General features: G+C 38.2%; 22 protein-coding genes, 1 long non-coding RNA gene and 4 other non-coding genes across 37 annotated transcripts; 15 read left to right on the top strand and 12 right to left on the bottom strand.

The window, feature by feature from the left end:
* The first annotated feature begins 2,200 nt into the window (after positions 1-2,200).
* On the top strand, positions 2,201-2,298 carry LOC133741560 (small nucleolar RNA Z279/snoR105/snoR108). Its single transcript, XR_009862005.1, has one exon. It is a non-coding gene; the product is annotated as a small nucleolar RNA Z279/snoR105/snoR108 (small nucleolar RNA).
* Positions 2,299-6,633: 4,335 nt separating this feature from the next.
* On the bottom strand, positions 6,634-8,480 carry LOC133736882 (uncharacterized). The gene is made up of 3 exons (XR_009859765.1): positions 8,410-8,480; positions 8,038-8,099; positions 6,634-6,748 (listed from the first exon to the last, which is right to left on the bottom strand). It is a non-coding gene; the product is annotated as an uncharacterized LOC133736882 (long non-coding RNA).
* A 15,318-nt stretch (positions 8,481-23,798) lies between these two features.
* LOC133736630 (uncharacterized) lies at positions 23,799-25,554 on the top strand. The gene is made up of 3 exons (XM_062164181.1): positions 23,799-23,956; positions 24,913-25,013; positions 25,094-25,554. Exons 2-3 carry the CDS (start codon positions 24,920-24,922, stop codon positions 25,237-25,239), a joined length of 240 nt encoding a protein of 79 aa, XP_062020165.1. The 5' UTR covers positions 23,799-23,956; positions 24,913-24,919; the 3' UTR covers positions 25,240-25,554.
* Positions 25,555-25,906: 352 nt separating this feature from the next.
* On the bottom strand, positions 25,907-30,698 carry LOC133736629 (protein PSK SIMULATOR 2). The gene is made up of 13 exons (XM_062164180.1): positions 30,520-30,698; positions 30,150-30,415; positions 29,647-29,969; positions 29,462-29,554; positions 29,285-29,375; positions 28,989-29,082; positions 28,338-28,435; positions 27,921-27,990; positions 27,325-27,428; positions 27,101-27,217; positions 26,861-26,937; positions 26,724-26,768; positions 25,907-26,593 (listed from the first exon to the last, which is right to left on the bottom strand). Exons 2-13 carry the CDS (start codon positions 30,369-30,371, stop codon positions 26,104-26,106), a joined length of 1,824 nt encoding a protein of 607 aa, XP_062020164.1. The 5' UTR covers positions 30,372-30,415; positions 30,520-30,698; the 3' UTR covers positions 25,907-26,103.
* Positions 30,699-38,944: 8,246 nt separating this feature from the next.
* LOC133736759 (putative E3 ubiquitin-protein ligase LIN-1) lies at positions 38,945-45,674 on the top strand. Of its 3 annotated transcripts, XR_009859709.1 has the most exons (16): positions 38,945-40,040; positions 40,144-40,201; positions 40,294-40,620; positions 40,746-40,825; positions 40,915-42,201; positions 42,388-42,532; positions 42,644-42,901; positions 42,986-43,295; positions 43,390-43,514; positions 43,597-43,716; positions 43,788-43,919; positions 44,035-44,157; positions 44,264-44,374; positions 44,458-44,853; positions 44,927-44,995; positions 45,061-45,674. XR_009859709.1 is itself a non-coding variant. In XM_062164353.1 (15 exons), the coding sequence occupies exons 1-15, from the start codon at positions 39,103-39,105 to the stop codon at positions 44,942-44,944; spliced, it is 4,428 nt and encodes a 1,475-aa protein (XP_062020337.1). In that variant the 5' UTR covers positions 38,945-39,102; the 3' UTR covers positions 44,945-45,674. The 3 variants fall into 3 exon arrangements, 2 of the variants coding, with proteins under 2 accessions (XP_062020337.1, XP_062020336.1); XM_062164353.1 differs by having other exon boundaries at positions 44,927-45,674; XM_062164352.1 differs by having other exon boundaries at positions 44,458-45,674.
* Positions 45,483-45,576, bottom strand: LOC133741565 (small nucleolar RNA Z162). The gene has a single exon (XR_009862010.1). It is a non-coding gene; the product is annotated as a small nucleolar RNA Z162 (small nucleolar RNA).
* Positions 45,647-45,716, bottom strand: LOC133741645 (small nucleolar RNA Z105). The gene has a single exon (XR_009862078.1). It is a non-coding gene; the product is annotated as a small nucleolar RNA Z105 (small nucleolar RNA).
* Positions 45,717-45,780: 64 nt separating this feature from the next.
* LOC133741564 (small nucleolar RNA Z161/Z228) lies at positions 45,781-45,874 on the bottom strand. The gene has a single exon (XR_009862009.1). It is a non-coding gene; the product is annotated as a small nucleolar RNA Z161/Z228 (small nucleolar RNA).
* Positions 45,875-46,115: 241 nt separating this feature from the next.
* On the top strand, positions 46,116-49,609 carry LOC133736761 (uncharacterized). 2 transcript variants are annotated; one of them, XM_062164354.1, is made up of 13 exons: positions 46,116-46,298; positions 46,560-46,650; positions 46,733-46,916; positions 47,004-47,094; positions 47,414-47,482; positions 47,608-47,706; positions 47,816-47,946; positions 48,056-48,104; positions 48,208-48,297; positions 48,373-48,426; positions 48,735-48,800; positions 49,136-49,233; positions 49,313-49,609. In XM_062164354.1, exons 1-13 carry the CDS (start codon positions 46,221-46,223, stop codon positions 49,368-49,370), a joined length of 1,158 nt encoding a protein of 385 aa, XP_062020338.1. In that variant the 5' UTR covers positions 46,116-46,220; the 3' UTR covers positions 49,371-49,609. The 2 variants fall into 2 exon arrangements, with proteins under 2 accessions (XP_062020338.1, XP_062020339.1); XM_062164355.1 differs by having other exon boundaries at positions 46,118-46,298; positions 47,447-47,482.
* Positions 49,610-53,374: 3,765 nt separating this feature from the next.
* On the top strand, positions 53,375-56,246 carry LOC133735633 (tubulin beta chain-like). The gene is made up of 3 exons (XM_062163028.1): positions 53,375-53,907; positions 54,943-55,212; positions 55,332-56,246. The coding sequence occupies exons 1-3, from the start codon at positions 53,508-53,510 to the stop codon at positions 56,009-56,011; spliced, it is 1,350 nt and encodes a 449-aa protein (XP_062019012.1). The 5' UTR covers positions 53,375-53,507; the 3' UTR covers positions 56,012-56,246.
* A 3,221-nt stretch (positions 56,247-59,467) lies between these two features.
* LOC133735634 (uncharacterized) lies at positions 59,468-61,444 on the bottom strand. The gene is made up of 4 exons (XM_062163029.1): positions 60,858-61,444; positions 60,580-60,642; positions 60,364-60,438; positions 59,468-60,263 (listed from the first exon to the last, which is right to left on the bottom strand). Exons 1-4 carry the CDS (start codon positions 61,257-61,259, stop codon positions 59,781-59,783), a joined length of 1,023 nt encoding a protein of 340 aa, XP_062019013.1. The 5' UTR covers positions 61,260-61,444; the 3' UTR covers positions 59,468-59,780.
* A 1,074-nt stretch (positions 61,445-62,518) lies between these two features.
* Positions 62,519-63,129, top strand: LOC133735635 (protein GLUTAMINE DUMPER 4-like). The gene has a single exon (XM_062163030.1). It carries the CDS (start codon positions 62,614-62,616, stop codon positions 62,989-62,991), a length of 378 nt encoding a protein of 125 aa, XP_062019014.1. The 5' UTR covers positions 62,519-62,613; the 3' UTR covers positions 62,992-63,129.
* Positions 63,130-63,628: 499 nt separating this feature from the next.
* Positions 63,629-65,793, bottom strand: LOC133738225 (uncharacterized). Its single transcript, XM_062165689.1, has 4 exons — positions 65,365-65,793; positions 65,156-65,266; positions 64,994-65,064; positions 63,629-64,134 (listed from the first exon to the last, which is right to left on the bottom strand). Exons 1-4 carry the CDS (start codon positions 65,752-65,754, stop codon positions 63,771-63,773), a joined length of 936 nt encoding a protein of 311 aa, XP_062021673.1. The 5' UTR covers positions 65,755-65,793; the 3' UTR covers positions 63,629-63,770.
* A 576-nt stretch (positions 65,794-66,369) lies between these two features.
* LOC133737934 (uncharacterized) lies at positions 66,370-68,779 on the top strand. Its single transcript, XM_062165393.1, has 4 exons — positions 66,370-66,473; positions 66,852-66,999; positions 67,132-67,934; positions 68,223-68,779. Exons 2-4 carry the CDS (start codon positions 66,857-66,859, stop codon positions 68,777-68,779), a joined length of 1,503 nt encoding a protein of 500 aa, XP_062021377.1. The 5' UTR covers positions 66,370-66,473; positions 66,852-66,856.
* Positions 68,780-70,192: 1,413 nt separating this feature from the next.
* On the bottom strand, positions 70,193-71,816 carry LOC133737933 (uncharacterized). The gene is made up of 5 exons (XM_062165392.1): positions 71,557-71,816; positions 71,078-71,264; positions 70,763-70,990; positions 70,442-70,674; positions 70,193-70,358 (listed from the first exon to the last, which is right to left on the bottom strand). Exons 1-5 carry the CDS (start codon positions 71,814-71,816, stop codon positions 70,193-70,195), a joined length of 1,074 nt encoding a protein of 357 aa, XP_062021376.1.
* Positions 71,817-76,680: 4,864 nt separating this feature from the next.
* Positions 76,681-77,364, top strand: LOC133738816 (uncharacterized). Its single transcript, XM_062166471.1, has one exon. It carries the CDS (start codon positions 76,793-76,795, stop codon positions 77,195-77,197), a length of 405 nt encoding a protein of 134 aa, XP_062022455.1. The 5' UTR covers positions 76,681-76,792; the 3' UTR covers positions 77,198-77,364.
* Positions 77,365-78,234: 870 nt separating this feature from the next.
* Positions 78,235-80,618, bottom strand: LOC133740550 (uncharacterized). The gene is made up of 5 exons (XM_062168507.1): positions 80,280-80,618; positions 80,068-80,179; positions 79,759-79,832; positions 79,091-79,672; positions 78,235-78,700 (listed from the first exon to the last, which is right to left on the bottom strand). The coding sequence occupies exons 1-5, from the start codon at positions 80,481-80,483 to the stop codon at positions 78,551-78,553; spliced, it is 1,122 nt and encodes a 373-aa protein (XP_062024491.1). The 5' UTR covers positions 80,484-80,618; the 3' UTR covers positions 78,235-78,550.
* Positions 80,619-81,785: 1,167 nt separating this feature from the next.
* LOC133740549 (probable alkaline/neutral invertase D) lies at positions 81,786-85,163 on the top strand. The gene is made up of 5 exons (XM_062168506.1): positions 81,786-81,839; positions 81,945-82,323; positions 83,230-83,661; positions 83,927-84,485; positions 84,636-85,163. Exons 2-5 carry the CDS (start codon positions 81,961-81,963, stop codon positions 84,929-84,931), a joined length of 1,650 nt encoding a protein of 549 aa, XP_062024490.1. The 5' UTR covers positions 81,786-81,839; positions 81,945-81,960; the 3' UTR covers positions 84,932-85,163.
* A 945-nt stretch (positions 85,164-86,108) lies between these two features.
* Positions 86,109-88,064, top strand: LOC133738506 (uncharacterized). Its single transcript, XM_062166064.1, has 4 exons — positions 86,109-86,465; positions 86,553-86,723; positions 87,045-87,293; positions 87,516-88,064. The coding sequence occupies exons 1-4, from the start codon at positions 86,259-86,261 to the stop codon at positions 87,789-87,791; spliced, it is 903 nt and encodes a 300-aa protein (XP_062022048.1). The 5' UTR covers positions 86,109-86,258; the 3' UTR covers positions 87,792-88,064.
* An 11,388-nt stretch (positions 88,065-99,452) lies between these two features.
* LOC133736912 (uncharacterized) lies at positions 99,453-102,269 on the top strand. Its single transcript, XM_062164527.1, has 6 exons — positions 99,453-99,798; positions 99,914-100,113; positions 100,545-100,685; positions 100,858-100,938; positions 101,605-101,729; positions 101,864-102,269. Exons 1-6 carry the CDS (start codon positions 99,576-99,578, stop codon positions 101,910-101,912), a joined length of 819 nt encoding a protein of 272 aa, XP_062020511.1. The 5' UTR covers positions 99,453-99,575; the 3' UTR covers positions 101,913-102,269.
* A 3,223-nt stretch (positions 102,270-105,492) lies between these two features.
* On the top strand, positions 105,493-106,380 carry LOC133736915 (gibberellin-regulated protein 1-like). The gene is made up of 3 exons (XM_062164529.1): positions 105,493-105,744; positions 105,835-105,877; positions 105,991-106,380. Exons 1-3 carry the CDS (start codon positions 105,655-105,657, stop codon positions 106,170-106,172), a joined length of 315 nt encoding a protein of 104 aa, XP_062020513.1. The 5' UTR covers positions 105,493-105,654; the 3' UTR covers positions 106,173-106,380.
* A 1,086-nt stretch (positions 106,381-107,466) lies between these two features.
* On the top strand, positions 107,467-108,626 carry LOC133736916 (gibberellin-regulated protein 11-like). Its single transcript, XM_062164530.1, has 3 exons — positions 107,467-107,744; positions 107,863-107,905; positions 108,025-108,626. The coding sequence occupies exons 1-3, from the start codon at positions 107,670-107,672 to the stop codon at positions 108,204-108,206; spliced, it is 300 nt and encodes a 99-aa protein (XP_062020514.1). The 5' UTR covers positions 107,467-107,669; the 3' UTR covers positions 108,207-108,626.
* A 1,216-nt stretch (positions 108,627-109,842) lies between these two features.
* On the top strand, positions 109,843-115,588 carry LOC133736911 (uncharacterized). 7 transcript variants are annotated; one of them, XM_062164520.1, is made up of 15 exons: positions 109,843-110,567; positions 111,227-111,341; positions 111,426-111,485; positions 111,597-111,766; positions 111,861-111,918; positions 112,334-112,443; positions 112,536-112,743; positions 112,837-113,137; positions 113,215-113,284; positions 113,370-113,430; positions 113,563-113,632; positions 113,714-113,801; positions 113,898-114,248; positions 114,328-114,543; positions 114,794-115,588. In XM_062164520.1, exons 2-15 carry the CDS (start codon positions 111,263-111,265, stop codon positions 115,307-115,309), a joined length of 2,358 nt encoding a protein of 785 aa, XP_062020504.1. In that variant the 5' UTR covers positions 109,843-110,567; positions 111,227-111,262; the 3' UTR covers positions 115,310-115,588. The 7 variants fall into 7 exon arrangements, with proteins under 7 accessions (XP_062020504.1, XP_062020510.1, XP_062020507.1 ...); XM_062164526.1 differs by lacking the exon at positions 111,426-111,485 and having other exon boundaries at positions 109,845-110,567; XM_062164523.1 differs by lacking the exon at positions 109,843-110,567 and having other exon boundaries at positions 110,603-111,341; positions 113,569-113,632.
* A 207-nt stretch (positions 115,589-115,795) lies between these two features.
* On the bottom strand, positions 115,796-117,911 carry LOC133736913 (AP-2 complex subunit sigma). Its single transcript, XM_062164528.1, has 6 exons — positions 117,733-117,911; positions 117,524-117,622; positions 117,393-117,443; positions 117,088-117,261; positions 116,662-116,721; positions 115,796-116,125 (listed from the first exon to the last, which is right to left on the bottom strand). Exons 1-6 carry the CDS (start codon positions 117,733-117,735, stop codon positions 116,084-116,086), a joined length of 429 nt encoding a protein of 142 aa, XP_062020512.1. The 5' UTR covers positions 117,736-117,911; the 3' UTR covers positions 115,796-116,083.
* Positions 117,912-118,812: 901 nt separating this feature from the next.
* Positions 118,813-121,765, bottom strand: LOC133736832 (hexokinase-2, chloroplastic). The gene is made up of 9 exons (XM_062164426.1): positions 121,334-121,765; positions 120,876-121,026; positions 120,582-120,764; positions 120,402-120,476; positions 120,159-120,314; positions 119,975-120,070; positions 119,731-119,861; positions 119,560-119,641; positions 118,813-119,374 (listed from the first exon to the last, which is right to left on the bottom strand). Exons 1-9 carry the CDS (start codon positions 121,612-121,614, stop codon positions 119,033-119,035), a joined length of 1,497 nt encoding a protein of 498 aa, XP_062020410.1. The 5' UTR covers positions 121,615-121,765; the 3' UTR covers positions 118,813-119,032.
* A 1,005-nt stretch (positions 121,766-122,770) lies between these two features.
* On the top strand, positions 122,771-124,807 carry LOC133739332 (WEB family protein At1g75720). 2 transcript variants are annotated; one of them, XM_062167085.1, is made up of 2 exons: positions 122,771-123,222; positions 124,086-124,807. In XM_062167085.1, exons 1-2 carry the CDS (start codon positions 123,106-123,108, stop codon positions 124,602-124,604), a joined length of 636 nt encoding a protein of 211 aa, XP_062023069.1. In that variant the 5' UTR covers positions 122,771-123,105; the 3' UTR covers positions 124,605-124,807. The 2 variants fall into 2 exon arrangements, with proteins under 2 accessions (XP_062023069.1, XP_062023068.1); XM_062167084.1 differs by having other exon boundaries at positions 122,774-123,222; positions 124,080-124,807.
* A 978-nt stretch (positions 124,808-125,785) lies between these two features.
* Positions 125,786-126,223, bottom strand: LOC133736703 (uncharacterized). The gene has a single exon (XM_062164295.1). It carries the CDS (start codon positions 126,213-126,215, stop codon positions 125,916-125,918), a length of 300 nt encoding a protein of 99 aa, XP_062020279.1. The 5' UTR covers positions 126,216-126,223; the 3' UTR covers positions 125,786-125,915.
* Positions 126,224-127,073: the final 850 nt, after the last annotated feature.

Below are 127,073 nucleotides of genomic sequence, written 5' to 3'. Positions count from 1 at the left end.
AAATGGCATCCCTAGAACTGGACCGCCTTCCATTCGGAAACCTTACATACTCCGCCTCGACGGCCACTCTCTCACGGTACCTTCCGGCTGAACGCCTCGTCTCGCCCAACAGCTTGACGACCCCAATTTACGCGGACGGGTCGTTGATCATCTCAGCACCAGCAGGTTCTTCGACCGGTATCGGGTTCGATTGGAAGCTTCAGCCCCAAGCTGCTTGGCGCCGCGAAACCCTAAGAAGAAGAAGAAGAAGAAGAAGAAGATCCCAGAAGAAGAAGAAGGAATCACGTTGATACCAATTTAGGTCTTTGGGTATCACATTGATACTTTTGAGAGTTCGGGTATCAAATTGGCCTTGGCAGCATAGTTTGGGGACGGTACCTGAATTTTTCTCTTAAATCAATTCTTTAGTGCACTATTGATCTGAAGGATTAAGGATGCCCCTCTGCAGACAGAAAGAAAGAGTTCGAGTACCAATGCGAAGTGGAATGCTCAATAAGTAGTAATCAATTTCGAGTGTTTTGTTTCCAGCAAACTATCTTTTAGTTTTTGAGCTTCAACTGTTAGCATAATATTAAGTTCAAAATACTAATTTTATCATGATCACTGTATGTTTCTACTGAAGAATACGGAACGGGAAGTGTGTGTGTGGATCATGATGGGGAGAGAGAGAGAGAGAGATAACACCGCATATATAGTGGTTCACCTTGCTCTTGAGGCAAGGCTACGTCCACTTAGAGATTCTACTAAGAGTGAGGCCAAGTAGCCTTTGGTAGTGATACAAGTATATGGATCATGGATCCCCCCCCCTTCTAAGAAGGGGAGGACTTCCCTTTATAGCTAAAGGAAGTCCCCATCTAGTTTACATTTCCGATGTGGGACACAACATACATATTGCTTCTCTTGAAGCCTCTTGGAGAGCATGGGAGGGTGGCCTCCCTACGAGGTACCGGTCGACCTCCACCATGACAACGTAGCTCGGGTGTCGGCCTACCGGATGCATGCCATAGGCGGGGCTAGCCATGTCTTTGGGGCCCACCTATGAGGTCGTTGATTATGCTTGGCGGTATGTAATATAGGTGGTATGTACACTGTACATAAGTGACATGTCTCTATGATATCAATGACAACTTGATATCAATGATATCGTCAGTTCTCCTAAAAAAACTAGGATTCTTGGAAATGCTATTGTTTTCTTGTGGAAGGTCTTCATGTATGGTTTTAAGATTTGCATTTTATGGTAGGACGTGTCTCTAAGTTCATGAGTGATTATGGTCAGTGAGAAGCCTAACTGCCTAGCTGCGCCGAAGAATGCGTCCTTACATAGTATGTGCGGAATGACTCATCTATTTCTGAATCTTAATGATCATCGAAGTTATAACATTTTGTTGGACTTAACTAGAAGTCTTTAATCTGATTAGATGCAAATTTCTAGTTCTATTTTGATGGACACGGAAGATTGGAATGTTATCATTGTCTAATGTATTATGCAGTAGGAGGGAAAGCCAGCCTTACATGAGCAACTCTGATATGCGAGTCCCTTCTTGTTTACTTCCAGTATTCCAATGTGGGTTTGAAAATCCTGACTAGGCCAACAAATGTGGACTCAGTCCCCACTCCCTAGTATATCGAATCAGATGACCAAGGAATGTAGAATATGTTATCACAGAGGTTGAAGGTAGATGAAAAGACAACCCATTTATTTATAGTTCCTGCAAATGTCAGCAGATGGCGATGTGCCGTTTGCCGACAGATTTTTATTGAACATGGTTCAAGTAAATTTACAGATTTTGAACACCGATAGATCCTTGGAACCGGCCGTTGATCCTTGAAATAGTAATTGGATCACTTGCATATTACGCCTTTAAAGTAGAGGTTGTATAGAAGGTCGGGGACATCCGATAAAATTGAAACGAAACTAGAGGTCGTATGTATGAAGAAACATTGTAGGTCCAGTCTTCAATCTTTAGTGGTAAGATTGATTGATGTTCACCTTTTGAATTGAACGAACAGATTCAACGCCGTGTAACTTGTTCAACATAAGAGAGCTATGTCTTAAGTTGCACTGCCAGTACGCGACGGATAATAAGGTGATGAGAGTGCGCATTGTCCCACATCAAGAAAGAAGCAAAGCACTGGTCGAACTCAAGGTATAAAAAAGGGAAGCTTGGACCTTAACAAGCATGATCCTTCAGGCAGAAACGGGATATGATGAGTGGTCAATATCGCATTATGCGAGATGGGTGTCCGCCCTTGCCTGGTTACGACAATTGGGCATCCTCATCTTTACCATCTGATCCCAATTATTTAAATTAGTTTAAATCTTTTTAGCTGTTGTTTATGATAAAAACAAAATGAGCAGTTTTTGTTTCTTATAGCTAGAGAAATTGTTGATTCCTCAAAAGGGCTTAAACATTTTTATTTCTCACAGTTCACAGCTAACTTCTATATCAAAGAAACAAAAATAGGGAGGGCTGCAAGTGTTTTCTTCTCTCTACCCACAGGTTATGCAAGTCAGAGAACCTGTCAACTGAGAGGGCAAACCAATCACTACTCAATGTTCTTAAAAACCACACACTAAATTTTTCGAACATGTTCGTGTCATGTTAAAGGATCGTAGGAAAATTTGCCAGGTCATCAACTTGAAATTCACAAGTCACTGTAATAATGATTTGGCTTTGAGCTGCAAAGAAGTCTTGCAACATTTGTTTCCACATCCATTTAATCTGCATTACTATCAACAGTTTCTTCATCGAAATCCGAAAAAAATTCTGTATGATTCCATCTGCTTAGCCTGAAATATTATAGAAAGCAAAAAATAGATATACAAAACATAGCCACAGAGAAGCTGAACTAATTGAGTTAAAGCCTAAATGATAGTTAAGAAATCATCACATGACACATCATGAAAAGCCAACAAAACATAGCAAAAATAATAAAAGAAAATTATGTATGGTTCTGACTGAACTCTCACACAATGAGATTTAAAAGTTCTTCAGAAGATTTCTCTAGCACTTAAGTTTCCTCAAAGTCCCAAACAGTATACAACTATATATGCCATTTGATAATATGATTTTGAACAGGAAGGGAAGAAATCTCAACATGGATGATAATTAGAATCTTCAAGACAAGCAATCGAATCATAAAGCATTAATTTGCATATATGCACCAAGTTTGCAATAATGGAGCATAATGCTCAAATATATGCACACTTGTATCTGTTGTGCGCACACAAATTTTTAATTTTAAGACAGAGAAAGGGTTAGACCTGAATGTAGATGCTTTGGACACATGAGATCTTGCTTTCACAGATTTGACAAAATCCAACCTGCAATTTTGGCAGCCAAAGTTGTTGGAGCGGAAGACGAGCATTGACCCTTGAATGGCAGCCTGTACATCCAATGTGTACCAGTTTTGTATCCAAAACTGCAGGAAGATAGATTTCTTTGAAAAAGGAGAAGAGTGACTCTCTAAACATGATTGCGGAATTGCAATTTACCAGGACTTCATAACACAACTGGAAAATTAAAGATGTGTCCTTTTGCATCCACTCATTTATAAAGTACAATTCAGTATGAATTCAATATTTAACTGGTTTGAACAAAAAAATATCAAATAATTAGTATATAGATAGATCAAATCGATGAACAGGGCAGTACTAAGATTAAGTAGGAATAGAGAAAGCTTGCATGCATTGTTGAACTGGAGCCAGGGAATAGTACATACAGACCCAACAAAAGCATTAATTAATTATGAAGCTTACCTTGCAACTCCTCTGTACTTGGATACACCACTTGAAAATATATAATCTTCTTGGGAAACTATTTTTAGAGCTTACATGAATATATACAGAAACAAAAAATCGAATCATATAAGCATAACATATTATATTTTTCCACTATGTCACAATCATCATATCCTGTATGCAATTAGCGATGTTCTAATTACAAAAATAGTATCTCTGCAGTCTGCCCTATAATTAACAATGAATGTTGCAAAGCTGCAAGTTATGTTTGAGTGAAATGTGAGTTTTAAGACTTTCAGAAAAATCAGTATCAAACTATGAATGCAACTAAACAATTACCTAGTTGCTATATGAATCTTAAATAAGCAGAAATAAGGGAAAAAGTAACAGAACCATTGCAAGCTTTAAAATGACTTTTGACTACTACGCCCAAGAATAGATAGGAAACTGACCATGAGCATGGAGACATAGAAACCAATGAAACCGAAAAATCTAGGTCTCTGAAGTCTGAAAAGTAAAACATTATAACATTATTGATGAAGAAAATTACCAGCTACCAGCTGAGGAATCCTGGCGCTCCAAGCCTCCAACCAAATAGTAGCCGGATGCGATAATGCAAACTCCTCTCTCTCTCTCGATCAACTACCAAGAGAGACAGATCAACCCCTCTTTCTTTCTGCCTATGGATCAACTACCAAAACACACTTGCCAAAGCGATGGCAAGGTCCAATACAAGCAACACAGCAGTTAGAGGAGAAAGCGTAAAACGCCACAGAAAAGACGGGGGCAAAAAACAGTAAAGAATCTGTAACTAAGGCTGGTATAAAGAACCCTAATTTGTGTCTTTCTTTCCCGTATAAAGTATAAGCATCTTCTTTTGTTTTTTTTTTTTCTTGTAACCAGAAGAAAGAACCCTAATTTCTCTTGTGAAGACCTATGGATATTGATTATTCTCTAAACGCAATAAGAATCCGGAAAACAGGATTTTTCTATCAGGGAGAACGCAAAGTACAATATTCGGAATTCAAGAAACTCACTGATGTATGGCTTTTCACTCTCTCTACTTTCATTTCTCCTTTGATTCTGTGTCTCTCTTGCTTTCCCCTTTAATTAATAATGGAGCTAGGTTTATTTTGATAAGTTTGATGAAGTTGAAAAATCAATTTATATATGCATTGTTTATTGATCGTATAGGTTACGATTTTCATTATTAATGCTCTTCTGTACGTGTTTATTATTCATGACTGTGTGCATAACACCATTAATCTCTCTCCCAGTATGCCCGGCGTCAGAAACGTCTTCAGAAGATCCTGAAGTATATATACACGTAAATATACTCATCTAGCTCCATCTCTATTTTTGTCAGTGTTGTTTTCCGTCTTGGACAGCCTTCACAAATCCTTTACATATAAATATGCTTATTTGCTTTTGCAGCTGGGCCAAAGGATTTGCTAAGACTACATATAACTTTTATTTGGAGGTGATTTCTATGATGATGGCAGCAGGAGAATTTCCATCTGATGCACCAAAGGCAGAACTGATGGAGGAGGCATTGCTGGGGGTAAGAACTGGGAAGATTACACCAAAAATATTGGTGGGGGTCAGAACCGGGGAGATCGTTCAGGGATGAAATGGTTAAAGCTGTTCTTGAGGTGTGATCGATTCTGTCTAGCTAGATAGCTGATGACTTTAGTGTCATAAATTCTTTGTTTTTTTTTTTTTTTTTACTTGCTCCTATGATCCAGTAGATATGTAAAGGTTGAAATATATGGTTACATATTAATTAAAAGTTTGTACTTAACTGCAGGGTTTGAATTGGGAGCTGATTGATAAACAACAATTTGGAAGCAAAAGCCTCTCTTCTTCTGGGATAGGTGATAAAGAAACAAAAGTCCGACCCCTCATACCTGCTAAGGTAAGGAATGTCACAAAATTCAGTAGAAATTTTAGTACATTTTGATCATAATATGTAGACATCTAGACATAATGCTCTTTACTCCATGCCAGCTGAGTGGGGCTGGCTTCAAGTGGTGAAAGAAAAAAACATTTCCCGGATTTGTTTTAAGCTCTATTTTCAGACTCAAAATCGTCACTGATCAAAAGAAGCTTGCAAGGTTGAGGGTTGTTATGCAACTTTTATCTCTCGACCTGCAGTCCTTGTATACTAATCATAATATTTAGGCGGTGCATAATGGCGGTTCTCCGTTGCAGATATGCAACATGCATGGTGAAAAGAAAAAGGGAGGATGCTAACAAATGGATAGTATGTTAGCACAATTAGAACTGCAATTACCAGAGATTAGCAGTAATATATAATAATCACATTTTGGTATTTTTCTACTTTCATGAGCTCATGTGCTTCAATTAGTAACTCAAGTCAAGATTGTTATGAATCTGTTACTACAATTAGATTCATAAAACTGAAGTGTTAAATCATTTTTTGGTTGTTAAAATTTCTGTCCTCGACCAAATCCATTATATGATTAAAGTAAAATTCTACTGGTAAATGTCTAGTTCCGCCTTTAAAATTCAGTCTCTTAAATTTTGGTCAAGAATTTCAATGTTACACTCCTTAAACTCTCATTTCCTAAGCGCATCCGTAGAGTCCTATTTATTACTTATTGATAGGACCCGCCCGGATTTCACATTGAAATCCGAAGTGGCCCTGCGGGGCCCACCTTAGAAGAAATTCTACCAAAAATTTGGCGGAACTCCCTCTAAAAGTAGACTACCCAAAAACCTGTAGAAAGACATTTACACTTCTAAAATAATCTACCACAAACTTCTGGAGCCACCATGCTCCCTAAATCACAACACCTCCCAATTTCACAAACAATTCTGAACTTAAAAAATATTAATCTCAAAGGTTATCAGAGCAATCTATTTCTTAGGCGTACAAGAAAATAGAATACAAGATAAAAGACCGAAACTTTTATAATGCGGAAGCTATGACAGCTATGCCTCAACCCCATGTACGCTCGACCTCAAGCTAAACTGGCCTGCAAACTGGGCATTTGAAACTGAAGGGCCCAGGGGAAAACATTTAAAAACCGTTAGAGTGAGTGGACGAAAAATAAGTAATTTCGAATGAATAATTAAAACGTAATGCTTTCCCGAGTTATTCTCTAAAATCTCGCATGCAGTAACAATCTTGAAAAAATACTTTTAATCATCATCTTTACTGCAATCTTAATCGCGTAGGAATAAAACATCTTGAAATCTCTTAAAATCTCATCCTCAATCCTTATAAAAACATCATTTTCAAGAGGCTTGCTTGATGACTAGAAAGGACTGCTGTCTAATCATCACATGCCATCTGGGAGGGACTGCCACCCAGATGACGCATCGGAAGGGACTACCAACCGGAATAGGAGGCGGTGGTAGAAGGGACTGCCAACTAACCACAGGTAGTAGACGGGACTGCCGACTAACTACCTCATGTCATCTGGAAGGGACTGCCACCCAGATGACGCATCGGAAGGGACTGCCAACCGGAATAGGAGGCGGTGGATAGAAGGGACTGCCAGCTAACCATCTCATGCCATCTGGGAGGGACTGCCACCCAGTTAACGCATCGGAAGGGACTGCCAACCGGAATATAGTCTGAAAGGGACTGCCAACCAGATTATTACCTAGAAGGGACTGCCAACTAGGTAATATGCGCATGCGCCGAAGATAGCCTCCTCAATAAACTGAATAGCCTCCTCAATAAACTGGAAACAACCTCTTTCAATTACTTGCTTTCGGAAAGAAACTCGTTGTTACTTCAATAAAACATTAATAATTCACCGAAAGCATAACTCAGGATTATCTCACTAACTCAAATCTCAATATCTCAATAAATCCTCGAAAGTATAAATCAAATACTCTGTAAATCAATAAATGCTTTCGGAAAGAAATCTCAATCTAACTTCAAGGCTGATAAGTGCGGAGCTCAAAACTCAATAAATCTCGATAATTCAACCATGCTCAAATATTTGCTAAATCCTTCGTACTCGTATATCATATAAACTGATATTCGAAAACAATAATTCCCATAATATTTTCTTAATTAATCACTTCCCGAGAATCGTTTCCCAACTCAATAACTCATAAATAAATAGCTTGAAAAATCTATTGAAAGCCCTCGGGAAGGAAATCCACTAAAAATCTCGTAACTCATAGAGCGTAATAAATCTCAAGAAATCAAGCTCATAAAATCATAATGCTCAATAATTCAAATAATAAATTAAACCTCAATCGGAAAATAAGAATATACTGCATGCACATTTAATTTAAAATAAATGTCCACTCACAGTACTATTTAGGCGATCACGTATACGAATTCCTTCATCGAGCAATAGCTCGGTATATCGCCCTGTACACAATTATAATTTGTGAATAACAATCCGGAAATTAAATTCGATTCCCACATCAAATCCTCATGAATTAACATTTCTATTTCTTCTCTGATTAAACCAAAACTTTATCATTTGCACCAATTCTTTAATTGAAGGTTTCTAGGGCAAAACTGAGAGAAATCCGATAGTGGAATTCTCATAAATCAATAACCAAACTATTGAACTTCGGAAATTCTGATTAATATCCAAACCTCCTCCAATTTCCACCAAACACCTATCCATAAATTCGTAACAATATATACTACTCAATAGACCAAAACAACTCACCAGGAACGGCCGGACGCGCCCTCACGCGCCGCCACAGGCAGCTGCGCTTAGGCCCCACGCGCCGCAGGTCAACCACCATATCTGGCTACCAAATTTTACCAGCATCATCAACTCAACATTCTAAGCGTCTTTCATAACTGTGGTCAAGTTCAATTTCAAGTCTAAAGGGTCGAATTTACCTCAAATCCGAAATCTCCACATTTAGCTCAAAAGCCCAGACGGTGGAGTCGTCTAACATGGCCCGAAAATCACGAATTGGCCGGAAAACCAATAACGAGCTCACCGGAAATCAAGCTTGCTGCGCCGTATTCTACCATTATCATCGTGCATCGTGGCCACAGGGAGGAAGAGGAAGGTGAGACGTCCATGGGAGCTCGGTTGCACGGCCGGGGGTGGCCGGAAACGCCGGTGGTGAGGCCGGGAAACCCACTGCCGGCTATCTCCCTCTCTCTCTCGAGTTCCCTCTCTTTCTCTCGTCAGCTTCCAGAAATGGAAGCCCCCGAAAAAATCCCCCAATTTACAAAATTGCCATTACATTCCAACTTAAATAACTTTTTCGTTACAGCTCCGATTTTAACGTGCTGCATGTCCACGAACTCGGTTTAACGTCCTCTACGACTTTCATGAAGAACATTTTCTCAAATTTTGACCCGAACAAAAAGCCAACTTTTAGGGCCCTCTAAAGTGTCGAAACGGGGCCAAAAAGTAAATGTAAATGTCGTTTACCCATCGAAAGACTTGTAAACTGGTAAATTTAGGTTCGGGACGTTACACTTATGTTTACCCAAACATACATTTCATCGAACAGTTGTGCATGCCGGCCCCGGCAGACCCAAATACGATTGTCAATTTGTGTGTTCAACTCATGTGGCAGCTGCACCCTCAGAGCTGTCATAAATCACTCTTAATTTAACACCATGTCATGGAGAAGTTTAGCAACTATGAATTCGGGTTGTGGTGTAAATGAGAAATAGACCTTTCAAATTGCTTTTGTATAGTACCCAAATGATCAAGAATCTTTATTTAGGTAAATGTAAAGTAAAGAGATGGATCTACAGTTTTAATTTTCTCCAAGAAAGATGGGCGTTTCACTCTCATCATTGCCATTACCATCTTCCTCCTCATTGTCTTCGTTTTCGCTCTCGTCATCTTCATCTTCATCTTCGCTGAAATAATCTATATATATTATCATTTTTATTTTATGTTTTTATTTTTTTCTCCTAGGACAGCATCCCTTAAGTACCATAAAACAGCACGAGGGATGATCTGATTGCGAATGGTTGACCTACACAAAAATAATGGCAATAGCAGAAAATAAAACACGTAACAAAAAGTTATGAATTACAATATCGTGTAGACCTCAATCATACTAGCCAGTTGTTGATTGGCAACATCATCGTAAAAGATGATCATAATGGGAACATGGCCATGGTCTACTTAGTAGTAAACAAAATGAACACTCACCCAATGTAATAATCTCGACTCATGTCTTCTATGAGTTTAGGGATGGCAATGGGGAGGGTAGGGTAAGGGGATTAAATTACCATCCTCATACCCGACTTCATTCCCAATTCCCTTACCCGCCCCAATCCCTGTAATAAGAATATGGGGATTTTCCGTCCTCATTAGGGATTCCCCCTTTCTGCAAAAAAAATAAAAAAATAAAATAAAAACATAACTTAGAGCATTGACATTGACATCAACATGGAAGATGCGCAATGAATCATAACTCAAGAGTCCTGTAATTACCGGGGTACACATTAAGTGTCATGTAAATCTCATAACTCAAGAGTAGACCTGTAAATGGACCGAATTTGGATCGGATCGACCTAAATCCAAACCCGTTTACTTAAAAAAAAATTTGATCCAAACCCGCTCCGTTAACCCGGCGGATCATTGATAGCTCGATCCAAATCCGTATCCGCCGGATTAACGGATACCCGATCCGCTAATCCGACCCGTTTATAATTTCAAATATTTTAAAATTTTAAATAGTAATATTAAATTTATATCATGATACCTCATAAGATATTAAAAAAATATTAAAACAACATGAAAAGTATCACCAAAAGTAGAATTAAATTATCAAAATTCTTAATGCTTATTGGAATCTTGGGTGATGAACTGTCCCTTAGATTTTTGCAAAAAATTTGTATTAGAAATTCTTCATATTTTATATTTTATATTTTTAAAAAATAATATTATATTAATAAAAAATAATTTAAAAAAATAATATTATATTAATAAAAATAATTTAAAAAAATAATATTATATTAATAAAAAATAATATTTTATTATTACAAAAACGGACCGGATCATTAACGGATCGGATCGACCTAGATCCGTATTTGATCCGTTAAATAAACGGGTTAACGGATTCGGATCAGTAACGGATCAATGGATCAAAATTTTCGATCCAAACCCGTCCAATAGTCACGGATCTAGAGCGGGTCCGGATCAAAATCCAGTCCATTTACAGGTCTACTCAAGAGTCCTGAATATTGTTTTGGGTTAATTACATATAAGTGCATCTTATAATGTTTTTTTAGCCATAAGGCCACCAACTAGTTTTTTCATTCATAAGGCCACTAGATTAAAAAAGATGTTATATTTTGGATATTAAAACCCAATATATTTACATAAATGCCACTAGAGTACAAAATCAACATCCATTCTCTCTCTCCTATCCGGCGAGGCCTCCGGTCAACTCCGGCCGACCTCCGGCAAACTCCGGCCACCACAAAAAATACTGTCACTGACATCAAAAACTATTGTAGCTAGCAACAAAAGCTACTATGATGAAATTTCTGGCAATCTCCGGCGAGGTCACAAAAGCTACTATCACTAGCAACAAAAGCTACTCTAGTAAGATTTCCGGCAACCTCCAATGAGATAACAAAAGCTACTATCACCAACAACAAAAGCTACGCCTTACCAAAAAACCTATGCTCCCCAAAACGAAAAGCTACTATCCCCAACAACAAAAGATACTGTCACCAATACCAAAAGCTACTCTCATCAGCAACAAATGCTATTTTCGTCAGCAACAGAAAACAACTCTCACTAAGAGCAAAATCTACTTTCACCAACACCAAAAGCTACTTTCGCCAACATCAATGAGCTACTCTCACTAACATTAGAGAGCTACTAACATAGGTACAGAAAGCTACGATCACTATGATAGAAAACCACTATAATAGTTACAGAGAGCTACTTATTTGAAAAAAAAAAAAACTATTGACATTAGCTTGAAAATATACTAACATAAACACATAAAGCTACTATCACTATATTGAAATGCCACTAGAACAATTACACGGAGCTGCTAACTTGAAATAATGAAAATGAAAATAGAAGCTATTGACATCATGTTGAAAAGATACTAACATAAACATAGCTATCAAAGTTACTCCCAACATCTGAGATAGCTATTACTAACTGATACAAAAGCCACTCTAAAACATCAAAACAAGTATACATTTACAATGTCAAATGTTTGAATCAAAACATTCTGATTTCAACCAAATACAATTGCAATTAGGCACAAATTCAGCCAAATCGTTCAAAACCAAGAACAACCAGTCTACTAGGGAAAAGAAAATCTTCGCAATCAAAACAAATCAAATCAAATCAAAGACATGTTAGTCCCAATTATTCCCAAAAAAAAAAAAAATTGAGCTTGTTGCTCGCCGGAGAAGAGCAAGGAGGCTCGGGTCCGCCATAACCTCAAGAAACTGTTCGTGCTGTCGTCGCCGCCACTGGAGGATTCCGGATTTTAGCCGGATCTGCGAAGCCTGCGAAGCAGTTAAAGAAGAAAAGCTTCGGCTCCGGCTCCGACATGCTTCGATTTTCTCATCATATAATCGCATACCAGTTCAATTCCAATCGAAGAGAGTCGAATCAAATGCACCTAGTCAATTCCAATTCCATCATATCCAGATCCAAATTAGAATCTCCAAATTCAGTTAAAACCCTAGCCTATGCAAGAAGCCAAGAAGACGAACCTCATTTTCTTCTCTAAGACTGAGAGTGCCGGCGAAGGTGAGCGATTGTTATGGTGGTCTCCTCGCCGGAGGCATAATAGATAGATAATTTCGAATTCTGACCTGTAGTGATGAATTTTGGCCGGCGACATATATTGATCGAATGACGAGGTCCCATAAGATCTGCTTTGGATCGGCGTCAAGACCAGAGAAAAAGCGGGAGAAAGAGGAGGAGGTGGTGAAACGATGCCGTCTCGTTTCGCTCCGATCCGCAACAAGGCTTCTCTCCGTCGAGATCGTCCGGCAAGCGCTGAGCTTCGCTGCGCAATCGTCGGTTGTCGTCGAGGGAGAGCTTCTGACGTCGGAGATGTTCTTCGTCGGCAACGCCATGGATGACAGCCATGGCGAGAGGCGAACGAGCTCATCGGAGAGACTGAGAGAGAGAGAACGTTGAATCGCCGGCAAGAGAGAGAAAAGAGAGAACGATGGATTTATTTTTTTTTTTGAAGAGAATGGATCTGATATCCTATTCAGTTGGTTTTGACGTTTTGTTAAGTGGAAGGGTAAAATTGTAAGAGACAAAATAATTTGAAGGTGAAAGTGGCCTTATGAAAACAAAAAGAGTTGTGTGGCCTTATAACTAATTAAAGTTTTAAAATGACACTTGTGTGTAATTTTCTATATTGTTTTAATCTTTGACTGAATGTTTAACTTAATAATTGTCACAAACTAAAATAGTAAAATACAGACATTGCTGTAAATATTATTTCTTATGTGGCTGTCCACGTTATTAGTTAGGGACATACATGTAACATCTCAATAATCTGAACACTTATCATGTAAACTCTACCTCTATATAAGGGAGGCATCTGAGACTGAATAATACACTTCTCTATTTACCCCTCTATCTTCAAGGATGCAAGATAAGCTTTGCAATTCCTCTTCCAGTGCCCATCTTTGTTGCAAAAGAAACAAATACCTTTTGGTTCCTTTTGTTCCTTCTTCTTCTTCTTTTGGACTACTCCCTTAGGCTTTATCACTTGTTTCTTCTTCCCTTTGCCTTTACATTTGGACTTACTGGATGAAGAAGAAGCGATAATAGCCGCACTCCCACTCTCTTTCTTAATTTGCTTCTCAGCTGTTACCAGCATATTGAGAAGATCAGAAAGAGTATGATCCATTTGTTGCATATTATAGTTCATTATGAACTGAGAAAATGAATCATCTAGGGAGGAAAGAAGAAGATCTTGAGCTAGCTCCGCATCAAGTGCAAATCCAAGGTCTTGAATTTGCTCAATAAGGCCTATCATTTTTAGACCATGTTGATGAATAGGTGCACCCCTCACATGCTTTGTCTTAACAAGCTCATTGACTACTGTGAAGCGCACATTTCTATTTCTCTCACCAAACAATTCAGTGAGATGAAGTAATATAGAACTGGCGCTATCCATATTCTCATGTTGCTTCTGAAGTTGTGAGTTCATGGATGCAAGCATAACACATTTAGCTTGCGTGTCATCATCCTTATGCTTTTGATAAGCAACACGTTGCTCATCGGTTGCATCTTGAGCCAATGGAGTGTGAGGAGGTGCATTTTGTAAGACATAAGCGATCTTATCGAATGTCAATACAATTTTCAAATTGCGGAGCCAGTCATTGAAGTTTGGGCCCTCAAGACGATTTTCATTGAGAATTTTGGTGATAGGATGTCCTGACATATTGCAGTCTACATAACATAAAATAAAAGAAGTGAGATTGATTTTAAAACCAAGTGACTCGGGTCTTAAGAATCAAATGGCACCCTCTCACTATTTTAACAAATTCCAAATCCCTCAAAGGAATTCGAGAGTATAAATTAAAACTCTTAGTGAGTATGGAACACTCATTTTCATTAAGCCAACCGCATCATAATAGAACTATAAGTCAACTTAATTTCCATGAGAGGATACTCTTATCCAATCACATCAAATGTGAATATCCATAACTTTGGCCTCTAAAGTAATTAAGTCTCACCATAATAGGATATTGATAAATTACTCTAGTTAAGCTATACCCAACATCTCATGTAAGTATAGAGATCAAAAATTAAATCTCATCATAATAGAATATTGACCAAGATTTGTCCCTACCTTACAACATCAAATGTTGAATAACCTCTCTTTAATGCTCCTAGCAAGAAATACCTCCGTTCGGAATGATATTCACATGCAAGAACATCTACTAGGAGATTACAATGTTGGAAGGCCACAAAGAAGAATTCATAATGACTTCTTCGTTTTTCAACTTAATATCACTTTGAGGGAATTTTAAGGTCTCATCTTTAATAATCTCATTAATAACAATCACATTGCATTTGCTTTGATCCTAATGCAATCACACATTGATTATACTTGATCTATAATAAAATACTCCCACTAATTGTTTTCAGAAAACAATTTGATTTCATCAAAAACATTTTTCAAATGGAATCATGGGAAATATAAAATTACTTGATCAAGTGCAATGAACATGCAATTATAATAGGTCACATAGGATGATTATGGACTTGTTGTTTGATCCAACATGAGCCAATATGTTGGATCAAGGTTATGTTTGGGTGGTTGATTTTAATTACGCGTAACGATTACGAGAATTAAATAACTAAGCTAAGCTATTACACTTTGCACTTGAACTCCTTTCAAGGCTTGATGACTTCAAACTTCTTCTTTGGATCATCCTCATGTGCCTCCATCTTCGATTACAAGAGTGGATGAGGGGCATACAAGCTCCCATTTAATTTAATTAAACTTGAATAAATTAAATAAGCTACTTAGTTACACAACCAAATGAATTAACTACTTTAATTACATAGCCCAAATGAATTAACTACTTTAATTACATAACCACATTCATTCAAAATGAATAGTCGGCCAATCTCATGCTCAATTATATTAGGCCATAGTCCATAATCATCCTTTAATTAACCAAGATTAATAAGGTTAATTAAACAAGCATAATTAACTTATTCAAAATAAATTAACCACTAAATTACTTTAATTTAATGCAAGTAAATTAATTGAGTGATTTAGGGGATGATGTCTTACATCATGCAACACTAACTTTTGGTGAGTAATTTAGGGGATGATGTCTCACATCACTTTTGATGAGTGATTTAGGGAATGATGTTTTACATCATGCATCACCAACTTTTGGTGAGTGATTTAAGGGATGATGTTTTACATCATGATTCACCAACCTTTGGTGAGTGATTTAGGGAGACATGTCTTTTATCTCATAATTTAGGGAGACATGTCTTTTATCTCATTCCAACTTTTGGTGAGTAATTTAGAGAAACTAATAGTAAAGATGACTAACTCTACCAACCTTTTGGTGAGGGAAACATGGAAATGATTTTATGTCATCATTAACTATTAGGTAAATTTGAATTCATGAATTTATGGATCAAAAGTGAAAAACAAACACCATGAAAAATTAGCTAGTTCATAACTAGATTAGACATGTTCCAAAGCTGGAAATAAAATTTCAGCTTTGTGTTCTTCCATTGAACACTTGTTTACTTCATCTTTGAAGCCAAAAATCATGCATACCCTAAAGCATATATAATCTAACATGTTTCTAAGATTAACACCTTAATTAAGAAACATATAGAATCCCTTAATACATATCTCATATGCATCAAAGTTTCATAAAACTTAAACCACTTCTTACATGTAATTTCCAGAAAACTTTTTCTAGCTATCATAAAATCTACCTTACATCACATGCTTCATAACTTTTATGATAAAGCAAATTTTATGATCTAAATTACATATTACTCTAAGCTTAAGAAAATCACATCAACCAACATACTTAGCCATGTTTATAACATATCAAAATTAAGCCAATGGCTCTGATACCAATTGAAGGAATGGATGGATTTCAAAACTTTTTAATTAGTGCGGAATTAGTTTAACCATTAAACTACTAACTAAACATAAAATCAATTCCTTTAACCCATGATCTTGGCTTATTGTGATATGTATATAAACATAGCATGCATAGTAAGGAAGAACAAAGAGGGAGTTTATGTTCTACTCACCCTTGGAGCGTGATTTTAATCCGATCCAAGTGAACCACCAAAGTTCCTCTCCTTGATCTCTCCTTGTGTGTGTTTCCTCCACCTTGAAGCACCTTGGATTAAGAACTCCTTCTTGTGCTTGTAATCTTCTCTTTGATGTAACAAGTAAAGCCACAAAAGGATATGGCCTCTAAGGATCTTCACCAAGTGAATCAAGAGATGAAGAAAGATGAAAGAAAAGAAGAAATTATGCAAGTGTTCTTCTTTCCTTTAATTTTGTAATGGACCAAGAAAGAACTCTTTCTCTCTCTCTCTCTCTAATCTGAAAATAATAGTGTGGAGACACACTTATTATTATGTCCATGCTTTCACTTTTATATAATAGGAAATAACTCCAATTACTAAAAGAAAATATTGACTTTCATAAAGCCAATATTTTGGCTGGTCCATACTTCTTATTGGGCACTAAAAATGTGTCTTGGGCTTTCATTTAAATCTCATTTAGTGAAGCCCAAGTCCACACGAAAAGCCCCAACAATCGTTTAGGCCCAATAGGTTCGGTTTTACCCGAAAAACCTAATTATGTCCAAATAATAAATCTAATTAATTATTTGGTCATAACCAACTCTTGTTTAATCTTCTTCATATACAATCTCAAGGATCCACTTATATGGTGTGCGATCTCTTAGGTTCTAATTAACAAGGCAGTGAAGTTTATAGAAACCATTCTATTTTGTTTACGAATCAAAAACTCCATTTTTGATTCTCCCTTGTTATTAGGATAATAAATGTTTATTAATCCTCGGGGACTTCACAAGTCATGAGTGACGTCTTGCAACATATCATGACTACCCTAGTTAATGTAGAATGACAAAGAACCTATTCAATTGGAATTACAATACAATACGGTCCTTCTCTAACACGATGTTCTAAATCACATCATCGGGGTATGGAATTGATATGTCAATCCCCTAATGTGATTTTCATTCTTATGTGATTCCTAGAATGTGATTAAAAACTCCTTTTTAAATCTCATTCAATGCTTTGGCCAAAGACTCATTGAATCACATCTTTGAACATACACCTTATTTACTTAAGGATAGAGATTCTTTGTTGTACACTCACATGTCTCCATGACCGAATTGATTATACCAATGAATGCATCTATTATATCCATTAAGGGACACAATATTATTGCATCATCAAGAGATAATCCATTCACTCATAAGACAACTATGGTGTCTCAGGTCAAAGGACTAATTTGTATTATTGCAATTTAGAGTTCAAGTTTGACATGTAAGTAAGACTCCATACAAGAACTCTAATGATCGCGTTCAGTGTACTCTTTAAGTTAAGAGCACCCACATACTTGTATTAGTGTCTCTACACAAATGACAAGAGACATATCATCCTCCATATTGAGCATACATAGTATGTGCTAGTCTTTCCGGATTATCAATGTCCAAGTGATAATCCTATGACTAGGAACCTTTTAGGATAAGAGTGTGAAAGAGTAAAGGTCTCACACATCTAACTCTTTAGATTACTTTCTCTTTAACTCATATTCCTTGGACCTTGTTCAATCAAATATTAAATATAAGCAATGAACAATAAACTTGCCCTTTTGATTAATAATAATTACAATAATAATTACATCAAAATGATTGTTTTAGGACACAATTCCTTCACCTTGTCGTACAGAGGCTGATAGAGTTCCTCATATTTAGCTTCAAGCGCTCTGCGATCCTTGTAAAACTGTGCCTTTAATTCATCATGGTCCTTCTGCAAGTTGAGTTAGCTAGCCTCAAGGTATTTCATTCGAAATAATAAGCTACTTTCATATATTATTATAATAGTAATATAATGTTCCGGAGTATTAGAGCTCTAGAATCAGAATTAATTAAGGTACTATTTGCGGTGTACATCATAGAACTAATCTCTGGAGTTTCAATATTCATGACTAGTAAAGAACACACAACAAAAAAACTACAAACTTGAAGAGTAATACATGTATCTGTATAAGGTATTGAATTCGCTTTCGGGTCTCCGGTGAGATCCAGTGGAGTTCATTGTGCTACACGCATAAACTAATTAGAAATATAATATCAATAAACAAAATAGAACAAAGGGGTACTTTACTTATTTTACAGTTAAAGCCTTAAAAGTAGAAAAGAATACTTCAATTCAGGGTTAATTCGATAAATCTATTCATCCCACAATGAGGGTATATATACAAGTACAAAGGAGTAGTCTAACTCTAATAGGAAACAATCTTTCCATAATTACAGGATATCCTAATTAAATAAAATCCTAATTACATACAGATTTACAGCGATTCTACACTCCCCCTCAAGTTGGTGCATAGATGTCTATCATGCCCAACTTGTCAACTGAGCTGTCAAATACCTTCCTGGACACTCCTTTAGTAAGAACATCAGCTAATTGTTCCTCTGAGTTTACAAATGGAAAGCGAATAACCTTTCTGTCAAGATTTTCTTTAATAAAATGACGGTCAACCTCCACATGCTTTGTTCTATCATGCTGAACTGGATTATGTGCAATCTCAATGGCAGCTGTATTATCACAATGCAAATCCATAGGCTTTTTAAGCTTGTAACCCAGGTCTTTCAAGACATTACGAATCCACAACATTTCACAGACTCCATGTGCCATACCTCGGAACTCAGCTTCTGCACTTGATCTGGCAACAACTTTCTGCTTTTTGCTACGCCAAGTGACAAGGTTCCCTCCAACAAAAGTGAAGTACCCAGATGTAGAACGTCTGTCAGTTTTATCACCAGCCCAATCTGCATCTGTGTACCCAACAACTTCCAATTCATCTTTTTTCTGAAACAGTAACCCTTTACCTGGCGCCATCTTCAAGTACTTCAAAATACGAAAGACTGCATCCATATGCTCTTCACTAGGACAATGCATAAATTGACTAACAACACTCACAGCATAAGCAATATCAGGTCTAGTATGTGAAAGATAAATCAACCTTCCTACAAGACGTTGATACCTCCCTTTGTCAGTTGGAACTTGATCAGGATAAATAGCAAGTCTGTGATTCATCTCAATGGGTGTCTCCATTGGTCTACAGTCCAGCATCCCTGTTTCAGCAAGTAAATCAAGGACATACTTCCTTTGTGAAAGCAAAATCCCCTTCTTAGACCTTGCAACTTCAATACCCAGAAAGTACTTCAGTTGTCCCAGATCCTTCATTTCAAACTCCTTTGACAGATACTTTTGCAATTCATTCATCTCTTTCGGATCATCCCCTGTAACAATCATGTCATCAACATACACAATAAGAGCTGTAATCTTACCATTCTTGCGTTTGATAAACAAGGTATGGTCAGAATTGCTCTGTCTGTACCCAAAGGCTTTCATGGACTTTGAAAATCTTCCAAACCAAGCTCTTGGAGACTGCTTCAGGCCATACAAAGACTTCTTCAATTTACACACCTTGCCAACGTCACTTGGGTAATTCTTAACACCTGGGGGCACATCCATGTACACTTCTTCCTCCAAATTCCCATTAAGAAACGCATTCTTCACATCAAACTGGTGCAAGGGCCAATCTTTGTTTGCTGCAAGTGAGATTAGAATCCGGATAGTATTAATCTTTGCCACAGGTGCAAAAGTCTCCTCATAATCAATCCCATAGCGTTGTGTATATCCTTTGGCAACCAACCTCGCCTTGTATCTACTAATAGTTCCATCTGCATTAAGCTTCACAGTAAATACCCAACGACACCCTACAGTCTTCTTTCCAACCGGCATAGGTACTAGTTCCCATGTTGCATTCTTTTGAAGAGCTTCCAATTCTTCATTCATCGCCTTTGTCCATTTTGGATCCGTCAATGCATCCTGCACGTTACTAGGAATAGATACAGTAGATAATTGATCAACAACAAGTACATGTGACCCAGAAATCCTATGGTTAGACATAAAATTAGCTATAGGGTATTTAGCTTTGGCTTTGATACCTGGTTCATATTGTTTCTTAGGAATTCCCTTGGTAACCCTTTGTGATTTCCTAGGTTCGACACTTTCTAACCCAGAAGATTCATTAAAGTTTAGGGGTACCTGAGGAGGATCATTCTGACCGGGATCTTCAGTTGGTGATGCAGAAGGGGGAATATCTTGTGTGTGAGCTTCAGATACGTCTTGATTTTGATTCAAACTATCCAGAAAAGTCGTCTCTTCTGTCTCGGAGTTCACAACACTCTGTTGGGCAGTTACATTTTCTGTTTCGGAATTCACAACACTCTGTTCGGCAGTCGCATTTTCTATTTCGGTATTCGCAACACTTCGTTCGGCAGTCGCATTGTCTATTTCGGAATTCACAATGCTCTGTTCGGCAACTGCATTTTCTGTTTCCAAATTTCTACCCTCAAATGTATCCTCCAAATTTTCCAAGTCTTCAAAGACATCAAAATCAATAATAGAACGAGGATTCCCTTCACAACCTCTCTCCCCCTGAAGGGAAGACAGATTCAAGGGTTAAGGTATCAGATAAAGAAAAAGAACCTTCTCCGGTGACCGGAGTTGGAGTACCATCAGCAGTAGTGACAACGGCTTGAGGGGAACGTCTAAGGTTTTTCACAAGACTTGGGTCATTGGTCATATGGTCAGATGCACCTGTATCAATTATCCATGTACTATTAAAAGTAACCTTACCCTTCATACCTGACTGTGCTACATTAGCAGAGGCATTGTCTAGGTAAACTTTCTCTGTAGTAGCAACAGCGGCCTTGCCCAGATTCTTTCGCGGTTTCTTGGTGAAGTCCCACCAATCAGGGTAACCAATCACTTCATAGCACCGCTCCTTGCTATGACCTAATTCCCCACAGATAATGCACCTTTTGTTTGCATATGGATTTGGTTTACCTAGAGGACGGTGTGGAGAAGGTCCTGAGAAGCCTGGAGGACCCTGTTTGCGTTGAGCCATAACAGAAAATTCGGTAGTCACTGAATGCCCCATAGCCTGTTTCTCTGATTGCATCATTGAGGAATTCATGATTTTCGCAGGATTGGATTTTCAATGGTTTCAAGATGGATATGAATGTTTTTGAAAAAAAAAAGTTTGTTTTTTTTTTTTTCTTCGAAAAAAGGTAGGGTGATGGTGGTTTGAAATTCAGGATGGTTTGATTTCAACGGTGGTGGTACGCAGCGGTTTGTGGTGTTCTTCGGGATTCAGGATTCAAGATTCAAAGGATGCAGCGCAAGTTCAAAGGATTGAACCTGCTCTGATACCAAGTAGAAAAGAATACTTCAATTCAGGGTTAATTCGATAAATCTATTCATCCCACAATGAGGGTATATATACAAGTACAAAGGAGTAGTCTAACTCTAATAGGAAACAATCTTTCCATAATTACAGGATATCCTAATTAAATAAAATCCTAATTACATACAGATTTACAGCGATTCTACATTAAAGGCTACTCACCTTGTTTGGATTAAGACCTGGTTGATCATCTCCATTCCCAACTTATGCAAAAGAAGTCGAAAGAAGAACGTGAAAACCAAAATCATCGTATCTCAAACAAATTCATACAGACAGAGAGAGGGAGAGTACCACAAGAGCCGAGATCGGAGGCGCTGATGTCGTTGCTCATTCTGAATAAGAGAACAGGGAGTCAAACCCTTTCAAAATTAGGGAAATGATATTTTGGTTGGAATGAAAGAAAATAATAATAATATTTTTCAATCATTTTGGAGCACGATAGTTCTTCATTGTGCAATTTTGAAGCAAGAATAATTGGGATCGTGCTCCATATAAAGTACTCTTCCTATTGTTTAAACAGGGTCAAACCCTAATTTCTATGCAAATTAATAACGATGAAGGGGTTTAGGGTTTACCGGTTTAGGAACCGTGCATTTTTTTTTTTTGATCAGGTAGTACCGTGCATTTCAAGATGAGATAATTGCAGACTTTGACCGATCACAGATGGACTTGACCCGGTATTTTCTGGCGTTGGCCTTATTGGTTAATTAATAGTTTAATACTGATATAATTTAGAAATATTAAAAATAAGTATGAAATCAATTGAGCTTATATGGCTTGATTCCGAGGGACTAAATATTGTGCCTCCAATAATAATAGGGTGGTTCTATGAGAGGCTCGAGATAACCCAAAAGACCGGTCCTCCGATCTGCGAAGTCATTCTCGTCCGGCGGCGCTCGGACGCGCGGGCTGGCCCTTGGGCCTCGCCGTCGTCATGAGGTCGGCTGCCGGACGGGTATTGAATACCTATTGCTCTGGGGGAGCCATCGAATGAGGTGTTTGCTCGGGGCTTGTCGGACTGTTTCTGGCTGGGATGGTGAACGGTGGTGGTTGTGCTAACTGATCTAGTGATCAAACCTGGATGGCGGCGCCACGAGTCTGGCTCGATGGCGGGGTGCGGCGTGTGGTCCTGGATCGGGGTCCTAAGCGGTTGTGATCCGGCGGCGTGGATCGATTTTGCGTCGCAGGCGGCGTGATCGTGGGGCGTGGATTGTGGCGGTGCAAGCTGCGGCGGACGGAGAGTGGCTTGGCTGGTTAGTACGATAGGGCGGCTGGTGCAGGTGGACTGGTCCTGATCAGGCTGTTGGGCCTTTGGTGGACCTTTGTTCGATGACTGTCCTCTACTTGGGCTTTGAGTTTCTGGGCTGGAGTTTACCCTAGTCCAGTAGCTTCTAATTTGGGCTAGGGTTTAGGCTCTTGGCCCAATCCTATGTTTTTAGCTTTTGTCTAATTACAATAAGTTTCTTGTATTAGGAACCTACCGAGTGTGGTTTGGCTTGTTTATTCACTATGTTGTTTTCATAGCTTATAGGCTCGCTTTTATAGTGAGCGATAAGTTCAAATATAGTTGGTCTATCATATGTGCCATTGTGGCTCCTCCACGAAGCCTTGTTCTGGTCATTATTATGTGTCAGTGGGTGGGTATGTAATGACCTTCTTGGCATGCGCTATTATCAATGGAATTACCATTATTCACAAAAAAAATAGGGTGGTTCTATTTTGAGTATTTTCATGTATCTCATATTGGCATTTAGACCTCTCTTTATTTGTGAATATTTCATAATCCTATTTTACCCTTTACCTTTTTACAAATTGGAGGAAAAAAAAAAAACAAAAAACAACCAACTTGTATCCCGTTTCTAGAATTTCAACAATTCTTACATTCCCACCTACACGAATTTTAAAAACATTGCTCGGTCCAGTACTATTTAGTCTAGTGGTATCAGTTTTTTTTTTTTTTTTGTAAGTGAGAGGTCGTGAATTCAAGTATTCAACTCGAAATAGACTTCTTGTTGTATTTAAATTGTTCATTTGATCGCAGAGAAAAACACTGCTCGTTACAGAATTACTGACTATTCTTCCACTCGCTCACGCGACACGTGGTATGTGAACTTGCCTCTCTTCTCACTCGGACACATTCATCCCCAAAGAAACCTTCCCTTCCTTTCCTCCTTGGCCTTTTCGCCCTTCTGCGCTCACATCGTCAATCAGGTAACTTACCTAAATCCTCCATCTTTTCTTTCGTGTGGCAAAATCGTCTAATCGATTCGTTATTTTGATTCGTGTGGATTTTTTGACAGGGGTTTGTTATATTTGTGATCTTGTTTCGCTGTTTCAGCTTCATTTACAATTCAATATCCTTGGATCTGTTTCTCCCAATTTTTAATTCAATTTTGAAATCTCGTTTGACTGCTGAGGAACCCTAGAAATTAATATGATTTTTTTTTTTTTTTTTTAACTTATGAATTTCTCGACAGCCGGATAATTAACCAATACTTATGTAGTAAGAGTTTCATGGCTTTGAAAATGTCTAATAGTAAACATGGGTTTGGTGTGATGGGTGGGATCCTGACCCTTCTGGATTGCAATTGGTTGTTAATAAAAAAAACCCTGTTTCTAGAATCCCATTCCTCTTAAAATGGCCTGCACAGAAATGTCTGTTTCTACTTTCTATTGGTGTTAATCTGTTGGGAGTAATAAGAAAATGTAGAGTAAGGGACAGCTCAGCAGTATGTGAATCCCACATAGTCTAACCACAGGCTTGCTTGTAATGCGACCATTCGAATTCTACTGACGGGCATATGAAAATAGAAGCCTGGTCGGATTAGGTGATCCTCAATTGAGTCAACTAATCTGTCCAGAATTTATATAAGAAGATTTCGAAATTAGTTATGGAGCTGTTAATATAATAGTTATGCAAATCGTTCTTTTGCTCTTCATGTGCTGCTGCAAACCTCTAATATAACCTTGGTTTTGTTCTTTCTAGCCTCACCTTTGTAGCTTTGAATATGACTTTAAATCAGTTTGTCATAAAAATCCGTTCTCCATTATGTCACTGTTTATTTTATTGAACTATAAAAATCACAATATATTTTGAAAAACTGGCTTTTTGCTTTAGCGTTTCTTCTTTTCGTTATTGCATATCTTGATGTTCTTGGTTGTTGCAGTTGAAAAATGGCGGGAAAGTACATCATAGGATCTCTCGTGGCAACCTTTGGAGTTGCATATGTTTGTGACACCATTATTTCTGACAGAAAGATATTTGGAGGTAAATTTTGATGGAGGAGTTTGATGATTTTTCATGGTATAATTTCTATTCAGATCTAACAGTCTTGACTTGATAAACAGGTACCACTCCCGGAACTGTTTCAAACAAGGGATGGTGGGAAGAAACTGACAAGAAATTCCAGGCCTGGCCTCGCACTGCAGGACCTCCCGTTGTCATGAACCCCATCAGTCGGCAGAATTTCATTGTCAAATCCCAGTCAGAATAGTCTTGGGCATAGAAGTTGATGAAATGAGTTTCTTTTCCTTGTCAACAAAATCATTCTAATAAGTTTCTCACTGTAGGTAAGATTGGTCTGTTACTCTTGTTTCTGGCTTGGTTGAAGGTGTATCAAACCGTGGCTGGCATTTTTTGTGACAAATTTCCTTTTTGTTTGGGGGTTATTTAATCAGAATTGGCCCTTCATTCAAAACGCAAGGTCCAGATAATACTTTTGGGTGTTGCTCTTGTTGTGTTTTTATCAAAACTATATTGGTTAACTGAGAGTATGCTTCTGAATGCTGCTGTTTCATCTCTTTATTCATACCGTCTCAAGTCTCAACAACTTTATTTAGTTTGGTAGTTACCCCCTGCCGGAATGACGTGTATATTTAGTTATTCTTAACGTGTGTTTGGATGAAGAAAAATTTAAATGAAAATTGAGGAATTACCAAGTTCACAGTCTCTGGCAAGGAGAATCCATGAAACAATTCAACGTTTGTAATCAGCGGTTAAACTATGAAAAATTTCTCATTATTTCAGCACAAACTTGCCGGATGTTTCGATAAACCTGAAGAACATAAATTTCTCAAAATTTCAGCACAAAAGTGCGATAAACCTGAAGTTCATAAGGGATTGTTGGCAGCTTTGCTAAACACCCTTCGCAGCTATTAAAATGCTCTTATCAGTAACAAACTAATTCCCAATACTTGTGTAAATAAGGGTACCACCGTATAAGGGGTTGTATATACACAATAAACCAATAACTCACCTGAAAAAATATATACACGAATAGTGACTTGAATACCGGACATAGGATTGTGGAGAAAAATGGGAAGCTAAGTTTGAAAGAAACTCTCTCTATATATTGAACCTAACCTAACCCATCAATGACATCCAAGGGATTAGCCTTTGGCTGATCTAAGTTTCCCCTTGCATTTAGTTCCCTCGGCGGGGAGCTTCCAGTGCTCTTGCTCAAAGCCCAAGCTTTAGTTCCTCTCTTCTTGGACATAGCAAATTCCTGACTCTTACTAATTCCAGGAACCCTTTTCATCCTCCCAATAACGTCATCCAGCAAATTTCGATCTTCTTCTGAAAGCTGTATTCTTCGGGTCTTGTTTGTACTATAATCCATGGATTGCATTCGCTGCATCTTGGAGTGCAAGTCCAGTCCCCTACGAGTTGGAGACCGTACAGGCAAGGGCTTCAAACCATGATCACAATGTCTTACAAGGTTGATTAGCTGGTGAAGCCACGTCACTAATTCAAGGATGTAAGCATCTGTCTTTTGCTTATCTGCGTGATAGAGTGTCTGGAGGCGGATCAAGTTGCTTTCCGAGGATGTATTTTTCCCAAACTCAGTACTGTCAAATGGGAAAGCTAACATCAGAAATCTTTTCAGTAAAAATAAATAAATAATCATGTACATTGATATAAAATGATGCATCTTGTCCATCTAAATGAAATTCAGAGAAAGTGAGCGGCTTGACTGACCCAGAGTTTGCCCATTCTCCCACCCACCCAAAACCTTGATGAGCTCTGCACAAGAAAAAGAAGAAGACATTACTTAATGTAAGATAAACATAATTACTCATCAAAATACTGAAAACAAGCCAACAGCTTCAAATTACTTGTTCGTATTTGAGGCAACAGGAACAAGCCAGTGGAGAGTCTTTTCCATTTCAGCTTTGACCTGAGAAACCATGAGCTGCAGAAAACATAATATGAAAATAATCAAATAAAGGAGAGACAGTCTTATAAAAAAATCAAAATAAAGGAGAGATAATTGAGATGCTGTAGATAATAAGTATACGTTGATGAAAATAAATTAACAGGGAATGAACCAATCTCTATAATATGCAGTGTAATACCTCTTCCTTGGCATCAAGAATTTGCAATCGGGATCGTAAAGCTTTCTTAACACTATCTGGCAACCCATGATATAAGTTGTCCCTTGTATTTGGGGGAAGAGAGGTTGGTCGAGACGCCTATTAAAATTACCATTGCATACAAAAAGAAATTTCATTTTGTAAGTTCACACAAACTATAGGAGACAAAGAATCATAGGAAACCCTAAATATAAACAAACGCTTACAATGTTATCTATCTGGTTTATCATATTGGCATAGTGTAATGCAAGACCAGCTGCGCCTAGTCTTTGAGGATTTTTACCCTTCTCCCCTTTCACAAGAGTTACACCTGTCAAGTTATGAGCAACAGTCAAGAATTGAAAACTCCAAGCACCCACCAAAGACACTGACTAGACTGTGTAACCCGTAGGGCCATCAATGAAGTCCTACACGCTGCAATCTTTTACTTCCTAACTTGTACAGTGTGCACTACAGCTCTTTTAATCTAAAAAATATAGCCTCCACAGTGTCAGGACCCCAAATGGCATATTTTGGGGGGTTCACTAGATGAAACTCACAACTTCCACTGACCAGTATACAAAATCTAATTATCAACGTATAAAATAGCACATTTCTGGGGTGCACTTGATGAAACTGCAGATATGGTACCACCAAAACTCACAACTTTCATTTACAACCATAGAGCAACTAAGCATGTGATTTATTGAGAGATGAATTAGTTCCTTTCAAAAGGATGAAAAAAACTCTTGTGAAGAACAAAGCACGAATACTCAGGTACATCCAGTGACAAATTTCTATCCGTGTCAGATGTTGCTCATACCATTATCACCAAATGCTTCCAAGATTGCTTGATGGGTATAAGCAACAATATCTACAAGTTTCTCCACTATCTGCAAAGAGCAATATAATTTGATAACAATGAGTAAAAGTAATCAAACTGAATTTTATTCTGGCCTGTCGAAGGCAGGGTATAAGCAACAATATCTACAAGTTTCTCCACTATCTGCAAAGAGCAATATAATTTGATAACAATGAGTAAAAGTAATCAAACTGAATTTTATTCTGGCCTGTCGAAGGCAAATACTGAGTACTGTCAGCAATATATTTCAATTCCTTGATGTATATAAGCAAGCATTACTTCAAACAATTGATAGATCTATGCCTTCCCTTGAAAAAGATAGATTTTTCCATCGGTGCTATTTCTTAAAGAAATTTCAGAAATGGTTCACAATAGTACCTCATCTAAATTTTTGGCCCAAAGAGACTTCTTTTTCAAGGTCCTCACAAGCTTTCTTTGTTGTTTTAATTCACTTTGTAACATTGTCAGACTTTCTCCTACAATTACAAAGATAACACCCTGTTAATATGTGCTGCCTTCATGTGGTTTTGTAGGTGTCAAGCAGAAATTTATCATGCACTGCCATGTACAGAGAGCATTCAAGAAAAAGAAATTAAAGTACTCAACCAAATAATGCACTTTGTCATGTAAAAGAGGAAGTTGAAGATCGCTAAAAAAATTGAGTGTAAACAATTCTAATGGGGAACATAGGTCCACAAAAGCATAATATAACATGAGAAAGCGAGAGAGAAACATTGGCTGCTTGATTCTGGCAGTATTAACCATATCAACAATTAGGTAGAATAAGTGGATAAGCCCAGCAAAAGAAAGGGTAGAATCAGTGAAGCATGACATATATAAGTAATGCTGTTTAAAAAGGCATGTCTCTGCAGTAGCACATTGTATAAATGGGAAAAAAGGGGAAAAAAGAAAGATAGAAGAATCAGAATATCCAGAAGTTGCTAGGATATTATGAATTAGCAAATTTTGAATCTAAACTGTACTACACTCTAAAAAAAAAGGATAGACAAGAAATTTCCCAAGTCTAACCTCTAAGAGGGAGATGCAAGGCCTTAGCTTCCTCGAGCTTTCTCTTGTAATCTTGTTCAAATCTGTCCAAAGCACTCAACTCATGGTATAATTCCTACAAACATTGAAAAAAATTAGCTTCTCCAAGTTGGAGTTATATGGTATGAAAGAACTAATATCTAGTGTTACTTAAGCATAGACAGATAAAAAACTACAACTAGATGCAAATTCTTGACATTCTCAATCATTAGTTAATTACTTCACCAGTACATCACATTTCACTGCACAATGTTGATAAATGTAGATATACTACTTACAGAAGTATGCTGACCAAGAGTGGTCAATTCCTGCATTGTCATTTCGGCTTCTGATCTTAGCTGTTTGTGACTTGGATCATCAGAATCTAATCTGAATATCAATTTCATAAACCATATATTAAAGTTAGCATCAATTCGTATATACATTCTACCAAATAGTCTAAAAATCAAACCCACCTTGAGAAATATCGACTCAGGTTATGCCATTGTGGGTCTTTACACTGGTTGCCAAACCTAATTACTTCCCGTGAGAAAAGATCAAGTTCTTCCCTACAGATCCCCAAGAAGCAAAAGTTTAGAGCTACTAAAAGGCAACAAATTGCGACAAACACACTCACACTATTCTCTCATGAGAGTAAAACCTTTTGTCAGCAGCAGCAATACTTAGCAACTCCCTCATATCTTTGGACACCAAGTTTTGTACACCTTGAGAATGCAGAACCTCTCCCTTGAGGAACTGGATATTCTTTTCGGAAAGTGATTGCAACAAGTTTGCGCCCTTGGCGATTGTATTAGCTACTTCAAATGATAGTATAGATATTCTATTGCCTCTAGAACCCCCAGTAAGAAATCCGCTATTGCTTTGCAAATTCGACACACTGCTGCCTAGTGTATCCAAAACTCCTACTGCCTTCTCCAGGCCTGCAGTTCCAGCTCTGCCTATAAATGAGTTCCTCTGTGAAATCTACAAAAGAAAACACAACATTAAACCAATAATGCCGCAACAATATCCGAGAATTCTAAGCAAATACATCTACAATTCAACAAAAAAAAAAATTCATATAAATTCCAATTTTGATACAAATAACAAGAGAACAATCTGGTACATATTCCAGGTAGTAAATTTGACTTTTGACTGAATTACCTTGGCGGCTCCATTCCGAGCAGGAGTTGACGGCTTCAACTCGCTCGAAAACGACGATCGCAGCTCGCCGGAATCGTACTTGTGCGGCGTTCTCAGGGCGTCAATATCATCGGAGAATGAAAAATTATCTTTCATCTTATTCACACTCGACTTGAGCTTCCCGGAAAACCCCAAATTCTTAGCACCTTCATCACTAAACCCAGCCGAGCAAACCGCCCCCATCGTTGCTCCCCCAACTAATTCAACTCTGAAGTTCAGCAATTCAGCTAAATTCCACGGAATTCAGACCGGAAAACCACAATTTCTTTCAGATTCTCAGCAACAAAAACAAACCAAACCGGAATTATGGACCAATATCAGAAGCATTTACCTTATTTGCAGGGAGAATTCCAAGTCAGTCAGAGCCAAATGAATTGAATTTCTTTAGCCGAAAAAAAAAAAGTAGCAGAGGATTGAGGTTAGCAGGATTATAAGGACAAAGTCGATGGAGAGAGAGAGAGAGAGAGAGAGTATGTACAAAATATGGTTGTGTTTGACTGAAATACAAAAATGATAGAGAGAGGAATTTTCTTTATGACTGATTTGGTTTGGTAAGGAAAAATAAGGAAATGACGCGTTTAGAAAAGAGTAACGGAAATCTCGTGGGAATTTTGACTCCGAAACGAAATTCATTTGAGTACGGAATCCAAAATTGAGCAGTGATTTTTGTCATCTATTTTTTTTTTTTTTTTGGTAAAAAAAATCATAGCGATGATTTGTGCTGGTGTGAAATCATAACCCGGAGGAGGGAAAAGGAATTGTCAAGTCCCGCCTACCACTTTTGGTGTGTGTTTGTAAATGTTGTCCTTGTAGACACTTTTTTAAAGACTTTAGTGGTGTTTACTTGGTCAGTAGCTGATTAAATAAACATGTTCAATCACACTCTTAGATGTAAATTCATCAATTGAAAACAAAACAACTCAACTTAAAAATAACCATTAGATTTATATTCAAGAGTGGCTGAGCATGATTTTCTTGTTTAATTGGTGACCAGATAAACATACTTGTTACCATGTTACTCTTTATATTGAGAGCCAATCAATTAGTGATTTGTATTTATGTCTTAGAAAGATTTTTATTAGTCAACGCTTTGAAGTTTGAATGGGGATGAGGATGGGATATTTATGATTATAAATAAGTAGGATTATATAAGTGTGTTTAAAGTATGAACCAAAGACTTGGACAATGGATTCCTTTTGGACTTTTTTTTTTGGGTGCTATAAATTGACATGTTGCTTACTTTGTGAGTTTAGTTTTAATCAGCAGACACTTTGTCACTTTTCATTTGGTGAGGGACATTTGTCATCTTGAAGATGGGATTTAGAATTTTTCAACACTGATATTTGTCTCCTCTGCTCAAGATTCAAGAGTCTACCATCTTTTGTAAATTAACAAGATTTAGTATCTTTTACTTTCACTTTAGGCCTCGTTTGGTTCACGGAAAGGAAAATAATTCATTTGTCTTTCCCATAGAGAGGGAAATGAAATTTCCCAACAACTTTCAATTCCAATGTTTGGTAACGTAAGGAAAGTTATCAGGAAAGTTGTTAAAAAGTTTGTAAATAATGTAATAAAATAATATGTTGTGAGTAATAAATGCAATGAAAGAATGAGGGAAAGTGATTTATTTGAGGTTTGGAATAAACCACTTTCCCTCTTATTTTCCCTTCCTTCAGGAAATGATTTCATTTCCTTTTGCATCCCAAACGCAGGAAAGGAACAAGTTTCCTGTTCTGATGCTTACTTTCCGCGAACCAAACGTAGCCTTAGTGGAATTGGGATAAACTCATCCAAACTTTCTCTTATTTGTCAATATTTTGAATTGTAGTTTTATATTTATGAATTTTTTAATCAATTTTTAAGATTGTTTATACAAAAATCAAAGAAAAATGAAGATCATTATATTATTGAACAAATTGATGGTGAAGTTAACATTTTTTTGGGTATAATTTAATGAGTTAACGATCTCCTATTTATATGTGTTTGTAGAATTGATTTAAAGGTTTATCTAATAGACGAATGTTCTATCATGAAACTATATTGCTGAATATAGACGAATGTTCTACCATGAAATGAAACTATATTGCTGAATGTCTAGATACATGCAAATAATAGAGAATTTAGACAAAGAGGACAAAGTTAGTTTAGACACAAGTATTTTATTGAATAAACTGTTTTAACAAAAAAACAAAAAATTTTGCACATTTTTGACTTTCTTTTTCCACCTGCCCTACATCACATGTTTAAATATACAAAAGACATAATAGCAATTCATCTACAATTTGATAGTAAAAAAATGACGCTCTCTTCTCTCTAGAGAAAAACCCTACGGTCGCAACCAGCCTTGAGTGGCAGCGGCGGCAGCACTGCAAATTTTCTGACTCTCGGCATAGAGGTTTCTCAGCCACGTTGTGGCTCTGCACCTTGGATTTGGAAGGGTGGCGACGTCTCTCTTTCTTCTCCCTTCCTTGGTGACGTCGGTGCTTGGCTTCGACGTCCCTTTAATCTATGTTTGGATCAGTTTTGTCTTCTGGATGGATAAGATATTCTGAAGGCAACCATCTTGGCTGAGATGGCGCGAGTTTCATTGCCTTCAACCTCGTCGGCGGTAGGCAGTGCAGGGCCTTTCGTTGCCGTTGTGTTTGGGTTAGGTGATGTGGGACAGGGACTCGGTGATGACTGGGTTGTTCAGGCCGGCTTAGGCTCAGATCCGATCAGATGGGATTGTTTGATTTTTATGGTGGCTGAGGACGACGTGATCGGTGGTGAACCAGGTTCCCCTTTGGAGGCAAAGATTGCAGCTGGGCTGCAGTTAGACTGTGACGGTGATCTTTCTCCTATGCTGGACGGCGACAACGGGAAAGGCTGTGGCGACAGTGGTGGTGGTGGTCTCGCTGAGGGTGGCGGCTGTTTGGTCGCTAGGAATGCTAGGCTTTGTTTCTGGGCTCTAAGACTGTTGGGCCTGGAGTGGACTCCTGCTCATGGTTGGAGTCTTTGGGCTTGCTTTTGGACGGTGGACTTCCTGTGTGCTGTATGGGTCTCTTGCTGGGCTATGTTTGATTGAGGATTCTCAATTTGGGCTGCTCTGATGAATGAAGATGGAGTGGATGATGATACGTCATCCTCTACTCCTAATTTTATTTAATTTTTGATCTTGGTTGCAAAAACCAGTAGCTCTGAGGGTTTTTTATTCCTGTTTCGGAGTTTCTAGGGTTTTGTTAGAAATAATGGCGCGTGGACTTTCTAAAAGGTGGGTGTACTGGGTTCTTGTTCTTGTTTAGAATAGGAGTCTTAGGGTGCTATAAGGAACGATTCTTTTTGTCGACCCCATAGGGGTGTTTCGTTTTTGTATTGCTTGCAGAATTTATATAATGGGCTGACCTTTTTTGATAAAATAAAATAAAAAAATAAACAAAAGACATTATACATTTGTGATATATGTTCCATCAGTAATTAGTTATTGACATTCCCAGTAGATGAACTTCACTGTTTTTAATTTTCATAATTAAGAAGGAAAATTCAAATTTAAGACCTTATGCTAACAATGTTTGAGACTTGAGAAAATAAGCTTTATCCTTTATTGGAAATTCCATGTCATCACGTGCTTTCCGGTTTTCTATTCGTAGAAGGGCATAATTGTCAGATTGAAAAGTGGGACTGCGACTGTGAGAATAGTAGTTGAATTGAAACAGTCAGCCTTTCAAAAAAAAAAAAAAAAAAAAAGAAACAGTCAGAGAAGCAAATAGTACAAAAGAGCCGTGAGCTTGCTTGAGGTCTTGGTATTGAACACGCGGCGCCGCCCAATTGGCTTGCGTTGACTTTTTTCGTGATTAGGCGTAATGAAGATTTGGTTTGGAGGTACGGAATAATTTTGGGATTTGGATTCCAAAAGATTTCTATTTTTCCAAATTTATGATTAGTAATCTAATGGATTTGGACCATTAGAGGTATATCTATTTTTGGTTTTAATCCATAACCTCGAACTTTTTTTTTTAGGGGGAATACGTCAATAGAACCACACACGCACCCTCATGCAGTGTATTCCAGCTTTGCCAGACTAATCACTGCACCGCAGACGCACGAACCCTCGTGTTAACAAACAAAGGTCCCTCAAATCTGCTGGCCACGGGATGAAGCTGAGAATCGAACGCTAGACTTGAGGGTTCCAGACTAGGCCGCTCGACCAGCACACCACACCACGTGGTTACCTCGAACTTGTAATAAGGTAAAACAATCGAGTCATTTTCCCTTATTTAATTTCCTATTCAACGATGTCCGATTATCATCGGATATAATTATAATGAAAAATAATAAAGAGACAAATAAAATTATCCCGACCATCTCATTACGTATTATCCATCATTTAATTTAAATGTCCCTTAATTACAGAAGAAAAGATGACATGAGTCACCGATAGATGAAGAGGAAATACATTGAGAAATTTGTTGCTCTTATACTTGGATCAAAGATATAGTACGAGCTTTTGGGCCAAAAGTGGACTATTTTAGTTAGGCTTTTGCACACCTCTTTTTTTTTTTTTTTTTGAGAATAAGCAAAGACATTAGCAAAAGATCTCCTCACTTATTTCTTTTGACTGAAGTGAGTGTGAAAGTTTTGCGGTCGATGTTTTTATGCCTTTCTTCACGTCCTCTGAATTTAGATTGGTGTTTTGACAAGTTGAGTTTGGAAAAGAGAGAGAATACCTACAAAAGATACCATGATGCTTAAGTCAGTAATAGTTTGAGCTATGGTTGGCGTAGATGGAACTGATTGCTTTCCCCAAATGTTTCACTTCACCAAGTAAATATAGGCGAGTTTGAGCGAGTATCTCAACTAGTACGTATAGTAGTGCGCTTGGTCTGCAAGTCATGCATTAGTGGATCTATAACGTGCCACTCTCATGACAACGTGGGGGGAGTGCTTCCTGATTATTACGAATTGAGTTAAGCTGACTAATTTCGATGATTAGTTTCGCCTTATCTAAATCCATTTCGAGAGGATTTCTTCTTGAGGGGATCTGAACTTCTTAGTGCTCCCCAAATAAATTGGACCGTATCTTGATTAAAACATGATTTTACCTCCCTTGGATCTGCCTTGAAAAGATTCCACCTTCCTTTTGATTGACCTTGAGTGGATTTACCTCATCAGACTCGAGGAGATTCCACCTTACTTGGATTGACCTTGAGGAGATTTACCTCACTTAGATCTGTCTTGAGAAGATTCTATCTTACCTCGAGGATTTCACTTTGAAGAGTTTTCTTCAAACAAGTTGGGCTGCCTCTATTTCAGTCTATTTCGTGACTAAAATCATTCCTAAAACTTTTAGCACCACAATTATTAGACAATGCACTTTTAAGACGCGAACTATGTTATTGTTTTTTGATTTTCGTATTTAGGTTGAGGATGAACGTCATGTTATCCCAAGCACTAATTTTCCACGTACTATCAATGTTTAATCTCATACTCTAAAAATAGATCATACAATTCTTCTCCACATACATCCATTGAATACTGCATCTCCATAAATTAGTACCAATTTGTTTTTGTTATTTGGAAAAGATTGACTCACGACTTTTCTTTATTTCTTCAAAATTTTTTTTTTTGAATCAAACCCAAACTCATAGGGCGAGTGTTAATATATTTATCTAAAGTCAGAACTCACTGTTACATACACTTCCACTGCCATCTACAGACAGACAAGAAGATAGTGGTAGTACCTGCAGTGGTACGTAGAAATAGACACACTCACTAGACATTCATGTACGTAGATATAATGGGGGATCATCCTTTAGTACTATTCTAGAGGCTCTAGAAATACATAGAGTGCACATAACATGCAATAGTTTCCTAAAAGAAAATTATTATAAAAGAGTAAAAAGACTATACTAAAACATAATTAATGGACTAGGGCCAAAAACCCCCGTCAGGGCAACCACCAAAGAGAGTCCACACAAGGCCCATCAGCTTGGTCTGGTATAGTCCACCTGCTCCATCTCCATCCCCGTCGCACGTAATAGTGAGGATGGGCTGCGCACGCCACATGACCCGCGCCGCCTCAATCCACACAGCCACGATCTCTCACCGCCCGAGACCCAAATTGCCACGACCCACGCCACCATGGAAAAAACCAACCCCGATCCAGGTCCTCGCACCTCACACTGCCATCAATTCAGACCCGTGGTGCTGCCGACTAAGAAACCGTCATCAGGGATCAATCGCCAGTCCTGTTAGCACAACCACCGCCTCGCACTAGCCCAACCGAAACCATCTAACAATCCTTGAGCAACACCCCCTCTGACGGACCCCATGAGCAGTAGCCAGCAATACCCGTCCGGCAGCAGACCCCATGACGGTAGTGAGGCCAGAGGCCAGCCCGGGCATCTGGGCGTCGCCGGATGAGGACGATTTCTCATAACAGAAAAGTCAGGCCCTTAGGATTTTCTCGAGGCAAGAAAGTAGGGTTTGGATCCTGTATCAAGTTTCTAAAATTTCTTTATTTTTTCATCAGGTAGTATATTTCATGTGTTTGTGCTCCGACCAATCTAGTTAATCCGCTTAATCTTGCTTTCTTGTAGTACTTGAGAAGAAAAATGTAGCATAATAATATTCGTGCGAACAAGAAACACACGCTATATTATTAGGGAGAATATCACAAATGGTCACTGAAGTTTGACATGTTCGACACTTTGGTCACTGACTTTTCAAATATATCACTTTAGTCACTAAAGTTTAGTTCCGTCAATCACTTTAGTCATTGCCGTTAAATCTTCTGTTACAGACTGTTAATATTGAGGGTATTCTGGTCAAATCACCCAAAAAAAACTTCTTCATTTTTTTTTTTGAACAAATGTTCAGACCAAACAAAAAAAAATCATACATCAGATTTCCAGATTTCTTCACGATACATGAAGAATGCTTGAGCTTGAAGATCTGACCCATGGTTAGAATATTTGGATTTCCTTTCAATGAACACTATTTGCAAAATTGCTAAAATTGATTCTCGACATGGAGTTAAATCCGATCTTAATCCAGAAACACCTCGCTATAAATCGAATCATAAGAGTTATTCATCCCTTTTGACAAATCAGATCCCAATAGCATGTAAAGATTTAATCATAATTACACCCAAATAGAGAATGAATGATGAGGACTGGAATCAATGAAAACGATTCCCTCCCTTAACCAATTACCAGGAAGCCAAAGTTGAAATTGAGAGAGACCCAAAGATTATCAGATTTTCTCAATCCGAATCCAGATTTTCTGGGCTTCAGATTCAATGTTGCCGAGCTCGAGGTATGGGGATGGTTCGAGTATGCTTTTCTGACAGATTTTGAGAATTGAGATTATGGATCGGACATTTAAACTGAGAAACCTCCATTGATAGAAACCCAAAGACTAAAGAGCAGGTGATCAAGCCATCAAGGAGAACAAAAATATTACATCTAGCTCAAGATGAAGACCAGAAGGGTTGAGGCGTTGAGCAGAAGTCTACTAGAAGAAGCATAGGGAAGAGAAACTCTTGAGCATTATCATTTTGACGAAAATGCCCTCAAAATGATGTGTTATTACCTGACTTTGACGGTAAAGTTAACTTATGTATTAAACTGAATGATGAAATTAAACTTGAGTGACTAAAGTGATATATTTGAAAAGTCAGTGACCAAAGTGTCGAACATGTGGGTCATTTGTGATATTCTCCCATATTATTATAAACAAGAAACTCAGATCTTGACCGTTGAGGTGCAGGCCCGTGTTGCTTCTGGTACCCGCAACCGCAAGCGGCAAAACAAGGATAAGATTGTCGCTCCGGTTGGCAATAGTGGTTCGGACCCAACGGTGAGCCCAAAATGCGACCGGGCCCAATGGAAGAAGAACTGTAGCGATTGGAGAGTTTGATTTGGTCTCTGTCTGGCGTTGCTTAGACAAACAAAGAGAGCAGAGATACGTCCAATGATTAAGCCAAAAAGGTAAATGCACTCAAAATCTAAATTAAATTTTTGAAATTTTTTTTAATCATGACATCAACAGTGATATATATTACTATTTATTATATGCTCAGTCCACGGTTTGCTTTGATCATCACCTCAAAGGCAACAGCAGAAAGCCTAAGCCGGCCTCACAGCTGCTACCAGCCTACCAGTCCCCCCACCAGCCCAGCCGGCTTGTCTTCTCTTTCCTTTGCTCCAAGAAATCATCATCTCCATTCGACTGAGGTTGCATTGAAAAAAAAAAAAAAAAAAAAAATTCATCCAATAATATATCCACCAACTCCATTTCAGAGCAGGCTACTTCTTCGATCAATAAGGTAATACCATTTTCCTCACTCGATCTTAAGCCCTTTCTTTTCCTTCTTTTATTGGTTTCACACTTCAGTTTGATTCTTAATTAATTAATTTGCTGTTCTTAAAGTTGGAAGATAATCAGAATTTACTAGCTCTTAGTGTTGCAAAAAATTATGAAGACTAGGATCAAGATGCATCCATTTTTGCATATGAACTCATGCAGAGGAGTCTGGAGTTGCTGCATGTTATATATGGTTTCATATATGATCTGCAGATGTTTGATATGTATGATGATGATCAAGTACTTTACGAGACGTGTAAACTGGTAGATTGATGGTATTGACTAATTTGGTTGACGGTCTTGTATGTTTAATTACAAAGACTTTTAACCTTTATGCATGACTGACTGCATGAGTTTCTGAGAAACCGAGTTGCAGAAGACTGAACTTTATAGTTCATCTAGACTAAACTAGTATTTGAATAATATTTGATATTTTGTTGAATATTGAGCAGAGAAGGGAGAAGCCGTTATGAATTGGAAGTTTGCAATGAGGTGGTGTTGACCTGGATGTACGTTCAGTACTTCACTGGGAAGTAATTAATAATTTGCTTCGATCTTCGTATCTTTAAAGATGGCTAAGAACTATAGATTTTCAATGGACCAAAAGGACATTGTTAGGGTATTGATTACCACAGTAGATGGTTTTATTCGGGATCAGCTGATCAATAAAGAACAGAGAAGCCAACACAGGGAACAGTGTGCTGAAAGATTGGCAGCTGAAGATGGATCCTGTGGTAAAGAAACCGAGGTTCGTTACTCTGATCAAGCAGTGCTAGCAAATCTGGATTGGGGTATTGAGGCTCTTGAAGAAGCAATCGACACTTCAAACATGGAAACTAAGCTTGCAAGATTAGACCATGCTGAAAAAATGTTGCAAGTTTGTGCCATGCTGAATTCTGATCAGAAAACTGCTGGAGTCCCCAATTTTTACCTCTCAGCTTGGGCACACCTCAACTTAGCATACCTGTGGAAATTGAGGAATAACATCCAAAACTCAGTTCTCCATGTCATTGAGATGTTTACAGTTGATCCTTTTTTCTCACGGATAGATTTTGCTCCTGAAATCTGGAAACTTTTGTTTCTTCCACACATGAGCTCAATTATAGGGTGGTATTCGGAGCAGAGGCACCGGCTTGTGATGGAAGTAATTCCTGATTCTCATGATCTGTCTTTCACAGCTGATCTTGATCAATTTTTCAATGAGTCTTTAATCTTTTCAATGAGGCCGGATCAGATAGAGAAATTGCAAAAGCTGGAGCAGCTTTATGGTGAGTCACTGGATGAGAACACAAGGCTTTATGCCAAGTACTTCAAGGATTGCATGACATCTGATTCAACCTCCAGTAAGAAAGTGATTCCAATGTTGCCAATTGCTGAGCCACCAATGACTCCATTGCATGAGGTCAGCCGCTCGATTCCTGATTTTGTCAAGTTTGGTCCTATCTTGCCCAAGAGTGCTGGCTTTTCTCCCATCCTCAAGTCTAACGATGGCACAAGAGACGTAAACAGGTTAATTAATCCAGTTTTTCACCCTCTTGCAAGTTTAGTCCAATTCTTGGGTTATGTAGAGCGCTAATAATTGTTTACCTTTTGGACATTTGTTTTCAAACAGAATGAATCTAACTTCCCCATCTTCACAAAATTTGGAGCCTGTCGGATGGGATCCTCAGGTAAGGCTAAAAAGTTGTTTACAAGTCGAGGAAATTTCATGCTTTTTTAGAATTTTGTATAACCAAAGCTATAATGTTGTGCATTATGCCAGGAATGTATCCCCGAGGAGAACGAAGATGAATCTGATTATGAGCCAAATGATGCTAATATGGCTTCTGATCACGAGAAGGAAACGGGAGGAAAAGTACAGTCATCTGTACTCAGGAGTCGAGTACATAGCCCAACAATCTTTTCTCCACTAATTTCTCCTAAAACTTCACCAAAAGTTTCATCTCCAAAACCAGACACAGCTGCTTCTGCATTGCGTTTACTGTCTGTCAAAATCACAGATTCAGCTGTTGCCACCTCTTTGCCTGCATCTCCGGGCATGAGCAATGATTACAGCATCAGCTCTGCAGACTCTGATGTTGAAGTGATAGTATGGCTCAAACTCTACATATACTAAATCTAACATGCATGTTTACTTATCATTCACTATTGGTTTCATTTACTATATGGAACTGCTGGATTCTTTTTCTTTACTGAAAATTTCTATGTGATTAGGAGACTACCAAAAGTTGCAGGAAAGTCTATAGCCGAACATCAAGCATGAATAATGAGCTTGTGAAAACGTCGAAAAATAGGTACTTATATGCAACTGTAACCAGCATGTATATCCATTAAGACCATTACTGATTCTCATTATTGTATTTATATTTTTGTAAATGTGCAGTCCACCTAATGAAAATGATGAAGGAGGCCAGAGCTGTGTTTCACTTCCATCTTCTGAGAGGATGACTACTAAGTCAAGACCACCTAAGGATTTTGTTTGTCCTATCACTGGCCAGATATTTATTGATCCAGTTACTCTTGAAACAGGTCAGACATACGAAAGAAAAGCAATCCAAGAATGGCTGAAACGAGGAAACACAACCTGTCCAATTACGCGGCAACCCATCTCTACAACTACTCAGCTGCCTAAAACAAACTATGTTTTGAAAAGACTGATAACCTCTTGGAAAGAACAGCATCCTGAACTCGCTCAAGAATGTGCATACTACGAAACACCAAGAAACTCATTCCACCGCTCCTCCGTGAAAGAAGTCCATTCTGGTACCACAACTCCACAAAGAACATGTGACTTCATGGGTCATAGGAATACCGATGATTATATCAGCCAAAGGAGCAAAAGGTTTATGCAGGCAGCTGTTTCTATATCACCAACCAGTGTGATATCTCAAGCTGCAGTTGAGACTATTATCAATGGCTTAAAGCCTCATGTTGCATGTCTGTGTACTTCAGATAAACTTCAAGAGTGTGAAACAGCAGTGTTAGAAATATCCAGATTATGGAAGGACTCAAAGAGTGATCCTGCAATTCATACATTCTTATCGGAGCTGACAACTGTGAATGGATTCATCGAAATACTTTCAGCTTCTCTGAATAGGGAAGTCCTGAGAACATCTATTTACATCCTCTCCGAGCTAATATTTGCCGATGAAAGTGTTGGAGAAACACTTACCAGTGTAGACTCCGACCTTGATTGCCTGGCTGCTCTTTTAAAGAATGGACTAGCTGAGCCTGCTGTTCTCATTTACCAGCTGAGGCCGGTGTTTGCTCAGCTTTCAGCTCATGATCTTATACCCTCCCTTGTGCAGCTAATTCAGAGCAAAAATGAGGAATCAAATGATCTTCAATTAGTAATGGACCCCAAAGATGCTGCATTAGCTATTCTTGAGCAAGTCTTGATGGGAGGAGATGAAAATAGCAGATCCATTAATGCTTTGAGTGTTTTTTCTGCGAGTGGTATACCTGCTCTAGTTAAGTGTTTAGATAGGCCAGAAGGAAGAAGGTCCATTGTTTCTATTCTATTATGCTGCATGCAAGCTGAAAAAACTTGCAGGAACTTGATAGCAAATAGAATTGAGCTGTCTCCTGTTCTCGAACTATTTCACGCTGGAAGTGATGGTGTGAGAGGCATATGTGTAGAGTTTCTCTCAGAACTGGTACAGTTGAACAGGTATGTATATTTATTTAGATCGGATTAGACATATATGCTTCACTGAGTCATTTACTGATTTTGTCCTTCCTCAAATGCCTATGGTCAGGAGAACATTATGCAATCAGATCTTGCAGATCGGATTAGACATATATGCTTCACTGAGTCATTTACTGATTTTGTCCTTCCTCAAATGCCTATGGTCAGGAGAACATTATGCAATCAGATCTTGCAGACGATTAAAGACGAAGGAGCATTTAGTACAATGCATACCTTTCTTGTATATCTTCAAATGGCTCCAATGGAGCAGCAACCTGCAATTGCTACTCTCCTTCTTCAGCTTGATCTCCTGGTTTGCCTCTCCTTTGCATCATCTACAGACCTACAGTTATTATATCTCGAGTACAGCTTTCCTGAGTGAACCAGGGAACTTAACAATAGTTTATGTTTTGCATGTTTCTAGGTTGAGCCTTGGAAGATGAGCATTTATAGGGAAGAATCTATAGAGGGACTAATTGAGGCACTCCGAAGGAAAGACTTCTCAAACTCTCAAATGATGGCTTTAGATGCCTTGTTATCTCTTACTGGACGTGTGACTTCATCCGGGGATTCATACACTGAAGCCTGGTTACTCAAGATTGCTGGGTTTGATCAACCTTACAATGCTTTGATGAAGGCAGAGCGGCTAAGAAAACAAGACAGTGATTTGATGGAGACAATGGTGTGCTTTTATTTGGAGTTTTGCTATTTTCATAGGTTATGTATTTCTCTCTGGATTGAATCCTCATCTTCAATGCTTATACAGGAAGAAGAAGAGAAAGCAGTAAGCTCTTGGCAGAAAAAAGTTGCTTTTGTACTTTGCAACCATGAGAAGGGATCCATTTTTAAAGCTTTGGAAGAATGCCTCAAGAGTAAATCCATTGAGATGGCAAAGTCATGTCTTGTCATAGCTACATGGCTCACACACATGCTTTCTGTACTTCCTGATACAGGTGTGAAAATCAGTGCTCGCAAGGCCTTGCTTGAAGAATTCATAAATGTTCTTCAATCATCGAATAATTTGGAGGAGAAGATTTTAGCAACCCTGGCTTTGAAATCTTTTGTCAGTGAACCAGGTATTTTGGTGCAGAAAGTACACGCAAACATTATGCAATTCCAACTTGTCTACCCAACTGATTAGAAGTTAACACCAACTGCTAAATTGTACAGCTGCACTTGAAGCACTAGGAGTGTATGCTAAATGCATCTACAAAACATTGAGAAAGCTTAAGAGGAGCACTGTGGTGGCGAGTGACATAATGAAAGCGCTGATGAACTTGTCATCTGTTGACGTAGTAAGTAGGGTGATGGAGCATGAATATTAGCTTAAAGTAATTTCAATGACACATTACTAACTCCTAGTGTTCTGGAATCTAGACAGAGTTGTGGAGCTGTGCTGAAGTGGTTGAACTAGATTCAAGCTCAAATGGGGAGGTTACATCTATACTTCATCTAAAAGGCCATGTTTTAAGCAGCCATTCTGATGGAACTATGAAGGTACACACACTTGGAAGAGTTCAACTTGAAAACCTGCTTGTTTACAGCTGAGACTAATATATTTGTTTTAGGTATGGGATGCTGGCAAGAAAGTATTAAGACTGATTCAAGAAGTCCGCGAGCACACAAAAGCTGTCACATGCCTCTATATTTCACCTTCAGGGGATAAATTATACAGCGGTTCGTTAGACAAAACAATTCGGGTAAGCCATTTGCCTAGACTAGCTTTTGACCTCCACAAAATCATTTCTGTACACATCAGTTCGTTTCCTAAGGAACTAGCTCTTCTAAATGGCTGAACTTTTCTGATCATTGCAGGTGTGGGCAATCAAAGCAGAAGAAATTCATTGCCTTCAGGTTCACGATGTGAAAGAGGTAGTATATGAGTTGGTAGCGAATGCTAAAGTGGCGTGCTTCATTTCTCATGGCACTGGAGTGAAGGTAATTACATGCACATTACTCTTTATAGTATGAACAATTGTGCCAAAACTCGATTATTTATCTCGCATTCTCACCTACGCTTCTGTTTTGTGTTGTGATATGAAAGGTTTATGAATGGTCTGGGGTCCAAAAACATGTAAACTTCAACAAATATGTAAAGAGCCTAGCCATGTCAGGGAACAGCCTCTATTGTGGTTGCTCTGGTTACAGCATCCAGGTAAATCAAAATTACGATCAGATAACAGAACTGACTTGTGCTTGTGTTTATCAACTTACACAGAAGATAACATAACAATGCAGGAGATCAACTTGGGGAGACATATATCAAGCACATTCTACACCGGCACAAGAAAGCTTTTGGGAAAACAGATGTTCTATTCCCTTGAGATTCATGATGGCATCCTCTATGCGGGCGGTTCATCAGTTGATGCAACAGCTGGGAAGATATTTTCGCTTCCAAACAAGGCGGTATTAGGATCATTCTCAACTGGATTTGACATCCAACGCATTGCCACCAACAATGACTTGATCTTTACGGCAACAAAGTGTGGGATAATTGAGGTTTGGTTGAAAGAGAGGTTCACAAGAATTGCTTCCATCAAAACAGCTGGCGGCGGTCATGCCAAGATCACATCCTTGGCGGCAGATATGGACGGAGGATTGCTGTTTGCAGGTTCCTCTGATGGCAGAATCCAGGTGAACATCACGATATCAGTACTTATATCATGATTTTCATTCCTGTTAGTCTAATGCAGTGCTTGTTTTGCAGGTTTGGGCACTAGATTAGATGAGCCCTCCTCCAAATACTGAGATCAAAACTAGTTGTCTCTGTAAATGTACTCTGCTGTGCTTATGTTGATACAAAGTCGATGAAAATAAATGAACGCATTTTGGGTCATCATATACAAAATACATTTTATCATTATGGTTCCATGCTTAAGTTTCCAGCAACATGTAAAGCTCACGAATTTTTAGAGTCGGTCAATTCATTTAGATACTTCCACAAAATTTAGTAGTTTGCGCCTTATTGTCTCCATAAACCCTAAACCCAAAATCTTATTTTCTATCTTCAACAATTGGTAAAGTCATATTATATTTTCAACCGTTTAAACTCACTCCGGTAAAAGAATTTAGGGCTTTAATTAATAGGATTAAAGGTAAATGATCTATTTCGAAAATTGACCATAAAACAGATGCATCTGTCTACAAATGAATTCCAGGAACAGAGGCACCAAAATCCAAGTCGAATGGAATACTACAGCTGTTAGAAATAGAAAGTCGAAGAAATCAGCACCAAAACCTAATACAAAAGATAAAAAAATACAGAGGCACTCAGAATGAAAAGGACTAATGATTTTGATATCACCGATCTTTAAATCTCATGAATACCACTACAAATTGGATCCTCATTGTGCCTCTTTCTTTCAGTGTTAGAACAAACAAAAAAGCCCAAAAAAAAGAAAGAAAAAAAGCTACGGCGAACGAGCATTCAGAATGAGTAGGAGGTTATGTAATCCGTTCATGAATTAGTCGGACAAATACAATCCTCATTATGCTGCCGCACACTAAATCGATGAACAAGAAAAAAGGAATCGAAAGCTGAAAAACAAAGGAAAAATCGGAAACCATCAGAAGCTTGGATCGTTTCAGCGTCGACACACAAAAGTGTCTCAGACGACCGTCGTGAGATGATTAATCCAAATTCATCATCTGATTCACACAATTTTCACAACGAAAACCAAGAGAGTGAGAGAGAGAAGAACGAAGAAGAAGGAGACTACTTACTGGTGGCTTTGGCTCCAAAGGCTCCGCCGATACCATTATAAAGAGAAACCTCAACGGGAGTCGTTTTTTATTAGGGTTTTCACACTTTCTCATTTGCCCATTTTACCCTTACTATTGGGCCTGGATCTACTACTACTACTACTCTCAACTGGGCTGGATTTACTAGAGCAGCATAGCGCGACGGCGTCGTTTCGGTTCTCCCCTACCCGAAATTCTGATTTCACTCCCAGAGAGAGATCAAAGCTCTCTCGGTCTCTCGCTCTGCGACGAAGCACGCCATGTCTTCAGAGAGCTCTCCTCCTCTGATTGCAGCTCAGCTCAATCACCTCGCTCTTCACTTCCCTCTTCTCGCTAAGGTAATGCATAAGCTTCTTCAACCCTAAACTCTTTTGCTTCATTTCTACTAAACCAAAATTCGAATTGCCAGAAACTTCGAAATACCAAAGTTAAATCTCATCCGATGCATGTATTTCACGTGTTGCTTCCGATTAAGCTAACGGTTATTGATTCGTGTACTCTAAGCTGAGTTTACTAGGCTGAATATTCTAGGGTTTTGAGAAATTGAAGGAGGAAATTTCTTGTTTGGATGATTTTGTGATGAAAATTTTGCATTGCAGATTGAGCCTAAGTGGTCTGGTAGCAAAGACTACAGCGGAGTTCTTGATCGGTTTACCTTGGCCATTTCCTACTGTCTAGACTTTATCAAATGTGAGTGAATTTTCTTTGCATTTGTGATTTTATGAAGTCTTTGATTTATGCATTTACTTGCTGAGTGTTTGATGTGTGGCAGGGGATGTTATATTTGATGCGGAGTATCCGATGTCTGCACCGGATATTATATTCGGACCTGAAGATGAAAGTTTTCAGCAGTTTCTTGTATTGCATGGTGAAGATCCGAAGTCTCCCATGAACCGTTTGGGTGGTTGGGATAGCAGAGACCCTACGCAGCTCATGCTTCTCGTTCAAGAACTGAGGTTAGGGCCGTTTCTCGTATAGCTTTTGAAGTTTTCGGTCATTTTTGGAGTTGCTGTTGCTAACTAGTTGCATGTTCCAATTTTAAGAGATCAATACATGGCCTACCAGATGAAGCGTGTTGGAGAGGTTCAAGATGACCGCGTGAAATTTGAAATTAGCACAATTGCTTTTCGGGAGGTAATGTTTCAATTCAATATTGTTTGTCTTGCAGACTCTGAGAACTTTAAATTTATATACCGAGTGCGAGGGGATGCACTAAGAAGTCTACTTTTGTGAGTATTTAGTTGAGACCAGTTGAAGATACTTTCATTCTTTGCTTTTTGTAAGGGAAAGACAGAGGTTGTAAATCCTGGTGTATAGATTATAATGACTGAGTTATCATCCATTGAAGTTGGTCTTTGTATTATTTTGACTTGGAATGCAACATGAGTTCAATCAGGAGCAACTTATCAATTGATTCATTTCTTTGGAACATTTTGACCGGCTACTTTAGCAGATGATTGTTTTAATTCCTTCAACTTTTCTTCAGGGAATTGAGATGCACTTGAGTTCCGGATATGATAAGGTATTTGCAATTGAAAAAAGAATATGTTTATGTTTTCCTTTTTCTGTGAGAAGATCGGTGGTGACTATAGGTCTGTGTAGCTTCTGATTGTATATGTGGTTCCTATGCCTCTGAATTTAGTGTAGCCAGAGGAGGTCAAATTTGCAGTGCCCCTAGTAGATACGAACATAAACAAAATGGTGCCCGGGTGCCCCTGGATATATCCACAGAAGATATACTTGCAGGTTGATAATTTTATTCTCGCTCCCCCTTCCCCTTTTTTCCAACTCTATTGGGGGAAGAAATTTTTTTGTTTTTCTTCCAGCACATCATATCAATAATGTGGTGGTGCAGGTTATATATCCTGTTGAGAACAAATTTGTTTCCACCCCATCAGCTCCTCGTTTAAAACTAGTAGCTACACCAGACTTGAAGACACTATTTTCTATAGATGATGTCAAACTTCCTACATGGTTGACGGGGATGTATGTCTGTGTTCTGCCCTGTTAAATTGTTTGATTTTTTTAGTCCTTTAAATGTGATAAGTGTTGGTTCATTTGATGATCTTCTTTTTCATATTTCTTTTTCCAATAGGTGCATGGCTGAATATCTCCCCCCTCTTGAAGAGACTCTTGAAAAACAGGTCAGCTGCACTTCATTCACGGGTGAATCTATTCAGTCTATACTATAGAGTTGTAATTTTGAAATGTATCATAATTGTTAGTAAACTTTGTCTTGTTATCAAGGTTTTGGAGGCAGTTTCCTTAATTGATGTTAGAAGGCGCTTTATTGAGGCATTAGCCGTTCAGTTTGGAAGACCAGTGGAAGCTGATCCGGTATGCATCCTAGGCACATACTTCTTTGCAAAGTGTTTGAAACACTAAGGGTAACTGTTCATCTTGAAATCGCAGATCTTTTGCAGAAAGGCAACGTTTCTAGCTGCTTCTGGAGTTTTCACATTCCTGGTATGCGTAATCATACTGTATCCTATTTGTATGTATATTACTTAAAACCAAAGCCTATGCTAAGTCATTGATCAATGAATTGATACTGCACTATCACATTTCTTACCATTTTGCCTACATCTAGCAAAGCTTGTAAGTCATGCCAGTTTTATACACTTTACTCTAAATATAAAAATAGATATTGTTATACTGTATTAGTTGGTCTTACTTATTGTTATATGAAACTTGTTGTATTTGCTGCATCCTTGCACTTGTTAGTTGATCTTCCACATTTATTGGCCAAGCTTATGAGAGTTTTGTTTGTATAGGTTCATTTAACAATTACAACTCAGTTTCCAAAGCAACCGCCAGCTATAGTGCTTCAAAGTTCCCAGGCAAGGATATTCTCCTCCCAACCTGTAGATTATTGAGTATCATTGTCAAACCTTAGATATATAGGTAGTCAGTGTTGTCTGCTTCAGACCAAAGGTTAAAGGTCTATCTGCTACTGTACATATACATACTGTAAAATTAATATTCTTGGTATCTTTTATCTCATGCATCAACTGCCCGTGTATGAATATTTTTACCAGCTTTGAGTTACCAATACTTAATGAAAACCTGATTTATCTTATCAAAGTATTTTAATTCTAGGACTGATGAGAAAGTACTGCAACAATCAGCTTTCTAGATCTCTTAATTGATGAGTTCTATTCTTGTACTGATGTAGCATTTCAACCCCCAAGGTGTGCCTATCAAATCACTGCCGCTGACTGATTATCCATTTAGCCCAAGATGGGAAGCATCGCTAATGGCTGAACGAATATGGTGAGTTGTTTAATTTGTATATCCTTAGCTCTTTTTTTACTTTCTTGTCATGTAGTGCTTATAGAGGTTAGTTTTTCAGGGACTTTTTGGCCGATGAAGCCTTGATCTTCAAGAAGTACTGCAACGAGCAGTATTAGAGGGTGTGGCTTAGTTTGTTGTCAATGTTTTGTATCCTCACCGGTACCATACCATTCAAGCTGTGTAAAGTTGGTCCCTTTGAACTCTTTTTGATTGTTTGATATTAGCGTGGATCAAATAGATCATCACTTTAAGAACTGGGAAATGAAACTGATTACAAGTACAATTTATGTTCTTGAACTTGAGATCTGGTAAAAACTTCTAGATTTTGAAATATCCATTACAACAATTGAACAAATAGATGCCTAGTCTTCCTTTGAATCTTGATGTGTGGGTTATCTGATAGTTGTCATCTTTTTTCCTGGTAATTGGGTATCAGTGGCAAGTGGCAACAGGTCCGGATGGGCCAAGAAACACAGTCATTTTAGGCCAACAGACTGAAATTAAAAAAGGTTGATATATTGTTTTTGGGATCTGAATTTGGACTTTGATCCAATGTCTCATTATTATGAATTTTTTAATCACAATTATTATCTATGACTAATTAATAATCTTAAGTGCAGTCTGTGCTAAGTGACAAGGTTTTATCATTAGCTAAAATATAAGCATCATTTACATCAGATCTTGTCAGATTGCGAGTACACATGTTACCTGTTACCATGTTACGAACTCTACAGTGTGTATCTGCGTAAGTATACAATGATTCTTTATACCCAATTATTGTGGTCTACAATAACTTTACCTTTGCTATGATCATTTTATATGGTTGAAAAAAAAAAAAAATCCTCACATGTACTTTTTTTTTTGTTTGGTACATAAATCCTCACATGTACTTAGATGTAGCCCGTTTCACGTTCGGTGTTATTAAAAGACACAAAATCACATCTTTCTCATTGATAATATAGAGTAAAATTCGTGATTAAATCAGAATAAATTACACAATAAGTAAGTAAATATATTTTAATCATCTAGTCTTGCGTTATAACTCAAATCAAAAGAATTGCAACACTATTGAACCTAAAACGTATATTCAAATCTGTAACATTGATTCATTGATCACTTATCATTTCTTGTCATTAAATTATCTAAATGCCGGTGAGTTGTGATCTGTTGGTAAATTATAATTTCAACGTTGTAAAGATCATGAGCTCGATTATCACAGACATATGTAAGGGTGAGGTGGGGTGGGCTAAAAGTTTTTTTTTTTTTTTTTAAGTTATCTAAATGTGACTTATCTTTTTAGAACAATTAATAAAATAAGAGTTATTTAAAATAGTCTGAAGTATTGAAACCTTGGAACCTGAAACAGTTAGATTATCTCATTATAGTATAAACTAGAAAATTACATAGTAGCACATGACCAAAGATGTAAACACAGAAAACCTACTTGCAAAAAGATTTATACAAATAAGGACATGAGCCCAGGCCCAAAAGCCAAATGAATCAAGCCTGATTCCCAATTTTAATGACAAATGACTAAAATACTCGAGTTTCATCATAATTTACGGCACTGCCACTGTCCAATACCCAAACCCAAGTTTCATCAATTTCCAAAATCACCGATTTGGAAATCCTTCAAATTCTCCTTCCACAGTGAGAATTTCAGCTAGAATCTTTGAGGGAAGATGATCAGTGACTCGAGGTGCTCCTAATAGAACCGGTTTCACTCCCGGAAGTGGCCGGAAAATGGAGAATTTCGCCAGAGAACACAACTGCTACAGTGACGGTTTTGGCCAAAATTGATGGTTTTCTGGCCAATTTGCCGTGACCCACGGTTACCAACGTGAAGAGTAGAAAGATATGGTTCTTTTATGGGTGGTAGCATGTCGTTTGGTTGCCGGATGCCGGAGAAATCAAGGAAAAATGGGAGAGGGCCGACGCGGGGGAGAGAGAGGAAGAGAGAGAGATCGGGGAAGAAGAGAGAGAAAAGTGGCTGGGTAGGTTTCTGACCTACCCACAGTAACTTTCGTATTTCGCTTATAACTTTTGCATACGAAGTCCGATTTTTACGAACCAAATATGCACGCGCTCGGTTTAACGTCCTCTACGATTTTCATGAAGAAAAACTTTTCAAATTTTGACCCGGTTAAAAAGTCAACTTTTAGGGCCCCTAAAATATCGAAACTTAAATAAATTGTATAGAAAATTGTCATTCCTCGTTTAATAACAACTAAACATGAAAAATTTAATTCGGGGCGTAAAAAAGGTTCTGTAGTTTACTTTGATATACATGAGGAGCAGATTCATGAATATAGTATCACTAAGGTTATGTGGTTTACTTTGATATGATCGGCTACTGTCAATGATATGATCTGCTAATGTTCAAATTGAATTGATCTGCTACTTTATAGTTTATGGTTTATGTTAATGATATGATATTCATTGTTTATGGTTCAAATTGGCTACTGTGTGGAGGTGCAAAAGGGTGCTGACACAAGAAATAATCGAATAAAACTAGTGAGAAGAAAAGCACCGGCACGTAGGAAAAAGTACAGTAGCAGAACTGGACGAGTATGAGTGCAGCGAGTGCAGTAGCAGGATTGGACGAGTGTAGTAGCAGGATTAAGCGATGATGAGTGCAGTAGCAGGACAAGAGTACAAGTGCAGTAGCAAAACTAGACCAGTATAAGTGTAGTGAGTGCAGTAGCAGGATTAAGCAATGACGAGTGCAGTAGCAGGACAAGAGTACAAGTGCAGTAGCAGGATTAAGCGATGACGAGTGCAGCGAGTGCAGTAGCAAGATTAAGCGATGACGAGTGCAGTAGCAGGACAAGAGTACAAGTGTAGCAGCAGAACTAGATGAGTATGAGTGCAGTAGTGAGATTAGACGGGTGCAGTAGCAGGATTAGGTGATGACGAGTGCAGCAGCAGACCATGAGTACAAGAGCAGTAGCAGAACACGAGTATAAGTGCAGTAGCAAAATTGGACGAGTATGAGTGCAGTAGCAAATTGGACTGGTGCAGTAGCAGGATTAGGCGATGACGAGTGCAGTAGCAGGATTAGACGATAATGAGTGCAGTAGCAAAACTGGACACGAGTACAAGTGCAGTAGCAGAACTTGACGAGTATGAGTGTAGCGAGTGTAGTAGCAGGATTGGACGAGTGCAATAGTAGGATTAGGCGATGAGATGAGGGTAGTAGGAGAGTGAGGTATGAGATTCTTTCTCTTAGCAACGTGTAGAAGAATTTTTTTTTTTTTTTTTGAGAAGTAACATAAATGGATTATTCTCAGAAGAAGAAAAACAAGTAATATAAACAGATTATTCTAAAAAAAAAAGTAACATAAAAGGATTATTCTCAGAAAAAGAAAAAAAAAAAGTAATATAAAGGGATTAGAAGTCAAAATGAGTAGTTAAGGGGGAAAAAAGTAACATAAACAGATTATTCTCAGGGGGGGGGGGAAGTAACATAAAGGGATTATTCTCGGAAAAAAAAAATAATATAAAGGGATTAGAAGTCAAAATGAGTAGTTAAAGGTAAAAAAAATAAATTAACTCATGACATGTAGCAAGTGGAGAGCAAATTGTCCTTATTTGTAAGATTTAATCTTTATAAAGGGATTACAAGTCAAAATGAGTAGTTAAGGGTAAAAAAGTAAATTAACTCATGACATGTGGCAAGTGGAGAGCATATTGTCCTTAAGTGTAAACTTTTGTCCTTAAATGTTCAAAACCAAATGTTGTGGAGTTTTTGGTGTTTTGAAATCCTATCAAGGGGGTATATGTAGTTTACTATAAAATCTAACGGTTCCCAATCCCCGAGCATTAGAACCTTCGAGTGAAAAAAAAAAAAAACCGAAGTCGAAGATAGTAAAAAGAGATGAACGTATTTTACACCGTATTTCTACTGTGCCGAGCCGGGACCCGATGCCAGAGGAGAGAGAAGGTTAGTTGGGTTGTCCGTACTCACTGCCTCTCTGGCTGTGACACACATGGCAAACACATATCATAACCCAACCAACAAACACACCAAAAAAAAAAAAAAATAATAATAATAATAATAAAAAAAAAAAAAAAAAAAATCCCGCCATCCATCTATTATTATCCTCCTCGCCTCCGAATCTCCCTCCCTCCCATTTTCCCCTCCTAATAAAACTCCCCATACTCTCTCTGTCCCAATCGGCCCTTTCCTCCAAATCCAACACCCCCGAGATTTAGTCCCTCCTTCTCTCTCTCTCTCATCTTCTCCGGCAGCCATGAGAGAGATCCTCCACATCCAGGGCGGCCAATGCGGCAACCAAATCGGCTCCAAGTTCTGGGAGGTCATCTGCGACGAGCACGGCGTCGACCCCACCGGACGCTACAAGGGCGATGGCTCCTCCGATCTCCAGCTCGAGAGGATCAACGTCTATTACAATGAGGCCTCCGGCGGCAGGTACGTCCCCCGCGCCGTGCTTATGGATCTTGAGCCCGGAACCATGGACAGCATCAGATCCGGCCCCTTCGGACAGATCTTCCGCCCCGATAACTTCGTCTTCGGACAGTCCGGCGCCGGTAATAATTGGGCCAAAGGTCACTATACCGAAGGAGCTGAGCTGATCGATTCCGTTCTCGATGTTGTTCGCAAGGAGGCGGAGAACTGCGATTGCCTTCAAGGTAAATTTCGGGCTTCATTTTTCGATGATTTACAATGCTTGTGAATCCAGATATTGATGCTTGATATACTGTGCACATTGTATGAAACGTCATCGATCGTTTAGTTCAGTAACCGTATGCATCATCATCCTTCTATAGTACTTATATGAATGAATTGGTGGATCCTGCATCAGTAACTAAAATTTTTACTACTAGGATCGTTAGATCCTTATCCAGTTTATTCATACTGCAAGCTCTGACATTTTTAACCGTTTTACAGCGCACTCAACGGTTCTGAAATTTGTAGTAGCAGTTCCTCTTTGTTTTTGCGTTCGTTGTCTTTGCATGTAGGGTTTGGAAATGATTCTAATCTTGTTTGTCAGGACCGAAAGAAGGATTCTAAATTTGTTTGTTATTTTTTGTTTCATTGTGCATCTGAATTTTACTGAAAGATGATGCCATTCTGGATCTGATCATTTGAAGGTGAAACTGGCCGGCAGTGCCATGTTGTTTTGGATTATTATATTAGTTTCTTTCTGTGGGGGTAAACTATTGATCGTCTTGATTGCATCTGGCTTTATAATTGAGGATGAGATGTTTGTGGGGCCCTTGTTTGTCTTGAGTGGGCCAGATCAGGCATGCTGCGGTCTTAATCTGTCTTTATGAAAAATTAGCAAATCTTTTACTTTTCTGTGGATGTGATCATGATAGTGATTTCCCAACAAAGATGGGTTTCACCAGAGCTGCTTCCTTTTTCAACCTTACTGAAGCAGTAAATCTTTTATGGTAGCCTCAATTTGTGAACTTCGTTTGAGTGCCCTTCTGGCCTTTTGTAATCTTGTTCAAAGGTTTTGGGGTTTACTGTTAGCTGAATTTGGAGTTACTTTTCTGTAGAACAGCAAATTCTCATGATAACATATGTGCTATTGTTTTGGATCCACTACAAGTCTGCCCTTGTTTCAGCACACATTTCAATTTCACTTGCCAGTTTGAGGCTTTAAAAGTTCATATAGATGTGATGATTGATTATTCCTTTTCTGGTCATGTATGTATCAGGTTTCCAGGTGTGCCACTCACTTGGAGGAGGAACTGGTTCTGGCATGGGAACCCTTCTGATATCGAAGATCAGAGAGGAATACCCTGACAGGATGATGCTTACATTCTCTGTGTTCCCATCTCCAAAGGTCTCGGACACTGTTGTGGAGCCATACAATGCCACTCTTTCAGTCCACCAGTTGGTAGAGAATGCTGATGAATGCATGGTTCTAGATAACGAGGCTCTTTATGACATTTGCTTCAGAACCTTAAAACTCAGTACCCCAAGCTGTGAGTGACAAATCTTTTCTTGTTTCTTGTTTAAACTCGATTGTTCTAATATGAAGCACCACAGCAGTGTGTTAATTATACTTAATAAATCCTTGCTGAATTTCATTTCTGGATTGCAGTTGGTGACCTGAACCATTTGATATCTGCAACTATGAGTGGTGTTACTTGCTGCCTAAGGTTCCCTGGTCAGCTGAACTCTGATCTCCGGAAGCTGGCTGTCAATCTCATTCCATTCCCACGTCTTCACTTCTTCATGGTTGGGTTCGCCCCACTCACATCTCGCGGTTCCCAGCAGTACATCTCCCTCACCGTGCCAGAGCTGACTCAGCAAATGTGGGATGCCAAGAACATGATGTGTGCTGCTGACCCTCGCCACGGAAGGTACCTGACAGCCTCGGCCATGTTCAGGGGTAAGATGAGCACCAAAGAGGTGGACGAACAGATGATCAATGTGCAGAACAAGAACTCTTCCTACTTTGTTGAGTGGATTCCTCACAATGTGAAGTCCAGCGTGTGCGACATCCCTCCCCTGGGATTGAAAATGGCATCAACCTTTGTTGGTAACTCTACCTCAATCCAGGAGATGTTCAGGAGAGTGAGCGAGCAGTTCACAGCCATGTTCAGGCGCAAGGCCTTTTTGCATTGGTATACCGGAGAAGGTATGGACGAGATGGAGTTCACCGAAGCTGAGAGTAACATGAATGATTTGGTTGCCGAGTACCAGCAATACCAGGATGCTACAGTTGAGGATGAAGGTGAATATGAGGAGGATGGTGTTGAAGGTGAGTATGAGGACTAAACGACCTGTAACATATGATATAGGACCGGAAAGGAAAAGGGGTTGTGGTGAAGGGTCCCTACTGAATGCCTATGTTTGTTTTCAAGTCCCCGTTCTGCTTTTTCATTCTTATTTTTCTTGCATATTGTCTCAGCTTATCAAGCTTTCTTTTGGTTGATATAGTATATGATGTTGTAAGACAATATTGTGTGGTTGTTCTTTTTAAAGTATGGAATAAGAAATGTCATTTTTGCGCTGGGGAGTTGTATATTAGTGTTGTTGTTCCTTCATTATCTGTACATCTTACCCATCACAGATTGATGCATAAAGCCACAGCTAACAAGATATGAATCTCATGTCGAAAAATTTACCTGTCAAGTGCAAACAGGATTACCTAATTTAGTGAGAAAAGCTAAACAAAAACAGGGACATTTACTGAATTACTGGTATGGCATCCTCTGGATTTTCTATAATTGAGTCGATGACGGACTTTTGTAAAAAAATAGTAATCTAAAATAAACAGAAAGAGAGATCACAAGTAACACTGGGGTTTCAGATCATCCCAAATGATCACATAAATTGAGATAATTTTTTAGTTCAAAAACTTATAATATGAGAAATTCTGTATCCACCGTAAAATAAGTAAAAAGAACAAATAGATTATAGAAAACTCATGGCAAAAAAAAAAAACAAAAAAACAATCCAGACTATAAAAACAGAAACAGAGATCATGAGATCATATACAACAATTTCAGATTATCCAAAGGATGGATGAGAATTTTTTTGGTGGAAATATTCTGAATATTTGCATAGATTTTCAGGAAAAAAAAAAAAAGCATTGAAAGTGTAAACAAAGAAGAGTAAGAAATTTAGGAGGAGAGGATTAAGCATATAAGTGCATCAGAATCATGGAAGTATGAGGTGCAACATCGCTGGCACTATATTAAACTGCAAGCTTCTCATACCGGAGCATTCTCGTCATTTGCACTACCATTCTATCATGATTATCCCGATTCCTATATTATTATACACACACAGAAGAGAAAGACAGAGAGATTATAATTTAGAATAGTATATGTGAGCATCGAAGGATGGAGGAACCAGAGGAAGGAGGCAGCTGCTGAGGCTTTTTCTTTACCAAGAGAAGTAATTTATATGGAACGATTGGTGATAAGGGTTAGTTGGGGTATCTGATCTGGCTTATATATGGATTGATCCACCAGTTTGGGCCTTTGGGGTCACCTCAGACTCGGGCTTTTTTCTATGTATTCGGGCCGTACTAGGCCTGCTTTTTTTTTTTTGTTTCAGTAACTATAATATAGGGTTTTAACTCAAAATATCGATGAGAAACGTGTATGATGCGGTTGACTAATTAGTACCCATGCGGGAGGTTTTTTGGGTATTATATTTTGATAAAGCATGAGTAGTTTCAGAATACGAATTTTTTTTTATAGATTTTGATTGAGCAGCCATATCGTCACGTGGTACGGCTGCCGTATGTAAGAATTACTCTTAGTTCAAATATATGAGACACTTCCAATGATATTTGTTCTATAAGGTAATACTTTTGAGAGTTTAAGGTCAGGTTTTTTATCTAACAAGGGCACACAATAACAATTTAATGATTTTTAGTTTAATCTCGATCCCCTTTTGTTCATGTTATAAATTTGTATTTTCATCCAAAGAAAACAAGATAAATACATTCAAATAAGGGGAGTGAAATTTGCACTCTCCAAATTACATTCTGCACTCCCACTATCAATTTTAATATTTTTATATGTACTCTTCATACGTCTTTCCTATATTACCCTTACTATGAAAACATTTTTCTTCAGTCTCTCTCTCTCTCGTATACTCTATTGCTTTTAGAGCAAAGAATCGTAGTGAAGCTGGAGATATGAATTTACCGTAGTGAGCAGGGTGTCTCGAAGCAGAAGCTGCCGCCGTGGAGGTAGAGGAGGAGGGAGAGCTTTAGGGTCGGATTGGCGGATTTGGGTAGGAATATGTCTGCCGAGATGGGTGGGTCAGTGAATGGTGTCGTCTTTTGTGGATGCGGAAGAAGAGGAACTCGTGTTAGACGTTGGAGTGATCAGCGACGACGACCATTGGTGAAATGGTAGAGTAGTGTTTGTGGTGAATGATTGATTGAGAAAATTTAATTGGGTGAGTTGTTCAAGTTATGGGATGTGGGAAACTAGGAATATGATATATTTGCAGGGGGTTTCTCTTCTGCCTTCGAGGTCAATAAAACATCTGAAATGAAGTTGATCGAGGAGTAATGGTTCCTTTGTGAATGGTAGTTTGGATAATGGAGAATATACATCAAATCCAGAAATCAGAAGGCATTTATCCAATTTGAAAAAAGAACTCTATGGATTCAGATAGTGAAACCTCTGATCTTGACAGGTCATTTGAAGATAGCAAGAGCAATAATGAGAGTACTGCCTCAGATACAGTGACTTGGAATCTGGGTCACATAGTCAACCTGGCAATCAACAGTAGATGGGTGCTTAACTCATGAGGGTTGAGATTCTGTAACTGATGATCGTGAGTGGGTTTGTTTTATGGGTTTTGCTTTCTCATAACCAAAATCAGTCACAAAATCTTTTCTGGGTTTTGATTTCGTGAAATATTTGAAAGATTTGTGTTTCAAATAAGGGTAGAATTTTGATATCAATTTAGTAGATTTGTGTGTTAAAACTGGGCATCAATTTTGGTATAATCATACTTCATTGTATTCATTGGGCAATGAATCTGGGCAGTTTAATACTTTTTTCTGTTTTGGAGAGGATGATGAGCGATAACAACTTGATATAGCAACTTCATATATCTAAACCAATAATTGATATAAAAGATATTGTCAATTTGCTTCTTGAAATTTTTTTCATTTCAGCTATAGAAGAGAGAAGAGAGAACTAAAAGAAAGAGATGAAATCGAGTAGGTGAAAAGGTCAGAAAGACGAGTGTTTTGGAAGATGAGAATAAGGGCAAATGTGGAATAGTATAATGAAAAGGTAGAAATGCAAGTGAAAAATATTAGTTTATTATAAGGGGTATGCATAATGTAATTTGGGGAGTGCAAATTTCACTTCCCTCAAATAACTTTATTGTTTCATCTAGGTCATCGATACTCATTGATAACGAAAAATTAACCCAAAAAATTGACTAGAATATAGGCCAAGAAAGCACTAGTTGACCTTTTGGTTGGCCAATAATATCACGAAGTGAGGTAACAGTGGTGCCTTAATATTCCAATTTCCAAGTAACAAAGGAGTTGCCACTCATTCACTACTTCTAGAAACATGGATGTGTTGGATTTGTTGCTAATTTAACTACCTACTTGAGTTATTTTCCAAGGCTTTAAGATGAACACCGGATCCATGAGGAGCACTGTTTCATGGATTGGGCATATCAAACATGATTTACACATTTCTCCTACACTGGAAGCTATAGCTATAAATATCAAACAGCAAAACATCTCCAAATGACAAAATTTCATTATAAGCATATTATGGTCAAATAGTTAATCACCAATTAGATACAATATATCCTAAAGCCGCAACTAAAGCACCCGTTTGATGCTTGAGAAGTGCTAGAACTCTCCTACCCCTTTTCCCTAAACATCAAATCACCAATTTGGATATCAAAGACAGGGTCGAAGCACCAATTTGATGCCGTCTTGTACCCTTTTCCCTAAACCTTAAATCACCTAAGTAAAAAAAAAAAATACACCCCACATAACAAGTAATACCATTATTGGGGGAAAAACTGAAACTGAAAGATAGCATCACTATAACTCTTGACTCTGTCTTTGACCTAAAAGAGAGGTTTTTTTAACCCTATTTTTCTGATATCTCTCATGCCTTCTTTGTGCAGACACAGCCTTATAGAGATTCTTGGTAACAAAGGCGGAGCCACGATTCTGGTTAGGAAAAGAAGAAAAGCCGTGATCAGGATTGTAGCTTACCAATCTCAATCCAGTAGCATCGACACTGTTAGATGGCAAAGAGGTTGAGGCCACTTGAGTAGTAGATGATAGATACCCATGATTCTCAATAATTACTGCGCCTCGAGTTTGAGCGGTGTGATCCAGGGTTTGATACTGATGAGGAGCACTTAGTTGATGATAACGCTCTTGTTCAACAATCGTAGGGGCACAAATGACTATGGATGTTTGTATGGGCGTGGGTTGGCCCAATTTCATATCAAGATTCAGCTTTGGTTCCTCAATTTTCGATTGAGGTTCTTTCTGAATCAATCTTTGCTTTTTCAGCTGTCAACAGAATGTAACCAAGTTAAAACAGAGCCATTCCAACAAAACGATAAATACAAAATTTATGAAGAAAAAGAGTAAATTTATAACACAAAAATACCTCTTGCTTCCTTGACTGCAATACCAAATTAAATTTAATCAGCTTTTCTTTATAATCCTTCACATTCTGTATCTCCTGTTTTAATTAGTTCAGAGAAAATTGTTACACTCAGTCTTACAAAGTTACAAGCAATTTTTGAAAAATAAAAAGCTAATCAGTACAGTAGAATTGGGGAAAAAGACAAAATTTTGCTCTAAGATGACCAAAAAGACTAACTTTATGTAGCAATTCTTTGCGCTTCACTAGTCCATTTATCGCCTCCAGCCATTCCTCTCTTTTCTACAGGATCAAGAATCATGGAATTTAATCAAAAAGGCAAAAATAGCATATAGCAAAAAAAGAAATACACATAACCCAATTGTCAAAATTACCAAAAAAATCAAAACCAAAAAAAAAAAAAAAAAAAAAAAAAAAGAGAGAAGAAGATAAAGCTGCTACACAACCGAAACAGAGGAGGAGGGTTTGAAAGAAACAAGAAGACGGTAAGGACCTACCCTCTTTCCGACCACCACTTTACTTCTCAACTGACTAGGCTTCTCATCGGATTCAAACGACAGCGGCGTGTTGGGGCTCGACCTCTCGACCTTGACAACATTAGTGGCCGGAACTTTCGACCCAGGATTCGGGGAAGACGAGGACGACGGCAACCGAAGCCGAAGCACAGTCGAGGACGAAGACTTGTTGTTCCGAACTCTTTGGTCTTGTACAGCCAGCGCAGATCTCTTCTTCTTGTGGCCCCACGGGACCCGAATTCGAGGGCGGTCGTCTAATTCGGAGATGATGTCAGGAAGTCCGACCATGATTTCGGCGATTTCGAACTCCCGAGGTGAGAAGTACGAGGTGTAGTAGCCGAGGATGGGCTCCATTGTTGTTGGTCCTTGCTGCTCTGCTTCCATTGATCACTTCTTCTCTCTCTAAAGCTTTGTTTCTTGAGTCTGAAACTGTGAAAACTCTTTGTGGGTTTGAAGAGGGTTAGGGCAAAAACGCATAGGGGATTAGAGATGGAGGAGAGGAAGGAAGGGAGGATTGGATTAGAGAGAGTTGCTTGGAGACGGGGTTTATTTTTATTTTTTGTGTTTATAAATGGGGGAAGCGAGGAAGAAAATCCTCTAAGATGTACAATGGAGTGACACGTGTTGAATGGAGATGCAGATTGGGCGTTTTTCTTTTTTCTTTCTTGCTTTTGCTAGGGTTTATGGATGGGACAGTGAAGCCCAAAAGCCGAATCAATGTAGGAACTAGGAAGCGTTTTTCTCGACCTTACCTTTTTATTCCCTAAAATGTATGCACTATTTCAAAGTGACAAAAAACAATAGAACTAAAAGATAAATTATGTTATAAAAAGAAGTGACTTATTGTTGAACTAATACATAGTGAAATTTAAATACGAACACAATTTTGTTATAATGACCATTAAATCATACGGATTTATTTCATCACTGAAGACTGTGCAACAAATTATATTTATAAGCTCGTGTGCTATAATTCACACTTTTGGGTGCAAACTCATGGTCTCGAAGAAGTTCTTTTTTCTATTTTTTTTAATTTTCTTTAAGAAAATATTGGCGTTTAGTTTTCACAAAATTGGTGCATAAGCTGTAGTTAGTTTATAGTTTTTAACTTTTTAGTTTATATTTTACAAACAACAGATTAATATATTTTATATCTAATAGTATAAATTAATAATTAATACTTAGGTAATAGTTTAAAAAATCAGAGCCTTAAGATAACATCAATGACTTAGATGATGCCATACAAGATATCAGGTGCACGGTAGAATTTCAGGGTATATGAGATGATTCATTTTTAACCATATTTTCCCTTTCTATTGAAAACTTGTAACCTGTATTTATCAAACATAGAAAATGACTGAGTTTCCTTTCATAGACTTTCAAATCCACGGCTTAAATACATCAATATTCATCGGTTGTTTTTGCCCAATGGGCTCGGTTAAAAAAGGCCTTCTGGTGTAGTGGTGTTAATACAGGTTTGGTTTGGGCTTCTGTGAGTTTGCCATAACAATCTGTATTATTCTAAAAAAAATAAAATGCAAAAGGATATGAGACGAATGATCCCGAATAGTTAAGAACGTATAAATGTTCCCGTCCTTTCCTTTCTATTGCTTTGAAGATTTAAGCCCTTCACGCATTATAGGCGCAGTTCGTGCCTCTCTGATTCTCGGAAAAAATCTCGTTAGAGAGAGTGAAGGAGATTCTACTGTGCCAGCCACACTAATACTAGTCACCGATCATGCACGACGATGATAACTGTAACAACTGGCGGTGCTCGGCGTGGAACAATCCGGTGCTTTATTTGGCGGCGGCGTTTGTGGCCGTGTTCCTTTTTCTGCGGCTGGGGCTCTCCATCTGGATTTTCTACGAGAAGCGGAGGCAGATAATGGCTCAACAACACGATCACAGATTATCATCAGCTTCACAAGACTTGGAGAGTAATGGGACGGTTACTAGTAATAGTACTGATCGTGTTCATCAGACAGAATGGGAACTGGAGAGTGTTAATGGTGGTGGTGAGGCCAGCGATTGCAAGGAAGGGAAAGTTTCCGACGATAAGGTTTTGGTGATAATGGCCGGAGATGACAAACCTACCTTCTTGGCCACGCCAATGTGAGGGCGGCGGCCGAGACTACGGGGATACAGAATTAGATCCCTAACCTAAGCTGATGCTTTGTAGTTTAGTTCTAGGCCTTTAGCTATTTGGTTGTTTGAGGCTGAAACAAAAATGATGTTACAGATAAACCCCAAAATTTGAATTTTATGGGATGAGTACCTTGCTTCATTTGTTCATATAAAACTGCTCCTAATCTCACTTATGTTTGAGGCGCATTACTGCAGTGGGTGTTGGAATTTGCTTAGGTTTTGACAGGACTCATGGCGACAGACCTGTGCCCACAGGCCACAGCAAGTTCTTGAACATGACACAGAATTGGACACTGATTCTTCGACCTCTGTTAGGTGCTCCATTTGAGTTGAGCAATTTCAAAATAAGTGATCATGTGTATTACAATGGGTACATATGTTAAAAAAAGACTAACATGAGATACAATGTATTCAACACCGACTGCATTTGTTTCCAGCACAGATCTTGAAATACATAGATCTCCAATAAGTATATAAACGAGCAACCGATCCTTGACTGTAAGGATAGGTTGCATGCTTATGCTATACATATAAACAGGCAACCTATCCCTGTTTATGTATTCATATAACTAGTCAATATCAAATTTTAACAAGATTAGACGGGGGGGTAACCTTATAGTTCTTGAAACAACATTACCATAAGATGAATCAGTAGGTTTGGTAACACTTTAATGAGTAAATCATGTCATCAGAATACACAAAGTAGCATAACAAAGGTGAATGGCTACAATTGGTTAATGAGAAATAAAACTAAGCTGCCTGCCTTTTCTTTGGTCTCTCGGATATCACAAAGTCATCATCAGACTCGCTGTCTGAGCTTTCATCATCTTTCTTCCGCTTCTTAGACAGATTTGATGCGCCCTTGGAGGCTGGTGTTGGCTTCTTTTTATTTGAGGAAACCGGGGTTGATGTTGTCTTTTTCTTGACAGTAACTGATGTTGTGGTCTTCTTTACAGAAGATCCACCTCTACTTGTAGTACTGACTGTTGTGGTCTTCCTTCCAGAAGCTAAAGCTTTAATTGGAGAACTGATTTTTTGAAGGTGACGACTATTCTGCTTCTTCTCAAACACTTTCTTTGCCTCCTCTTTAGGTAGCAAACCTGACTCCATCAGCCTGAATTTACATTGCAGATTTAAGGTGCATGAATTTATAGAAGCAACCTAGCAATAGTTAGAATATATAGTTGAATTGTAACATTGGGGTAACTTCAACAATTAAATTGGAGGTCTAGCACACGAGGCTCCGCTCATGGCAGAACTCTAGGGAGGAGAAAAGCTGTTCCTCATTTTGAACTCTTGGCCTTTATGTTGCAAAGAACCAACCATATAATTGCACCAAGGCTTCACCCTTGGCTTCAATTTGTGACATCCCAAATAGAAAGTACATATCTTATCCATATAAGTACAAAGCAAAGCAAAACATGAGCATGCTAAGAAGTAAGAAAGCAAAAGGATGAATGACAGATACTGAGAGACTTTTCTAGTGATTTCATTAAAGAACAAAGTACAGAATACAAAAGACATGCATTTATTTCAAGTCCAATATTATATGTGTATGCAGTTATGCACCTTTGCAAAGTAAGAGACTTTGTTGATCAAATTGGCCACATATATGATCACAAATGCCACAAAAACGTATAAATGGAAAGCGCAGGAGTAATAAACCACCAAATTGGCCACTTGCAAGATGTTCAAAGCCAGTGTTTTGATATGCAAACATACATAGCTATCAGAGAACATTGGTTGACATGCTAAACAAACTATGCTGCCTCAGCACAAACAGAAGAATCAAATCAGATACACCACAGAAATCATTGTATTCAGGGCTACAATTTCCCTCCAGTAGCAGCAATAAACCCCTAATCAAACTGTCAATCTAAATTCACAACAAAACTTCCTTTATTTGTTTCCTACACAGTTACCTCAGCAAGCTAGAGAATTGCAATTGAACAAGTAGGAGAACAATCACTTACCAGACCTGTGCCATTTCGCTATTGGGAAGCTGCTCATAAAGCGTCTCGTAAAAAATCCGAAGTGGGTCTCTCTGAAATTCCAAAACACAACAAAACAATCACTCATAAAAACAATAATCCCCAAACAACAACATCCCTAAAGCGAAAAATCAAACAATGTACCTCTTCAGGAGCGTCTCTCTTCTGACCAGGCAAATCATACACCTTCTTCTCCCTCCTCTTCTTCTCCGGTGTCGCCGCCGCCGCCGCCTCTTCTCTCTTTCTCTTCACATTCTTCAACACCCAATAACCACATTAATCAATAAAACTCAACACAAATTCAAAAACAAAGTCTCAGACTTCTTCAAAAAAAAAAACAAAGTCTCAGAAACCTTATCGGCCTTAGAATTGGAGCTTTTCTTAGCTAGGGGCTTATCGTCATCGCTATCATCGTCCTTGTCTTCCTTCTTAACTGGGGCTTTTCTGGGCTTCGTGCGACCAATTGGCTTCTCATCTTCATCATCGCTTTGGTTCTGCTTCTCTTGCTTTTTCACAATTGGGTTTCTGGGCTTGGGCTTTGGGCTATCAGAACCGTTATCGAGCTCTTCTTTCTTCACCTTCGGCTTGGCTATTGCCGCTGCTCCATTCCCATTTTGTTTCTTCTTGTTGCGGATCAACGAACCCAGCGACTTCTCGTCGTCGTCGGAGGCCATCTTTAGGGTTTCACGGTGGGTATCAGAAATTGGGACCAAAAAGGTAAAGTCTTTTAGGGGTAAAGGCATGGGGGACGAGGGTTTCGAACTTCAAAAAGGTAAGAAAATCCCTCCGTTTTTGAAACGTTTCAATTAAAAACCCTAACTCAACCAAACGAAACTAGAGTTACTTTTCGGCCCATTATTGGACTGTGCAAGTTAGTTATGTTTGGCCCAAACTTGAATTTACCATTGCTGTTAGGTGAGTTTGGTTATTATAGTTTTTTTTTTTAAGGGAAATGATGGAAAAAGTTACTTTAGAGAGTGAAATGATAATAAGGTCACCTAGTTTTCCACTTGATAAGAAGGTCCATTGTAAATTGTTATTAATATTAGTTTAGTCCTTATGAATAATGAGGTCATGTTAAAAAATGTCAGTTTTTAATTTTTATCATTCCGATTCTGCCCCTAAGGTAATAAACCTTTATAACCTTCCATTTCAAAATCGGGGAGCTCAAATTTTCTCTCTCCTTTGATCAGAAAGCTTCCGATTCGATTTGATCGGAGATCTCTTTCCGAGATTCTTTCTTCGCCGCCCTCTCCGTCGAAAGCTTCCGATTTCTCTTTGTGCGTCTGCGACGATTTGAAAGTGGTTTTGGAGCTTCCTCAGCTCTTTTCTCTTTTTCTGGATCTCTGGTTTCGTTGGTGTTCGTCTTGATCACGTTATTGTGTTCTTCTTCTTCGTTGACTCAGTGCTTAGTTACAGTCTCTCTATTTCTTCCTCTCTCTGGTTTTCTCTGATTTGATCGGTAAGCCATCTCTCTGTGAATTTGTTCGTTTTGGATTTTGCAGTGTAATTTTGTTGTTTGTGTTAAATTGTTGAATTGTTCGTTTTGGATTACTGTTTTCTTCTCCTTCGTCGGACTCAGTGCTATGTTGAATTGTTGATGATGTTTTGTGCTATTGCTGTACTATATTTGTTCTATACTGTGATTTTTTTATCAGTGACATGGCCAGTTACATTTTTAATACTGCTGTTTTGTTCAGGAATTATCATTTATTTTGCGAGTATGATGTTGTTCTTCTGTTCAGGCATTAACAGTTACTTTGGCAGTGACTTGTTTGTGTTGATTCTGTTGATTTCCTTAGTACTGACATGGATAGTGATTTGTTTTATTCTTGTGCAGTTGTTATGGATACTAGCTATGTTGTCAAGTTTATTTATTCTGGTGAAGCAGCGACAGTTCCATTGTTGCATAATTGGTCGTTTGTTGACCTATGCAATTCCATACGCTCTCGTTTTCCGGATTTGATTCAAGGCAATTTCATGTTGAGGTACATTATTCCTCCGGATTCTACTTCATGTTTTCTAGAGAGTGAAGTTGATATGAGAATGATTTTTAGGAATTTGGTTCGTTACAATTCTGATTTTGTTGAAGTGTTTGTGACTGATTTGCCTTCTATTAGTGAAAGTGTGGTGAGTAACACAGTGTGTGAGGATTCTAGTACCATGCTTGAGGAGAATGATTATTTGGGGTGTTATAGGGCAGAGGCACCGAAGAGTTATATGACGAAAGGTTGGGAGAGTTATATTCATTCTGAAGGCCAAAAGTTTGAGGGTGGGGTTGTTGAGTTTAGGGATAAGCTGCGTAAGTATGCTATAGAAATTGGCTTTTCATATGAGTTTGTTAGAAATGACAAGGTTTGTGTTATTGCTCAGTGTTCTAAGAAACATTCTCAAGGCTGCAATTGGCTGGTGAAGGCTTATTTATGTAGGGCTAATGGTTTCTTTATGATTAAAAGGTTGGTTAATGTTCACACTTGTCATGGTGTGATTCGTTTGCAGAAGAGTAAGATGATGGGATCCAAGGTTGTCAAGTCTATTGTGCTTGATAAGATTCGTGCCAATCCAAACGAAAAGCCAATTGATATAGCTGATGAGATCAAGAGTGATTATGGTTTGGATGTTGCTTATCGTACAGTTTGGTATGGTACGGAGTTGGCAAAAACAGCCCTACATGGTGATGAAGCTGAGTCTTATGCTCAGCTACTTTGGTTCAGTGAGTCTGTTATGAAGTCAAACCCCGACTCTAGGATAGTGGTTGAGTTTCATCGAGAAACACACAGGTTTCAGCGTATGTTTGTGAGCTATGGTGCATGGATGAAGGGTTTTCAATCTTGTAGACCTATTCTTTTCATTGATGCTACCTTCATCACCAACAAGTACAAGGGGCAGATTATTGCTGCATCGGCAAAGGATGCCAATCAAGGTTGAATCTCCTTCATTACTTGTAGTTTTTTATTTTTCTTGTTTTCTATTTGCTGCCATGTCTTGTTTTTTTTTTTTGTAATGTAAGTGACATGGTTAGTTACATAGCTACTGACATGGTCACTTACATGTTCATTGACAGTTACATGTCCAATGACCCAAATGTTCAGTGATTTGAATGACATGTCTCTGGCCATGTCACTGTCAAGTAATTTGCAGTTATGTCAGCGACATGGTCAGTGACATTAACAGTTACATGGCAGTGACATTATTTTGTTTTTCTGTTCAGGCTTGTATCCAGTTGCTTATGCTATTGTGGATTCTGAAAATGAGAGTAATTGGAGATTTTTTCTTGAGGTTTTGGCTGAAGAGTTTGCAAAACACCCTATGAGGAGGGTGACATTCATTTCTGATCGTCATGTTGGGCTTGTTAGTGCTTTCCCTAGAGTGTTTCCTAATAATCCACATGGGTTTTGTTTTAGACACCTGATGTCTAACCTTTCTGACAAATTTCCAGCTGGATCTTACCTCAAGGATCGGATTCCTTACTTGTTTATGTGTTGTGCTTATTCTCGCACACCGGAGATGTATGAGTTCAACATGGAAATCTTGAGGAGTGAAGGCGGGGACATAGTTGCTCAATTTCTGGAGGATCTTCCCAAGGAGAACTGGTGTATGGCTTACTTTAATGGTGAAAGATTTGGTGAAATGACAAATAACTTGGCTGAGTCTTTCAATAATTGGGTGTTGCCTTTGAAGAGTCTTCCTATTCTTGATATTAATGATGGCATTAGAGTGAAGTCCATGGCTTCAATTGCTGCTCGGAAGCAGGATGCTCATGAATGATTGTCTGAGTTGTGCTCAGTGATTGAAAAGAAGCTGAAGGACAATTTGGAAGTCGGAAGGCATTGGAGAGTGAGCAGGTCTGATACCTATGTGTATGAAGTTCACTGCCAGAAGTACAATAGCATGGTAAATTTGGAAACTCGGTTTTGTTCGTGTGGAGAATGGCAGCTGTATGGCTTCCCATGTTCCCATGCACTTGTAGTGATCCAACAACATGGTTCTTCCCCATATTTGTATGTCAATGAGCTGTACAAGGTGGATAAATATCGAGAAACTTATTCTTTCCCAATTAATCCTCTTCCCTCTATTTCGAAGCAAGTGCATGATTTTGGTAGAGATGCGGTGATCTTGCAGCCGCCTTTGACTAGAAGACCACCGGGAAGGCCTAGAAAGAAGAGGTTCAGAAAAAGGAGCGAGAAAACCAGGGTGATCAAGTGTGGTAGGTGTGGAAAATGTGATGGTCACAACAGAAAGAGTTGTACAGCTCCGATATAGGTTCAATTCTGCCTACATGCCTTTAACAGTGACATGGCAAGTGACATAGCAAGTGACTCCAATACAGTTTGAATATTTGTTTTGATTTTTCATTTTTTTCAATAAATGATAAGAAGTGCTTGTAAGGTGCTTACTCATTGGAATTTTTTTTTTTGACTATGAGACAGTTTTTCTGCTTTCTTCTTTTATAAATCCTTCAGTATTCTTTGTGTCTACAGGTTTTTAATAGTTACATGTACAGTGACATAACCATTTGTAAACTAATTTACTTGTCCATTGACATTAGTTTTTAGTTATCTTGTCGGTGACTTGTTCTATGACTTGTAGTTGGATTACTGCATATAGATTTGGTCATTGGCAGCGGAACGCTGCCGTTGTGGTGCAGCGGCACGCTGCAAATATTAATGAAAATTAAAAAATGAAGTAGCTACAACAACTTTGGTTTATTAATTGGCAGCGGAACGCTGCCGTTGCGGTGCAGCGGCACGCTGCAAACTGAAATAGGAATATCATTATGGCTGTGACTTCTCTAGTGACTTATAGTTTTAATGTTTTTTGTCCAGTTACATATTCAGCTACATGCTTAGTTACATGTTCAGTTACATGGTCAGTTACATATATGGTAAGTTACATGGTCAGTTACATGGTCAGCTACATTATCAGTGACTTGGTCAGTTACTTGAGTTTTACAGTAACTTGCCTAGTGACTTGGCCACTGACATTCAGTTTTCTTTTTACTTGGCCAGTGACTTAAGCAGTTACATAATGGGCAGTAGTGAATTTAACAATGACACTTTCAATTATATGCGTCTTTCATATTTACATAGTCAGTGACTTGCCCTATGAATTCAGAAGATGCATTAAACTTGAATAAAAAGATCCATACAAGTATATTTGCTGAACTAAACAAACAAATTTCTACGATTCTTCATGTGTTGAGTTCCAGCTGTGCCTACTTTCTGCAAATGACTTTACAACATGAGCTCTAAACTTCAAAATATCATCCTTTGTGAGCTTCTTTGGAACTCTCCCTTTTTTTGAAATTTTCTCCATTGTGTACATTACAAAAAGTCCGCAATCCAATCTGTTCATCATATAAAAATTGAAGTAAATGAATTTGAACTTTATAATGATTATATTGACATTTTTAAAGAGCTGTGTACTTACGAATCTTCTCCTTGCTGAGGGTTGTCTTTGAGTTCTGTCACTGCCATTTTTGTTTTATAGTTATTCTTGATCCACTTTATGCTTTCTCTCTCGGTTTCAGTCAATGGAACTTCCATCATTTTCAGTTCTTCTTCTGAACTGTTCTTTTCATCAAATTTCATTCTGCATCCCTGTTCCAGCATGTCATCGGCTTGTTCTTTTACTGCTGTCATCCAAAGTTCTACCATGTCAACCTGCATTTCCAACATCGCAACATAATCAATAATATGCTTTCTGCTTAAATTAAATATATGAAATTAGTATGACGAAAGTGTTCCATACCATTTTTTGTACATTTTTAAAGGATTTTCTAGTTGATGATTTTTTCGGTCTTTTTGAATCACAGTGGTACCAGTTCTTTAATTCCTTGTCAAAAATGAGCAGTGTATGATGAAATCCTGATTCATGTGAGATTGGGAACAATATATAGTTGGATCTTGCCAGATTCTGGAACAGTGGTTCGCATAGGTACAGATGTACATAATACACCGTCAAATTTTCTGCAGAATTCTGTTTGTAAGAAAAAAAGAAGACAAGTTATTATCAATTAAGAATCATTTGCTTTGATTGTAGATTGATAATCGTTCCACTACTTACCCAGCACAAGGGATTCATAAAAGTTGGGACATCCAAGCCTTGTGATTCTTTCTCCAACAGCTGATCAGTCAAGAGAATTCCATAACATTCGATGCAATTGCTTGCTATCGGTTCGTCCATGATCATGTCTTTTAAATCCTGTCTTGAAACTTGTGCTCCATACTGTCTTCCATCCCAGAAGTATACTCTGCAAAGAATGAATAGTGTAAGTAACATAGATAGTGATGTCGTTTATTTAACAATCACATGGCCAATGACTTGGCCTGGCCAGTTACTTCCACAGTTACATGGACAGTGACTTGGCCAGCGACTTTACTTGGCCAGTTACTTTGTCAGTTACATGGACAGTGACTTGGCCAGTGACAATAAGTTTAAAATAGAACTTTCGTCTTGGCCAGTTACTTTGATAGTTACATAAACAGTTACTTGGCCAGTGACAATAAGTTTAAAATAGAATTTTGACTTAATTAAAGTATTACCCTGATGGTGCATTTTGCCAATATTTCTGGACTCTCCTCTTGGTGTCCTGGTCCATAAAATTGTATACTTTGCTCTCCTCCCAGTTTACGACCTCAGGAGGTAGCTGCTTCTCTTCTTGCTCTTTATTGATTTGTGCATTTTCTGCAGCGTCCATCTGTCTTATTGCTTCCCGAACATCCTCTGGTACATCATCCAACTTCTGTTGTGCTACCATCTGTTCTAGCCTTTTACGTTCAGCATCTGGCAGTGAGGCCTTCATCTCATTTTCTTTTTCTTCTTTTTCTTTCTTTTCAGCCTCTTTCAATCTCTCTTCAATCTCCTTTGCTTTCTTCTTTCGTTTTGCTTTCACATCCCCCCACCAGTAAATGTTGTCCTTTTTCTGTATTCTTCTCCTATTCTTTAATCTCACAACGTAAGAGTAGAGACCCATTGATGATACAGTTTCACCAGAATGTTGCTCTGTAAGGCGCATTGTTAACTCTCCTTTTTTGTTCTCCTCTGGTGTCTTCTGCTCTTTCTCTGGGCTCAACGTACAAAGAGGAAGGCCACGCGCAGCTACAAGACTTTTTACTATCTGAAACATGTCAGGTTGTTTTTCCATTTCTTCGACTGTGAGCATGCAGACTGTGGGGCTCTGGAACAGTGAGTCCTTTTGCGATGGAGTTGTCGATTGAGTTTCTTCTTGCACTGTGCAGTGAGGTGGAGATTGAGCTGCTGCTGCTGCTGCACATTCTTCGACTGTGCAGATGCCATGGGACTGAGCTTCCTCAACAGTCGATTGATCTTTATTTTCTGCGTTTTCAGCAGCCTTAGATGCAGCACCATTTGATTCATTTTTTTCTTCTGCAGAGGTAGGTGGTGGGGAGCTGTGCTGCTGAGGTGCTGTTGAGGTGTGAGTCTTTTGGTTCAACATTTGCTCCAATTCCTTCAATTTTATCTCTAACTCCTTCACCGATGATGCAAGGCAGAAATTGTCGGTCACAAGTGTAGCATTTCGTTCCTCCAGATTCATCATGTCCTCCGTGATTTTCCTTAGTTCCTGTTCCTTTTCGTTCAGTTTTGTCTTTAAATTATCTTTCTCCACAGTGATATATCTTATCTCCTCCTCCTTTTTCTGAAGCTCTTTCTCCCACTTGTTTTTTTCTGAAGTTGTTTCCTGTTCAGCCACCTCAACTTGTAGGTTATCTTCTTTGTTTTCACAATTCTGATCATCAGTTCCTTTTTCCTCTCCTTCCGGAACTGTCTTTGCTTCATCTGATCTATTCTCCTCTTCCTCGGATTCTGATTCCTCTCTATCCTCCTTCAGGTTTTCAAAGATTTTCTGAAAGAAACATATTCAATATGTCAGTGACATGCTATGTGACATGAGCAATGACATGTTTACAACAGTTATGAAGGCCAGTGACATGAAGTGTGAATTGGCCATTGACATGCAGTGTGATAGTGACTTAATCGGTGACTTTTAACCAAGATAGTTACTTGGCCAGTGACAACTACTTTGACAGAGAAGAAAATACCTCTAGTTTTTTCAAGCTGTTAAAACTTGTCCAATTTTGTATCAGCTTCTGGATGTCCCATTTTCTCATCCCATGATCTTCGTTCTCCCTTCCAGATATTGGCTTGATTTTTCCAGTCTTTTGACAGAACCAGTACTGCTTGCACAAAAAACAAAAAAAAATTAGTCATAGTGACTTGACGAATGACATGCAGTTTGTCTTGATTAGTGACTTGACCAGTTACATCTCAGTCTGACAGTAACTTACCAGTATTATCAGAACGCAGCCCCCCGTATTACCATATGGGCTGCTTGACTCCTTTTTCTTTTTCAAAGTCTTTATAGACTTTTTTAAGAAGCTTCCAACTTCCCTTGCCCAGTCATAAGATCCGATCTTATCCAAATTTTCGCAGGCTTTGACGTAGTCCCATGAAATTGTTCCTCCTGCGTTTGGGAACATAAACTTGATGGACAAGTCCAGCAAGATTAATCTTGCCACATTTTTGTCCTTCTTCTCAATCCCATCCTCTGTTGTTGGATTGTCTTTCAGCGCATCTTGCAGAGCTTTCTCCACGGCTTTCTTGTTAATTCTCGCTGTGTTTGAAAAAAACTGCTGGACAAAGTCGGACTGATATGCACCCTCAGAAGTCTTTGGGACCAAGTCACCTTTTTCTGGCATTCCTAGGATCTTTGAAATATCTCTTGTCGAGATCCTGAATTTCTTCTTTCCAAAGAAGAAGAGGTCAGTTTCATGGTCGTAGGCCTGCAGGAGGAGTGTAATGAAATCATCAGATTTCTTGGCTGACTTCTCCTCTATGTAGCCACCATGGAATGCATCGACAATATTTCCAAATGGTGACTGCCTGAGCAAATCTAATGTTCTTGCACTGAGATTCTTCTTGTTATCTTTAATTGTGTTCAAGAAACTTATTAATGTGCACCTGTACTGCACATGTCCTGGTTTCACATTTCTCTTCCTCTTTGGTGCTGCTTCAGTTTTTTGAAATAGCACCAAAGAGGAACCCTTGTTTGGTGATTGTTCTACTTTTTCTTCTTCTTCTGTTTCTTCCTGTCTTTTTTTTTTTTGATTTCAAGCTCTTCTTGAGAATCTGCTTCAGTGATGGTTCTTCTTCTTCTGTTTCTTCCTGTCTCCTTTTTTTTGATTTCTTCAAGCTCTTCTTCGAATTCTTCTTTCTGTGTATCGTTCGATCGTGTTCTTCATCTTCTGATTCCACCTCTTGGTAGTCTTCGTCATCATCGCTTGGTTCCCTTTCTTTTCTTTTTGTTCTTGCCATTTCTGATGTTTAAATTCTGTTGAAAAAATAAGAAGGTTAGCATTGAGTTTGCAGTTACATAATCAGTTACGTAGTCAGTTACTTGGCCAGATACATATATTGTAAGTTACATGATCAGTTACATGGTCAGTTACAGCTCATTTCAATGACAACGTCAGTTACATGATCAGTTACTTGGCCAGTTACATATGTTGTAAGTTACAACGTCAATTACATGGTCAGTGACATGATAAGTTGCATGCATTGTAAGTTACATGGCCAGTTACATGATCAGTTACATGATCATTGACAGGAGTTTAACACACGTTGCCAATGAGTTGGCATTTTCCAGTGACTTATCTGGCCTTTGACTTGTCTAGCGACCTGGCCAGTGACCTCACTGGCCAGTTTCATTATCTGAGCCTATAAAATATGTATTTGCACTAGCAGAATTTCCATTCAAGTAAAGCCTAAAGCCTAAACAGCATGACACACAGTCATTATCTCCATATAAATTGTTATGTTACTGTCCATGTCTCTGTATCAAATCACACCAAAATGGAAACAGAGTCCCTCCAAAATCAAATGATACCCAGTCAGTAGCCTATGTCACTGGCTATGTTACAGCATCAAACTAAAATTTGAAGACAATCATTGATCATCTCCACTCAAAAAAGCTTTAAATCTTCACTCAAACCAAAACTTTGAATCGAATTGTTTTGTTTCAGAATCAAATGCAGAAATAATTATATTATATTCGACTTATAATTCCAAAACTAAATACTATATCAATGACTCGAAATTAAGTAAGAGAAGTTTCTGAGAATCAAGGCTGAAAGATTACCCGGTCGAGGTAGACGATTCGAGTTCTGCAATTCTTCAAATCCCTAAAATTTGGGGCTTTTTCTGTGAAGTACTTTTCAGAGTCGGCGCTGCTTCACCGTTGAGCAAAACAGTCGTCGGAGAAGGTATGTGTCTAAGAATGTGGCCGCCGGAGATTAATATTTCTCTATTTCGGAGTAGGTTTGAGCGGTTTTTTGAGGTTTGAATTTCCGAAGTAATGTGGAGAAGACGAAACAATAGTGCCGTTTTAGTCTACCTCTTACAAACCGCCAGAGAAAACTGACGGTGGCAGTTTTGTAATTAAATTGAAGTACAGTGGTAGAACGTGAACATGTGACCTTAATTATCATCGGGACATTTGTGCTGTTTGAATTATAATAAGGCACTTCAAAATGACCTTTTTTTATCATTATCCCTTTTTTTTATGCAACAAAAGAAACTTATAGACCAAAATCAGGAGCACAACCACCTCCAAATAGATCAAACTGGAAGACGGTGCTCAAAGATAAGGAGGCTGAGAAAACCAAAGGGAGAGGGAGAGAGAAGAGTGACTTGAATTAGTTAGACTACCAGCTAAGAAATTGACTTCTAACCAAATATGACAAATGGAGATGGAAGCAAAACGAGCCACCCTTTAATTTCTTGGATAGCAAAACTGTATTTTTTAAGGGATTGAGATACGGTTATTGAGAGCATCAATAAGAAGTTTGAAATCCCCTTCAACAATTAGAGATTGAAAGGTCATGAGAGAAAGGTGGGACAAGCCCTCTCGAAGCGCTACAATTTTCATTTTGATCATTGTATTCTTCATTAAAAAATTTCTATGATTTTACTCGATATTTATCCACACTATACGTTATATATATCGTCATCTGACAATAATTTTGTAGTTTGTGTATTGAGTTATTATAAATTTATTTTAATCGACTTTAGGCAGATTTAAGAACCTAATCCCAAAAAACATGAGGTCAGGAAATCTAAATATATAATAACAGTGGTGGAACAAAGATGAAATTTTTTTTTTTTTTTTGGGACAAGATGGACTTCATTTCCCATCTCAACATTTTATAACATTTAAGTTTGTTGTCTCCCGTTCCGACCCTCCCCATTATCATTCCTAATTTACAAGATAAAATTGTAGCAACAGTTAACTGAGATGATCTTTCCTCATTCTCAAGATTTCCATAATGGGTATATACCCAAAGTCATTGATTGGTTTTGCATCACAGCAAATAACAGCATATCCAAACTTTCCTTGAAGATCTGCAACCGAGAAATAAGAATATATTCATTCCTTTCCTGTGTACGCGTCATTTCTATATTTGACACAGTCTAATCTCATTTTCGTATCAATCTTTACTCGGAGGGCATATGTCCAAAGAAAATTGAACGGAAAGGGCGGTTGTGGATAGAGTTTTCAAAAACAGAACTTATGCCAAAGCAGATAGATATAATATATGAGACTAACACAAGAAGCTAAAGCTCTATTTCCCAGCACGACCAACTCTCTCTACTATATATACTACACCACCTCAAGTCACATTTAACACTAGGAGAAAATTAAGCCTGAATTATAGAAGTTGAGAGATATATATATATATATATATATATACTTCGTTTCTAATGGAGTCCTCTGTGATTGAAAGAAAGGGATCAGGGAAGCTAGGCTGGAGAGAGCAAACCCTAGCCTCCATGTCTGTACCTCCTTCTCCTCTGATTGCCCTAGTTGGGATAGTCGTGTTGTTATTGTACCTTTCGTCCTACTCAAATTACAGGGCCCAGATGTATAAGACCCAAGCTAGTTTCAATCTTTTTCTCTTGTTTTTGCCTATGATATTGATATTCCTGGCCTACTACATGACCAAGTATGGGAGGTTTATGAGTCCGACGACGAATGAGAAGGTGGTGAATGCTCAGTCCGGCGCGTCGCCTTGGGGGGTTAGTTTGTTCCTGGGGCTCATGCTGATGTTGGTCTCCTATCAGTCTTATTTTCAGTCCAAGTGGTGGCCGCACTGGCGTGCTATTTAGTTGGTTTATTATCAACCAGCTTTTTGAGTCTGTTTTTGTTACAGGGCTAGTACAAGTAGTTTTGAGTTTACAACCTCTTCATGTACTCTGATTTTGGTATTGCAGTAGTTCATGGTGTTATTATTCCGTGAAAAAATTATGTGCATGGAGTGTGTTATTTGGATTTCTATTTTGTCCATGAGTATTTGTACAAGTTCTTATAATTTGTACTGCAACTGACTAACAGAATTTAGTTGCTTAAATAGGTGACATTGTTATCCAAATTCACATACGACACTACTCAAATTCAGAACTTTCTTCGTGTTCTGCTTCTTCTTTACGATAGTAAGAAGGGAAAATATAATTCACCGTTTTTGAGTTTATTCAGATCGATGTGCCACTCTTTGCTTCAAACGCGGCTAATTAGGTGGCCTCAGCCGAGCTTCCATGCTTACCGCCCTCCATTTCTCCTCCATCTACACATAAAAGACAACAGAGGAGGACCAAAACCCCAAAACCAAAACGCCAATTTCACTTTCTACAGTGAAGTTGGTTTTTACCTCCGAGATTTCATCTAGCAATATATCAGCATAGGAGGACCCTCGCGCTCGCTCCATCCGGCAACCATCTCCGATTTGGGGCTCTTCAGGTTCATAGTAGGTGGTTCTCGAGCCTTCTTTATGATACTCCATTGTGACAAAACTCTCAGAAGAAATGGACTGAATCTGTAATACGTGTCCTTCAATTCAATTCAAGCCTCAATGTAATGCTGTTCTCACTATTGTCCATGCTACACTGAATGCCCTCTTGTTGTGCTTTTATTGTTTCTATGTTTGAACTTTGAACTAGCCATGAACTTTTGTACGCATCTTGAAGCTTTACCATATATATGTAGTCTTGCTCTCCATATCTTTTGTCTAGAACTTGTAACATTATTGATATTATGTATTAACAGAAGAAAGATTGGAAAATGACATGAAACTAAAAAACAAACACATGCTTAGAGGTCTTTCACTCAAAGGATCCAACAACTGGTGGATCTTAACTAAATCAAGTCATAGAATAAGGTAATGGAATAGCTGAGAGAAACTACAAAGTTGTTGCCATGGTGGGAATTTACACCATAAATGTGCAAGACAACATATATAGATGCAATTACAATCATGTTGCATTCCCAAAGCTATACTCTCTGTCATCTATGACAGATCCAAAAGCTACAATCTTACAGGCCGCAAGCTGACAGAGCTTGCCCTAAACCCTAAAATCAACACATACTTTACATGAAACCAAATCAATGCCTACAAATGAAGAGGACAACACAACACAAGCCTTAGGCTTGTCTGAAGAGTTGTCCAGAACAAAACACATTACAATCTACCCCCCTCTGGAAGATGATGTCGAAGATTTGCCAGATGCAGGACAATGACTCTTCACTTTTGGTACTTTAAAGCTGGACGAGAACAACTTTACAGTTCCCTCAGTTATTATAACATCATCTCCATTTCTCTTTGAACTGCTCCTCCCCTGGTTATCCAGAAACAAACAAATGGAGTTAGATTACAGGGCAACAAGCATACAAAGACTAGCAAGTAGCTTTTGATTTTCTAATATCCTGTGTGCAATAATATTAGCAAAACCCCTTGTCTAAACAAAGTGAGCCAGTAACATTGAAACGCCATTACACAAACCAATTAACTTCAAGAAATTTATAAGTGCAATAAATGATGCTTCATTCTTCAACCTAACCAAGAAAATCATATATGATAGTTTTACTGTTTTAGTGAAAGATTCTTTCTTCCCACAGTTCAGGAGAATCGAGCCATCAAAGTACTATTGAGTCAAAGCCACTAGCAGATGTATCACAGAAGCTAAAAATTTCAAGGGGGAAACAAATAGTATTGACAGTAAAAGTACCATTTTGGTGTTCTTAAGAGGATCAGTAAGTTGTACAGCAGACGACTCTTTCTTGACTGTCACAATACTTCTATCAAGAGCACTATTTTTGCCTCTCAAGTTATATGCTCTGGTTCCCGCTGAACAGTGGTTCAAAACAGGAGTCGTGGAAGCACTTGCAGACTTTCTTAACGACTCCAGTTCCCTTAAAACTTTGGAATTTTCTTCCTTCAGCTTGGTGAAATCAGTCTCTAATGATGCAATCTTATCATCCTTTTCTTTGTTTGAGGACTGTAATTGCTCCATACTGGCAAGAAGAGCCTGTATCTTTTCATCAGCCTGGTCAACTTCAGACTGCTTACTCTTTAGTTTACTGGTGTAGTCTTTTTCCAAAAGATTATACTGATTCCACACGAATTGCTTCTGAGCCAAGAGTGCAGATACCTCAGTTTTCTTTTCCAAAGCAAGCTTATCATATTCCTGCTGTAACTTTCTCAGATCATCATCCACACCTTTAGAAAGCCGCTTTTCTTCATTAATAGTTTTGGACAACTTTGTATTGCTATTATTTCTTCCTTTTCGTTTACTGCTCTCCCCACCTACCTATGATTAATTAAGATCTTAGAACAATACTCGGACAGAAACCAACACGAAATTGCAATAGAAATGAGGAAGGTAGTTATATGTACCTTCGAATCAGAGGATTCTTTGGCGTGTAATTCAACCCATCTTATAAAATCGTCCAAGTCCCTCTTTATATCCTCTGGATACAAAAAGACCAATAAACAATGAGGAAATCACACACTTACAAACAAGTAGAACACTCAATTTTGATCCAAATAAGATCGAAAACTAACACAACTTAGTAGCTTAAGTAGACATTGTTAGCCAAATTAATTCCAATTTCTCTATCCTTTGGAAGCAGAACTATAGTAAAACCACAACAACAACAACAAAAAAAAAAAAATGAAAAAAAAAAAAAAAACTAAAGTATGTACCTTTTTGAAATTTGAAGAGAACAGCCTCTCTTTCCTTCAAGCCCAGAAGCAACTCCAATTTGGCCACCTCAACCACACCACCCTTCTCTTGCGTAACCAAATCCGCCTCCAACTACACCACAAATCACAAGAAAACCGGACCAGTTTTCAGCGAATTCCCCCAAAACCGAGAATTTCAAAACCCTAATTTGAATTGGGGGAAATGAATTTACCTGGGAAATTTGATCTTGCAATTGGCTGACGCTGAAGGCCCACTTGTCGTGTTCCGTTCTGATCCGATCGGCGAGCATTTTGCGCTCTTTGGCCATCGTCTCCAGCTTGGACTGCTGCTCCTGTAAAATCTGGACCATGGCGTTGAATATGTGCTCCCAATTTTGACTTTCCGACGACGATTTAGAGCGAGTTACGGTACCCATTTCTGAAGAGAACTCAGATAGAAGATTAGAAGTGAAAGATTGAATCTTTACGAGGAGCGAAGCAGAGTGGAAGAAGAAGACCGTTGGGAACTTGGAAGTGTTTTGAAGAGTGTTGAACACTTGAACAGAGAAGTAATAGATCAACGGTCAAAATTTAAGAGTGAAGCGGTACATTTGTGTTTTTGTAAATCTTTTCTTTTTGCGTTTGTTTTCTTTTGAACAAGGGCCCAACGCAAAGGCCCAAAAGAATGAAACGAGTTCATAGCGTGAGGATGAGAGAAAAGCAAAAGTGGTGATGCAATTTAGAGTTAGACCAAAAAAAAAAAAATAGGACGTGAATAAAATTACGCAATCAATTTCAGTTGTTTGTTCATGCGCACTCTCATTATCGTGGATCTCTAGGCTGTAAAATGAATCTTACGATTTCAGAAATTATTATGTTGGTCCTTGGCCTAACGGGTTAACCAACTTCTCTGTTGTCAAGGACTAGGTATTTCGATAGTGCATGGTCCATTACTGCCTTACTGGCTTCTACGTATTTAGTGGAAAAGGCCAAGGGGTTTTCTAAAAGCAATCAACTCTTTTCGGGTCTAGTGTTGAAGAAGAGTACAAGACACTCGCCCTTACTCTTGGTAACGCAATAAGATGTTCACATTATCAACGAAAAACAATTGCAAAATCATACTCTTGCTCTATTCTTTTATCCTCTTTACTCAACTTGCACAATTGCAGATGATATTTAAAGTTTTCCTTATAGAGTCTTTTTATTTAAAAAATGGAAAAGGAATACATAGAACTATCAAAGGTAACTATGCTATCTCGGGCAATACAAGACTAGAACAAGAGGTCAAAATTATGACCTTAAATGACGATATCCTAACTTTACTTTCCATGCTACCAATCATGTACGTTTTCTTCCCCCCAAATTAATACCAAGATTTGACTCACAGAGGTTCTTCAACTTAGCTGCCCCTCCAATCCATATTATTCCCCGAAAATGGTTGCTTACCTCTTAATGAAGCCATAGAGTTAAGAAAATGAAGAAAAACTGGGAAGCAACCTCTTTGAAGTGTAGAAAAGAAAACATAATTAAAAATCTGAATTAATTTGTTTCCAATTATCAGCCTTTGGACTTTTGTAATTTGTAGCGAGTGTGACATATATTCACTGATCTGAATTAGGATAAAATGAAAGACAAAATGTGGGGTAACTCCCAAGCAGTACATCGGATTTCCCGAGATACCAACCGATATATATATACCTGTATATTAAGCACCCAACTTCACTTCAGAGAAGGCATAAGTATATGCTGTTAGAGACTTAGAGTAACCCCTCTCTCTCTCTCTCTCGTTTTTGGTAAGCATATGAATTTTGTAGAAGAACTGTATAATCCATGTTTAACAGAATATAATTTCCCATAACTTTGTTCCTATTGATCAATGGAAATCTGCAAACCTGCAGATATTTGAGGATCGACATGTCTCCGACTGCCGCAGCGGAAAATGGAAGTGTAAGAAGTAGTCATGAGGCTGCCGGCAGCATCTTTGACATCGGAGACTCCGAAATTCTCAAGTTGCTGGAGAGACCTAAAACAATAAATGTGGAGAGGAAGAGGTCCTTTGATGAAAGGTCATTCAGTGAAATGTCAAACATTGAACACCTCGAGTATATGTCCTCGTCAGTTTTGAACACTGCCACGCCTAGGTCATGCTATGACTCGCATTTCATGGTTTCCGATGCTTGGGAGACCTTGAGGCGCTCTGTTGTTCACTTTCGCGGCCAGCCTGTTGGGACTCTTGCTGCAGTCGACAGTTCCGTTGAACAACTTAACTATGATCAGGTTAATTCATTAATTCTTCTCCGTCTTTTTTCTTTTTTACATAGAGAATAGAATCTCACATTGGAAATTAAATTTAAAGACTTGTATGATAACATCTAAAATCATGTTGGTATTGAGTTGGATGCTCTAATAAAATATTACGAGTTCTCTTTTCTGGGCAATGTGCACTCTAAAATGATAGGAGAGCTTCTAATGAGCACATTACACTGAAGACTTTCTAATCAACAGTTTGGGGGACTCACTTTTCGATTACATTACAGCAAATTAACCGTTAGATGTTTATCTATGTATGAGTAGATCACTTCTGAAAAATTTCTTTCAAATTGCTAATCGTTAAAATACCGAACTAGATCAAATCAATAGGCAAACCAAATCTGTGAAACCTGAACCATTCATATTTATAAACAATAAATCACGATTATGAATGCATTAACGATTTTCAATTGGTTGAAAAAATACATCAATGATTTACATATGAGTCTCTAAATATTTAACGGTTGATTTGCAAAAATGTTATCGAAAAATGAGTCTCACAAAAAAATCATCATGAAGTTCTCATTTAAGTGGTCCTCATTAGATACTCTCCCCCTAAATGATATATCAAGGGTTTTACAAATTTACAATAGCAATTTGACAAAAGGGTTGCTGCAAACATTTTTCTTTTTGTGTTTAACTTCATAAGGTTGATGTTAATTACCTTGATTAGCAACCATGTTAGTGACAAGTAAGGGTCATAGATATCATGTTTCATGACTAATTGGTCTACTTTTCAGTTTTGGTTTCAAGTTTATACTCTCCCAATTTCCATTTCATCGTGGCTTTATGCTATCCTCAAGTGTCTGATTCTGTATTAGCAAATAGCAATGAAGAATATATCCTAAATTGACTTGATAAAAGTAACGGCAGGTATTTGTTAGAGACTTTGTCCCGAGTGCATTGGCCTTTTTGATGAATGGGGAAGAAGAAATAGTGAAGAACTTTCTTCTGAAAACGCTTCGCCTCCAATCATGGGAGAAAATAGTCGATGAGTTTAAGCTAGGAGCAGGGGTAATGCCAGCCAGTTTCAAAGTAGAGCACGACCAAGTAAGAAACAATGATACCATCACTGCAGATTTTGGCGAGAGTGCAATAGGAAGAGTTGCTCCGGTTGATTCAGGGTTTTGGTGGATCATATTGCTTCGTGCTTACACAAAGTCTACCGGGGACTCTTCACTCGCCGAACTGCCCGAATGCCAAAACGGTATTCGCCTCATTCTCAGCCTCTGTCTATCCGAAGGCTTCGACACTTTCCCAACTCTGTTATGTGCTGATGGATGTTGTATGATTGATCGTAGAATGGTTAGTTCATTAATTAAAGAAAAAAAAAACTTAAAATTTTAAATATTTATATTAAATTTGAGTACTAAATAATGTGACATATACCATGTCAAATGTCATGCACCAATTTTCGACATTGTGATGTGTTATATATTACATCATTTTATACTAAGATTCTGTACTGAATTTCGGTATAAAATTTTGGTTAGCACTACTCTTAACTAAATTTGCATTTCAAATAACTATTCTAACTAGTGTAATGTTTCTCTTGCACTTTTTTTTACAGGGCGTGTATGGGTACCCCATAGAAATACAAGCACTATTCTTCATGGCTCTGAGATGTGCTTGCTTCCTGCTCAAGCAAGACGATGTGGGTAAGGAATTTGTAGAGAGGATAACTGATCGTCTCCATGCTTTGAGCTTTCACATGCGGAGCTATTTCTGGCTGGACCTGAAGCAGCTCAATGATATATATCGCTATAAAACAGAGGAGTATTCTCACACAGCAGTGAACAAGTTCAATGTAATGCCCGATTCGCTTCCGGATTGGGTGTTCGATTTCATGCCGAGTCGTGGTGGCTACTTCATCGGAAATGTGAGCCCTGCGAGAATGGATTTCCGGTGGTTCTGTTTGGGTAATTGTGTGGCGATTCTGTCGTCTCTGGCAACCCCTGAGCAATCTGCAGCCATAATGGACCTTATTGAAGAACGTTGGGATGAGCTGGTTGGAGAAATGCCTATGAAAATTTGTTATCCTACCATTGAAAGCCATGAGTATCGAATTGTCACGGGCTGTGACCCCAAGAACACTAAGTGGAGTTACCACAATGGGGGCTCTTGGCCAGGTTGGTTTTTTAGACATATCCGAAAGACCGAAACATAACATGCTCTACGTATTGTTAAAAAATCTAAAACATCACATGCTTCGGAGCATGAAATTATATGTTCTCATTGCAACTATACTTAAATTGAAATATGTTAATTTGTGGTTGTAGTGCTTCTATGGCTGTTGACAGCGGCATGTATAAAGACGGGACGTCCCCAAATTGCCAGGCGTGCGATTGATCTGACTGAAAGCCGGTTGTCGAGAGACCACTGGCCGGAGTACTATGATGGCAAGTCGGGGAGGTACATTGGAAAGCAGGCACGTAAGTTCCAAACATGGTCCATTGCAGGCTACTTGGTGGCGAAGATGATGTTGGATGACCCTTCTCATTTGGGGATGATATCACTAGAGGAAGATAAGCAAATGAAGCCCCTTATAAAAAGATCTGCTTCATGGACATCTTAGATGTTTTACTTGCCAAACCTAATATTGTTTCCAATTCAAACTTGTGAGTAATCAAGTATAGACATGTTGTGTGTGTGTGTGTGTGTGTTTGGTGGGGTGGTAAGGCTTTGGTCTCTCATATGAGAGGTCAAGAGTTCGAGCCCCATCAATGGTGGGAGTGGGGTGGGGTTTAAAAAAACAAAAAAAATATGTTGAATTTTGTATAAACAGAGTGAGCCTTTTATCTTATCTAACTATGTTTTTTCCATATCATGTTATAGAGCGTTCTGAATACTTATGGTGAGATTTTAGAGTTTAAAATCTCTATTTTGGGTTTAGATTGTTTCAAAATTTTGTTGGAGTATGACTTCGTCAAAATCTAGACATAAGACCTTCATATTCGGAAGTTGAATTATAAATGAGAGTTTCGACTTTGACATTTGTATGAATCTCGATTCTAAATGTCTTACATTGTTTTAGGAAATCGATGCCTTCAATATCGGTATTTTTTTAGTTGATAAGTTTTTATTAGGTGAAATAAGTAAAAACTTGATGATATCCTAAACAGTTAATAGAGAATCGTACTCAATAAAACATACTTTTCAGTCAAATTTCAATATAATGAATTTATTTGTTAAAAATAGTTGTCAATGGAGAGAGTCGATTCTTTCAAAATTGAATGGAACTCAGGTTTTCATATATATAAATCTTATCATAAAGGGAGAATAGTCACTTTCGTCACTCAATTATGACTCATTCGACATTTTGGTCACTCAAGTTTCAAATATATCACTTTGGTCACTCAAGTATTACACTGTCATTCACAAAAGTCACCCAAGGGGCATTTTTTTTCACAACGAAGTGACTTTTGTAAATGACAGTGTAATACTTGAGTGACCAAAGTAATATATTTGAAACTTGAGTGACCAAAGTGTCGAATGAGTCATAGTTGAGTGACTATTTGTGGAATTCTCCCTATCATAAATAACTATTTTTTTCTCTGTTTTTGATTGTATTATCATAAAAAAAAACTTTGAAATTTACTTATTTCGAAGTATACATTTAAAAGAAAGGTTAATTATTTTGTTTACAAAATTAGAAGGTTTATCTTTTGAAATTTCAATTCTAGTGGAGGGGTAGTTGAGCCTTTCCATTCTCTTCATTTGGAAGATAGAAATACCTCGGCGTAAGTATAAGAACACCTTTCTCCTTCCTTTTCACCCCATCTGCATATTCATCTCCTTCAGTGAAAACTGGGAAAAAAAGAATGTGATAAGAGTTTCGGTGTCGTATGAAATCGGAAACACGTCGTGTATCGTGTCGTTCCTAGAGCAATACTACTACCGCCATGTCAATGTCAAAGAGGTCCAAACCGGAGAAGACCCACATGCCCCAACGTCAGCAGCACCCATCATTTATGCGAATTGACAAACAAGAGAGGCAGCAACAACCCAAAGACCGAAGCTTTCAGGCACAAGACGTATGTAAGCAGCAGAAAATGGGTTCTTTTCCAGTCCCGGACGAGATTGCCCTCAGAATTGCTTCGTTACTTGAGGTACGATCCTTGATGGTTTCAATTTCTTTTGGTTCTTTATATTTTCCGCACTTGTTGATGTTTTTGTGCTCTGTTTTGGAAACAAAGGTGTGGGATTTGTGTGCGTTGGCTTGTTGTTGTAGTTGTTGGAAGGAGCTTTGTGGGTCTGATTGCCTATGGGAGTCTCTAGCAAAAAAGAGATGGGCTTCTCTGGAATTCTCAGACGAGTCTGAGTCTGAGTCTTCATCTTCCACTGCAATCAGAAGGCCGAAGGACAAGGTACTTTAACTACTTTCTTCAATTTACAGTATTCTTTTCATGGTTCACTTTCCTATTTCTGATATCTGCAATTTTCTGTACTAGAAATTTGTTTTCATTTATTGATGATCAACAGACCTTCATATGTTGTTGACTTTTTAGTGACTTAGATGATTTAGTTGTATAAAGATTTGAGCTTGTGGTGATGATCGATATATACCTAATGAGATATCCATGATTGCTTAGAAAGGAAAAGTGGAAAACACATCATGTTTGTTTGTTTACATTTGTATTAACAATCGGGAGTCAAGTGTATAGTTATAATCTTATATTGCACTACAGGGGTGGAGGCCCTTTTACGAGGAGGTTCACGATCATAAGGCTGCTAGTGCTGCTTTGGTGATCGATTATGTGGAGAAATGCTCAATATATGGATCTCTTGAGGTTGCACAATATCAAAGGGCGATTGAAGACCTGCACGCGATGAGATTTGGATATGAGGATGTAGTATTGCTCCTTTTGAAGCCAAGTCTTAGTGTGCAGATCAACCTACTCGGTTTGCATTACTGCATGAATTGGCTTAAAGTGCCGGTGTGTGGTTTTTCCCTCTGTGTCTACTTATGAATTTAATTTACAAACCTGTTCTTCGTATACCTTTATCTGTTTTTGAATTGCATGAATACTCTGTTATTAACAACATTAACTTGTTTGTAATATCTGGTTGAAGAAATATCTGATTACAACATTATCCAATCCCATGTTTGTAACTGCTTATTGTATATTCCTTTAGTAATTGAAATACATAATTGGCAGGTCAAATGTGTTGTGAAAGAACTAAGAATTAGGAAGTTAGCGGAGCGGCGAGTTTGTGTTAAATGGTGGACGCTTGGCAAATGGTCCAACGGTTACGGTATTCGCATGAATGACGAACTACATTCTCATCAATTCACATTGTTAGCTGTTGCACTTGCAAGAGCAGAGGAGGTTCTTGCAGTGCTGTATCGAGGTGCTATTCATGAGGTACTACGTGTTCAGATTATGGTGGCAAAGCCCTCAAGTACACCTTCATCTTCCCTACGTATATTCTGAAATGATCAGTGGATTCGGCAGGAATAACGATGTTCGTATATATGCCCTCTTAATTCTTGCTTGATGATCTTGATATTTTGTTGTACATGATGTGTATGCACCTCTTTTTGGTACTCTTTCACCAAAAAAACATTCTGTTGTACTTGTGTGCAATTGTGCATACATGAACTTGCCTGGGGCGATTAATGTTAATATGTACAATGATGTATTTCACCTACTATACTTTCAGACTTTCAATTGAAGGTGATCAGTTTGGCTATTCGGCTGTCAATACATTGCGGTTTCTGCTAATCGTAACAATTCTCTTAACATCTTGAGGAATGAAGAGCAATGTTAAACGTTGTTTGTGTAAGATCAAATATGGACATAACACATATCATCATAAAGTAATTGATGATTAGCTTAATATCAATCCTAGTTTAACATGGATACAAACAGTGAATCAATACTAGTGACTTAATAAAGTAGTGTATCAATTCATTAAGGATAGTAATCCATTGCTTAGTCTACAAGAAAGGTTACAAGTTGTGATACATTAGGAATCTAATAGTGAAACCTAAACCGACAAGGAATGCTTTAATGGGAAGCTTCTTGAGGTTTAAGTCTCATATATATACAGATGAATTGGTCCCTGATTACTACCACGACTATTGCATATTGTTCTGTCCATTGAGAAGCAAGTTGGTAAGTAACAGAATACCACATTCAGTGATCGAGTTAAGCAGCTGCATAAGATGGAATCCATGACAATAATTGCAGAAGGTAAGCCTTGATCTTTTTATGATTGTTGTGCATATGTTGTGAGCATGTAACTATGGTTTTACAATTGGTATCAGAGCATAGGCTCACAAATATGAAAAATCGTTTTAGGGTTTTGCAAAACAAACATAAAATTTTTTAAGAGTCTTTTGCTTTACGGGTCAAGTAATTGATCAGGTTACTGACCAAGTCACTGGTCATGTAACTGGTCAGGTATCTGACCAAGTAAGTAACTGACCAGGTAACTGACCAAGTAACTGGTCAGGTACCTGATCAAGGTAAGTTACTTAAGTCGACTGCTGCATCTGGTTAATTATAAAATTCACGCTTCCGCTATGATTTCTTTAGCAGCAAATTGAAGAAAAAGCAAAAACAGGTTTCTCTGTGAGATTGATTTTGATTCATAGCATGATAATTGAATTTTTGATTATGCCCAAGAACCCTAGTTGCATTCCCGGCGTGCGTTAGGCTAGAGTAGATGGTGACCGGATGAAATTTACAATTTCTTGATTGTTCTATGGTTTCTTGGAATCGAATCAATTTTGGTTATGCTTGAATATGCATGTTGAATTGATTGATGATATGGTATTGTATCTGTGATTGTGTAAAATTGTATGAAGAACAGAAATCTCCCAGATTTTGTTTACACGTTGTTAAAGTTGACAGATACAAGAGCTTAATTTTCTTACAAGGATGAATCTGGATAGAATGTAAAGTAAAAGAGCTCATATGTTTTGTGGTTTTCTGTTGGCATAAGTGATTATGATGCACAAAGCATCCTTCATTGATGTTGGCAGAAAACATTGATCAGGTACGTGTAACTGGTCAAGTAACTGACCAAGTAACTGTACCTGATCGAGTAACAAAACTGAAATTGTGTTTTGTGTTTTAAAACTATGCTTCAGTTTTATCTTCCAAAGAAGTGGTTAAGTATGGTTTTAGAATACAAAACAGCAGTATGCATGCTTGATGAAAATAAATACGGATACTTAGAAATTTTTCTTCTGTCTAAAGATGTGGATAAATTTCTTTGGATAACTTGTTTTCATTAAACATGGCATATTGATAAAGAACTCCAGGATGTTATGCTTCTGCTCAAAAGTGTTGCTTAACATTGTTTTTTTGTTATGGACTGACATGAATGCAAGTATGGTTGTTTAGGTTTTCTGTATGTTCTTGTTTTGGTTGCTTAAAGCTAAATAAAACACAGAAAACTTAAAATTAATTTTCTTTACAAAATTGAGAACTCACATGAATTTTGTTTTGCTCCTTAGGTAACTCTTACATGAACTTGAACAGTGTCTTGATGTTAACTGGAACAAATTATAGAGCTTGGCTAGACTCTGTGGAAAATTATATGGGAATGCATGAGAACATAGACTACTGCTTTACTGAGGATAAGCCTGAAGAGTTAAATGAAAAGAGCACCAAGAAAGATACTGACCTTTACAAGAAGTGGCATAGATCCAATAGAATGGCTAAGAACCTCATCAGAACATCTATGTCTAAGACTGTCAGGGGAAGTATAGAAGAGCCTGAGCTAGCATCAGATTTTCTGGAACTCATAGGTGCTAAGTTTAAAGAAAGTGAAAAAGCAGAAGCAGCTAGGCTAACCAAGGAGTTTCATGATTTGAAGTACATGGGTTCAGGGGGAGTTAGAGAGCATATTATGAAGATGATCAATATAAATGGCAGACTCAGGGAACTCTTAATGGGGGTTAGGGATGAGCAAGTAGTGCATTATGCACTACATTCCTTGCCTAACAGTTTTAGTCATCTTAGGACCAGTTACAACTCTCAAAAGGGAAACTGGACTCTAGATGAACTTATATCCATCTGTGTGGATGAGGAATCTAGGATCAAGGAAGAAAATGAACCTGCTACAACCATTAACCTCATTGAGAAGCCTAAAAGGAAAAAGCCCAAGAATAAGCTCAAGCCTACCAAAGCCATAACTAAGAGTTCAACAGCTGCAGTGGCCAAGGAAAACAGGCCATTCAGGTTCAAGTGCTACTTTTGCAAAAGAGTAGGACACATGAAAAAGGACTGCACTGGCTATAAGAATTGGTTAGCCAAAAAGGGTAAGATTTTTTCTAATACAGTTTTTTCCTTAGAAATTAATCTTATAAATGTTGAACCACAGTCTTGGTGGATAGATTCAGGCTCACCTATTCATATTACTAATTCTTTGCAGGGATTCATAAGGAGGAGAATCCCAAAAAGTGATGAAGTGAACCTGTGTGTAGGCAATGGCATGAGAGTGGCAGTCAAGGCTATTGGAACCTTAAAGCTCGATTTAGGATTAGGGAAATTATTAGTTCTGGACAATGTTTTTTATGTACCTTCCATGAGAAGGAATTTGGTTTCAGTTTCTCTTTTAGTAAAATCTGGTTGTAGACTTGTTATGGATAGTAATGGAATTCTTATTTCTAAAAATTCTGTTCAAATTGGTTCTGGTGTTATTATGAATGATTATTTACAGTTAAAGTGTTCAATGGCTCAACAAGAAATTTTACTTGTTGAAAATAACACCAACAGTACTAGCACTTTAACAGGTGTTAAAAGAACCAAACTAAATGAAAAGTCTGCATTTTTATGGCATAGAAGACTCGGCCATGTTTCAAAAGAGAGACTGAAAATTTTGGTGAAAAACAACATCCTAAATGAACTTGATTTGTCTGATCTAACAGACTGTGTTGAATGCTTTAAGGGAAAAATAACTAATACTAGAAAGAAGACTGCATATAGAAGCCAAAATTTATTAGAACTCATACACACTGATATATGTGGACCATTTAGGCATCAAACTATCTGTGGGAATGTGTATTTTATCACATTCATTGATGATTTTTCTAGATACAGTTATGTTTATCTACTTTCAGAAAAGGCACAAGCATTGAAAGCTTTTCAAATCTTTAAGTCTGAGGTAGAAAATCAACTAGAAAAGAAAATCAAAACAGTAAGATCAGATAGAGGGGGTGAGTTCTATGGCAAGTACACTGAATCCGGCCAACAAAAGGGTCCATTTGCCTTGTTTTTGCAAGACAATGGAATTAAAGCTCAATATACAACACCCTATAACCCACAACAGAATGGTGTTGCAGAGAGAAAGAATAGGACTCTTTTGAACATGGTTAGATGTATGATGTGTACAACAGGTTTGCCTAAATTTCTGTGGGGTGAGGGTTTAAAAACTGCAAATTATATTTGCAACAGAACACCTAGCAAAGCTATAGAAAAGACTGCTTTTGAGCTTTGGTGTGGCAGAAAACCTAGTCTTCATCACTGCCATGTTTGGGGATGTCATGCAGAAGCTAGGATTTATAATCCAAGCTTGAATAAACTTGATCCTAAGACAGTTAGTTGCTATTTTATAGGTTATCCAGATAAATCTAAAGGCTATAAATTATATTCTGCTCATCATTCACCTAGAATTTTTGAAACACATCAAGTAAAGTTTCTAAGTGAAAAAGTTCACAATACAAACCTTGAGGATTTAACCTCAGATTTTGATGAAATTGTGTCGGATGAGAATATAAGTGTTGTATTGCCTTTAGAACAAGATGTAACTGATCGAGTCACTGGTCGAGTAACTGACCACGTAACTGTCCCTGATCAAGTACCCGGTCATGTAACTGGTCATGTCACTGACCATGTAACTGACCAAGTAACTGTACCTGGTCATGTAACTGGTCAAGTACCTGTTTCTGGTCAAGTCACTGACCAAGTAACTGTCGCTGGACAAGTAACTGACCATGTCACTGGTCAAGTAACTAACCAAGTAACTGTCACTGGTCAAGTAACTGACCATGTAACTGATCAAGTCCCTGTCAACCCTCAGCCTAGAAGATCACAGAGAGCAAGAAAACCAACTTATGGGGGGGAAGATAGTGACTACATTGTTTATCTGCAAGAAGCAGAAATTGAAATGGACTGTGCAGAGGACAATGATCCGACTACTTTTAACCAGGCTATTGAAAGTAATGAATCTCACCAATGGCAGCTAGCAATGGAAGCAGAAATTGATTCCATGAGCCAAAATGCAGTTTGGGAATTAGTTGAACCTGACCCTAATCAGAAACCTATAGGTTGTAAATGGGTTTTCAAAACCAAAAGAGATGCAAATGGCAATGTAGAGAGACATAAAGCAAGATTAGTTGCCAAGGATTTTACTGAGACTTTTTCTCCAGTTTCTACAAAAGACTCGTTTAGGATAATCATGGCTTTAGTGGCTCATTTTGATATGGAGCTGCACCAAATGGATGTTAAAACAGCCTTCTTGAATGGTGAACTAGATGAAGTGATTTATATGAGGCAGCCAGAAGGTTTTGTGCAAGCTGGAAGTGAAAACTTAGTATGCAGGTTAAGAAAATCAATTTATGGCCTTAAACAAGCTTCTAGACAGTGGTACAAGAAATTTGATTCTGTGATTTCTACTTTTGGATTTACAGAGAATCTTGTTGATGAGTGTGTTTACTTGAAGACAGTTGGGAACAATTTTATTTTCCTAGTTCTCTATGTGGATGATATACTTTTGGCTAGCAGTAACATTAAATTGCTTAAAGACACCAAGAGCTTTCTGTCAAAGAATTTTGACATGAAAGACTTAGGAGAAGCATCCTATGTACTAGGCATTGAGATTAAAAGAGATAGAGCACAGAGACTACTTGGTTTGTCTCAACAGAATTATATTACCAAAGTTTTGAAGAGATTTGGTATGGAGAAGTGTGCAGCTGGAGAAGTCCCCATGTCCAAAGGAGATAAACTAACCAAGAAGCAAAGTTCCAAAAGTGATGTTGAGAAAGAAGATATGGAGTCAAAGCCTTATGCTAGACTTGTAGGAAGTCTCATGTATGCACAAGTCTGCACTAGGCCAGACTTGTCTTTTGCAGTAGGGATTTTATCGAGATTCCAGTCTAATCCAGGCCATGAACATTGGGTAGCTGGGAAGAAAGTGTTGAGGTACCTGCAGAAAACAAAGAATTACATGCTAGTTTATAGGCAAGTGGAGGATCTGAAACTCGTTGGATTTTCAGATTCTGATTTCGCAGGGAACTATCCAGACTCCAAGAAGTCAACTTGTGGATATGTGTACATGCTAGCAGGAGGTGCAGTTGCTTGGAAAACCATGAAGCAAACTCTAGTTTCAACCTCCACCATGCAAGCTGAATTTATTGTAGTATATGAAACTATGTGTGAAGGACTTTGGATCAGGAATTTCTTGATGCAGACCAAAGTGTTAAGTCACATTGTGGCAGGCACACTTGTGATTTATTGTGATAATGAAGCAGCTGTTTTCTTCAGTAAGAACAGTAAAAGGTCAAATAATTCTAAACACATTGATTTAAAGTATTACAGTGTTAGAGAAAGGGTTAAGCATGGTGAGATAGCTGTTTTGAGCATTGACACGAATTCGCAGCTAGCAGACCCCTTCACCAAGGCCTTGTCAGTAGCAGCATTCCAGAAACATACAGCCAGCATTGGAGTTTTAGCTAATCTAGATGCTTAGGTTCAGTAGAGAGTTAATCCAGTTGGAGCAATTTAAATTTCTAAGGTTTTTTGAGTTCTTGTTTTTTTAGTTGTGATCTTTTGACTTTATTTATCACAACTTGTTTGTAATGACATATTTTCTTATTAATAAATTTTGAGGTATTTTCAGATTTTGGTTATTGCTGCAGTTTTTTGTTGAATGTTCTGAAAATTATCGATTTTGTGTTTAAAGTTATACTTGCTATCAGATGGCTTAAATCATGTGAAGCATGATGTTAAGGTTCAAGCAATATTTTTAAGCCATCAGTGTTCAGTGAATTTGCTTGAGTTTCTGGTTTTAGAACCATAAAGTAGGACCTAATATATGTTTACTTGTTGATACACATTAACATATATTGTATCACTTCTGGTTGAACATATGTGGATTGCAGAAGCTTGTGTTAGTGGTTTTGAAACTCTGCATTTTTGTTAAAATGTATACTGTTTCTTGCTCTACATAAGTAACTGTGATCTGACCATGTTGGAATGGATTTTCGATTTGAGTTTGTTATCTGGCGCGCACTTCAGTAAGTTAAGTAGGTTTTGATGTTCTCTGGTGCAAATCATCGAGCATGATATGTGTGAGTCCAAGGGGGAGATTGTAAGATCAAATATGGACATAACACATATCATCATAAAGTAATTGATGATTAGCTTAATATCAATCCTAGTTTAACATGGATACAAACAGTGAATCAATACTAGTGACTTAATAAAGTAGTGTATTAATTCATTAAGGATAGTAATCCATTGCTTAGTCTACAAGAAAGGCTACAAGTTGTGATACATTAGGAATCTAATAGTGAAACCTAAACCGACAAGGAATGCTTTAATGGGAAGCTTCTTGAGGTTTAAGTCTCATATATATACAGATGAATTGGTCCCTGATTACTACCACGACTATTGCATATTGTTCTGTCCATTGAGAAGCAAGTTGGTAAGTAACAGAAGACCACATTCAGTGATCGAGTTAAGCAGCTGCATAAGATGGAATCCATGACAATAATTGCAGAAGGTAAGCCTTGATCTTTTTATGATTGTTGTGCATATGTTGTGAGCATGTAACTATGGTTTTACAGTTTGTACATGTAATAACCCGAAACTTAGTATCACTGTAGAGCACTCTAAGATACCTTAAACTTAGAAATAATCCAAGTATCTTCTAAGCATTTATTTTCTCGATTAGAAACCGATGATACCACATGCTATACTTACAAGTTATAATAGAGTTCTAGGAACTTACTAAAATACCTTAGTTCGTATTTCTTGTGTATACTCGATATTTGTTATTGAGCCCAATACTATTACCTATATTATTTTTGTGATGCATGTCATTTTAGTACTAGTTATTGCTAACACATATTTTGAATATTACGAAATGACATATCAATCTTCGTATTAGTTTGAGAAAATGTGTATCTATGTGTATATATGTATACATGATTCAAATGCCAATACATCTAGAAGAACTAATCTGATTTTTCTTTCTAACAACCATAACATTCCTTGGAAATTTCTTGGAAATTTCCTTGTAAATGCTTTATAGACTTTCAACTCACTTTTGACTTACAAGTAAGATGCTAAAGATTAATTTTTAATGCATCTTTCTAGTCTTTATAAACATGAAGCTGAATCATTTTTCCTTCAAGCCTTAAGATCAAGTGCAAAACTGATTTGGAAGTCTTAGTTGTAGAGAAAACTCACCTCACAAATCCTTCATCCTTTTCTTTCAAGAAACTCCCTTTGTTTTTCTCAAAGAAGTCCAAGCTTGGATCCAAGACCAAAATCTTCACTTCACTTCTGAGTTTCTTAAGTAAGTACATGATTACATTTCTATATTCTTTTGCCTTTAAGATTTATCAAAGTGCATAACCGATGATAAAATGGAAAAGAATCTGTTTTGCTGCAGTCATATATTTTCGTGTTTGATAAAAGTTAATCTTGTCAAAACTAATTATATTTTCAGTTTCTTCATGAAAAATCCTTCAGTTTAGGCTTTTGAATCACTAAAAAAGGTTAAGAAATGAAGAAGTTATGGCTAATCAAAGTTTTCAACTTTTAAACTCGCTGGAAATCTCATACCGCCATCACAACTTCAAAAATTCATATCTCCCTCATTTCTTATCCATTTTCTACAAACTTTATATCAATTTGAAGCTTAGGACCTCTACTTTTATTCTGGAAAGTTTGAGAAGTAATGGTAAAATACACAGTACGTAAAGACTTAAACATTAAAGGTCAGTTTCAAAAATATCGGTTTCAGCACTGTTATGGTTCTTTTACCATTTATGGACTATATCACTCTGATCTGGACTACATGACTTATTCCATTGAATTCCTTATGAAAAATCCTATGACTTGGTCTCTTCACTTGACTATTTCGGACATGAATTGAACAAGTTATAAAAACAGAAAGTTGACAGTACTTGGTACTATTATTTTGATTGACGAATGGACACTTCGGACTAAGATTTCTAATACTATGAAAAGAGGACTACTAACTCTTTGACTACTAACTAATATTCTTTTACTACTTCTAATTTACAGTACCTTTATTTTATTGCACATTTATTTTCAAGTTTAATTTGCAGTACCTTTATTTTATTGCACATTTACTTTCAAGTTTAATTAATTTGCAGTACCTTTATTTTATTGCACATTTACTTTCAAGTTTAATTTGCAGTACATTTATTTTATTCCGCAATTACTTTCAAGTTAAATTATATATATATACACGTAATTATGTATATATATATATATATATATATATATATATATATATATATATATATATATATATATATATATTGATTTGTCCACACAATTTCAGTTATATTTATGTAAGTTTGTTTATATGCTTTGTTACTAGTTATGCAGCTGTTTTATTTACTACTTAAAGCTTACTATGCTTTATTGACGTAATTATATCTGGAGATGTGAAATCGGGTGATTAGTACTACCCCGTGCTTAAGTGAATTACTGGTAAAAGTGTGTTGTGATATGAGAAGTTAGCCTTGGGCCCTAGTCCCTTCAGATAGTGCACTATTATACTCTTAGGAAGGTTGCTTACTTTGAGTATACATACTTGGGTATAGTACGTTGGACCCTGGTATGCTGCGGCTTACCCATGCTTTGGTATTATGGACCCTAGCATGTGGTTTCCCGTGTTTTGGTATTATGGACCCTAACACGTGGATTTATGATTTGTTACCAGTTAATCCGAAAATTCACTAAAATGAAAAGTGTACTTATATTGTTTTGATCAAATATCTATCTGTGATATATTGTTAATATGTTATGGTGTTAAGTGAAAAGAGAATCGAGCATGCATTGTTTTGAGGTTATTTGCACCTATTATTGCTGCAGTATTTGTTGATTCGATAAAAGAGATGTGACTATGTGATATTATTATGAGTTTTACAAATATTGATATATGTGTCTGTTGTGTGTATACAAATACATACTTAAGATTTGGTGTGAACATATAAATGGTTCTCGGTACATTTTTACTTGGTTGTTCAGTTTTGATTTCTTATAAGACACATTAGTATAAGAATGTAAGCTGTACTTACTGGGTCTGTGTTACTCATGATGCTACACCTTCATGTTTTCAGGTAACAAGTAGATGCATGGGGAAAAAGGGGATGAACCTACTAAATAAAAGAAAGTTTTTCCTACTACTATTTCAAGAGAATGAGTACTGTAATATATTTTGCTAAACTTTGGTATTGTACAAATAATGATGTCGTTTTCTAATAGAAGTACTATTCAGATATATCTATATATAGTCTTTTACTTTCTTTCAAAAAGGAAGTTTTATTTAGTTTGGCTCACATCCCAAATTCGGGTACCATATTTCAGTACAATATTGGTCTCAAGTTTGGGGGTGTGACAGTACACAAATGCCATGAAAAAGTTCCAGTTCTTCCACAGCAGCTATTACCATGCCCTCGTTGAACAAAGATCATCTGCAAAAGCTTCAAAGAACAAGAAAACGAAGTCAAAGTGGGTTGAATTTTTAAGGTGTGTCCAGTCATCTTATAGTAAAAAAAATAAAAAATAAAAAATAATTTTCACCTTTGCTTGTTTTACCAATCAGTGACCACGAAAGAGTGAAACCGAAACCGAAACCTAAACCTAGGTTTCGCGAGCAGTGCGGTGGCGCTTCTTGGCTCCGATCTACAGTAGAGCGCTCCAGTGTCGTCTTTTTCCAGCTAAGGGAGGACGAGACTTCTATCTCGGGCGAGACTGTGGTGAGTTAGCCAGAAACGAGTTCGGTTTTGTTTCTCTCGGGCTGAGCTTGAGGTCGACGGTCGTGGTCGATACCAGGCTTGCGGAGGAGGTTTGAAGAGGAGGAGATCAGCGACACGTTCTCGGGTCTAACGGAGGTGCGAGGTCGAAGAAGATCTGCTAGAGTTCGGCTTTTGGATTGCCGGTTGAAGCTTTTGGTTCGTGCTTGAAGGATCAGCCTTGTGCAGCGAGTGCGATCGCTTGTACAGGTTTGGTGGGCGGCGGGATGGTTGCCATGGTCTCCTGCCTGGGGAGGCCGCCAGATTGATTGGGCAGTGACGGGCGACTTCTTAGAAGGACCATATTCGGCCGACTGAGTATTGGGGGCGTAGGGTGTGGGCAGTGGGCCTTGGGCCTCTATCTTCCTGGGTTGCAGAGATGTAGTATAGAGAATTGGACCTAGATTAGCCAATTCCCCTATTCTCTCACACTTGGGTCAGGTTTGGGTTTTTTTGGGTGGTATGTCCTGCTCTTTGTCTTGCATCTGTTCTTAGAATGTTGCTGTGGGTGTGTTGAATGTTGCAATGTACACCAAGAGAGTCTTAGGCGCCAATATGTTCAGGACATTGGTTCCATTTTAGGGCAATGTAGGATTATAGAGTTTTTTAAATTATGTATTTTCTTTTTCAGCAGCTTCTTTAAGATTTTAGTCTTGTTGAAGTATGAACTTTAGTTTTTTTGAATTTCTTTTGGATTTAGTACTCTTTGTGAGCTTGCATTGTAATATGAGAGGTGTTCTGTACCTTTTATGATTGACCGAATGAGGCCGTATGATTTATCATCGATGAATTAGTCTTTCGTTGTCCTAATCTTCGGTTGTCCTAAAAAAAAAAAAACATAATCAGTGACCACGACAACTTCCTAAGTAGTTTGACTGGCTTCACTGGGTGGGTTATTCTACCAAAGACACCTATGTTTGTGCAACTGAGGTGGCGTGATCTCATTAGTCGAGTGACACCATAGTACAGCCAACCTGTAGATCATTCCAAAGCATACAATAAACGGTCCAGATTGTTCTGATCTAGTGATCAACGACGCAGGTTGGTCTACAGAAACTGCTCTACCTCAGTCTCGTGGGCAGTGGTTGTTGAACAAGCCGATCGAGTAGTTTAACTGCTCAAACTAAAACCTCAGACTCGTTTAAGACTCAAATTCTCCTTCTTCTCTCGTCTTTCTTCTTCTTCTTCTTTGGAATCCAACACTGTAATGAAGGGAGGCAAAGGGCCCACCCACGCGGTGGCGACATGGGTCCGGCGACAGCCGCCGAAGATCAAGGCTTTTTTCGCGGTGGTGTCGGGAATGGCCGCCTTGGTGGTCCTCCGAATGATCGTGCACGACCACGACAACCTCTTCGTGGCGGCCGAGGCTGTCCACTCCCTCGGAATCTCCGTCCTCATCTACAAGCTCATGAAAGAGAAGACTTGCGCCGGTAAAAACCCAAATCCCGTTTCTTTTTTGTTTTCGAAGTCTGCATTTCCGATCAGATTTCTCTGCATTTGTGTTTAGTTGAGCTTAGAGATTGTTCGATTTGGTGGGTATTGTAGGGATTTCACTCAAGTCGCAGGAATTGACGGCTCTGTTTCTAGCTGTGAGGCTGTATTGTAGTTTGGTCATGGAATATGACATACACACGATACTGGATTCGGCTACATTGGTGACCACGCTTTGGGTTATTTATATGATTCGGTTTAAGCTCAGGTCTAGCTACATGGATGACAAGGACAACTTCGCAATCTACTATGTGGTCAGTGCTTAGTTCCTCTCTTAACGGTGATACATTTAGTCCAAGAGTGAAATCAAATAATGTTTCGGACTTTGAAAGTGCTAAATTCTTAAGTCACTGGGATATTTTTACCGTTTTATGTTTGGTTGTATTGATTAGTTCGTAGGTGAATTAGAAGAATTTTGTTGAGAATGTATTTGGCTATTTGCACTGCTGAGAGCATTTGGTAGATTTTTTTGTTGTACTTGTAAAAATGTTGAATAGTATTCTTAGGACCCTTTTGTCAAGTTTTTTTACTTTTATATGGTGCTCCTCGTTTTGATCAATATAAAATCAGCCATCTTCTTACCGCTGGTTTCTTAATTTTGGTATTTGGGTGGACTAATGAAAGACTGAACTGTGGTTTTATGTATCATTTTGGATTCATTGTTTCGTGATTTCTTACATTGTAGGTGCTTCCGTGTGCTCTGCTTTCATTAGCTGTACATCCCACGACACATCATTTTATTGTAAACCGAATTGGCTGGGCATTCTGTGTTTATCTTGAAGCTGTATCAGTACTACCTCAGCTTCGAGTCATGCAAAACACTAAGGTATTACAAAAAGACCTGTATGCTTGTTAGTTTGTTTCTGAATGGTTGGTTCATGATTCTCAGGGAGATTATTTTTAACAAAGGAGAATCTGCATTTGTCTTTTGATAAATGATCTTTTGCACTGTTATCATTTTTCTCATCTGTTTTCTTTTACAAATTCAAAAATTTCAGATCGTTGAACCCTTTACGGCACATTATGTTTTTGCCCTGGGAGTTGCACGGTTCTTGAGTTGCGCACATTGGGTCCTCCAGGTTTGTCAAAGACAGATTATAACTCTTTCGGAATTGATGTGTGATTATCTTTTTGCAATGTGCTTTGGGAAGAAATAAGCCATATGAAGTAACTATGCAACAAGCTCATATATGTTCCCCTTATTCTCTGTTCTTTTAAGTATTTGTGATACAAGAGTTTCCAAACACGGATTTATGTTTATTTACTTGAAACTTGCATCGACTCTCATTGGGTTCTTACTGCAGCAGTCTTTGTTTGCTATGTAGTCTCACTCAGTTGCACTACTATATGTGTTGCTGTGTTTGTTTTACTTATTTTTTCCTTTTATATAATGATTAGCTTCAGGCTAGAGGGTTCTTAACTCTATCTGTTATTTACTTTGCTAAAAGTTGACCTAAGCTGATAGTCATTATTATCCAATAGAATTGAAATTTCTAGGTTTTTAAGATTATTGCATTTTGATGAGGTTGATATCCACTAACCTTAACTAACCTTATATATTCTTCGTGGTTGGAAGTGTTCTGCTACTACCTGACCATTAGTATGTTGTTGATGATATTCACATATAAGCATATATAACCAGTGCCTTGGCCCGTTGAATTTTGTTTTTTAAGAATTTTCCCGTTCTAACCTCAATCTTATATTAGTATGTGTCTAATATTATTACATCTGCCTTATTTGGACAGGTATTGGATTCTCGAGGACAGTTACTGACAACTTTAGGTTATGGGTTGTGGCCTGGTATGGTTCTTCTCTCAGAAATTGTCCAGACCTTCATACTTGCTGATTTTTGCTACTACTATGTCAAAAGGTGAGTATTCCTGTTTTATTTCCCAACTGAGATCATATTGAACTTTTGACTTAATCCTCTAAGCGTCACTGGCAACATGTGATCTGTCTTATATGTTCTTGATGAGCCTCAAATGACTGCTGTTTTGGTTGCAGTGCTGTTGATGGGCAACTTGTTCTACGCTTACCCTCTGGGGTTGTCTAAGTCTAAGCGGTTCAGTGTGCAAGATCAAACTGCATCGCTACTAAAAAATTTGGGAATGTTGCCTGCTCTTTTGAATCCTTTTCTTGTGCGGCTATTAAGAGAATGGTTGAAAGTCATAGAGTGAACTGTAAAGCGAGGGATGTTTTCTCACTAGTCAGGTTTACAAGGTAGTCATTAGCATATACACTCGATGTCTAGAAAACCTCCTAGCATAGACTTTTTGTGATTCTGCATTTAGTTTCGAAGCGTTATCAGTGTATGCTATTCTCTCTATGTCCTTCGCTGGTTAAACGGGAAAGACGTGTAACTTGTTTGAATGGAAAATGTTATGTAAACGTAATACGACATTTAAGCATACGTGTGAATCTGTCAGTCTATCTCTGCATCGTGACCCAGATTTTGTGTTCTTATACTGCAACTGCAATTCAAATGGCCAATGAAATCGGGTGGGAATGGGGTGGGGTTTTTTTTTTTTTTTTTTTAAAAAAAAAGAAAAAGAAAAAAAAAAGGCCAATGAAAATGGAATGTTGTATGAGAATTGACATTCTATTTTTCTTCTTGCATTGTCAATACTCGTGAAAACTACAGGCAGAGGAGGAAGGAACAGGACAAGTGAAACAAATCAATCACAAATTAAAGCCAATGTGTAGGCTTGTACAGGTGCAACGCACCATACATGGTCGTTTCGTCACATTCTCTTTGCCATACTCGTTTTCTTTTGAAATCTTCTATATGTAAAGACTCCATGCCTGGCAATGTGCATTGTTCACCTGTTTTGGTCCCCAACCAATATAAAAGGTATGTCATCGAAAAAACCAATATAAAAGGTCAAAGGGGGAAGCAGAGAACGAAACGCTGGTTTGGAAAGTGAATATATACGTGTGGTTTCCTTCATTAGTTTATATTCTTTGGGCTTTACTAGTTATTAGTTGTCAATAATCCACCACTATTTAACTTAACATTAACACTGTGTTGCTAGAGTACTCCTGGCTAGGATAGGACGAGCTAGATTATAGAGGTTGCCAAATTGTGATTTTGGCGTTTGGTTAGAATGAGCAGATTACAGCTGTCGAAGTTGAATAATTTAGTTGGCAGGTAAGTGACGTAACCTACCCCAGCTGCAATGAGTTCCATTCAATATTCATTCAAGTTGAGAGTCCAGATAAGCTTCAGTACTAGAGGAAAGTAGAGTTGCCATCAATCATCATCATCACCTTCCTTTGTAATTATAGATATTATAACTGTGGACCTTGGGTGATGCACTTGCTCACAACACCCACCAAAGCTTAGCAAAAAAAAAGAAGAGGGGACTGTTAAAATTGTATGGCATCTCTCTTTTTGCAAGAGTTTGCTATTTGGTTTATTACTTGGCATTGAAATTCGATCCTAAAAAAGCTTAATGATTGGATCCTGGACTTAGCTAGTTTGGTATACTACAGTGATGGGCAGGGGAAGGGTTTATCCAATCCCAGTAGGTACCTAAATGTTTAATTAGTTTCTGACAAAGAAATAAGAAGGTGTGTGTTTGACTAAGCTAACCTAGCCTGGCATAGCACAGTTGGTACTTGCATGTATAATTGAATTGAAGTTTTAACATTTCTGGCATTTGATACTGATTGAAGCTAGTAATGGCTGGCGAAACACTGCAACAAGCTATTATCAGTGCCAAACATGCACAGCAGACCTTCATACTTTTTGTGATTCTGCATTTAGCTAGTGTCGAAGCGTTAAGAAATTATCAGTTAATGCTAGCCTCTCTGTGCGCGGTCTTGGCTGGTTAAGACTCAAGATATCTAACTTGTTCGAATGGAGAAGGGTATGAAAACGTAATACGAAACATACTGCTTGTAAAGTTTAACAAAATATCCAATTCCTTCTCTAGATTCATATGGTTGGCAGTCTACAATATTGTTCACCTGTTTTGGTCCCCAACCAACATAAAAGGAAAAAAAGGGGAAACAGAGAAGGAAACCGTGGTTTGAGAAATGAATATACGGCTGTGGTTTCCTTGCATGGCTCCACAATGGAAGATCACAAAAAGTCCAATCGATCTGTAATTAGTATTCTTTGAGCTTTTTTAGTTTTCTGTAGCATTCTAATTATGACTCACATTAGCTGCATTATCAATAATGTAACCACCATAAAGCTTCCGAAGATTTAACTTAACACTAACGCTGTGCTGCTAGCTTAGTCGGCAGCCTCCTAGGTAGGTCTATATATAGAGATGGTGCCAAATTGGGATTTTGGCGTTTTCTTTAAAATGAGCAGAATAACACAGCTGTTGAAGTTGAACGTGGAGCAACTTAATTAGCACGTAACTTAGTACACGAGTACTGCTGGGATGAGTTCCTTTCATTCGAGTTGAGAGTTGATATAAAGCTTCTGCAAAGGGCTTTAGAGTGGCCAGCAGTCATCATCACCATCACCTTCTTATGTCGATAATATTTTCAAATTTTTTATATTTTTCAGATCTTTGATATTTCTTCGATTCTCGATATTTTGATCATTAATGAAACCATCCTATAAAGCTTTGTGATTGGGTTAATATCGGCACTGATAATGCATCAGAGTACGTATTACAGTAAGTAGAAAGCAGCTTAACTTAGTTGGCAGACTATAGTGATACGCAGCTGAACTTAGTTAAAGAAAGAAAGGTACTAAGCTAGCCCAACATATATGGCACAGCAGGTATTTGTGTGATTGAATTGAAGCTTTCACCATTTCTGGCCTTTGATACTAAAAGAAGGAGTGACCTGCCAAACAAAGCGAAAAAGAAAACAGAACATCTGAGATGTCGAAATTAATTGGTTTAGTAAACTCGTTGATTAATCCCAGCCACTTGATCATAAAGCAATCCAGCATGCACCATAGATTTTTTTCTCTTCAAGCCATTGAAGATGGATTATGGATCATATCCTCTAGAATTCTAGATATTCGTCCACTGATTTTTGTTTTGTGCAAGTATTGATGAATTTGCCCGCGTCCTATATGTTGGAGTATCCCCAGTGAAAATAGAGGATTACATGATTGCTTGTCACTAATTTGGTAACCAGCTAGCAAGAAAGCAACCTCTACGTGACCCTGAAAAGACTAGCTTCTACACGAGCTTCATCGAGCACAGTCAAATCAGTCAAACTTAATTAGCAGAGAATCAATAGAATATGAATTAGTCTTAGGAATTACAAGATTAACTATATGATATTGCTGTTGAAGATGGATATAGATAACCATGATAGAGTTTGAGGTAGGTAGCCTCCTCAAGCCACTTGTAAAGGAAAATCCCACACAATGAAGCAAAGCATAGAAAACAAGAGATAGCTGGCATGGTTAACTTTACTCCTTTCACATGATTCCAAATGCTTTAGCTTTACTAGCTTCCACTGAAGCTTAGCCCCCTCCATATATATATTTTGCTCATTATTTGTCTGAATTTTTATTAATTATTAGCTTCTAAATCAGTGTAACTAATTAACAATTACAAATCCGCGTACATGCCACAAACCATGGTTCCAGAATGTCCCGTCCTCGCATGGACCTATCTACCTAACCCCCCCCCCCCCTCCGATCCCTCTTCTTCTCTCCCTTATCATCACTCTAAACCCACAGTAGTCATCTGCACCCTATAAATAGGGAAGCCATGCATCTCAGTTTACAAAAACCAATCAAGGTGCTCAATCAGTTTTAAGATCAAGTAGCAAAAGATTATCAAAAGGTTTGCTTTACTGTTTCGCAATCGACCGTAATGAACTCCAGGCTTGTTGTTGTTTCGGTTCTCTTGATGATGATGGTTTCCCCTCTTGTTTTCAGTCCTGTTGAGGCTGATGGAGTAGTGGTAAGCTAGCTATATATAGCAACTAGCTAATGAGATATTTGTGATACAATTTCTTGAATTACTTACTTATATGCTTTGAAATGTTTGCAGGCGAACAACAATACACAACATGCTTCACTCCTCGATAAAACGGGTATATATGTCTCCTCTCTCTCTCTGTCTCTCTTTTTTTTTTTTTTTTTTTGCTCTTGTATATTTATTCTCCTCGATGATCAACATGTCGTTATACGTTATATACATGTACAGACTGCGGTGGAGCGTGCACTGCGAGGTGTCGTTTATCATCTCGGCCTCGGCTGTGCAAGAGGGCATGCGGGACTTGCTGCCAGCGTTGTAGCTGCGTCCCTCCCGGCACGGCTGGAAACTACGACGTCTGCCCCTGTTACGCTAGCCTCACCACCCACGGCGGCAGACGCAAGTGTCCTTAATTGAACAACATTAAAACTACTTCAAGCAAGCTAGCTTGGTTATATATGTGCCCGAGCTACAGAGTGAATAAAAATGCATATATAGGTTTAACTTATCCAATAAAAATGGCCACTGCTTGTAGCCTTGTAATTTCTGCTTCATATTGTACGTCAATCTGGTGTTTATGGATATGGAGTAATTAATCAACAGTCAAATGCTTTATGTTTATGATTGTTCTTCTTCTTCTTCTTCTTCTTCTTCGCAGAGGCCCAGTAATTAATCAGCATGGGCCGTTTGTGACCATCCTATTTCCTTAGGAATTGGAGCCCAGTTCAGCCCAAAAATAAAATCATAATATTAACTTTTTAATTTTTATGACTGAAACGGCCACATAATAAATTCCCGTCAAAAGCAATTGACATGAAATGTGTGGATTTTAAATTGACATGAAATGTGTGGATTTTAAATTCAGAATTAATAATCTTTATGACGTTTTCTCTATAAATATGTTTTACTAAACTCACATTTTCTCAATTCTAGTACTACTAAGTCTCAACTTCCATTTCATAATATGTTCAAGATCAATGGCCAATATGATGTTCAAGGCTCTAGTTGCTCAAATTCTCGTTTCTCTTCTCATCCTCCAATTTGCTATTTTGATGTTGATGCAACGGTAACATTTTTCCATCAATTTTAAACAATTATTTATGTTTTCTCTTCTCAACACTATCTCATAAAACAATAATGTAACGTGTTTTAGGTCACTGCTTCTTCAGTTGGAATTTATGGTTACTCAAAATAGGTATTGTTAACTAGATTATGTATGACATAGACTGATTCATAAATTAAAGTATTGTTTGTGTTACTATTTAAGTAATGAACTACTTTACACGAATCGCATAGATTGTGATGGAGCATGTAACGTAAAGTGCGGATTATCATCAAGGTCAAATCTATGCAAGAGGGCATGTGGAACGTGTTGTGCCAGATGCAATTGTGTTCCGTCCGGTACTTCCGGCAACTATGATGAATGTCCTTGCTATCGCGATATGAAGACTCACGGCAGCCAACACAAATGCCCTTGAACTTAAGCTTTCATTTTACAACATGTTTATCATCGTCTTGATGATCACTTATGTATTATCTCAAAATAAAATCTAAAATTAAATATAGAAAGAGAAATAAAAATTCATCACTTATAAAGAGCATTGATGGTGCAACGCCAACTATGTCTTGAATAATTGACAACCCAGATATCTTTGTACTTATATATGAATGACCGACTTTTCTCGTGTAAAGTCCAACAGAGGCTTTACTGTAAAATTAAATTTGCAATGTCTTATATGGCACAGATCATAACCATCCATGCATTAGCAATTCACACGAGTCTCAGTGCAATGCACCACTCCCCTTACCTTCCTCCATAAATACCACCACCAGTCTTCTCTCTAAACGCCCCAATTCCAGATTCAAGCACAAATTAAGCTCCCAACTTTCATTCCCTTAAAGACTCCAAGATGATGTTCAAGGCTCTAATTGCCCAACTTCTCGTTTCTTTTCTCATTCTCCAACTTGTTAGTTCTGCTTTTCAGGTAAAACATTTTGAGTCCGGCGATTCTTTTTATTTACTACAGTTTATCATCTCATGCTTTTCATGTTTATCATCTCCTTAACACTAATCTAAAGGAACAACGGTGCAATATGTTTCAGGTGACCACACCTCCTGTTGGATCCCCTATTTCCCCAAAAATAGGTATAATTACTGTATGCAACATATGCTCAATTGTTCAAGTTACTTTTCATCATAGAGAAGAATAACTACATAGTATTTTTGATCTTTTTGCTAATTAATTGATCTACAAACAAACGCAGATTGTGATGGAGGTTGTAACGTAAGGTGTGGTTTATCGTCAAGGCCAGATCTATGCAAGAGGGCATGTGGGACGTGCTGTGCCAGATGCGGTTGTGTTCCACCTGGCACTTCCGGTCACTATGAAGTTTGTCCTTGCTACGGCAATATAACCACTCACGGGGGAAGACGCAAATGCCCTTGAACTTGAGCTTAAAAGCACCGTCTTTATCGTCATCTTTATTTCAATTTTTTTTTTTCAGTGATTATTTGATTTGAATTTAGATTTCATGAAAATGGGGTATCAACTCTGTCGTAGTGTCTTTTGTCCTGGAATCATAATTTGAAAGTTTTTCAATTTTATTCAAAAATAAATCAGTCTTTTTGTTGTTTATTTGAAAAATGAATCAGTCTGCGGTCCACTACATGTAAGGCCCATTGATCCAAACAGTTGAATGTTATTTGATCCAATAGTTAGAGCATCAGAGCCCACCCTGATACATCTATGCAATTATTCAACATCGCTCTGCGAAATAACACCACCACCATTTTCCATAAATGTGCCGCAACATTGATGCATCAATAGTACATTAGACTTGAGTTTGTTAAACGAGGTTATTATTCTGACAAAAAAAAAAAAAACAATAGTAGACTAGAGTCACTAGACCATCTTTACATGATAGACCAGGTTATTATTCGTACATGATAGACCGTTCATCTTTACTTTGTCACTACAAGAGATTACTCTATCATTATATTGGATGGCCTACCAGTAATATATTGGCACGTTAATAAAACCGAAGAAATAAACAGAGTTCACAAACGAGTCATAACTACTAGGTCTGGGATCGGTTTGGCTCGGCTCGGCTCGGAAATGGGGCTATATCGAAATTGATACTGACTTTATAGTGGGCTCGGATCGGTTCGGGATGCCAGAATTTTATCAAGGATACCGATTGGTTCCGAAACCGATTGGTTCAGTACAGTTTCGGTACAAATCGGTTTCCACATTTTCATTTTCACGATATGGATCTTCCACATTTTCATCGTTGAACTCACTTCGTGAACTGGGTTCCTGGGTTGGTGGTGCAGAGGTGGATTGGAGCAAGGAAGAAGGTGGGTCTGCTGTAGGTGCAGAGGTGGATTGGGACGGACAAAGAGATGTGGGAATTGTTAGTTGAAGAAGAAGAAGAAGATGAAGAAGAAGGAGAAGCAGAAGAATCAACCCATGTTCATACCCTCAATAATTGGTCTCAGACCAGTCATGGCAGCTCCACCACGTCCACGCGCACGACACCACCACCCCCGCCGTCTCCGTCAAATCGTACCCATGGCTCACCACGAATCCCAACGACTCAATCCGAGACAGAACCGCCACGGGCAACGGAGCTTCAGAGGTCATGATCTGGTTTCGGCTCTGCTCGGCTCGGACAATTCGGTATGTATTTGACTCATATCGGTGCCGACCCGTTTACATAGTTTTCGATACAGTTCGGGTCGGGATGCCGGAGAACTATCTTTTCATACCGAGCCGATCGGTTTTGGCTCGGATCGGTATCGGTTTCTCGGCTTTGAATTCCCAGGCCTAATAAATACGGGAGGGATTCAGAACACTAACGGGAATAGACAACTGGATAACATCAAGTGCAATTTTTGATTATTTAGTGAAAGGTTGGCTACAAATATCAATGACTGAGATCGCATATTGAATGTTGACTTGCATTGCCGGTGCATAGGAGAATTTTCGGTCGTAAATGGTTGTAGAGGTTGGAGGGCAAAATGGTCTTATTAAGGGAGCAACTGAGCACGTGCAATTCCAATAATTTCACTGGAAAAGAACAAACAGACTTTCACTCACGCAACAGGCATGACTCTCTCTGCCACCCCCAGTTTTGCAGAGAGAATATAAATCCAAAATTATTGTATGATCCCCCCACGCTGAAATCGCCGGTGACTCCAACCAATTAACCGCCGACTTGCCACCGTAGCTCCCTCCCTTTTTAGTGTCGCTCCACACTCCACTCCACGCTCCGGGATGGCGCGTGGAGACATTTCACTCTCCCGCTAAACTAAAGTCCACTCCTCCCACACCATCTTACAGCGTGTACGCATCGCTTTCCAAATCCATTTAGGCAAAACAGTACACGTACATTTCTGGGTTATATGATTCGCCGGAGTGGGACGGTTCAGACTAAAGCAGCCACCTATTTCCGTACACAAATCTAGTCGGCTTGCCACGAGGCAAATCACTCGCCGTTGGCGCCACGGGGCATGACTTGTGCTCTGAGTGAACCTGCAGAGCGTAGTAGGACTACGTCCGGGCATAATGACGTGACGAGGGGAGAAAGTGATCGCGGGCATTTAATCGGGAGCACAAAAGCTTCGGTCTTTCCGTCTTTCCCGAGCGTTTGTGCTCCTCTCGCTTTTTCTGCTTCATTTACTTCATATAGATAGAGGCTCAGTGTTGCAGCAGAGTCGTAATTTCGTCTCTGAAAAAATGAGTAGCTTTCTGAAATTGGAAGCGTCAGCTTTTCGGAAGCGACCCCGTAGTTCAATTTCTTTATAGGTACAAATTTGCATTGACGTACGTCTTGCTTCGAATTTGTTTGGTTTTTTTTTTTTTGAGTATTGATGATTTTGACTGTTGGATTTGAGTGGAGGAAGGATGGAAAAAATGGTTTGGTGAATTGAATTCCACGAGATTCAAGCATTAATTCTTTTCCAATTTTTCCACATTATATCACGGGTGGCGGCTTCTTCTTCTTCTTCTTCGTCTTCCATTGCAACACTATTTTTCTTTTTTCCTTTCAACTTTCTTTTTCCCATTTTTTTTTTTACAGAGAGAGCGAGTCACGCTATCTGTGCCTTTTGTGATTATCAAAGGTCCAAAGAACCTGATTCCATTTCAGCTTTTGCTTTTATCTCTCTCTGGTTTTGATCTCCGGCGACTCCGAGTCTAAACCCACTCTGTCTGGGAGAGATACCCGGCAACGAAAATTGAATTTTCTCTCTTTCTTTGGAAGAAAAAGAAAACCCATACCCACTTTTTCCGGTTTTCTTTCAGGCGACCTTTTCGGTAAATAACTACTAGTACTACACACCCACACAAAAAGAAGAAGAAGAAGAAGAAGAAGAAAAAAGGAAACAAACACAACGAACAACTCTCTCTCTCTCCTTTTCTCTCTCCCTCTTGCATCTGAGCCTCATTTCTGGGTTTCGATTCAGCTGGACATCCATTCTGCAAATGATCATCGTTCACAAATGGACAAGCAGGTAGCTCGACGTGGACGAGGACGAGCCATTCGGTTTAAGCAATCCTCTGGACACAAGCTCTTCTCCGGTAAAATTAAATAAATAAATTTCTTCCCGGCCTCATTCTTATTTTACATCCTTAATTGTTTTTATTTGTCCAATTCATATAAAGAAGAAAACAAATTCCGAGGAGTTTTCCTTGTTGGAGTTTTGCCTGCAGAGAAAACAAGAGGTTTTTATGGCACTTGTCTTTATCTGTGTAGTCTTCTTCTTGTGTGTTTCTGATAAGAGGCCATGTCCATCACCTTTCTTCTTCTTCTTCTTCTTTTTTCGGTTTTTGAAGCTGCTGCTGGCGACTTTGTGCTGCTTGAGAAATCGAAGAAGGAGAGGATTAGGAAATTGAGTACTATTGGTAGAGGAGCGACTTGTTCGAGCTTAGAAATGGGTTGTGATGATGTGTCTGATAGAGAAGATGAGGAGCTTCCCAGTAAGAGAATTAAGCTACCCACAAAGGTTGGTTGGTCACTGTGAATGAAGCAACTACTATTTCATTGTCTCTGTTTTCACTCTTTCTTACATGATGAAAGACTGAAATTTTTTTTCGCAGTCTATGGGTGACTGCAATGGCGTTCATCTACCCTCTGTGCCTCGGAAACTGCGTTCAGGTATCTGGGTTTTTTTTTTTGGGTTAGTAATTTACGTTTGATTATTATTGGTATTTTAAATTTGGTGGGTTGTTCTTGTTTAGTTTCGTGTTTGAATTAATTCTGGATTACAAGTGAAGCAAAACTTGACCTTTTGCTTTTTCTTTCTTTTTCGGGACGCAAGGTTCTGTCTGTTTTTTTTTTTTTTTTTTTTTTTGTTGGGTGCTGCCACTTTTATGGCGCATTGATACTTTGAGATTTTAATTATATTCACTTTTAGGTTTTTGCTTCCTTCTATTCTTTGGTTCACTTTTCCAAAAGGGATAAAGAAACTAGCTTTCTATGATTCTGGAGCTTTTGGATTGTGTTGTTATATTTTATCGTATTGGTGTCTCTTTGTCTTGGGCTTTTAAATTTTTTTATTTTCCACCTGCAGCAATGAAGAAGCGCCATCGTCAATCTACATCTCCGTCTTTATCAAATTCAAGGAAGCTACTGAGTGGCACTGAGTCTCTCAACTGCGATGGCGTAAAGAAGCCATGCTTGGTATTCCATCTCAATCTGTTATATCAACATTTTTTTACGTTCCTCTTTTCCATTCAGCACTTTGATACATATATTTGAACTTGCTTATGAAGAAACAAGGAGATAGATCCCCTAAAAAGACTGTTTCTGGGCCTATCACAAAAGATGAGGAAGAAGTTGTGGAGACCTTGTATGCTTTGGCTGGATTGGTGTTCCCCAACAATGAAGCAAATGGTAATGGCAAAGTAGAATCTGAAACTTTAGATGCAAATGCTTCAGCTTTGCCAGAGTCAAAGAACAGTCCTGCGCCTGCAGTTGAAGGTTTGGTTCATTGTTCTCTGTTCAGCAATGTTCTTTCTATATTTCTGCTATTTTGGTAACTGATAATTTATATGCTGCTATTGGCTACTGCAGTTGGAGACATCAAATTGGATCCAGTTTTCCCCTGTAGAGCTACCAGCTCCACCAGTCCATCTTACGTAGAAGGATTCACTAAAGGAACTGATCAAGTTGATTTATTGAACAATCCCAGTACTCATTATCAGCCTGAATTTCCCAACAGTGGCAAACTCTGTATAGACTCGAATAATAACGTCTCTCATAATCAAATAAACATTTCTTCCTTGTCAGCTAAGGTTGAACAGTGCAATGAAAAGCATTTCAGCAATGCTGCTGTCAACTTCCGTGATCCATCCGAGTTAAGCCTGGATAGTCGGTGGGTATTTTTCAAATTAATTCCAGCTTCTGTCTTTTGTCTGTTCTGTTTAATCCTTATCATTTTCTAATCTCCAGCAGGTTAACGCAGACAGTGCAACAGCTGACCTCAGTTTTCAGTAGAAAACCAGAAATTGCAGTGGAGCTGGTAAGCATAACACGCAATGTAACGTGTAAGTTGAATACCAATAGGATGAGCATGCTCTGATCTTGAGATATGAATTACTCTTCAGGGCACGAACATTGGGAGTCAAGTTCAAAAACATGATATGCTCCAGGAATCCAGGAAGAAAGGTATAATTCTTGCTTGATCAGACTTCAGATTCTCTACAATGCTGGAATGTTCACTTTTGTTGTGAAATGTGTTATCTCATTAGTGCCTATCAGTTTCTTGAAATTGACTTGATATTGGCTCTTTTATTTAAGGTTCAGGATTGTGGCCTGGATTGGCTTCAAATGTCTCACATGGTGCTAAGAGTGATAGTCCACTTTTGCAGTAATATTCTTTTCTTATTATTTTACACATTTCTGGACGAGTTTTCTGTTCTCTGTACTTGCTCACTTTTGGCCATCTTAGGAGCCCTGCTGCTACAATGCCTCCCTGGATGGATGCTGTTTTGTCGACCTCCAGAGCATCAATCCAAAATGGTTCTTCTTTTGCAAAGGTGAAGATAAATTTTAATGTGTGGATGATTCCAAGTGCTAGCCATTCCTTCACAAATGTTTATACCATGTCAAGCGACTGAATACAAACTATACAGGTTACGAAAGTTGTCAATGGTACAAGATCGTGTAAGAAATGTGCAGCTCATGTCTATATAAGTCATTTGATCCAGTCTCTAAAAAGCTCTGACAGCAAAGATCAGTTACTGCTACAACCTAGTCAAATGAGAGCACATGAAGGATCCGAACAAGGGGCTTTTTTGGGAGTTAATACCTATACTAATGTTAAAAGTGGTTTCAATGAGGTTGTTTCCAGCAGTAGCATAAGAATCTCTACTGCTGAAAAAGTTCCAAATGAAGCTAAGAACGGTATTCTTCAGCACAAGAAGCTCCATCTAGATCAGCCATCGTATACTTTGGCATCTGGGGCACACACATCACCAAAACAGGTAAAGCTTGATACTGTAACTGCCATAGGTTTATGGCTTATGCTGTTCTCACTTCTTAGTGATCTCTTGTTTCCTGCAGATTTTTGATTTCCTTTCATTGTCAGCTGGAGGTGGTAGCTCAGAAAATAATGATAGTTTTAGTAGAGGTAGATATGCGATGGAGCCGTCGTCAGAAGCCCAAGTTCCTTATCTTCATTCTCCTGTGCAGCATCACAATTTCATTCCTTTCCCTTTGACCCGGTCTCGCTACAACTCTTCTGCTTCCCTTGACAGTCACCCACCAGTGGCACAGCAGGTAGTGTAGTTCTCCTTCTATTGTATTCTTGTCTTTCTCCTTCTACTATATCTTTGTATTTTATTCAGCATAAAAGTTGTTTCTTTTTTATTTTATACAACCAAGATTGAATCTGTTGTGCACCTAGAACTAATAGAGCTATTGTTATTGACTGGATAGGAAGCTAATAGAACTAATTATTATTTATCGTAATATTGGTCAAAAATATTTCACGTTATAACTGCAATTTGCGAAATGATACTGAATGTAGGGCCAGCTGCTACCTTCATATGGCAACCCATTCTGTAGTTCTCAAGCAAATGCCACAGCCTTGACAAAACAACCAACACAACAGCAAAAATTACATCTGCAGCAGCAACAGCAACAACAATTTCATCTGCAGCAGCATCAGCAACAACAATTACATCTGCAGCAGCAACAGCAAAGGCTTTGGGCAGCTCGGTTCGCGGCTCAGTACAGGCCAGCGGGAACTCTGGCAGCCACAGCTCCCTCTCCGAGCTGGCAAAATATAAAGCAGGAGAACTGTACACTGATTCAATGTGGCCAAGCTCTCCTTTCTCCTTCCCCTTCAACACTTGAACTAGTTGGTCCCAAGTATGCACCACTAACTCATCATCAGCAGCAACAAATGGCAGTCACTTCTTTTCCTCCCGACAGGGTAAAACGGTCAGACCACCATCTGCCATCTGTGTATGAGGAGTCTGTAGGCGGGTACCGTGCTGCGAGTGCACTGCCATTGCAGTTGCTCTGCAATGAGCGCCTCTGATAAGTAGTGATAAGAGATGATCTATGGGAAAGTTGCTGGTAAATGCATTTATTTAATTCTTTTCTTCTCTTCAGACGTGGGAGTGGGACTTGCTGCTCGACTTTGTGGTGACTTGACTCAATAAGAACTGAACATTATTTAGGGATATGGTAACCCTGCATTTGCTCCATAGTTAGATCAGCTGCGCTGCTGCGGCATTAGGATGGTAGGCAACAACGTGTTGTGCAAACATATTTGAAGAATATTGTTCATCATAATAGAAAGGTTAATTTTATCTTCCCCCTTTGCTTATTATATGAAATTATCCTCAAGACATACTTAGACCTACATACAAACTTTTTATATTTTTGGCTAATTCATACATACTATCAGAAAGGAGTAATCTTCCATTGCCCAGATCCATTAAAAATAACCCAGGAAAGCTTGATCAGTTTCAGAAACAGTACACTACACTTTGTTTCACATTCCCATAAGTACAAGATTACATACTCAGAACTACAAAACTGAAAATTTTGCAATTCACCTTGGTCTTGTATATGCCTTCAATATGTATTTTGGGAAGAAAAAAGAAGTTACAACCACAAATGGGAAATAGGGGGAAAGCCAGGAACAAAGGAGATAAGAAAAAAGAGACATGTTCTAGTTCATTAACTTTTATTATACAAGAAGAATTGACACAAGGAATGGTAGTGCGCAATTAAGTGCTACAATCAGCAGAAACAAAGAAACATATTGCAATCCAAAAATCTTGTCTCGAGAGGATAAATACAAACTTCACTCCAGCTTTTCCAGTTCCCCCATTCTCTCTATAATCGCCTGCAAATCAAGACAGATTAATGTTATACACTTGTATTGCAACAATGATATACCAGACACAGAGTTGTACAGAGGTTACTGAGTACATCGCGGAGCAATGAATAATACAAGCACAAAAGCAAGCTCATGACAGTGACACAAAATGAGTCGCCCGGCAAAACATTCTGAAACACAAGACTGAATCTTTTATTTCTCATTGTCGTACTCAAAACAAGGCCAGAGAAACAGGAACGAGCACTTGAATTGCTATGATGAAATTGCAACTAAACATATCCATTGACATGTGGACTTTGTTTCATGCAATGCAGACACATACATAGGTTTCACAATACATCAGCATTCAAAAATTGAAACGTTGAAGGTAGACAATCTCTCTCAAGGGAAAAGGTCGAGCATCCCCAAAATGAATAACACAAAACAACAGGCCTACAAGACCCCATCAGAAGAAAGTAAAGCCATATTGACTAACTATAGTCAGTGCATTTAGACAAAAATAAATAAATATATAGAAGTATGAAATTCATAGATATTCTCACCTTCTTGCTTGTTTCTTGGAGCTCTCCAGCAAGAATGAACTCGTCAAGTATCAGATAGACCTGCATACAAGAAAATGTTAAAGATAATTAATGTACAAGGAGAAAACAAAAGAAAGCTAACTAGCAGTCCGAAATGGTAAAACTTCTAAGAAACACAGATTATCATTGACAAACAACTTTGTCTGTTTATAGAGGTTCTATGCACAAGCAGGCAATCTCACCAGAACAACAAATCACTAACATTTGCTATCAACTGACTAACCTAATTAAATTCTTTAATAACCAGTTAACCACTATTCTCATTACAAGAGCCCTCAATTGCCACCAGTAACCAGTAAGTGCAGTGACTGATACTAATGCCGCGAGTGAGTATCACTCGGTAACTAACAGGAAAAAAAAAAAAAAAATTGATGATCAGCAGCATACCTTGTGAAAGTTGAAGACCAAATCAAGCTCGCAAACGTTGCTGAAGAAATGATCCAAAATCTCGACGAATAGATGAATGCATTCCAAATAGGCCAGCTCATTATCAGTTATATCAACACAAAGTGAGAAAAACAACCCGGCATATCGCCTGTAGATCACCTTGTGTGTGCGGAACTACAACAACATGTTATTATAACAATCAGCTGAATTACAATAAACTAGGTTCTCAATTCTCACACAACTTTCAAGCTTTTCAATTCTTGGTTCAGATGAACAAAATTCAAAGGCAAAAAAGAAATTATAACCTCAACGAAATTGGTGAACTTGGGATCTCTGTTGACCACCAAACGATGAACCTGCATCCATTTCAGAAACCCTTTGAACATTTTGTTCAGAAAAAAAAAAAAAGAAGCCGAAATTAGGGAAAGTTGTTTACCTCGTACTCGACCTTGTGCTTCTCGGAATCCTCGAGAGGAACGTAGTACTTAGCTAAACGGGTCTTGCCCTGCCGGTTCTGTAACAAGATGAACCGGATCTGTAACAACGATGAAAGAAAGATTTAAGATGATCAGGGACAGGGTCAGGGTTTGAAATCGAACACGGATTCAAATTCCAAAATAGAAAAAGTGATCATGGGAGGAGTACCATTGTTGTTGAAGACGAAGATTTAGAGAGAAATGAACAGAAGCGGAGGAGGCCCCAAAGCTTTCGGAACAAATTTTGCTAACGTTGCTGCGATGTCGTTTCGTTGTGCCGGTGAGTCGTAGCTCCGAGGTAAAGAGAAAGATTGAAGAATACAAATCGATAGAACTGCGTGCTGTGACTTGTCGCCGTTGAAGCATTGGTCAACATATATCTGACGGCCAGTTTTAATCACGGGGACTGGTAAAAGTGAGTCACACCATAATATGATACAAACAGATCCAGCGAATCACAATTATGTTGACTTTTTTCACTAAAAGAAAAAAAAAAAAATTTCTATACACGGCGGTGCAAGTCCACATACACCAAATATGCAATCTCAGCCGTCTATATGTGGGGTTCGTTATTTATCACTCAAAACCGTCCAATCTCAGCGGTGCGTGTATCTTCACGCCGTGTACTGAAGACTCTAAAAACTTACTTTGACTTTCATCTCGACTTTGGGAAAATCTTGGGTCAGGCAATCAGAGCCCTATAAAAGTCATTCGCCAATAGAAGCATGACCCAACGAAACACAATTACATATAGCGGCATGCACTACTTCTTATCATTCGCTGGTCAGATCGATCCATTGGTCCGACAACAGTACCCAAAATATGTAGCACCTAAGCAAATCTTGTATTAAAAAGCTGAACCACTATATTAGTATGACACGTATCCTCTCATTTCAGGCTTCAATAACTATTTCTCCTCAATTACTGCAAGTGGCTTAGTGGTTCTTGCCTAGTTGGGTGTGCTCCCCAACCTAGGTTCGAACCCCGAAGTTGTCAAAGTGGCCAAACACTGTGCTGCAATGCACAGTTGGAGCATTTCACATGCGCCGAATGATTTTATCTTGGACCTAAGAAGCCTTTGGATTCCCTTTAACACAGTAAAAAAAAAAAAACCTATCTCTTTTTTTTGCCTCTGTTATAGAGAGAAGGTGTAGGAGAGGACATTTTACTAAACACAAATTTACAGACAGATATTTAGTTATTTACTTTATAATCAGAAACTACTTTCATAGTATTTCGTGGCATCAAATGAATGACAAAAATTGCACCATACGGATCAATGGTGCATCATAGTCTCACAACTTATACAGGCTACTGCCGGAAATTACAATTCTGAAGCGAATCCTAAATTCTCATCTTCTTATTCACTTACCTTATTCCCCAATCAAATTACATACAACCCTAATCATCAGAGACTAATTACATGGTAGTACAATACCTTGTTGGTCCTTCAACAATGTTGTCCTGCCCTAAGAGTCATAGCTATGATACTTGGAATTTGCAGCCGCCAAAAGAGCAGCCCCTATACCAGACCCATCTTTTGAATGCTCTATCACGACATTCTTTGCACTATCATCCCCTAGAAGCTCGGTGACAGCCTCACTGAGATATGTTCTGTATTGAGGGTAGTTCTCATACAAGCCTCCATCCATGGCGACAACTGTTCTCTTGCCAAAGATGACACCTTTCGAATCCTCCTCCATCTTTTGCAGTATCCCTACTATTCCTGCACCAGCTAAGCGCCCGCCTCGCTTCACAATGGTGTCACATACCTCCACCACAATCTTTCTTGCACTTGGATTGGACTCGACCTAATCATATTTTTGGAGAAACAAATTTTTTTTAGTAAGAAAATGACATTGAAAGCTTGAATCTGTGTTGATAAATTGAATCAGATATAGGAACCATTTATTTCAAAACATGTATTGATGCATTGAATATAATATATGAACTATATTGGCTGAATTTCAAAAGGTGAACAACATCAAGAGTTTACCCCTGCTACATTGTATAGGATTGATCCAACATCTTGAAGATCATCAGACGTATCCTGCTGCATCGCACAAAGATCTGGGGTCCTGTAACACTCAGTTCAGGACATACTTCAGCAAAGTAAGGGACTAAATTTCTAAGAATTCAAATCATTTACAATGGAAATTTATGTTACCTGAGAACAAAAGGTGTTGATAGTTTTTCTAGGATAGAATCACCAAAAAGCTCGTCTGCTTGAGCCATCTTCAGTAGTACTCTTCTTACAATTTCACCAAGATACATTCCAGAGATTGTTTTCTCAAAGATCTGAAAAAGATCAAATATGAGCAACAAGTAATAAGTGTCTGACCTGTTTGATACTAGCACATGTCATGATAAAGAAAACAAATACTAACAATAGAAACAGAAGGCATATATACCTGCTCACCGGGGTTGATGCTAGCAGCATCCATATCTCTATCAAATTCGGTTAAAGGAAGACCTTTTGAGAATGCTCCCCACTCGGTGTTAATAATCTGAACAAGGTCATTTTGGAAAGATTGATCAATGAAATTAGGCCAAGTCAATACAGAAAAGAGGAAAGTTGGGGAATGTTTTACACACCGTTGAGCCAGAAGAAGACGCATGATCCTGTAGTTTAGGAATTGCATCAACGCGCTCAACATAGCAAGCATTGGTTCCAGTGCCTAAAATGATAGCAACCATGACGTCATCATCCCAGTATCTTGCTCCAGCTAATGTTCCAACAGCATCATTAACCTAGTAGAATTTATATTCACTCATCATTATCACATTGGCCTTGTAAGCATTAAGTAGGATTAAGTAGCATCATTCAAACAAGCATACCAGGGCAGACACACGCATATCTAATCCTAGCCTTTCCATAGCCTCATTCAAACAAGCAACTACATCTCTTCCTGCCTGTAAATAGCAAGTTAGAACATCCAGATTACATTCAACAGAAAACGCCAAGTTAAGACCTATTGTAATGTCTCATATGAATCCAACGAAGAACAAGATACAAACCGTTCCAGAGACAGAAAAGCCCTTTGTCCATTTAATTAGTATGCCAGAGTCAACTGAGGTCTGCTTCACAGGGAATGAAAATGTGAATCCAATCTCTCTCTTCGTACCAGTTGGGAGGTGAAACTTGTTACCCTCATTTTGTGCAAATTTTGCCAATCCAGAAGCAATAAAATCAAATAGTTCCTGAAATGCCAAGAATCAAATTTGTTACAACACATGCATATAGATGTTGGCGACCAAAATTAACATTCTTTGTACTAATTAAATTATTGTTGAAGCAAGCAAAGCACAGACCTCGGAAGTGCCAAACATAAGATCCTTGGGGATCGGAACTTGGTCGAATTCAGTGGCGATCACACGCCCTTCCTTGCCTCCTAGTTGTACTCTCAGCACCCTGAAGTTCGTGCCTCCAAGATCCAATGCATAAAACAAGCCCTTCTCATTCCTTCCATCCAAAACACATCAAAAACACATAAATTGAAAGAAAAAAAAAAAAAAATAACGTGCTCTGTTTACTTGCTTGGGGTTAATGTCCTCTTTAAGCAAACAAGTAAAAGCCTTTACACCAGTACCAGTAGAAATGAAATGCTATCATAAGAGTTATACCTTGATCACAGTTTAAAACAGTAAACAAAATCAAAACAGCAAAACTAGGCAGTAATGATTACACAGAACCAAAAGGTCACAGAAAGTCAACCCAACACACAAAGACTCAATATTCAGTTCAAGATGGCGTCGCAGAGAATCATTACCCAGTCGGGAGGCTATCAACGTAGCTGAGTATCATCTTGAGATCACTCCCGCCTTCCACGGCGAGACCAGCGCGCATGTCGGCGGCCATGGCGTCCGCCACGTGGCGCAGCAGGGGCAGAGGAGTTGCACAGTCCTTGCGTAACTCAGTCACCAGAGGAGTGACAGAAACGGCAGTAGATCGGACGCTGATCCTGAATCGAGGGAGGGCCGCCGGCCTCGTTGATCGGCGACATGGGTGGAAGGATCCGACCGACGGTGACGTGGCAGCTGTAACTGACATTGTTTAGTTGGTTGAATAACGGTTACGGTTACGTTGAGATCTAAGAGAAAAAAAGAGTAGTAAAAAGATGAGGAGACGACGAAGAGAGTGAGAGATGTTCATGGCGTTGGTCTTTATTTCTCGATGGCAACTGGCAAAGTTCCCCAACAGTATCAGGATCCTTAACATTTAATATTTTTATGAAAAATTGAAAACCAAAACGACGTGGTTTTAGCTACAGTTACGAAGTAACCACCTAACTGGAACTGGTCGTTGTTTGGACGGAGGCTTGGGTTGGGCGGAAGATTCAAAGTGGGATTGGTGTCGTTAGGTCAATTTGATAGTGATATTTTTTTCACTATTTTTAAGCATATCCAAATATGTATGCGCATTATGGATATGGACCGCCAGCAATTTCCTGTTTTAGATTTCCATGGAATCAATCTTTGTAAAACACAAAATGGTTGTTGGCTGAGAAAACTCCTAGAGCAAGAGTTTATTAGTGACACTGATAGATGATTCTTATCACAAAATGTAATCCCCCCTCCTTCACGTATTAATGATTCTTACTTTGAAATTCTGATGAAACTGGTATATCTTAACGGTTAGAGTGACGTTGGTAATGTAGCGGTACTTCCATGGTGATTTGAACTGAAGAAGAATATATCCTGCACGTGGGCCAAGTTCTATGGGTTTTAGTAAAGTTCGGTTGTTTTGAAGCCCTACTCTTTGTGTTGGACCGTGCTGAGATTGGTGACCAAATCCGACGGCGGCGGCTTTGGTCTATGCGAGTCTTCAATTTTTTAGGTTCGAGTGTTACGTTTCTATAACAACTTGTTGTGATTTTTGATAGATTAAGAAGAGGAAGGCATGTTGACGCCAAATACAATGAAAGCCTAGCGAGGGTAAAATTGTATGTGTTTTTGTGGGCTCTCGACTTTTCGATTTAAATATGGTAATTACATGCGGAATTTATGGTTGATACGTCGAAATATTAAAGATACAATTGGATGTTAGAAAAAACTGAAAAAAAAAAAAAAAAAAAGAGTATTCACTAGGGTAATGCTATGGAGGGATTAGGGAGTGTGACACATGATACCAAATTGCAATTTGCCATTTGGTGGGGGATTTGTTTCTTTGTTTTTTGAGTTGGTTATAGGCGAAGCGTCCCTCTCTTTAGGCAAAGAGCAAGACCTGCCACCCACCACCTCTACCGCCTTCACATACACACAAACCAAATATTAACAGAATTCTAGTGAAGTGGACGCGAAGAAACGAATTCAAACTTCCCCGTCCCTATCCTTGCCTTCCTCACCTCCTCCTCATTTATAATACAAGGCTCTATAGCTCTCTCTTTCACTTGTCACTCTTTGTTCTAATCATCAATAATCCGATCCCTCTCTCTCTTTATATGTTCCAAAACAAAATTAGGACATGTATCCTCGTATTCATTTTCATTAATTAATCGGATAGTGCACCGGCCAGCCTTAAGAGTGAACTATTGGTGTGAAGATGATGAAGAGGGCGGAGATCGATACAAGGCAACCGTTCCGGTCAGTGAAGGAAGCTGTTGCACTGTTCGGTGAAAGAGTTCTCGCCGGAGAGGTTTATGCCACCAAGCTCAAACAGGTCTCTCTCTACCACCTACCTTTTTTCATTGTTCATCACATATCCATAATATAATTAAGTATCGTTGTTTTCACTTCATTCAAGATTAATTTGGTTTGAGGTAAATAAGCATAAACTACCACTCTGTACGTGTTTTACCCCAAATTAACATCTTCCCAGAGTAACCAGAACCAACTCTAGAAAGTAGAAACTCTTTTGAGACAAGGCCAATGCCCAATCTCATAGAAAAGAATTCCGACTCGGTAATTAGTAATTTATCCTCTACTAGTTGTATTGGTCCTGCTAGGAAAAGTACTGTCAGATTTATGCTTGCTTGCAGGTTGCAGCTGAGTATAAGTTTTCCTACATATATATAGCTGAGTTGTGTGTACTTGGTTGTTGATTAATTAATTAGCTTCAAGTCTTTGTTAATGTCTGATGGAATATATAGAAGCAACAAAGTAATTATATCACTACTATATATTGAATAGTGCATGCGTCCTATCAAACATAGTTTGATTGAAGAATATTTGAAATCTTCACTAGGCCTACTTCGTTAACCAGCTTTATTGGGGAATATAGTCTATTCTGATCTAATCATATTGGCTTTCAAATGAAGAGATGCAAAGTTATCTATGCTAATGCTCTCAAGTTCATCTCATCATTTAAAATATGTCTAGTTTAAAAGACTTTGGAAGGAGAGATCGCAAGCAAGCAAGGTTAAGCATCAATTAGTACACCCTTTATTCTTTTACTGGTTGCATCATAAATATATGATCCATTTTCCAAAAGATAATAAAATAATTCTCTGTTGAATCATATTCCATTTAATTTAATTCATATACTAATACGTCCTCAATGCTTTTGTACATTCATAGTTGCAGGATGGAGCAAGTGAAAATGGGCATGGCACATCGAAAGTTGGAACTGTAACAGCTGAGCTAGAGGAGACAAAGCAGAACCTCCAAAAAGCCAAACAAGAAAGTGAGCTAATGGAAACTTGCCTTTCTTCTCTGAAACAAGAGCTTGATCGGACGAAGCGAGAGCTGCAGCAACTCAAGGAGAGGGAATATGACAAACACTTTATAGAATCTGATGACATTGAAGACGTTAAGATTGTTGAAGACGATCGTTCAGCCAAAATTGAAAGCAAAAACAGCACACGAAGAAACAATGTAGCTGACATGGATGATGAAGGACTTGAATTCCAAAAGAAGAGATATGTGACATTTGCACACCCACCTTCTGTGGCTAAAGTAATGATTCCACAAGGTGGTGCTGATGTTGAGAAATTGGAAAGGCATTCATCATCAATTAAGAAGAAGAAAAAGAAGCCATTGATTCCTCTAATAGCAGGTATCTTTTCGAAGAAGAAAGGAAGCCATCCAGTAGCCTATGCTTGAGTGTTGCAATTTGGCCTTTCGAATATATATCTATGCATACGTTTTCTTCTTGGTTCCAATAATAATGCCAACTCTTTTCTCTCTCAATGTTTTGTATAATTGTCCCTTTGTATCGATCTTAGTTTCAGTTTCAATATGCTAGTGAAGTTTGGCTCGGGATAAGATGACATTGTAATAGTAGTGGTATCAAATGTTCATGAACAGTCATTTGATTAAACTTTAAAGAGCTTACCTAATAAATTACTTTGTCTTTGTTCTCTTCATTATTCTCTGTGGTAGGTAATTGCTTTTTCTTTTTGATCGCAAGATCAAACTAATCAACATTGACGAGATAAACATCATTGAACTAATAGTTAGTTTTTTTTTTACAATAAAATTATTTCAAATGAACGCAACTTGCAATCTAATGTGTATCTTAGGGGAAATTCTAGTGTAGTGGTGGGTATCTCATACCCATATTTACAAAAGTGAGAACAAATTTTGTTGTCAAAGTTGTAATTTGAGTCCTACTTTGTGTAATCTTAGTTCTAATAATGGTAATTACACCTCTTACGACATTTTACAAGTTTTTGAATAAATTCGTTGTCAATGTTGTAATCTTAGTTCTAATAATGGTAATTACACCTCTTACGACATTTTTACAAGCTTTTGAACAAATTCGTTGTCAATGTTGTAATTTTTGTATAACTATATGTAAATAGTGTAAATGAATATGGTAACTTTTGTTCTCAATGTTGTAATTTTGGTTCAAAAACTTGTAAATTTTTGTTCAAATAGTTGTAAATGAGGGTATCTCATACCCACCAGTACACTAGCTTGTCTCGTATCTTAGCATCTCTCTGTGTCTCAAAGTTAAGAAGAAAGAACAGTTAACATGTTCAAACCAAGTGGGTTTTCATGAAACGTCTTCAATATATAAGAATTCTAGCAGCCTTAGAAAGTAGTAACTGATCTATCTCAAACAAAAGCAATGCATGCATTTGAACAAGATATATAATGTGTGTTGTATCAAGGTCGTTTTCTCAATAATGTACAAGATGGGGCAAATGTAGAGCCTCGATCTCTTATATGTTGTAGGTCCAAAATCCCACCATTGATGTAACCGAAAATAGAAAATCAACAGATTAATTAATACCAGGACCAAACGCAGTAGGCATCCTATAGTTGCATTCACCAGCAGCCACATGTATAATATACATGCGCTTGAAAGTTGAAACAAAAAAAAAGAGCAAAGATCACACCTGTATTGAGAATAAAAGTGAAGCAAAACAGAATAATCCAAAATGTACGTGAAGCGCGCATGTATGTATATCAAACCATATGGCAGCCGGACTGATCTGGATCATCCGAAATCATCCCTCCGGCTTCATGATCCTCTTGGCTAGACTTGTTAAAGAACTCGATGCAGTCAGAGATGGCCTCGTTGTAATGCGAATGAGAAGAGTAATACGAACTGCATGAAGTCTTTGGGGGCTCAAATCTGTCACAGCTAGTGCTGTTTCTTTTCCTGGGAGTACTGCTACTCATTCCATGCTGTGTAGTTGCTGATGGTGAGGGGATGGAAAACAGAAGTTTCATTATAATTTTTCGGAAACGATTGAAGATTTTCATTGCAGACAAATTCAACTTGGGAGAGGCAGCTTCTTCTTCACTCCTTACTTGTATGATAAAGCTCTCTGATAATGGTCTTGGATTATGCCTAATATTGTGCATTGTATTCTGTGTTTTAATTCTCTAGCTTCCTCCGGGAAATGTATTGCTATCATGGATGGTGGTGTGTGTGTCGTTTCATACAAATTTAAAATGAGGGGAAGTGTGATTTTCCAGGCTTGAGTTTATTCTATTTGGGCTAACTCAATAAACTAAAAGAGATGTTGGGCATTGTTCATGTGCTCAAATCATTTGCATGGGCTTCACTTGTCCTCTCTAAATTCTTTCTTTATTAAGCCTAACAGATGTTCCCTTAATTATCATCAGCAGCCTAAAAAAAAATCAAATTCTAACTTGTTCAAGGAGTAATTCATAAGTTTTGAAGTTGGATTAAAGAGAACATTTTATAAAACTTTGAAATATTGAATTTCAATAATCGGTAACCGTTAAATTAGTAACTACACGTTTGCGAGCTAATCTAACAACTAATGATAGCATTATAGAACACCCCGGATTAAGGCCGTATACTGATGTTAGTACAGTTATCTGAATTACAGCTAAAATGATTAGTGATTCATAGTGATTGGTCATAGAAATGCCAAAGTTTACCATTCATTTTGTTGCAGCCTTAATTATATAGGTACCTGCAGACTCCAGAGTAATTGAGTAAAGCTGACCTAATGATTATAATTAGTCAAATCCACAGAGGTAATCTAGAATCAATTAAGGATTTGGTACTTAATTGAATCGATCAATATCCAAAAGAGAGCTGAAGTTCATCTGTAGGTGGTCCTGTGGTCCTGAACCTGTGCAAGTATC

The sequence above is a fragment of the Rosa rugosa genome, chromosome 3, assembly GCF_958449725.1.
Source record: "Rosa rugosa chromosome 3, drRosRugo1.1, whole genome shotgun sequence".
NCBI lineage: Eukaryota > Viridiplantae > Streptophyta > Magnoliopsida > Rosales > Rosaceae > Rosa > Rosa rugosa.
Note: the sequence above shows the minus strand (reverse complement) of the source record. Positions and strands in the feature narration are given on the sequence as shown.

Excerpts from the sequence above, each read along its gene's own strand:
- LOC133736630 (XM_062164181.1), top strand. The coding sequence starts at position 24,920 with ATGGCGGGAAAGTACATCATAGGATCTCTCGTGGCAACCTTTGGAGTT. Across the intron at positions 25,014-25,093 it reads TGACAGAAAGATATTTGGAG|GTACCACTCCCGGAACTGTT; the intron begins GTAAATTTTGAT and ends CTTGATAAACAG.
- LOC133736629 (XM_062164180.1), bottom strand. The coding sequence starts at position 30,371 with ATGGGGGCGGTTTGCTCGGCTGGGTTTAGTGATGAAGGTGCTAAGAAT. Across the intron at positions 29,970-30,149 it reads CTCGGAATGGAGCCGCCAAG|ATTTCACAGAGGAACTCATT; the intron begins GTAATTCAGTCA and ends TTTCTTTTGTAG. Across the intron at positions 28,436-28,988 it reads CTTGCATCTCCCTCTTAGAG|GAGAAAGTCTGACAATGTTA; the intron begins GTTAGACTTGGG and ends TTGTAATTGTAG.
- LOC133736759 (XM_062164352.1), top strand. The coding sequence starts at position 39,103 with ATGGCTAAGAACTATAGATTTTCAATGGACCAAAAGGACATTGTTAGG. Across the intron at positions 43,296-43,389 it reads ATCTTTTGTCAGTGAACCAG|CTGCACTTGAAGCACTAGGA; the intron begins GTATTTTGGTGC and ends TAAATTGTACAG. Across the intron at positions 43,920-44,034 it reads CGTTAGACAAAACAATTCGG|GTGTGGGCAATCAAAGCAGA; the intron begins GTAAGCCATTTG and ends TGATCATTGCAG.
- LOC133736761 (XM_062164354.1), top strand. The coding sequence starts at position 46,221 with ATGTCTTCAGAGAGCTCTCCTCCTCTGATTGCAGCTCAGCTCAATCAC. Across the intron at positions 48,298-48,372 it reads GACCAGTGGAAGCTGATCCG|ATCTTTTGCAGAAAGGCAAC; the intron begins GTATGCATCCTA and ends TTGAAATCGCAG. Across the intron at positions 49,234-49,312 it reads CTAATGGCTGAACGAATATG|GGACTTTTTGGCCGATGAAG; the intron begins GTGAGTTGTTTA and ends TTAGTTTTTCAG.
- LOC133735633 (XM_062163028.1), top strand. The coding sequence starts at position 53,508 with ATGAGAGAGATCCTCCACATCCAGGGCGGCCAATGCGGCAACCAAATC. Across the intron at positions 53,908-54,942 it reads GAACTGCGATTGCCTTCAAG|GTTTCCAGGTGTGCCACTCA; the intron begins GTAAATTTCGGG and ends TGTATGTATCAG. Across the intron at positions 55,213-55,331 it reads AAAACTCAGTACCCCAAGCT|TTGGTGACCTGAACCATTTG; the intron begins GTGAGTGACAAA and ends TCTGGATTGCAG.
- LOC133735634 (XM_062163029.1), bottom strand. The coding sequence starts at position 61,259 with ATGGAAGCAGAGCAGCAAGGACCAACAACAATGGAGCCCATCCTCGGC. Across the intron at positions 60,439-60,579 it reads GCAAAGAATTGCTACATAAA|GAGATACAGAATGTGAAGGA; the intron begins GTTAGTCTTTTT and ends TAATTAAAACAG. Across the intron at positions 60,264-60,363 it reads TGCAGTCAAGGAAGCAAGAG|CTGAAAAAGCAAAGATTGAT; the intron begins GTATTTTTGTGT and ends TTCTGTTGACAG.
- LOC133735635 (XM_062163030.1), top strand. The coding sequence starts at position 62,614 with ATGCACGACGATGATAACTGTAACAACTGGCGGTGCTCGGCGTGGAAC.
- LOC133738225 (XM_062165689.1), bottom strand. The coding sequence starts at position 65,754 with ATGCCTTTACCCCTAAAAGACTTTACCTTTTTGGTCCCAATTTCTGAT. Across the intron at positions 65,065-65,155 it reads AGAGAGACGCTCCTGAAGAG|AGAGACCCACTTCGGATTTT; the intron begins GTACATTGTTTG and ends TTGGAATTTCAG. Across the intron at positions 64,135-64,993 it reads AGCGAAATGGCACAGGTCTG|GCTGATGGAGTCAGGTTTGC; the intron begins GTAAGTGATTGT and ends ATGTAAATTCAG.
- LOC133737934 (XM_062165393.1), top strand. The coding sequence starts at position 66,857 with ATGGATACTAGCTATGTTGTCAAGTTTATTTATTCTGGTGAAGCAGCG. Across the intron at positions 67,000-67,131 it reads CAAGGCAATTTCATGTTGAG|TGAAAGTGTGGTGAGTAACA; the intron begins GTACATTATTCC and ends GCCTTCTATTAG. Across the intron at positions 67,935-68,222 it reads GGCAAAGGATGCCAATCAAG|GCTTGTATCCAGTTGCTTAT; the intron begins GTTGAATCTCCT and ends TTTTCTGTTCAG.
- LOC133737933 (XM_062165392.1), bottom strand. The coding sequence starts at position 71,816 with ATGAAGGCCTCACTGCCAGATGCTGAACGTAAAAGGCTAGAACAGATG. Across the intron at positions 71,265-71,556 it reads TGGCAAAATGCACCATCAGG|AGTATACTTCTGGGATGGAA; the intron begins GTAATACTTTAA and ends CATTCTTTGCAG. Across the intron at positions 70,359-70,441 it reads CCTCAGCAAGGAGAAGATTC|ATTGGATTGCGGACTTTTTG; the intron begins GTAAGTACACAG and ends TATGATGAACAG.
- LOC133738816 (XM_062166471.1), top strand. The coding sequence starts at position 76,793 with ATGGAGTCCTCTGTGATTGAAAGAAAGGGATCAGGGAAGCTAGGCTGG.
- LOC133740550 (XM_062168507.1), bottom strand. The coding sequence starts at position 80,483 with ATGGGTACCGTAACTCGCTCTAAATCGTCGTCGGAAAGTCAAAATTGG. Across the intron at positions 80,180-80,279 it reads TGCAAGATCAAATTTCCCAG|TTGGAGGCGGATTTGGTTAC; the intron begins GTAAATTCATTT and ends TTTGTGGTGTAG. Across the intron at positions 78,701-79,090 it reads CTCTTAAGAACACCAAAATG|GGGAGGAGCAGTTCAAAGAG; the intron begins GTACTTTTACTG and ends CTGGATAACCAG.
- LOC133740549 (XM_062168506.1), top strand. The coding sequence starts at position 81,961 with ATGTCTCCGACTGCCGCAGCGGAAAATGGAAGTGTAAGAAGTAGTCAT. Across the intron at positions 82,324-83,229 it reads AACAACTTAACTATGATCAG|GTATTTGTTAGAGACTTTGT; the intron begins GTTAATTCATTA and ends AAGTAACGGCAG. Across the intron at positions 83,662-83,926 it reads GTATGATTGATCGTAGAATG|GGCGTGTATGGGTACCCCAT; the intron begins GTTAGTTCATTA and ends TTTTTTTTACAG.
- LOC133738506 (XM_062166064.1), top strand. The coding sequence starts at position 86,259 with ATGTCAATGTCAAAGAGGTCCAAACCGGAGAAGACCCACATGCCCCAA. Across the intron at positions 86,466-86,552 it reads GAATTGCTTCGTTACTTGAG|GTGTGGGATTTGTGTGCGTT; the intron begins GTACGATCCTTG and ends TTGGAAACAAAG. Across the intron at positions 86,724-87,044 it reads TCAGAAGGCCGAAGGACAAG|GGGTGGAGGCCCTTTTACGA; the intron begins GTACTTTAACTA and ends ATTGCACTACAG.
- LOC133736912 (XM_062164527.1), top strand. The coding sequence starts at position 99,576 with ATGAAGGGAGGCAAAGGGCCCACCCACGCGGTGGCGACATGGGTCCGG. Across the intron at positions 99,799-99,913 it reads GAAAGAGAAGACTTGCGCCG|GGATTTCACTCAAGTCGCAG; the intron begins GTAAAAACCCAA and ends TGGGTATTGTAG. Across the intron at positions 100,114-100,544 it reads ACTTCGCAATCTACTATGTG|GTGCTTCCGTGTGCTCTGCT; the intron begins GTCAGTGCTTAG and ends CTTACATTGTAG.
- LOC133736915 (XM_062164529.1), top strand. The coding sequence starts at position 105,655 with ATGAACTCCAGGCTTGTTGTTGTTTCGGTTCTCTTGATGATGATGGTT. Across the intron at positions 105,745-105,834 it reads TTGAGGCTGATGGAGTAGTG|GCGAACAACAATACACAACA; the intron begins GTAAGCTAGCTA and ends AAATGTTTGCAG. Across the intron at positions 105,878-105,990 it reads TTCACTCCTCGATAAAACGG|ACTGCGGTGGAGCGTGCACT; the intron begins GTATATATGTCT and ends ATACATGTACAG.
- LOC133736916 (XM_062164530.1), top strand. The coding sequence starts at position 107,670 with ATGATGTTCAAGGCTCTAATTGCCCAACTTCTCGTTTCTTTTCTCATT. Across the intron at positions 107,745-107,862 it reads TTGTTAGTTCTGCTTTTCAG|GTGACCACACCTCCTGTTGG; the intron begins GTAAAACATTTT and ends AATATGTTTCAG. Across the intron at positions 107,906-108,024 it reads CCCTATTTCCCCAAAAATAG|ATTGTGATGGAGGTTGTAAC; the intron begins GTATAATTACTG and ends AAACAAACGCAG.
- LOC133736911 (XM_062164520.1), top strand. The coding sequence starts at position 111,263 with ATGGACAAGCAGGTAGCTCGACGTGGACGAGGACGAGCCATTCGGTTT. Across the intron at positions 113,802-113,897 it reads ATGGTTCTTCTTTTGCAAAG|GTTACGAAAGTTGTCAATGG; the intron begins GTGAAGATAAAT and ends CAAACTATACAG. Across the intron at positions 114,544-114,793 it reads ACCCACCAGTGGCACAGCAG|GGCCAGCTGCTACCTTCATA; the intron begins GTAGTGTAGTTC and ends TACTGAATGTAG.
- LOC133736913 (XM_062164528.1), bottom strand. Across the intron at positions 117,444-117,523 it reads AGCACAAGGTCGAGTACGAG|GTTCATCGTTTGGTGGTCAA; the intron begins GTAAACAACTTT and ends AAATGGATGCAG. Across the intron at positions 117,262-117,392 it reads AGTTCACCAATTTCGTTGAG|TTCCGCACACACAAGGTGAT; the intron begins GTTATAATTTCT and ends ATGTTGTTGTAG.
- LOC133736832 (XM_062164426.1), bottom strand. The coding sequence starts at position 121,614 with ATGTCAGTTACAGCTGCCACGTCACCGTCGGTCGGATCCTTCCACCCA. Across the intron at positions 121,027-121,333 it reads GTTGATAGCCTCCCGACTGG|GAATGAGAAGGGCTTGTTTT; the intron begins GTAATGATTCTC and ends TTTGGATGGAAG. Across the intron at positions 120,071-120,158 it reads CGTCTTCTTCTGGCTCAACG|ATTATTAACACCGAGTGGGG; the intron begins GTGTGTAAAACA and ends GACCTTGTTCAG.
- LOC133739332 (XM_062167084.1), top strand. The coding sequence starts at position 123,106 with ATGATGAAGAGGGCGGAGATCGATACAAGGCAACCGTTCCGGTCAGTG. Across the intron at positions 123,223-124,079 it reads ATGCCACCAAGCTCAAACAG|TTGCAGGATGGAGCAAGTGA; the intron begins GTCTCTCTCTAC and ends GTACATTCATAG.
- LOC133736703 (XM_062164295.1), bottom strand. The coding sequence starts at position 126,215 with ATGAAAATCTTCAATCGTTTCCGAAAAATTATAATGAAACTTCTGTTT.